This window comes from Zeus faber (assembly GCF_960531495.2).
Source record: "Zeus faber genome assembly, chromosome: 9".
NCBI classification, from domain to species: Eukaryota; Metazoa; Chordata; class Actinopteri; order Zeiformes; family Zeidae; genus Zeus; species Zeus faber.
The window spans coordinates 20,898,791-21,023,790 of NC_137197.1; the positions used below are offsets into that span (position 1 = coordinate 20,898,791).

Consider the following 125,000-nt stretch of genomic DNA (forward strand, 5'->3'; position numbering starts at 1 on the left):
GTATATATATATATATATATATATATATATATATATATATATATATATATATATATATAAACTATTCAAATTGATCATATAAATAATTAAGGGAAATTATACGATTGCATTTTCTGGGTTTCCCGTTCTACCCTGCACTAGTGATGCTGGGGAAAGGAACTGGAGAATATGTTCAGTCAAACCACATTTCTATGGGGAACAGTTTAAAAAACCTCATGTAATTATCTATGCAGCATTCCCTGTATCTCATCACTCTTCAGAGTCTCCAGAGAGCTTCACTGTATATAAATAATAAATGGATAATAGCTATAAAAACGCAGCCTTGTTCCACGTCTGGTTCTCGGCGCTTCCTCGCCGGTCGAACAGAGCAGCCCGTGCGCGGCCCGCAGCATCAATCCAGACACTGAAGAGGTCCGACCTTCCTCTCAGAGCATGCCGGGGCCAAAACTGCATCCCGCACAAAGAGGAAAAAGATAGGAGGACGGGAGGATAGCGAGAGGGGAGGCACGGGGGAAGGAACGTTGCCGACGTTTTTAGCCGACCCTCCTTGGCTCGGCTCGGCACCTCCATATATCTCGTGAGTGAGTGGTGACATTTATGGCAGGAAGGAGACCTTCCAAGGGTTTGAGGGCATGGCGCGAGGACAGCGCTGGAGACAGCGAGCGGGGCCAGGACAGGACCGGAGCGGAGCGGGTTTTGGGGACCTCTGGGAATCGGTCAGATCCCACGGAGCCGGCGGCGGGCTGAGGTTTTACTGCCCCCAGAAACCGATACACAAACACACCGACGCGCAAACACACAAACAACACCGGGAGCATCCGTACGGCCGGAGCGTTCACCGCGCAGGTGATGCGAGAAACTGAGCCGCCCGTGCTGCGTCAAACACCCTTCGATGCACAGGAACCCATGCATGGTGACAACCGTGACGACCCGATAACTAACTAATATATATATAGATTCACCCTCCTACACACACACACACACGCACACACACACACACACAATCAATTCAACATATCCAACCTTGAATATGCATGGGTACGTCCAAATTTAGCTTCTTCGTTTCATAGAAAATGGGACGTGTCAGGGGTGAGTTACACTCGCGGTGCAGTGTTCCACGGGCTGTAATGATGCGCAGAACATCCAACGACCGCTGAATTACGAGGGCTTTTAATTACCGCTTGGCCCTGCGCGGCGCGTCGGCGTGCACGTGCGCGCTGCCCCCCCCACCCCGCACCCCCCACCGTGAGAGAACCAGATAGAGATCCTCAGAGAGTGCACCGACAGGGCAAAGGTTCCTACTCCCCAGTCAGAGCGAGACCACCGCGGCACCGCAGAGCAGACACTTCTGCTACCTCGTCTGGAACCGGCGCTCTCGCTCACAAAGGCCAAACCCCCCCCCCCCCCCCCTGTTTCCCCTTCTGCACGTTTCTGCAGAGAATTTCGCAAGATATGGTCCTGTAACAACCACAATTATATACATATATACTCTCACAGATGTGCGCACCAGCACTAATACACACATGCCCACATGGAATGGTCACAAAAACGGACTTTAACTTTGAAGTCACTAAACCACATCGCAAATCACGAATAGCGTCGGCGATGCCAGCGTGCGTCAGCTGTAAAAGGGGTCGGACGATTAACACTCTGATATGTGAATTTTCACATTTGCCCAACCGCATGTGCATCGGTCACCTTGGAGGGCGGAGCGGGAGCATCCTCGGGAAAAAAAATGAGCGAAGAGCGAAATCAGCATCTCTCTGAACGAAAAGCGACACGACGTGAGCTTCGGCAAGCGAGGGGCCGTCCTCGGGGAACCGCTCGTATCTCCGGGCCAACGCGCAAAGACACATGGCTGGGTTTAAAACAGCGGCAAGCCTGGTCCCCCGACGGTGGAAGAAGTACACGGTCGGGTGAGACACCTTTGCCCCTATTCCCTACATCTGGAATAGGCCAAACAACCAACAGTGCTGGGTGGAGGACCTTTAATGTCGTAGGCAGTCATGGTGTGGGGGGCGTCGGGTCCATCGGTTGCTCTGCCGTGGTCCTGAAACGTCTTAGGACCTTGTCGTCATTTTACAAGCCCCGGTGGTGTGAGCAGTGTCCTCATCATGATGTCCCCACAACCCAGCGCAGCGATGCTCCCATACACGCTGAGCTAATGCAAGAGGAGTGTAGTGGAGAAAATGGAGGCAGGATGCCCCCCCCTGGCCAATCCCCAAGCACCTGACCATATGAACACTGACACCCTTGCAGGGACACGCACACACAGAATCATACATTTGAAATAACACACACACACACTTGCGTGGACACGCACGACCAGAAACAAACACACACACACACACACACACAGACACACACACACGCACACACACATCCATGAATGCAAAGTAACACACACACTCATATACACACTTCATTGGAATGGGAGCGCGTGACCGCAAACTAACACATACACACGCACACAAACACACACACACACACACACACACACACACACAAACACACAAACACACAATCATAAATACAAACATAAATACAAACAAACACAAACATATGCACACTTACATGCACACACACACACACACACACACACACACAGATACCACACACAACCATAATGCTAAATAGCATCCACACATACTACACCACTATACCTCTGAAAAGAACAATACGCTCATTGTGTCATGGCTCATTGTGTTTGTAATCAGAAAGAAAATAATTATTAATAAATATTCATGAGATTATATTATGTACCTCAGAAAACACCTGATCCGAACATCACCCAAACTTCATTTTACTTGACTTAGTCGGACGGCTGGGCGGGTTCTGCTACAGCAACACCTCGTTGCACCTTCACACAGACGCACAACACGCGACACGGACAAAGACAGGGAACCATCCACTGTGACCGGTGTAGGGTCCCTTCATGGGAGGTTTCTGCAGCAGTTAGTGTGAGCTACTTCACCACCTCCGTCATCCCTCAAAGAAAAGGAGGACTCTCCTCTTGAATGGTGGTTCAATATCCCACTCCACAGTGTTCGGTGGATTTCGTCCACCCCCTGGAAAACACACAAATACATGAGCTGTGTGCTGCGTCTTTTCATTTGGTATTTATATATTTTGATCACTTCTGTGTAGATAATCGTACTTTCTGTACTTACTACACATTGTCACTGAGCTGCTGCGATGCCCGGATTTCTGCTCTTGTCTTATTTGAATCTGTGCTCGTGTTCCCTGTGTTTCAGACACAGTGCGCAACTAATTCATCCCTCAAACTTTTCGCTGTCACACATGTCGTTATCCATTGAAGCAGAACATGTTGATAATCCATAATGAACCCCAGCTGGCGGAATGTTCTGACCCAGCCTCCTTTCCCTGTGAACCGACACAAGCGGTCGTTGTCTTTTTGAACCCCGAGTTTCCTCTCGGGGAGGCTGCACCAGGTGAAGTGAAACCGGACCGCAGCGGCCGCCGGCTGAAGGTCATGACCCCCGGGTCAGCTGAGCACTGTTCCCTGAGCGGCAGGGAGAAGCTGAGGCTGTGTGTGTGTGTGTGTGTGTGTGCGTGCGTGTGTGTGTGTGTGTGTGTGTACGGCTTCCCCCTCGGTCGCTGCTTCTCTGTCTGAGGGGAAGAAGGAGGTGCCAGTGTGCAGCACTTTATGGGCTGGCCTCCACTCTGCAAACCACATTCCCACTAACCCGGCGCTGGAGGACGTGACACTGGTCATGCAGAGGCAGCGGCCAGACCGCAGGGCACGCGCATGGTGTATTAACACACATGCATGCACACACACACACACACACACACACACACACCACACACGCACGCACGCACGCCCGCACATGCACAAACGCATTCAAGCATGCACGTACACACACCGCACACAAGCACACACGCACGCACAATCATGAATACAAACTAACAGACACACGTGTGTACACTTACACACTTGCATGGACACCCACTCAGACAAAATCATAAATGCAAACTAACACTAACACACACACACACACACGCAAACACACACACGTGCACACTTACAAACACTTACACTTGCAAAATAACTCCCACACAGACAGTATGAGCACTTATACAATTTAATGGAAACACACATGACCACAAACAATCACACACACACACACACAATCATAAAGACAAACATAAATACAAACTAACCCAAACATATGCACACTAACACTTGCATGCACACACAGCCACACACACACGCACACACATAAACACACACGCATCAAGCACACACGCGCACACACACACACACACACACACACACACACACACACACACACACACACACACACACACACAATCATAAATACAACCTAACAGAAACACATATGCACACTTACACACTTGCATGGACACACGCCAACACAAAATCATGAATGCAAACTAACACACACACACATATGTGCACACTTACACACTCGCATGGACACACACTACCACAAAGAAACACACACACACACACAGACACACAACCATAAATTAAATGCAAAACACCCACACATATGAGCACTTAAAAACTTTCATGGAAACACACATGACCACAAACAATCACACACACACACTCACACACACATAGACAAACATAAATACAAATTAACACAAACATATGCACACTTATACACTTGCATGCACACACACAAACACACACACACACACTCACACACACATAGACAAACATAAATACAAACCAACACAAACATATGCACACTAATACACTTGCATGCACACACACAAACACACACACACACACACACACAGACAAACATAAATACAAATTAACACAAACATATGCACACTCATACGCTTGCATGCACACACACAAACACACACACACACACACACACACACACACACACACACACACACTCACACACACACATAGACAAACATAAATACAAACTAACACAAACATATACACACTAATACACTTGCATGCACACACACAAACAAACACACACACACACACACACACACACACACACACACACACACATGCACAGACACACACAACCATGTGTGACTCATTGTGCTTTCCATCACAAAGAAAATAATTATTAATAAATCTTCATGAGATTATTCACCTCCGAAAATGATGACTCATCAGGTCCTGGAAATGGGTGGGGGATCAAATAAGGAATCTAAATGAAAATACATGCCTCTGTCAAAACAGAATTCCCTTGTTTGAGACAAACTCCTTTCTCTGTTTCCACCACTTCTCCCCTGTCTCCACAACAGATGAGTTGCTGCTGCTGCTGCTGCTGCTGCAAGCCCCCCCCCCCCCCCCCCCCGCAGGCTGGCTTCCTGGGCTGATAAGACGACTTGATATTAGGGAGATGTTGACCCATCCACGTGAAAACCTCTCAACCCTGAGACTCCAAACGACATCCAAATAATGTCCGAGCGCTGGGAGATGTCTGCGGGTGGACGGTGTGCAGCTCTGAGGGTCTGACAAGGACGCACATCATCTGTTACAAGCATCATCTATAGGTTTACCATGGTTTCCGTACTGTATTTGGGACCATAAACTGTATTTATTTTTTGCACCTTTTATTTTGTAGGTCTTTTCTGTTATTTTGAGGGTTTTATTTGTTGTTTATCATTATGTTTAGTTTACATTGTCATATTTTTATTGTGTACAGTGTCTGTCTGTCTGTCTGTCTGTCTGTCTCTCTCTCTCTCTCTCTCTCTCTCTCTGTGTTGCTTTCCAGTGGGGCACTGCAACTTAAGGACATATAAACTGAAAAGAAAATGTTGTTTTTCAAAGAGCGTGGCAACACACATGGCTCGGAAATATCAAAGTTTAGGGGGCGGCATGTGATGGGTCTGAAGTGTGTGTGTTGGCATATCCCGAGTGAGGTTGACCAGAGGCAGATTACACACCCGGAGTTGTGTGGTGAGCGGAGCTGCAGCCAGGCAGCGGTGGTTGGGATCATGACTCTAAATCACTTCGTATCTGTCACATATCTGCTCTTCCCGTGTGCCTCCGGAGCCAAGTCCTAACCGACGCTGTCACTCCAGAAATGTGCCTCCGCCGGTCCCCGTCTTCAACAAGCTGGCAAATCCAAATGATTCACGCTCAGTGGGAGAGCCTTAGCTCTCCTCTGAAACACCAGGAAGGACCACGGCCACGGCAACGTGGTGCCACCTCACCCAAAAGTTTGAAACGGTGACTTGTCGAAATATTATCGCGTGTTGATTCAACTTGTTTCATCGGTGTGCTGTAAACACGGTGAATAGCGATCCTTGGATTTTAAAAACATGATTTGTAATGTGCACAGTATTGACTTATTCGGACAAAATACATCCGATCCGCAAACTCAAATCTTTTAGGAACTGGACGCCTTAAAGGCCTCAGTTCCAACTGGACACATCAGCCGTGATGAGCCTTTTGGGCTGAGGCAACATATTGGCTTTTGTTTTTTTTTTAACAAAAGTGAGAAGACGCGGGCCAACACAACAGCTTTTAGGCTGCGAGGTCCTTGGACATGAGACTGGATGATGTCGGCCAGGAACGGGGCTCACGCACCGACGCCCCGCTTCAGTCCGGAGGCATGAAAGTGAGTTTATAAGTGGAAACAGCAGCGGGCGCAGAGAACTCTCAGTGATGGAATTAAGGGAAATTGCCCTGGAGACAAAACAAAAGAAAAATGTAATATCTGGTCACAACAACGTCATGAATTCCTCGTTGGCCTTTTTGGAGTATTTATGGAGACGAGCTGTTGCAATCAGTGCAATTTCTTAGAACAACACTGACCTCTGTTGGTAAAGAGTAAGAGGGACAAGAACAAAGTACTAAATGTACTAAACCAGTTGTTAGTCCAACCCTTCACTATTCGTCCGGTGCATCACTTGACTACATCCACCACTGCCAACGCAGCTCACCACGAACGCTTTCGGTTTTTTTAAATGAGGCCGCTAAATGGCCATGCCCATGGCCCATCGTCCAAGCCTGTTCTTCTTCTTACATCAGAGATCACAGTTACTGTCTCAGAGAGCATCACAAGCCGGAGTTTGATGTCACCCTATTGCACTAAGCCAGACGGTGGGTTTACACAAAGTATATGCACTGTATATATAACTGCACTCAGGCACTTATGTAAAACATGGAGGTGGCATAAAGCAGATCTCCTGTCTTACAATACCAGCACCTTTATGCTTCTCTGTCAAGGTTAGCCAGGGGAGATAATACACAAGATGTGTGAGCGTGTGGAGGAGGGGGATGGGGGGGTGAGTCATCTGAATGAGTCATGTGCTGCTGTGTGTGTGTGTGTGTGTGTGTGTGTGTGTGTGTGTGTGTGTGTGTGTGTGTGTGTGTGTGTGTGTGTGTGTGTGTGTGTGTGTGTGTGTGTGTGTGTGTGTGTGTGTGTGTGTGTGTGTGTGGACAGGGAGGATGGCAGGCTGAGTGGACTGTCTATGGGGTCATGGAGGTCCATGTGACATAAATTGTGTTATATGATGGAAACACATTATTTACATAAAGTTACTGCCGTGGCACTATTGCGTCAGGATTAATGAGCATACAGGCAGGATAAAGTGTAACTCCACGCTCCAGATGTTCGTTTTCACTGCTGCTCTATAAGTGAGAACGATGGATATGATAAAAAAGAAATGTTCTATAGCTGGCAAGGTAGATTGATAATCAGCAAGTGTCGTCTCACAGGTAGATTCGGTATTTTCTGGGAGAAAAGTCCAGGAAATGACGCCAGAGTCTGGTGATGCGGAGCGGCTGTGACAAAATTACAAACAGTTTGTTAAAAAAAGAATAAAAATACGACAACCCAAAAAACATATTTATTGAATGGACACACAGACAGAGCGGCGGTCAGATTTGGACATGTGTGGAAACCATAAAAGAAACATTTCATTCTGACCTGTCACAATGGTGGATTTATATTCAAGCATCTCTCAATCTCTCTCCCTCTTTGTCCCCCACCCTCCCTTCTCCCTCTCTCCCCTCACTCCCCCGGGGAATGGGCCGACATGAAAGGATGACGTATTTCTCTGATGCTACAGTTTTCTCTTTATCTCGCAGCCTGTTGCCATCTGCGAATACACACGGAGGGAAAATCAGAAAAGTAAAAAGGGGGCGAGAGCCGCCTCCCCCCTCCACTTACCTGGGCCACCTGACCATTTTCAGTCCATGTTTGAGTACCGGGTACTGAGGCTCTGGGGGGAAAAGGGCAGTCTCACCTCTTTTGATGAGCCCCAATTATTTCCAGACGAGCTGCGACGGAGTTCCGACTAAGTCCAAATGTTTATGATTTATCGCCAGTGAGTCAGTTGGAAGAAGTATTTCTGCCTGAAAAGTAGCAGTGACGAAGGATCCTACGCAGTTCAGTGCAGACAGGCTTGAGTGCATAAACAACATAACTTTAGATATACTGTGTGTGTGTGTATGTGTGCAGCACAGGACCACAGCACCACACCACCACCACACCCAGGACCCCGGACCCCGGACCCAGGACCCAGGACCCAGGACCCGTGCCTGTGGAGGAACGGTCACGTCTGGAGGAGTCAGGCAGCCCCGGGTGATCCTGTTAATAATAATTCATTCTAACCCCCTTATCACTGGAGACGGGTGGCAGAGCCCAGGGGGGTGGGGGTGTGCGTGGGGGTGGGGCGACTCTGCCGTGATGAAAGATGGATGAGCCGCGTCGGTGATGCTCACAGTGAAGTTGTGAAGGCTCCACTGTACGGCGGAGACTGACCTCACCCGCCGAGGTGGTGAGGGTTCTGATGGATTGTGTTATTGTGTAAATCAATGAAAACATTAGAAAGGGGCAGTTGGGGTGGAGGGGGTGGAGGGGGTGTTGGTCATTGGTATTTATTAACATCCCACCGTCTCTTCCACCCAAGCAGAGAAAACCAGGATCGATCTTCTGCGTCAGCGCACGTAAGACCACCACGTGGCCGCGGTGCGTGCGATAGAGGGGGATGAAAAATAAATGAAGACCGGGGGGGACACAAGGGGGATGGATTGAGAGAGAGAGAGGGAGGGAAGGCGGGGGGGGGGGGGGGGGGGGGGGGGGGGGGGGGGGTGGAGAGAGGCATGGGAGTGAGAGAAGGAGAAGAGATGGAGGGAGAGGGGGCCGGGAAGAGCTAGAGGAGGAAAGCAGAATACTGATCAGCGCTTCGTGAGGTGGGGGAGAGGAGGAGCGCCGGGGTGGGGCGCCGGCAGTGTTTTGCAGGTGAATGCTAAGCTCGTTGGAATCCCTCTCTCTCTCTCTCTCTCTTCATCCATCCCCCTCTCTCTTTCGATTCCTCTCTCTCTCTTCATCCCCCTCTCTATCTCTCCCTCTCTTCATCCCCCTCTCTCTTTCCATTCCTCTCTCTCTCTCTCCATCAATCCACCCCCCTCTCTCTCCATTCCTCTTGCTCTCTCTTCATCCCTCCCTCTCTCTCTCCACCCCCCTCTCTCTCCATCTCTCTCTCTCTCTCTCCCTCCATCCATCCCCCTCTCTCTCCATCCCTCTCACTCTCTCTCCATCCCTCCTTCTCTCTCTCCACCCCCCCCCCCCTCTCTCTCTGGACAGATACAGATGGGAAGGGATGAAGAGTGGGATAGCAACAGAGCGAGGATGGGTGGGGGCGGGTGGTGGGTGGAGGAGGTGTATGTGTGCGTGGGTGTGTGTGTGTGTGTGTGTGGGAGGAGGAGGAGGAGGAGGAGGAGGAGGGAGGAGGGGGGGAGGGTGGAGGAGGTGTGTGTGTGTGTGTGTGTGGGTGTAGGAGGGTGATCACTTGTACCGCAGAATCAAAACGACACCGGAGACGAGCCGGTGCGTGCAGAGATTTCCCCTCCCTCCCCAACTTCAGAGAGGCTTCCCCCGATCCCTGTCCCCCCCCTGTCTGCCTCTCCCTCCCTCCCTCCCTCCCTCCCTCTCTACAGTATCTATGTGATGTTTTCTCAGTGGCGGATGAAGCTGCTGCTGCACTGGAGAACACCATGTTTTATGCAGGAGGCTGAGGCGCGGCGGGGAGGGTGGAGGGTGCGAGGACGCGAGGGTGGGGTAAGGGGGCTGATCACCTCCGAAGCAGGGAGTGTGAACTGGACGAAGCTGCCGCAAGTCCCGCGGGCGATACTTAATTCATGAAGCGCCCCCCCCCCCCGACCCCACCCGGCGTGGAGGCGCTGGCCGCCGCCCTCATCCCCGTGCGTGGCTCGTTAACGCGCCGGCTCGTTAGTTCCCGCGAGGCCGCGCATCCCTAACGCGTGTCGTGCGCGGACGACGTTCCCCGGCCCCGGGAGACGCAGCGCACGGAGGAACGGATATCAAATCGCGTCGAGCTGCGGTTTGACGCCGAACACCGGGGATTCAAAAAATAATGATAATAAAATGTGCGTGGATGTGCGTCCTCAGCGCGCGTGATCGAGCCCCCTTTTTCTTTTTTTTTTTTTATATCCCGCGCACAGGTGTGGCCGTGTGACGGGTGGGCTCACGGGAAAGTGGCTGACCCGACCGGGAAGGGCCGGGCCCCGCCGCCACGCGCCGTTCCGCAGCCTCGCTCCGCCGCCGCCGCCGCCGCCGCCGCTCGAAGGACCGACTCCTCCGTCCCCTTTGACGTTCAACCTACGCCTCTGGTCGCCGCAAGTGAATCATCGGTCTCTCTCCCTCCCACTTCCGCTGCTGCGCCTTCTCCAAAACATGAACACACGGGCAATCAAAGAAATTCACCTATGAGGACAAAATAAGCGCGCGTGTGCGTGTGTGTGTGTGTGTGTGTGTGTGTGTGTGTGTGTGTGTGTGTGTGTTAGAGAGAGAGAGAGAGAGAGAGAGAGAGAGAGAGAGGGAGAGAAAAGGCTGGGAGTGGAAGAGAGAACAAAAAACTATTACATCCCCTTAGAAATAAGAAATAATAACAAAATAATAACAATCTCAGAAATCTAGATGTATTGCTTCATCTTTCCGATACTGTTTATTTATCACATTAGTCCGATCCAGTTCACCTGGAGATCAGAGGTTTCCGCAATCAAAACTGGACAAAAAGTCATCATTGTGGAAGGTGACGTATGCCTAGGTCTGATAAACACACACACACACTTCCATTTACACGCACACGCACGCACGAACGCACACCACACACACACACACACACACACACACACACACACACACACACACACACACACACACACACACACACACACACACACACACACACACACACACACACACACACACACACACACACACACTCATTCTGTGTTAATCAGAAAATGTTCCCTTTCCAGGGGATAGAAAGATAATGTTGAGTCAAGTCAAAGGACAGGGAACGTTTGAGGAGGCGACAGTGACTTAGTGCGAGGAAGAGGTGGAGATGACACAGTGTGTTGAGCTTGGAAGAAGGAAAGAGAGAAGGGCGGTGGAGCAAGGAGGCAGAACTGTATTTGTTTGTGAATCCTCCACCGGCTCAATTGTTGCTCATCCCCATCTGCTTCTGGCTATGACAAAATAAAGTGAATAAAAAAAACTACCAACTCCACTGAGACTCACGGGTTTTGCTCTTAAATATTAACTTTCAGGTTTTGCTCTTAAATATTAACTTTCAGTCTTTCGTTTTATTTACAACTCTGACTCAACAACTTACAAGACTAAGCCTGATGAATAGCCAACCACAAATGTCCACATTAGTTTCCAGTCTCATAAAAAAGTACTAAAATATATTCAAAGAATCGTGTTGATCAGCCGCCGTTAATTCCAACGAGCTGGTTTATCCCTGAAAATGCTCTTTGCCGATGGTTTAAAGAGTAAATCTTTTATGAAATCAACAAAAGGCCTGCTTCTCACTCCTTACTCATTACCCACTCGGACTGCATTAACAAGAGAATGAAATTCAGGGGATTTGATTACTGTTTGTCGAGGAAAGACTTTTATCTTGAGTGTAGAAATAAGAAAAACCCATTTTCCCATCAGGCCACAGATCCCGATTTGATGAGGATTTTGACTCTGGGACCCCAATCCCAGAGGATTATTGTTTTATATGTTTTAATTCAAACTTCCATGTCTACTCTATAGTGAGGGAGATAACAGTGGATCCGGGATCAAACCAGTCATTGTTGTACATTCTCTGGAATAATGTTGACGTTCAGCTACGGGTCGTTTTTGCTGGGGACCCAGTGGAACCTCTTGAGGGACTCCGCTCGGGGTCCCCGGACCGCACGTTGAGCACTACTCGAGTAGAACACAATGCTTGAGTGTAGTATTTTCACACTTGCTGCCCACCTCAGAGGCACGGCAACAAAACATACGGGCCAACAATATGGAAAGCCATTTGGGACAAAGCCATCTGGGAAAGTAGAGAATATGGAGCTGGTGTCACATCGCTGGAGCAGGCCGCCATGTTTGGGGGATCACTCGGATCGACTGTGAATGTCGGTCGGCATTTCTGAGTTAAAAGATGCTTGGAGGTCTTTTTAGGCGAAAAAACGCCACCCAAAATCTTGCAACCATCCTCTGTGAAACCCTCCACCCTTCTTTTCCTCCCTTCCTTTCTCCAATTTTGTACATTTCGTACTTTTTCGCTAATTCTCCATGCAATTGAATGGACGCTATCGTCCAAAAATGGCGACCGGAGTCCATAGCAACCCATAGCAGCCCATAGCAATCGTCAAACGTCACATTCCCTATACGCCTTAACAAGGAAAAATGGACCAGGTGGAAAAATAAACGCGTTCAAAACACTTGCGTGACACGGAACAAATGGCCACATTAAGACGGTCAAAATGAACACCTAATTACACAGCCAATAATACTGCAGCGGTTTGGCATATATTTGGATATATTTGCATGTTAATAAAACAATTACTTCTGTAATTACATACATCTACGTATGTTTCAGAGTGTGAATATGTCGGGTTGTAATCATGACCATGTGGTACCAGGTGACGCAGAGATACAGGCAGAAGTCACTTCGGTCCGTGGCGCCGGGCGTCATTACACCTCGATGGGACGGGAGGCACCAATATAACACCGCTTCAGCTCGCACAGGTTAAAATACACATTCCACTTTGACACAATTACCGACAACACATATGAGACATAAACATGAATGCACAAGATAGACCTTTGAAAAGCCAAAACGTGTAAATACGCCGTCGGATTTGACTCCACCGCGGTCGGTGAATGAACAGACAACGTTAATGTGATTTCGTATCGGAGAAATAATTGTTTCGCGGCCCCGGCCACTACCCGCCCAATCGAACGAGAAGAAATAGCCCCAACATTGCTTTACAATAATAGCTTACAAACTTTGGGATTCACTTGATATTCTGAAACACTAGGCTACAGCAGTAGGCTCACCTGGAATTCATTGGCACGACATCAACCAAAATTGGCGAGCCGGCTTCACAGAACACAACAGGTCGACCTTTACCACTGAAATACAAAGAACTATTCGGTGGTAGGCTTCGGTAGCTCCGGTGTTATGGCGAGAACGCGGCTGCACCCGAAGGAATAGACCATAAAAGCTATGCCCTGTCAACACGCTCAATTCTGACACGTGCACTTTGGTATAAACGTCTCCTCGGGCCCGGTACCAACGTTTCCTCCGGGTTAACGAAGCGGGGGGGGGGGGGGGTGGGTGGCGGGGGTGGCGGTGTTTTTCGAAGGCGTTCGTGTCCGTGCCTTTTTGCCTCGTTAAGGCATAGTTTTCCCGGGAGGGTTTTGTCCTCAACGGCTTCCCGTAACACTAGCCACTGGAATCTGTGTGAAGATATTTCATAGAGAGCGGTTAAACCCGCTGGCCCTGAGCGTGTGACGGGTGCCGGGTGTGTGTTCTGAATACAAAGTGCAGGGGGGGGGGGGGGGGGGGGGGGGCAGAAAGCATTGCCTCATGCAAAAGCCAAAGAAGGTCTCCATCCGCCCTCCCTCCCTCCCTCCCTCCCTCCCCCGCCTCCGAACAGGAACCCTGGCGTCCTCCTGTTGACTGAATCTCCTCAGTGACGTAGGAGCGCGCGTAATGCGTGCACCGAGGTGATGCTTCTGAATGAATGAGTGTCCCCTCCCTCCCGGTGCTAGTACTACGGCGCGTCTATAAGAGCGCGCCGGGCTGCCGGGCGCAGGGAGAGCGCGGGACGGGGCGAGGGTGCGGATAAAAAGCCCGAGCCCCGGTCTCCGCGACGCAATTGTGATACTCCGCCGGAGGACGACGAGTCGAGGGGGGGGGGGGGGGGGGGGTGGTGACCGGGAGGGTGGTGACCGGATCCCCTGCGCGGTCAAGACGCGCCTCGGTGGTACGAACGGTAAAAACAAAAAAAAAAAAAAAAAGAGAGGAGAGAGAAAGAGAGAAAAATGAAATTAAGAAAAGGAAAGAAAGAAAGAGAGAGAAGTGTTTTGATTTATATTCAAATGCCAAATCTAAAACTGAAACGGCTGTATTCCAGGTGACTTGTCGACTTTAAGGTAAGTTGATATCCCCCCCCCCCCTCCGATATTTTTTATTTATTTATTGATCATGTACATGTTGGTCTTTTAAGAACGCGTCTCCACCGGGATGGCGCCCACGTGTGACAGACATAATGGTGGGCTGCTCGGTTGCCAGTCTTCCCCGTGATGGGCTTTTCTCTTGCGCGCCTCTCCGTGCATTTACGGCGGGATACAGACGCTCCAAGTTGCTGCAGTGTGAGTCACTTTGGCGCACATGGGCAGTGACAACCGTGCGAGGTGGAGGCTGTGTCTGTCTGGGAGGGTGGAGGCTGCGTGTTAACCAGGCTCGGAGTGGATCACGACGTCCAACTTCGTAGATTGAGGAACGTTACCCACTGCGAGATCCGGCTCCTACTTTAATTTGTCTTATTGTTTGTTGTTTTTTGAATCGAGCACAGTATGGTCTGATTAAATAAAACACTGCCTTTGGTGGGCATGCGGAGTACACACTGTTTTGTCCCACACATGAACCGGGGGGTACTATTGGCAGATGTTATATCGTTTAATGTTACATTATTATTATTATTATGTGTTAAAGTACTGTCATGTATTTGTCATGTATTATTTTTACTGTGATGTATTACTAGATCATCATTATTAGATATTGTTACTCTAAGGTATTATTATATATCATATTATTAGATAGTTACTTAAAGGTATATATCATATTATTAGATGTTGCTACTGTAAGGTTGTTATTATTAGATATCCTATTATCAGATATTGTTACTGTAAGGTGGTACTGTTATTTAGTATCATATTATTAGATATTTTCATTGTAATTATTGATATTTATTATATTACTGCAAATCCGAGATTACTGTAAGGCATTCTTATATATTATTATTATTATTATTATCATCATATGGGATTACATATTGTATTATTAGATATTACTGTACCGGGTTAGAGCCTCACTGCACTCACCTATTATCATTCCTGGCGTTGTTCTGTCAGAGACTCTCCCCACACTTTTATTTTTCCCTTTTTTTTGGGAGGGAGGTGGGGGGGGTGGGGGTGTGTGTGTGTGTGTGTGTGGGGGGGGGGGGGGGGGGGTCCATGGTGAAATGACATCGTGACGCGTCGCGGGGCTGAAGTCAGGTCTGCGTCACTCCTGCGCACATGCACGCGGCGTCCAATCAGCGGCGCGTCGGAGCGATCTGACACGCGTCCATAACGTGCGTGCGCGGGTGCGCATGTGGATGTGGATGAGTAGGAATGAGGGGGGTGGGGGGGGGGGGGGGGGGGTGTTGGTGCGGTGGGACCGCCTGGGGTCTAAAAAAAAAACCCACCCAAAAAACAACAAAAACAACAAAAAAAAAAACCAAAAACCCTCCCAGAGGAAACTCCCCCGGCGTGGGCCACTTCAGGGCCGCGTGGATCCCGAGCGCGAACGCGGTTCCGACGGCGCGACGCGTCGCTGTCCGCGGTGCTGGAAGTAGAAACCTCCACCCTCCGCTGACTGGACGCGGGATCGCCGCAGCCTGGTGGGGTTAGGGTGGAAGCGGGGTTCTCTGGCCCCTTCACACGAGCCCCACGACAAACGAAAGCAACGGCGGCATTAAAACACATTAAAGCGGCGACATATTCACCGGCGGAATTTGCCAGCCGGCATATGTGCGGTGGCGTTTGAGATGGATGCGCGGCGAAGGACAAACAAACAAACAAACAAACAAACAAACAAACAAACAAAAACAACAACAACGCCCGATCAGTGAAATAGGCGCACGGCAATGTTTGACCTCTGCCCACGTGTCCCCCCCCCCCCCCCTCTAAAAATAGGAAGGAGCCGTTACGAGGATATTTACGGCTTTTGGGAAGCGGAGCCTCCGTCGGCCACTGGCTGCTTTGCAGGACCAAGGACAGCGGGGAGAGATCCCTCCGTTCTGTTGCGAGGGGGAAGCATTTTCCCGCAATGCACATTTTGCCCATTATAGTTGCCCTTTCTACCGGATTCGCCTGCATCAATGGGTTCCAAAATGAATGTCGCCGACTTGAAAATCCGATACACACGGGCTGTACACACGCTGCCTGGCCCGGCATTACGCGCAAAACGTACTGACACCGCGCAAGGAAGGCGAACAGTCAATCACGGCGGTGATATCTGCGCTTATTGCCCCGCGCCTTTGACACCTCCCTCCATACGTCTGGAGGTTCTAAAAAAATAAAAATAAAATAAACCGACACCAAAGATAACCGTCACTGATAACCATTAACACATGAGAGACGCACATATAACATTACATTACATATAAGAAAGCTTTATAAAAAAAAAAAACAACAAACCAAAAAAAAAACAACAACCCTAGGTCTACCCTAAATATCCTGACTGCTGACGTCAGTCACACGGTTGCTCAATCGAGCTTGCGTAAGCCACCGAATCCCCCCCCCCCCCCCCCTCTTCTGTTCTCGCGTCCCACCGGTCGCATGACGATCCAGCGGCTGACTCACAGCATCCTCTGCGTGGAAATCAATACTACGAACGCAACAGGTGGGGCCCGCCCCCCCCCCCCCCCAAAAAAATGAAATAAATAAATAAATAATTAAGAATAAAAACAAAAAAAAATAAACCCCGCTCGCTGTGATCCCGACCCGTTTCGGGCTGTGAGCCTGCGGCGCGGCACCACCGACGGCCCTTCCCCGGTCCCCCGCTTCGCCGGGCTTTTCATTTTGTCCGGTTCTTTTTGTTTGTTTTTTCTTTGTTTTGTTTTTTTTTTAAGAAGGGATGTTTTTTGGTTGTTGTTGATTTATTCGTTTTTTGTTGTTGTTTTGCTCCCGCTGTCAGTGCATCATTACCTTGGCTCTAGACTGCTTACTGCTAAGCCTCCTCTCCAGTACAGTAACAGTCTACAGTCATGGCTACTGACGTCTGGCAAACCTCTCCCCGCAACGCCCGCGTTCTCACGCCCGGGCCTCGGACGAGCGGAAGAGACGTCGCGTTGAAGTTTTTGCTTTTTTTTTTTTTTTTGTGGTTTTTGGGAAGAAGAAAAAAAAACCCAACTAAAAAAAACAAAAAAAAGAAATAAATAAACAGAGAGGAGCCAGCAACTCCGAAGGGGCCGCGTCCCGTCCCTGACGTCATCGAAGCGGCGGGGACGTCAGCCAACGGGGCTCCGCGGCCAATCGTGTTCGCCGTGCTGTCTCCATGGTGACCGTGGCATTAGATTGTTACTGTAGCAACAGCACCACCGGTAACAGTCTACAGCCATGGTCGCTAGGGGGCAAAGACTCCTCGGAAACGCATTCGAACGCTCGGACGGAGGAGAAGCGAGGTTGTTTCACGGGAATTCTTCGTTTTTGTTTTGTTTTTTTCCCCCCTTTTCTTTTTTTTTAATGGAGACTCCATAATGTAAATAGTTAATCAAAATTAATCAAATTTTCCTTATTTATGATGTTATTATAACCGTTTTCTGATACTTCTCTTCCACGTTATAAGAAGGGGAAATCGCCGAAGTAAAAACAAACAAATTGAGAAAATGTTTCATACCAGCCCGTCTGTAAAACTGTTTTTTCTTTTCTTTCACCAAAATTAATCTTTATTTGTTTGTTATGGGGTGTGTTGTTGTTTTTTTGGTGTGTGTGCTGTTTATGACACTTCTTTTCCATATAAACATTATAAGAAGGGGACGTTCTAGCGGTATATATATATATAAAAAAAAAAAAAGAAACTGAGAAAATGTGACGTAGAGCGTAAATCCGCCTGTAAAGCCGTTTGCTTCTTTTTCACGTCATATTCTTTCCAAAAGTGTTGAGTGAGTGTTAAATCTAGACAGTGACGCATACCCTATGACAGTGGTTCTCAAAACATGGGGTCCCCAGGGGTCCTTCAAGATGTTCCCGGGGGGTCCCCCGGCGAAATGATTAATGGTTGAAAACTTCACCATGAGAGGATGAACATGACTGACTGGTTTGATCATAACTTCGCTTTTTAGCTCCCAAACTACAATACAGACCCTCAATCACATAACAGTGCAATTCTTCTCAGATCGGAGTCCCAGAAGCAAAATCTTAAGGGTTGGGAGTTAGGGTTCCTTTTTTTTTGGGGGGGGGGGTGGGTTGGTAATCCCTGTCCTGGGGAGCACGGGACGGGTCCCACGCGTCGAGGTGGGAGCCCACCCTGGGAGTCCGATCCTAAATCCTAAATCTAGTCCCCCCGATGGTGCCAGCAGGGCCCAGCAGGACCTCCCGCTCCAACGCATCAGAATGGCTGTTTAACTTCCATTCAAAGCCGGCGCTGGACGAGGCCCTGGTGGTGAAGCCCCCGCAGGAAACTTGCACCTACCCGGACGTTTTTTTGGGGGCGAGGAAGCCGGTGATGACGCGCGGTGCTGCTGCGCGTCATTCTGCTTTATCTAATAAGATTCTATATGTGACAAATAATCTCTTGAACTTGAATTTGAAGATTGTTTCTCTTTAAATATGACATAAGACTAATACTGTATGTACTTTGCTTTCAATAAACCTGGTGATCAACAGCTTATGTTCAAGTCGTTGCCTGTTTTTGTGTTTTTGGAGAAATACAATACGAGGAATAAATAATAATAATAATATGATGCTTTCGTCTTTTCTGTGGGAAGTCCCTTTTTTGTGCGTGTTTGCTCCACTCAGAGAGATAGGACAGACACGTGTGGTTGAGACAGGTCTGCTAAGGAGCCTTGGATCAAACCCTCCGTTTAAATATTTTAATCACATTTTTTGGTGTAAGTTGACATCAACGTCTCTGACAAATGCTAAACTGCAACTCGTTTAGGTTTGTTTTTTTGGGGGATCCCAGCAACCCAGAAGTCAAGTTCTGTCCAGTGCTTAACAGGGGGACGAAAAACCCGACGAGAATATGAGGAAACGGAGGGAAATGCGTACAAATAAACGAGATATTTAAACCCCCGCGGCGGCGCTGACCGTCGGGGCGGCGGAGAGACGGGGAGGACGGACGGACGGACGCACGTCTGCGCTCCCGCCCCCTTCCTCCGGAGCCCGGATTTTTTTTTTTTTTATCCCAAGCTGCCCCCCACTTCTTCCCCGGTTCGAGTTCGCAGCGGGGCGGCGCAGGGCGCGATCAGGCGGCGAGGAAACAAAAAGGACAACACGGAGGCTGGAGGCGCCGCGGCCCTCGGAACCCGCTCCGCGTAACGAGCGTGACTCAGAAAAGGAGGAAAAGAAATAAAGAGATAGAACGCGCCCCTGTCACGTTGCACTGCGCCGCCCCGCAAAACTCCGCGTTGTACGTCTTATTTTGTGTGTCCGTGCGTCTGAGGTTGAACTCTTTAAATAAAAAAAAAAAAGAAGAAGTGATTCAGCTTTCTTTCCCACCCAGTGGAGTGGGTTAGTGGCCGCAGGTTGGGGGACCCAAATCAATAAGAAAAGCAGATTTTGAAACAAGAAAGAGCTCGGAGCCCGGTGGACAGGCTGACCTCCCACACACAATTAGTCATTTCTTTACACCACTTCTTTTTTTTTTTTTTTTAATTATTATTATTATTATTTTATTTTTTTGAAATGCAACCTTCCCCCACACCGACCGTGGTTTCGTCTCTCCCACGTGCGGCCGACGCGGACGTTTATTGTCCATATTTCAACTGGGACCCGAAGTAAATACGACTATTATGAAGCTACACGTGGCGCTGGTCGTTTCGGCTCCACTGACACCTCGTCCGCCGAGGATGCTGAGGTTTTCACCGGGAGCGACAAAGGGTGGACAGGGGTTAAGAATGAGGACATCAGAGGGGTCAGCTCGGGTGGGAGAGTTTGGTGGAAAAGCGAGAGAGGCCAGATTGAGGTGGTTTGGACACGTGTGCAGGACAGATGAGAGTCACGTCGGGAGCAGGATGCCGAGGATGCAGCTGCCAGGCAGGGGGCAAGAGGAAAAGAGGGAGGCCAAAGAGGAGGTTTATGGACGCGGCGAGGGAGGACATGCAGGCGGCTGGTGTCAGGGAGGAAGACGCGCAGAACGGAAGGTATTGGAGGCAGGTGATCGGCTGTGGCGACCCCTCACGGGAGCAGCCCAAAGGGAAAGAAGAACATCTCGTCCGCATTCATCCGGAATGACAGCCTCTCTCTCTCTCCGGCTCTTTTTTCAAGGGCTGATTCCTGATCTTCTGGCTTGGCTTCTAGCTTCTAGCTTCTAGGTGTCGTAACGGCGGCCACTCCCTCATGAGCAGGGGGGCCTTCCACGTGAGAATCCCAAAATACCAACACTTGTTTGCCACATGGGGTCCATGACGATTAGGAGGAGAACGTCATGGCAGCGGCAGAGTTGCTCCGGACCGGTGGTTCCCAACCTGGGGTGCCAGACCCCTGAAGGAGGTCGGTCGCCAACGCAAGGGGGGGAGGGTCGGTGAGGCATTGGACGACATGCGTTTCCCAATTTTTAAATATTGGTTCAAATATAAACTGTAGCAAAATCCATCACTACATGTCATAATATATATTATACCCTAAAACCTCTCTCCCACAAAAGTAGAACCAATTAAGTCAAAAAACGACCGCCGACCTCTCATAAATAAATGCATGAGAAAAAAAACATGTATTGCACCCACACAGATTATAAACTTTTCTGATTCTATGGTCCATGGCAAATAGTCCCCGAGCTGCCATTACGCTCTGGAAGATGGCGTTTCATCTGCAGTGAAAGGAGAGAAACGCAACGTTCCCTGCTCGCAGGAGTCACCGGGAGCACTGCGTCGCACGGACGAACACCTGCGCTCTCCTTTTAAAATGCTACAGTAAATAAACGCTTATCGACAGTATTTAAAGTGATATGTGATCGTTTCTGAAGTGATGATTTGATTCTTTTAATTGCCACCGCTGCTGGTTAAAGAAAGGCTGAACCTCCTCAAATACACAACAGTGCACGATGTTATGCATAGTAATAAAGCTAAATTCCAACAATATTCATCCTTTTACCCATTCCCCTCTATATTAGAAACAAAGCACCACCAGCGGCTTGTTTTTTCCGGTCCCTATATTTTGCAACAACAAGCTTGACCCTGGCCTGTACAGTCGGCGCTGCTATTTGCCCCATTACGTGGCTTACTGCTGGGAACTTGATGTTATCTGAGCAATTATCCTGCGTTGTGCACGACATAAAGCATGACTCACCGACTGCATCGAGGACTTATGTTGAAAACACTTCACTTCACTAAATTCAGGAGCGTCTGTCCTCAAATTACACACAAAACCACAACTTCGATGGAGGCGGTTGAGGGAGAAGTGGTTGATGTGTTGTCGTACTTTTGCACAGGGTCCGGGGTGCGCATGTACGACCCTAAAACGCCCCTAAATCAAAGGGCTTCAAACGGCCTGCTCTAGCACCACCTGGTGGTCAGGTGGGAGAATGCGCGCTGCGAGCAGGCCAGGCTGCTTTATGACTCACAGAGCTGCTTGTGTTTGTTTGTGTCTGCTGCTGGCAGAGCTCGAACACGTTTTTGAGTTCTCCTCTCAAATCACCCCAATGTGCACTGAAATAAATTGATGGGTCAAAAGCAGGAATACAATTGGACAAAATACAAAACAGCGGTAGGGGGACATTCAAATTGTGGGCAACAAACAGCGGGAGCTGAGGACGCCTGGTGCAACTCAAAACATGTTTTCTGCAAGTGCATAACTATGGGAATAAATTTCGAGTGTAAAGACAGTTCGCAGTTATTACTGCATTTTCATAACTCAGTTCATAAGATGTTTTGAATTTATGCAGAAACAGCTCATCTATTATAAAGTCTTGATGAGATTCTCCGGGGTACCCAAACATTTGATCATTAGACTTCATGTGATCTCGTACAATTTTAGGAGAAAGAAGGAAACCTTCCAAGAAGACTTGCGATGCCTTTGTGTAAGTCCAACAGTACAGAGTAGTTAAAGAAATGACGACCGGCAAATAAAAGTTAATCCTGTTCAAAGAGAAGTGCGTTAAAACTAATAATCTGCTTTTTGTGCTTGTGATCTTCTTAGCGATGTGATTGTGCAGATCATGACATTACGCATATACAAAGACTGTCATGCCCACGGATGCTGTTATTAAAAATGAATGCTTTACGTTCTTCAAGGTTAAAACTGAATCCCACTTGTTTACTCCAGTGTTTATGCGTTCTTTCTTTGGTCGGGAAAACGGTTTATTATTTAGGGGGGGGGGGCCCTGTTTACTTCAACTGCAGCAGGCCGCTCGCCCTCATCTGGTGAGATATGCAGATAAATCAAACATCAGCTGTGAAAGCTGTTTACCAATAATTTATTCTGCACCAGCCTGGATTCACACACTCTGTAGCGAGCAGCAAACTGTTCTGCAAACAACCAGTGGGTCACGGCAAACACATCACGAGAACACCAGACATCTGGCGGGACAGGACGCATCACACCGACCGCTGTTGCCTAGGAGATACGGTGGAGAGGAGAGGGGAGGGGGGAGATGGGAGGAGTGGAGATGAGTAGGGAGGAGGGGAGGAAAAGGGAAGATGAGAGGGGAGCGGGGAAGAGAAGGGGGGGGGGAGAGCGCAGAGAGGAGGAGAGAGGAGAGGGGGAGGGAGGAGGGGAGGGGAGGAAGAGGAGAGGCTGAGAGGAGAGGAGAGGGGAGGGTGAGAAGATGAAAGGAAAACGAATGAAAATGGAGGGGAAGAGAAGGGAGGAGGAGAAGAGGGGGGCAGATGATTAGGGAGGAGAGGAGAGGGGGAGTGAGGAAGAGGAGAGGGGAGAAAATGTGAGGAGGAGGTGAGGGGAGGAGAGTAAAAGAAGGAGAAAGGTGGATGGGAGGAGAGGTGAAGATGACAGGAAAGAGGAGGAGAGGGAGAGAAGAGGGAGGAGAGGGAGAGAGAGGAGAGGGGGTGAGAAGAGATGGGAGGAGAGGGGAGATGAGAGGGTAGGAGAGGAGAGGAGAGGAGAAGATGATAGGAAAGGGGAGGAGAGGAGGGAAGAGAGTCAGGGCGACGAGAGCGGGGAGAGGAGAGGGGGAGAGAAGAGATGGACATCTCCTCTGTCCATCTCTTCTCTTCCACAAGAGGGGATTGGAAGACAGAAGTGGAGAGGAGGGGAAGAAGAGAGGAGGGGAGAGAAGGGGTGAGAAGAGATGGGAGGAGAGGAGAGAAGATGAGAGGGGAGGGGAAGAGAGGAGGGGAGAGGAGAGGAATAAGAGAGGAGTCAACGCAGGCATGGAGGCCTACGAGGTAAATCAGCCCCAGCGTGATGGGAGGCCAGAGCCGTCGGCGGCGCAGCCCTGCAGGGGACGCCCCCTACGCCCCCCTAACGCCCACCTCACAGGCGCGGCCAGCGGCGACACCGAGCAGTGGGCACAGTCACCGACAAATTCGAAGACCTTTTCAAGCGCCGTTTTAACCCACTCCTCCCTCGAGTACGGCGGGACTTTGAGAGACGGCCGTCACTCCCTTCGTGTCTTCCGCTGGATCGAGTCATTTCGGTCAAAATGAATATTCTGCCCAAAGTTTTCTTCCAACATCAATGCATTCCTATCTTAAATCTCAAAAGGTTTTTTTTTTCGAAAACTTAATGCGATTACCTCAGGGTTCATTTGGGATTGAAAATAATCAAAGCATCCGTAAGGTGTACCTGCGGGGACCGAAGGGATCGGGGGACACGGCCCAGTCGAATTTTAACTTCTATCATGGGGCGGCCAACCTCCGCATACTTCAGTATTGGTGGCGTGCAGATATGTCCCATAATGTCCCAGCTCGGTTGAGGTGAGAAGCATCTTCCTGTCCGCCGCCTTCACTGGCTGCTTTGATTCACACCCCGAGTGCTACAGCCTGAGAGTACTGCAAAAACATCTCGGTCAAGACGGCTCTCGAAATCTGGAAGCAATTTAGACGCCATTTTAGATTGCAAACCTTTTCACTACAGGCTCCTGCAGTTAAAAGAAAAAGCAAATCACTTTTTCTAATATTGACATAAATACATAGAATGATTTTAGTTTTGAGGGCATCTTTGCATCCTTCCAACAGATTTCAGTTATATTTAATATCCAAAAAAAGTCATTTGTCAGTTAATATATCTACAGGTTGATAGCTTTGTCCGGGACACAAGCTCCCAAATTCCCTCGCCGCCCGTAAGCTCCTCCATCGAGGCTTTTTTATTCCCCCGACGTCAAAAGGTAACGCCTCACGCCGATGAGAGTATTTTCTGCCTCCACAGTTGACTGTTATCCGTCAGGCATCGTGGGATGAGTATTTAACCTGGGTACACTCTACCTCCTCTATGTGCCAAACATGGTCTAATGCAACGTACAACCGCACAGCGCACTCACCAGACAAAACTCAAAAGACTCCGATTTATCCTGATACTTACCCTGTCTGTGACACCGATTCAGATGTTTTGGTCCTGCCCATCTCTCCATAAGTGTTGGTGGAACGTCTTTGAAACGCCAGCAGGGGAACCCCAGGTGCCAGTTGCATTGACGCTCTTTGGGGTAACGCCGGACACAGCGGCCCTGCACAAAATGAAAGCACGCCTTCGGGCCTTCCTGAACCTATTGGCCAGATGACTGTCTTTACTTGGTTGGAAGTCAGTCAATCAGAGATGTTTCTTCACTTGAGTAAATCAGAGAAGTTTAAATATACACCGCGCAGATCTATGGCTACATTTTTCAAAATCTGGCAGCTCCCCCCTGACCATTTAGAGAGATTGCAGTTCCGGAGTGCACCTCAGTGAAGCTGGCTGTTGGCTGTTTCTAATTATTTTTCCTTTTAATCTTGCTCCTTTGATACTTGATAAACACTTTTTTCATAGGCGTTTATAATAACTGTTTTTGCCATATAGATAATGTTTATATGCCATTATTCTTTTCTTGAAACAATTTGTGAAACTACTGATGGCAACGTGGCAAAACACCAACAAAAAGAGCGACATCGGGCAGAAGCGCTTCGCCCGCCACTGCGCCAAAGTGCGGAGCCGGCGAGCGAGCGAGCGAACAGGGAGAGGCAGAACGGGCGGAGAACGGTGCTTCCTCCGGCGGCAGAGAGTGTAGGACAGGTGGAAAACGACCGCGCTGATCTAATAACATTGGGTTCCGGTTATTGTGTCCGAGCCAGGAAAGAAATCTTTTAGCCGGTTATGTTATGGATTCCGTGTGGGAAAGTGGCTTATGTAACGTACAGCGCAGCCTTGAGACACTCTCTCTCCCTCCATTGTGTCTCTGCCGAGCGGCTGCTGTATTACCAAGTAGGGTGAATGAAAAAGTCTTTATCACCTCGTCGTACTTCGGAGACTTTTCAAATTCAAATGAAGCAGTCGGAAAAAAACACTCTCCGCCTATAGGGTGGATGCACAGATTGCTGCCAGTGCAGATATGAAAAGCACAAACATTCCTGTGCGTGAAAAAATAATTTAATAGTGCTTAAGCCCAGGTACATTTGCACACTAAACTCTCTCTCTCCTTCTTAATCTGTCTCCTATCCTTCTGTTTCAGGTGAAATATCCAGGTTATAAAAACAGATCAGACACACACATTCCATTTTCCTTGCCGTGCTCAGTGATAAGCAATACATCAAGTATTAAATAACGGTGGGGGGAGTAATCCATCCTGGGAGCTGAGAGGCTTTTCGGCGTCTTCAGCTTTGCTGAGTGGACAGCGTGGAGCGGCAGCTGCCCGGAGCCAAAGCCAGTTCCAGGCACCGGGCGCGGCGGCGGCGTTTCATTCTCCCTGGCAGCTGCAGGGGGCGCACTCCTTCTCAACACACTGCCTGGGCTTGGGCTCCGGGCCCGGTTTCTGCAAGGAGGCGGAGGGACATTGTTAAGACTCCTGGAACGGTGAAGGGGGAACCTGCCTCGTTCAAGTTTAACATTTGTGGTCAGATTTTGCAGTACTTCATTTCAATAACTGAGACTGAAACAAATCATTAAAATGCAAAAAATACTAGTCATACCTATGTTACAGAGGAAGGACAATATATAATGAAAAGTCGTTGAAACGATAATATTCAAATAATTATTATTACTATAATTATCATAACAAACAGCATGATAGTGCTCTTATAGTGCGAGAGTTGGGATAATAATATAAATAATGACAATAATAATAACAAAATACAATTATTATTATGTGTAATTAATATCAATAAAAGCAATAATAATAAAAATAATAACAATAATAATTATTACTATATAAAAGAAAAAACAGACAAATAAACAAAATTAAATACTTTATGTCAAAGTCAAGGTCACACTAAGAAATGCACAGATCTCCGTTATGGTTCTGCTCTTCCACTGGGTGTCAGTGTGGTGACACTTTCTCCACCGTTACTTTGTCTGCCCTTATTGATCCCGTCTTTTATCCTCGGCCACGGTCACCTGGGCTTGTTTGCGGACGGGCCGTGGCGGTTGGTTGTCGGGGTGATTGGGCGCCCACGGGCCCAGGCTCTGATTGGAGTAGAAGTCCATGGGGTAAACCTCCTGCCAGCCCACCTGCTGCAGAGCCACGGCCGCCTGGCACACACGCAGATAACAGCGAGACAGAGAGAGAGAGGGGGGGGGGGAGAGAGAGAGAGAGAGAGAGAGAGAGAGAGAGAGAGAGAGAGAGAGAGAGAGAGAGAGAGAGAGAGAGAGAGAGTGAGAGGAGAGAGAGAGAGAGAGAGAGAGAGCGAGAGAGACAGACAGACGGGGGTCGGTTGCTGTTAGTGCGGCTCCTGGGCCGTCCGGCATCAGAACACTTCAAGATGATGAGGAAACCACGCGGGCGTCAGCTCCATCCGCAAGACATGCGTCACAATATTAAGCCGAGATAATAGGAGGAGCTGTCATGTTATCTCCGTGCAGCTGCACTGCGCGGCACAACAGCTGTTGGAGGGGAGAAACAAAAAAAAACAAAAAAAAACAACAGCATGATAACGCTATGACATAAGAGTTGGGAAGACTCCATATGGAACCAAACCGCCTGTGAATACTGATAGCGGATGATTGAATAAATGGATGTAGGAATCGAACAGACAAATAAAAGAAACTATTGAATGACGTGATTACGCGGGGGGAAATTATTGAATTCATCCGGAATGAATGAATGAATAAATGAATGAATGAATGAATAAATGAACAAAGCCTGTTATATATTCCCGGGGCTTTTTGGAAGTATCGAAGGTTCTCACGCATGGATCCTGACTCATTTTGGATCTCTCCACCCACCCTGCCCCCCCGCCCCGTGAGCCTTCAGCGTGCAGCCAAAAACACGACGATCTCCCCGTGCGAGGGATGTCAATTCAACCCAGGCGCACAACGCCCCGTGCGCAGCTCTCTTTGTTTTGCCGAGGAACAATCAGTGAGTTTCCGCTCTCGGCTTGGACAACGCGGCCGGGGCCGGTGCTCACCCCAAAAAGTTACGCAACAAATCTTTGAACAAAGTGCCAAAACAAGTGGAAATACCACCCTGGCTGGACCTGTTTGTCATTGTATTTTGAAAATAAACACAGATGGGGAGAGGTAAAAACAATACAGATAGCTTTGCATATAATTAAATATGGATTTTCTTGCGTCATGCCGCTATTGGCAATTAAACTACTGAGCCTGTTTATTTGTTGTTAGATCATAATCAATACAAAATAACATTAGTAAAGTGGTTTTTTTTTGGGGGGGGTCGCTCTGAAATGAAAGAAAATTATGAAGTATGGAATATTTCTTTGCATATTATTATGGCCGCCTGCTGAATTTCTGAGGATTGGATGTTGCCTAGATGTCTACGAGAGATATGCAAAAGTCCAATTTGGATGATGAATTGCTGAGTTTTCTGTGCATAATAATATTAAAGCCGTGCAAAATCTGCTCGTGTTTTTCATGTATTGTTTTTATAAAATTGTAATAAAAATCCGTAAATCGATGATTACATCGACATGCTACGACGCTACGAAGATGAAAAAACGTGGTAATGAAAATGCAAAACCCTTATTTTACTTTTATTATTCTCAAATTGAGAAAAAAGAAAAAAAAAAAAAAAGAAAAAAGGTATTTTTCATTTCTACAACGAAAAACAACAAGAATTGGAATTCCAAACACCCCTTTTATTTCCTGTCCTTGAGGTCGTCTCTCCCTCCCTCTCTCCCTCTGGGCGCCTCTCCTCTCGCCTCCACTCCCTGCTCTCCTTTTCTCCTACACCCTCTCAATCCTACTCCCTCGTTCTCCGTGGAAGCTAGCTCCTCTTGCTAATCCCCACTCTGACAGGAGAGCCAAGTGTGTCTTATTGACTATAAATATAACATGAGACTCACTGAAAATAACCACCCACCCCACCCCACCCCCACTCTCCACTCCCCACCCTTATCCTCCTTCTCAACCCCCCCCCACACACACACACATTCCCATCGTTCTCATGAATGCCAGAGGGAAGACATCGTGCACTCGGAGAGCCAGTATTAGTATGGACAACGCAGGGTTAATTAGGAAACCGCAAAAGTAGACATTTAATCAAACACACACACACACACACACACACACACACACACACACACACACACACACACACACACACACACACACACACACACACACACACACACACACACACACACACACACACACACACACACACACACAAATAATTAATATGCAATGTTACTATAGCCAAATAGCTGCCAGAGAGCAGGTAAGACAATTTCACCACAGAAATTCAGAAATAAAAAATATTTCTTTTGTGTTTTCATTACAGCAGGGGAATTTGCTTTTGCAATGCTATCAATTGTCTTTATTATCTACTGAATGAATGATCATTCATACGCAAGTTTCATTTAGTCAGAAGATAACAAAACACGGGCTTAGAGGACAACAATCGCTCACTGTGTCATTGCTCAAATGCTGCATCCTATTATCATCATATTATCCTAACAGCTTCCTGACGCAATATAAGTTCATTATATTTGTACTACCAGCTGTGCAGAACAGGCAAATTTGTTGTCAGAGAAAAGAAAAGCATCAACCATCTTTGATAGGATCATAATATTAAACAACGTTATTCCAAGCACTGGCACATCTTTATCGTTAAAAAAAACAAAACAAAAAAAACAAACCCCTTGCTTCAGTGCACAGATGACATCAAGCACAAGCCTGGAATATCAAACGATACCCAAAAGGTCAATACTATGAAGTATCAATACTGAGGGTCGATAGCATCCCGAGACCCTCCCAGTACACAGCCATTAGGAGCTCTGCTGTGCCACCCGATCAAGCTCCGCATTACAACAACAAAAAAACAAGACCTTTCGGATGAGAGCTTTTCAACCCGCTGCCAGCAGGGGGCGCTGTATCCATGTGCTGCTCGGCGATCCCTGCCGCTCGGCATAACGAAAGGAGGAAAGAAAGAAAAAAATGGATGAGAGAGGCGACAGAACGGATGGAGTGAGAAGTGAGAGGCAGAGGAGAGGAGGATGGAGGGAGAAAGAAAGAGGAGTGCGCTCCCTCCCCTGCAGCAAACGAGGGCGATCAAAACACATCCGCCATTTCAACCCGAGACGCTACTTTCTCCCGCTTATTTCTGTGGTGGAGCCCATGCGCCTGTGCTGCCTGCTCCGTCTTCCCCGCACGGAGAAGAGGCCTCTTTCCCCCCCTGCGAGGCCGGTTCGCAGCACACGGCAACAAGCGGGCGGAGGACACACGTTTACCTCGTACGGAGACAGCAGGGGTTTGGAGAAGGCCGAGCCCCAATCGATGGAGAGACGTGGACAAGCGATCTGGACCCACCTGCAGGGGAAGGGGGAGAAGAGGAGAGCCATGTTTGCACAAATCTTTACTTACCTGTGTATATCTATGTATGTACTGTATGTATGTATACACACAGACACACACACACACACTTACTATTTTTTCCTACTCACATTTTTCAATTCCTTACCACATTTTTAAGTGCCCTGTTCACACATTTCAGTTTGTATTTTAGTCGATATATCTACATATTGTTCAATTGCATAAACCTCAACATTTTTTTCTGCGGATTTTACATTATCTTTACTAATCCGGATATCCAATCTTTAAACAGCAATGTTCACATTTTTACATTTTTATTCAAGATTTTTAACGGAAGAGTATGACTGATTTTAGGTTGCATTCTTCACTTTTTGCTTTCCGTTTGCTTTGGCAATGTAAGCGTATGTTTACGTCCCATGATAATAGAGCACTTTGAAAACAAACATCCTCTGCTAAGTGCTTGAGCCAAGGTATCAAAATTCAAGGATAAAGGGTGATAACTTATACAGTAAGGGGTGTGGCAGTGCACGACTATGTATATTCATGAGAGAGTGTGGCGTGCAAGGAAAAAAACAAAAAACAAAACACAAATAACAGACAGAAGGAGCCATCTGCTGCCGCAGGCTGCATGTGGGTGCATGGCGCAGTGGCTTGTGCTGGGAGTCTCCCTCCACCTGATCTCCAGCATCTGCCGGAGAAAGCGCCTTGATTTTAACGACAACTCAAAAAAAAAAAGAAAAGAAATAATAATAATAATAATAATAAATAAAACAACCAGCTGCACTAGAGTCTAAAAGCATCGGCAGCCTGAGGAGGGAGGATGCTAAAACAAAACCAGCGTGCGTGTGTGTGTGTGTGGGGGGGGGTCAAGATACAGGGCACGCATAGTGGTGGTCGTGGTGTGTAGCACAGGCAAAATAACAGGGAACCAAAAAAAAAAAAACAACAAAAAAAACCAAAAAAACCCCACAATAAAACAGATGAGGGAGAAGCTGGAAGAGGAGGAAGGGAGAGGTTAGGTGAGTGCGAATGAGAAAGCTGCACCAGCCCGGTCTCCACGGAGCTAGCCTATATAGCTGGCAGACAGAGACGGGGGCTATGTGCGTGTACGTGCACATGTGTGAGGAAAAACAGAGAGAGAGCGAGAGAGAGCGAGAGAGAGAGGGGGGACGCAACAGAAGAGATGAAGAGACAGAGATACAGATATATATGCATTGGAAACGGTGAGGAGATGAAATGGAGAGCAGGCCAAGAGCGCAGAGAACATAAGGAGCGCAGGAGAAGACGGAGGGAGAAGTGTTTATCTTGGCGCTCCACGTTGAGAGAGGAGCGAGGAGGATGTAAACAGCTGGAGGGAGGAGCGAACAATGGAAGGGGTGGCGCGGCGCAGGCTAGCAGGGGTGTGGGCTTTCGCAGATCAATGCTAACCACAGCTCCATCTCCCCTGGTTAAGCGCTCCCTCCATCCTTTCCCTGACCCCGATGACGGCGCTCCGGCAAAAATATTGACATCTGCCAATTGAGCCAAATCCGTGAAACAAGGTCCAGGATGTGATGACGGCAAGGATGTGACAGCGCATTGAGATCCAAAGGCAAATGAATAAAAACAGCGTTTTGAGTGTAGGTGGGGTAGATATGCGGAAAAGTACAAGGGGGGAGGGTGTAAAAAACATACAAATAAAGGACAGGCAGGTAGATAGATGGATAGATAGATCGATGAAACAATGAACCTAAAAAATAAACAAAACAAACACAAAAATAAACGATGCAAGTAACATTTAATGCAAATTTTTAATGCTCAAATTTTGTACTGGGGGGCGCAGCGCCGATCAGAGTGATCATTTCATCCAAACAAAGCAAATAAAAACTGTAGATGTAATTCATTTACTACGTTTCCTGCTGCTGCTCCGCTGCGGAGCAGATCGCTCCTGAAGAGTTGGCGGTGGTTGGTAACCTCTGCACTAGAGGACAGTCTGTCGGCGATTGTCGGGTTAATTTCCCAGTTTCATCACCACATCAGCGGAATAACTGGACATTCTGGTCAAAGGTGCACTCCACCTTGTACACACAGTGAAATGCCGCCGGAGAGCGAAACGCACCGCTGCACTCGTGTGTCTCTGCTGACGTGGACTTGGCACCGTTGGGAATATTTCTCTCTAATGTGCGTTCACTGTGCAACAAACTGGACGAGCGTACATCGAACCTTTATTGCTCATCACATGTGAATTGATTCGCTAATGTTCGCCAAAATATTTATCATAAATTATTTATAAAAAAATATATAATTTCACCATGGAAAGGAAATGTCATTATCCAAATTGTGTAATAATTTTTTAAAATTCAAATTCTATTCCAATTTCGTTCTTGCAGATCTAGTGCGGGGTGGGCGGGTACAGTGCGCGTTGAGGGGTGAGGCGCAGCGGACCCCTCCGCAGCTCGCCCAGCTCCGAACCAAATGGCGACCATGTCGGACAATACTACCCACAAAAATACGGGGAGAATCACGAACCTGCGTGACACCCCTAACGTAGTGTATTGCTAAAGATTTTTTGAGGCAGACAGACAGACACAGAGAGAGAGATACAGTGGATAGAGTCAAATCCCCCGCCTGTCTGCTCCTCATTTCCCAAACTTCCCGGCACTTTCTTTGTCAGAAATGCAGAATTGACTGAACCGCGAGCTCTCGTGTCACTGCAATGCTCTGCCACAGAAACACTCTGTCCCTTCAGGGTAAACGCATGACATTTTCTAATTTTCAAATATCAGTCGTTTTTTAATAAATCCCCCCACTGCAAGAAAAAAAAAAAAAAAAAAAAAAAGAAAAGGTTCATTCTGCCTGAATAAGAGGAACTTCTGTCGCGCTGGGTCTCCTCAGACCAAAGTTTGGATGCCGAAGCAGGGTGGTAGTTTGGAAATGACCTTTAAGGCACTTAAGCCGCTATTCACACCGGAGGACTTCAGCGCAGCACACACAAAATAAAAATGCACCTGCAACAAACGGCCTCAGCCTATGCACACAGGCAGGGAACCGTAATTAGAGAGTGGCATTTGCAGTTCTGGCTTTGCGGGCAAAGCGATTCTATGCATTTTATCATTTTTGATTTCTTTGCATGCATATGGGTCTGCGGATACCCTGGGGTGCGTGTCTGTATGTGGTTGCCATTAAATGGAGTCACAACAGTGGAAGAGCAATGCCTGATCATCAAGCCAAAGCTCAACTCGCATACAGTCCTTGAGGGTCCAGTAGGATGGGGTTTAGGAGGACAGACAGCGAGGAAGGATGGAGAGAGAGAGAGAGAGAGCGAGAGCGAGAGGTTTCCTCATACAGCACATGCGGCTGATTGGCACATGGCGCCAGAAGGAACGTGGCTAATATTAGCACAGACGCTGAACGCTGCAGCTCACTTAAGTTGAGCAGTTCCACGCCAGGTAGGGTCCTGGAGCCAGCCGCTCAAATTCAATTTCCAGCCAAAGTGTGGCTTTTAAGTTGTCAGACGCATTGGAGATCTCACATATCGTGGGGGTAAGGGTGGGGGTAGAAGAGACAAAGCGGGAGAGAGAGAGAGGGAGAAGGAGATAAGTGGTACTTTACCCTTCACTGCAGCTTCTCATGTCAACAACTACTCATTTTCCTCGATAGTCGATGGCGGTGATCAGCTTTTATCTAGCTGCTCAATTAATGCATGGAGACAGGTTCTCTGTCAATGGCAATGTTTACATGCAAGGAGAGAAGTAAAGGCTTCGTGACGTCTATTCATTTAGAAATGACAGCAGAAAGAATCAAATGAGACCCGATTTGGATCTTCGCTCCACAACCCCCCTTCCCCGAAAAACAGGAAGCAAGTCAGACAGCAGAACCCCGCTGCCGGCTGCAGGCTGCATGTGGATGCATAGTGCAGGGGCTTGTGCTGGACATGTGACGTCACTGAGCAAAGTCAGCTCCGGTCCCCCGGACTTCACTCCATTACCCTTCGTGGCCCATTACGCCCCGACACTGTTAGCAGGACCTCTACCTGCTTGGCCACCTTTCAATTAAACCCGCAGTCACAACCTACCAAAGGCAAAAACAATTAACCTTTCCACTCTGCTGGAAAAATAGGAAACAATCACCTTTGACAGACAACTTAATTGAATGAGAGAAAATAAATAAAAATAAAAAACTGATTTAATTGGAATTGTGTTAAAAGACAGTAAAAGAAAACCAAAGTAAAATAAAAGCCTGTAACATATTGGCAGGGTATTTGGGGTCTGGCTGAGATAAGTGTGTGTGGCAAGCAGATAGCTGTACGCTTTAAAACCAGCCCAGGGACAAGAGAAATTACACACTTATGAGCGTCTGCTAAGGGTTTCTCTCCCGCTCCTGTTCATTTATTTGTATATGTGCGTCCTATGCGTTTGCGCGCACGCGTATCCGTGTTTAATGACATAAAATGGCAGGGTGGCTAACGACAGGGTGCCATGTGGAGCTGCTACTAGCAGCAGACTGTCTCCCCCGGTGTTATCCAACTCCCCTTGATTTTGCTCTCAATCTCTCCTTCAAAACAGCTGAATTAGACACAGCTTGAAAAGCTGGCCTTTTGAGGTGACCTTTTGTAAGGTCTATCTTCATCTCCTGTGGGGCGCTGATGTCCTTTCACACTAAACAGATAAGTGCCAATGGTTAAAAAAAAAAAAAAAGAAAAAAAAGAACACATAAGAAAAAAAAAATATGGGAATAAATCGACAACTGAGAAACAACAGATAAATGTGGGAAACATCAAGGCTGCACCGTGTCATGTTTTGGCGAACAGATTCTTTGTGATATAAACAATATATCATAACATAATAACAACAATAAACAAACATCACGGTGCCTGGGCGGGAGCACAAAACAGAAGAGAAGAGAATGTGTTGCAATAAAAAAATAAATAAAAATCCTTTAATAAAACCCAATGTGTTTTGGTTGTAAGAGCCCTCATCAGGGTCACGGAAAAATGCAAATGAAATGAAAAACTGAAAGGACATTTACATAGATATTTAATGTCAACTGGCCCTGAATAGACCCCCGATCCGAGGTGTCGTTCGGTTTTGAAGGAAAGGGGCTCGGACGAAAGGGTTGAGGGGTTAAACCTCGACACTTGGCCGAAACGTACGCAGTTCAGATTGTTCTCTGACCGGCCGGACTCCGCGAGAGAGCGGCCGGGCTCGCCATCTTGCCCCAGGGAACCGCCGCCGCCGCCGCCGAATGATCCCGGGCTTCTGCTATGGCGAAGGAAAGTTGTTTATCCGTGCGGGGCAGATACGCCGCAGTGGCACTACTGATAGAAAGAGCTGTGAGTGTGAGCTTTATCAGGGTTGAATCGTGGCTGACATTTATAAATTAAGGAAAAGCCCAAATAATAGGGGGGTGGGGGGGAGGGCTAAAAAAAATAAAATAAAAAAATACAACTTTACCTTGAGCGCTCTCAATTCACCACCAACACTCAACTACCTCTGTATCTCTCTCTCCCTCTCCATCTCTCTTCACCCACTCCTCCCTCACACATCACCCCATTCATTACTCCAAGAGCGAGAGTCCAATCTGCAGGAGTGTGAGAAATGTGTGCATGTTCACGTGCATTTTGGTGTACGCCTGTGTGTGTGTGTGTGTGAGTGTGTGTGTGTGTGTGTGTGTGTGTACATGTGTCTCACTGCACCCCCCCCCCCCTTTCTTTATTGTGGCTGACAGTCAGATAAATCAGAGCGAGTGCGCCTGGAAGCCCAAGCAGCTGACATTTCACTTTGGCAAGTTTGGAGGTTTGCATTTGAAGACATTAATGGCAGTGCCCAGCTGGGAAGGGGAGGTGGGGCTGAGGAGTTTATTTCAGCTGCCCCTGCTGGGGCTCCAGAGAGAATAAATCAAATAGAAGATCCCTGTGACTTTGCGAGATCTTGCGACACGGTATAAAAGGATCAGTTTGCTATTTTTCAACCAATGCCTAATTAAAGTGTAGGTTCCCATAATTTGTGACGGTTCACAGCAAACCAGGGAGTTTGTATTTTTTTTATATATATATATTTTTAACATGTTTAAAGTAACAGTAATATCACATTTTATTGTACTTATACTACTACTTTTGATAAAAGCTGCAGTACAAAAACATAACCGCGGCTACAGCAGGCTGTCAGTACGAAGCGGCGCAACTTCCTGTTTCTAGTCTCCCTGTTTCGGGAAACGCATGAAGCGCGGATGTAGCCAAAACAGCTATCAGGAGCGCAAAAGAGCCAACACATTTGTAACAAATAAATAAATCAATAAATCTTAAGATGCACAGTTTCGTTACACATAAAAACCGTGTGACAATATTGTGAGCTCTTGTTTTGGAAAGGGAGAATCAAAATTCAAACACTTGCCCCATTGGACAGCGTTAAAGCACTGTGAGAAGCTGCAGCAGAGAATCTCCACAGCGGTGTTGAGCGAGGTACGGCCATAAACAGTTAAGACATTATGGGAAAAGCAACATTTTAAAGAGGGGCGGGGCTGGAAAACGAACGAACCCACGTTTTAATGAGCGCGTGCGTGATTGCAGGGGCTAACGCCGACACACACCTCGTGTTTACCAGGAATGAAAGCAAGATGTCTTTGGCATTGAGATTGGCAGAGAGTCAAGAAGAACAGAACAGAAGGCCCAAAACAAAACAATAAAACAAGCCGCCTATCCATCATCAAGCGCGGTACGCATCATCATTCTGAGACGGTATGGCAGGGGTTGAGCAGTTAGCGGTAAACACTTGGATAGATTACTCGTGTCGTGTTTATTTCTCCGATGCCCCCCTCAGTCAAAGTCACGGAAATTGTCTGCAGCGTCTGAGTTCATTTGGCTGGACTATTTGTTTCTGCTGCTCGGGGAAAAACCGTGGAAATCTAAGCGAGACATGAATGTCAATTTTGTTTATGAACCTATTTGGACATTTGTTCGTCAGCTCCTTGTCTTGGTGGGGGGGGTGCGCTCGTGCATACTGCTGATGCTCCAATTATGTGTACAACAATGCTGTCGGAATACACTGCGAATGATCCCGATTGCAGCTTTTAGGTCATTACCCGTTTATCGAGCGTAACAGATTGACACGGGTCTGTGGAGTGAAATCCATCCCAGGATATGAGATGAAATCTCATATTGAGATTAAAAAACAAAAAAAAAAACCCAAAAAACAAAAAGGCTACAGAGGTGAAATAAAATTTGTGTAGGTTTAACAACAACAGAAAGGATGTAAGCGTTGCTATTTGTGAGGTACGCCTGGCAGCCTGCCAGCACTACAACCTCCACTTGTTCTACCCAGGTGCTCGGCAACAGGCCCTCGAAAAAAGAACACTTTCTACCTTCTCATTGCTTTGGCGTCGGTACAGAGTTTGATTTGTACATTACTCAGCCGCAGAACAGAAATTGTTAATGAAAATCAAATATATTAACGATATAAAAAAAAAAAAACATTAACAAAATTTAGTTCGTTTTAGTTTGTGTATGTATGTGTATGCGTGTGTGTGTGTGTGTGTGTGTGTGTGTGTGTGTGCGAGAGTTGTTTTCACTCACGCATCCACATCTGGCATTAGATCCAGCTTGCCGGGAAAGATTTCAGACAGCAGCACTCGAGTGAAGGACTTCCCCAGAGACTCGAGCTTGACCTCCAGGTTCTAGGAGAAAATAAATAAATAAATAATAATCCATATATTATTCAATGTAAACATGTGCCTGGGCCACTGTGGGGTTTGAAACCTATAGTTCACAGAATCAACTGATGATGGAAATAGGATGGGAGCTCATGACCAGAACACAGGCACACACACACACACACACACACACACACACACACACACACACACACACACACACACACACACACACACACACACACACACACACACACACACACACACACACACACACACACACACACACACACACTTAAGCATTCGGCAGGAGCCCCGTCAGGACTCTCTGCTCCATCACGGCCAAGCTCGCACCCTCACTGCATATCTAATTCCTCCTGCTTCCAGTGACTACGGCCGCGTACAAAAGAGCGTTGAACATAAACAGCGCATCGACAGAGCCCACTCGGATCGACACATCCAACTCTTGGGCTACTCCCAGCCCCCTCTGCTTCCTCCCATCATCTTCCTTTGATCTGGGCGGCCCATCGAACCGCTTAGGAGGTGTCGCGGGAGGCGGGAGGCAGCCCGGGAGGGTGCCAAGGGGAGGGTGGAGGGGGGTGGGACGTGATCACACATGTTGACCTCTGGACTTGAACTTCAAATACCCTCCCGGCTACAGTCCAGGGACTCCTTAACGGATTTTGGTGAGATAACAGACAAGCGTTCCTTGTATCCGCTTTTGCTCGGGAGCATCGGGAGCCGTTTCTCCGGCTGCCCCCCTCTATCTGCGGACGCTCTGTCCCCCCCGCGACTTGAGAGGTTATCTAACGCTCCACTTCCTTAATCGGGAAACACCGCCGTGGGAGAGCTACTGGTGGGCTGGTGGGACTCTTGAATCACAGCTTTCTCCCTTTCCACAACTGCTAATGTTAAAGTTAAACTGTTATTATCGCCCTCTTTCACTGTTCGGTTGACATTCAAGATTAAAAGGCCCGCTCGCTGACGTGTGTATGTTTACTGGAAAAACGACCATCGCTACAAGCCCCGACTCCAGACACGGGTTCTGACAAGTGAAGACCCAGACGCGTCTGTCTCTCAAAAAGGCTCTTATTCAAGATGGCGAGCCGGGGTGCCACAGTGATCTCGGGTCTCTCGCCCCGTCCCTCCACGCATACCAATCAAAGAAAGGATGAGGCCCGGAAACAAAGCAAAGCACAACGCACGAGAGGAAAATAAAGAATCTGGGCAGATCAAACGGAAGAGAAAGAACAAAGGGAAGGGGTGCGAAGCGGGAGAGGTGGACGGGGCGAGGGGGTTACTGAGTAGAGAGACATTTGTAGGTGATTGATTGAGACCTCCAGGCAGGACCACGCATGCAAAAATCATACTTCCCTGTATCTAATGTGGGCATGCTGTCCAATGTGAGCGTGAGCGCAAGCGCGCGCGCAGCGCGCACGCACGCACGCACGCACACACACACACACACACACACACACACACACACACACACACACACACACACACACACACACACACACACACACACACACACACACACACACACACACACACACACACACACACACACACACACACACACACCTAACCTTAAGGCAGACAGCTGGAGAAGGGCTGGAACTTTTGACAGGTTGTAAAGCTGAAACATTCGACTTGTGAAATAACAAGCTCTCAGTGTGGAGGCTTGCCTGTCCTATTTGTGCACCGTGTCACTACGCTTTAACGTTTGTTGGAGAAACTCACACTGGGAGACAACAATCTCAACAAAAAAAAAGAAAAGAAAAAAGTATAAGGTTGGATAAGCCTTGTTTTGGAGTGGATCCTTACCTCCAGTACTTTGGGGCTGCCCTGCCGGCCTAACGTTCCCAAGATCAGTCCCCACCTCTGCGCTGAGCTAGCCTTGTTGATGCACTGTAGTCGGAAGGCCCTCATGGCCTCATGGTCGTAGTATTCCCTGGAAAACACCTTAGTGTAGGGGTCGTATCTTCACACACACACACACACACACACACACACACACACACACACACACACACACACACACACACACACACACACACACACACACACACACACACACACACACACACACACACACACACACACACACACACACACACACACGAGGGGAAGTGTGTGCATAAAGGAAAACAAACCATATTATGCAGATTAACCTGCATTGTTAATAACAGGTATCTACCTTGAGGACTGACACTCAAGAAAAAGATGAGAAAATCCAATCATGTGAAGCTATCAAGTATGACGGCAGTTACTGTATCTCAGAGAAAATGGAAGTATTTCTCGGCATCTAATCTATCTCCGCGACAACGTGCTCCCTTCAGATTAGAATCTTGTTTATGAGAGGGACCTGTGATCTGGGCGGCGGTGTGTGAGACTATAACAACACAGCTTTGCTTTGCATACAAACAAGACCTTATCACAACACTACTTGATCCCTGCTATCATGGCAGACACGGCTTTCACTCTTGCTGGCATTAGCAGCCTGGATGGGCTTTTTTTTTTTTTTTACCCCCCCAAACAGCACTGAAATATTTCAACCTTCCCAAAGCTGTAGCTGTGCTTTTAACTTTATATATGACAATAAAAAAACAGCCCATATCAGCCCTTATAAAAGGGCTGTGAGGTTTTCAGTTTTAACAGCTACTGAATAAAACAGGATCGATTTTGAAAGACATTATTACTATATCGTGAAAAGAGATCATTCTTAAGAGAACGCATCATTTTTTTTTTTTTTTACCTGTAGGCAGGTATATCTGGGTTGGCGATCATGATGGACTCCAAGTGAAATCTCCCATCCCCCAGGTATCTATAGTCAAACAGAGACGAAAACAAAGGGGGGGGTTTAAGAAATGAGGCACAAGTCAAATTCCTCGAGGGGATAACTTACCTTGCCTATATCCTCATTATGGATCCTCCCTCCCTGCCTTCCTCTCACTCACATCTATCTCCCCCTGCAGGCCTTCACCAGAAAAACCAGAGGGGCCGCAAAGCAGAGGGTCCCCAGGCCGAGGGTGGGGTCCGGCTTTCCCTACAGTTTTGGGGCACGACCCCGACGATTGGAGCACGTTGTTTACATTGAACCGAAGCCCTTCCAATTAACCCGGGGCCCGGCGATTCCCCGCAGCTCAAGAAGGGGCCGGAGTTCAGAGGACCCCCGGTGTAGGGGTGCAAGTGCGTGACCACACACACATAAGAGATGCAGACCCAGCTATCTGCACCCCTGGGGGATCCATCAGCTCTGCAAGGAGCCAAGATCTACACCGCTTCTCATTAGTTTACAGTCTTAGGAGGCCTTTGGAGAAAGGACAATTAAAACCCAGTAATTGCTCTGTTCAGGGCAGCAAACTGAGCAGGCCGTGGGTGGGCGTCCTGGGGGACAAAGATATCCCCCCCCCCCCCCCCCCTTTTTTTTTTTGGTGAGAGCATAGTGTGTGTATGCATGCTCAGACATGCTGCATCACGTTGTGTGTGTGTGTGTGGGTGTGCGTGGGTGTGCGTGGGTGTGCGTGTGTGTGCGCGCGCGCACGCGTGTTCATCACAAGGTAATAACATTAAACGGCCATGCAAATTAAAGTAGAGTGAAGCGTCTATTGTGCTGTCCAAATTTGCTTTGCGGTGTCCCTCATATAATCATGTTCAGCGGCACAAGCCTGCTGATCCTCACTCTCATCTCTCCCCAGTGATCTCCAGCTTTAAAGCTCTCCTCTTCTCTCCAATTCCACCAATTTTACATAGTTCCATGAATTCCACAAAACATGTTAATACAGCCCCCCCCCCCCCCCCAAAGGGAAAATATCATTATCGTTCATTTTTTCATTGATATGCAGACGCCCCCATCCCCCTCCACACACACACACACACGCTCTAGCTCGATTAGTAATCTGACTGATAGTGGCAAGAAGCCCCCACCCATCCCCACCTGTTTCTCACTCAGCAAGGTGCTACTCAAGCCAGTTGCTGATGGAGTCTAGAAGCAGGTTTCAAAAATGATTGGCCGCTATTTAAAGAACCGTCCTCACGGTTGAGATATTTGCTTGCCTTGTAAGATGATTTATGTTTCTTAACTAAATAACTTTGCGTCACAGCATTTCTTCGACCATTAACGTGAAATTAAATCGTCCTTTGGAAATATTGTGCAGCGCTCTCCGGCTGTGATGAAAAATTCCACGCTGCTCTGTGTCATGCACCACCTCTTTACATCTTTCTGTGGAGAGAAAAGGTACTCTAAACGCACTTCGTTGCTCATGAGTATTTATTTTGGATACAGACCCGATAACCCCTTTCACAATAACACTGAAAGTGGCTCAAGGTCTGAAATCATGTTCAACATAGTTAAAGAAACATTTAAAGAAAACAAAACAAAAAAACAAAACAAAAACATCTTTGCCCAACAACTGTATTATATACTGTATAATATACAATATACTGTTATCTTTACTATATATGTAACTGTATAATATACAGTTGTTTGGGCAAAGATGTTTTTTTTTTTGTCTAAATATTTAAAGCAGCGTAAGATAGCCTATTGTTAAATGTGAATGTTCTGTGATATTAAGAGCCAGAACACATTACAGAGAGAAAAATAAAAATGTTGCTTCCGAAACATTATTTTTCCCATGTATAATATCCACCTTGGATGTTTCACACGGATAGAGGAGAACCTATCTTTTCAAAGCACTTGATGGCTCGAATGTATATTTTGTTCGAGGGATGATGGTTGACGCAGCAAAATTGTTAAGGTAACACACACTTGTGCTGTTTTCAATCTGCCACTGTCTTTTGTACTTCAAAGTCAATAAGGAGAAGCCAAAAGGTGGATGAAAAAGCAGATGCCTGAGAAAAAAGGGCCGCACTTAGCTTTTTTTTTTTTTTCCCCTTAGTTTTTTTTTTTTTAGGGGGGGGGGATATAGGAGCTTCGTTGAATACTGAAAGGTTTAACTTTTCAGCATGGATAGCACTTTTTGTGAGCTGACCAATCCCGGTGGGAGGTGTGATGATGTACGTAGGCAGCGGACTGTGTGACTGGATTCTAATTCCACTGTCAAAACTAGCAGCATCACTATATTTCTAACAGAAAACAAGTGCATGCATGTATCTCTTGGTTGGAAGCCTGCATTTTATTTCAACATAAACAAAACTCTAGGTCTTGGGTTCAGTCTAATGGAGATGCCTTTTGTATTTATATGTGTTTAATTGGAATGTCTACATTTTTATTTTATTTCAGGTTATTTATACTTATGTTTAAAAAATTGTTTTTGTTTCTTTACTTTATTTTCAATTTGTTAGATAATGCATGTTTCCCATGACCATAAATCCCCTCGAATTAAATAGATTTTTAGGTGAAATGGTGCCATTGTGAAAATTTCTTTTTAGCATTATTGGCACAGGCTGAGATAATTATTTTATAGAGTGTACATTTAAAAAGGAGGGAAAGGTTATTAGGACTCTGAAAAAAATATATATAGTGTGACACAATAATCTCTCCATAACATAATAAACAACTTCATCCTTGAAGTTGTTTATTCCTGCAAAAACCCAAGCAATAGGCAGGGAGAGTCTCTCAGAGCTAAGTCGTACAATTGTCCATGAGAGGAAAAAGTACCGTATTTTCGCGACTATAAGGCGCATATAAACGTCTATTTTTTTCCTCAAAATGTGCGGCGCGCCCTATAGTGCGGTGCGCCCTATGTGTGTTCCGCGGACATAAGGCGAGGTGGCCCGAGTTGGAGGAAAGACTCGAGCGGTGGATCATCGAGCAAAGAACGAGTGGGGCGAGCGTTTCGACGGTCACTGTTCGACTAAAAGCAGTAACGCTAGCGGAAGAAATTAAAATTGAACATTTTCAAGGAGGTCCGTCGTGGTGCTTTCGTTTTATGAAACGGTGCCATTTTTCCATCCGGACCAGGACTACAGTAGCGCAGCAACGTCCGGCGGATTATAATGAAAAGCTGGCGAGCTTCCACTCCTACTGTAGCAAACACATCGCCGACAAACGCATCCAGCCAAGCCACATCACCAACATGGACGAGGTGCCGCTCACTTTCGACATCCCGGTGAATCACACGGTGGAGAAGAAGGGGACCAGCACGGTAGCGATACGCACAACGGGGTATGAAAAGGCGTCGTTTACTGTTATGCTTGGCTGCCACGCAAATGGACAGAAACTGCCGCCTATGGTGATTTTTAAGAGAAAGACTTTGCCTAAAGAGACTTTTCCAGCTGGAGTCGTTATTAAGGCAAATGAAAAGGGCTGGATGGATGAGGAGATGATGAAAGAGTGGCTGAGGGAGGTGTATGTAAGGAGACCAGGTGGTTTTTTCCACGCATCACCATCGCTGTTAATCTGTGACTCCATGCGTGCCCATCTCACAGCCGATGTGAAAAACAAGGTGAAACAAATGAACGGTGTGCTTGCTGTTATTCCGGGAGGTCTGACAAAGGAACTACAACCGCTCGACATCGGTGTGAACCGGCCGTTCAAAGTAAGGCTGCGAGCGGCGTGGGAGCGATGGATGACCGACGGAGACCACAGTTTCACGAAAAGTGGAAGGCAGCGCCGGGCAAGTTACGCCACAGTTTGCGGATGGATTGTAGATGCTTGGGCTAACGTGTCTGCTGGCACTGTTGTTCGAGCTTTCGCAAAAGCCGGCATCATTTCCGAGGAGCCGCACGGCACGGAAAGTGACTCTGACAGCGAAGAAGGGGAAACTGGCATGTCTGATTTAGCGCAGCTGTTTAATTCAGAAACAGAGGATGATGACTTCGATGGGTTTGATTAATACTTTGTAATAAATACATGAATAAAGCACAAACATACTCAGTTTTGCTCCCGCTCTATTTTTAAATACGCAGTAGAGGTATTTAAACGTAGTAGAGGATATGTACCGGTATATAAAACCCGCGCCCTATAATCCGGTGCGCCTTATGTGTGTGTTAAATACAGTAATGGCACACATAACTGAGACTGCGCCTTTTAGTACGGTGCGCCTTATGGTCGTGAAAATACGGTAGTTGTGCATGCTTTATCAATAGTAGTAACACACACTTTGTCAAGAAGAAAAGAAGAGAGAAAGGGAAGAGAGGACAAGAGAACGTGCTTTAAGCAGAGAGAGAGAGAGAGAGAGCGAGCGAGAGAGAGGGAGCATTCATTCTCAGGCAGAGTAATCAATTCTCCCTCACATCTCACCCCAAACCAACTTAGACATCAAAGACAATCCACGTTGGATTAGTAGGTAGAAAACACACCCCAATCCTTCCATTTCTACAGACTCACTAAGATTTAACACACATCATAACACATCAGACAAAACACACACACACACACACACTCCCACACACAGGTTGTCTTTCCCACAGGGCATGGCTTATGCATATACTGGAGCTTGTCCTTATATAGCCATTTTAATCTCATGCACTTGGAGGAGCGTGCTAGGATCAGACAGACACGGTGATGCACAGCAGCATAATTAAAGCTGTAGAGTCAGTCTCACTTCACTATGCACTGAAATGCATTGGAGTCGTATCACACGCCGGTGTACCGGGGAGGAGGCTGCACCCCGAGCAGTAAATAATGTTTACACACTTTTACATTTCAACTGTTTTTTTTTTTTTTTTTAAGTTTGTGACTTGCCAATGTGCATTCAATTTCCCCGAGTCGCTTGAATCTATGTGGATGTCAATGTTATGAGCGCCTGTTTTCGACTTTTGACAATGGATGGTCTGGAAATGAAATGTCCGCCACAAAGGAGCCTATTACAAAAGCTGAAAAGAGCACACAAGCTGCGACAGGACACGCAGGTCACCAGCCGCAGCCACAAAAGCACCCACTGTGGCCTTCTTTATTGGATGGTTTCATGCTGTGCCCACGCATTCCTGCACGACAAGTAGAATTGGTGAGCATACAGATGTGTTGCTTATGGATTTATGGGAGGAAATCGTGTCAGGCATAAATGGGAAAAGGGGAATAAACACTACAATCCACAAACCTGTGTTGAGAAAAAAAAAAAAAAGATTCTGGATTTGCATTGTGCGAGGTGCTTGGGGTGGTATCTGCGCTGGGTTGACACAATCTGACACAACACCCAGCTTCCCCCTTGATATTTTATCTCTTTTGCCCATTTTGTAAATAAACACATTCTGTTCTCATCTAACCCGGTGCCGTGTCCCTCCTTGATTTGCCGCAACTCGGGTGCCAACATGGCACTGGTCCCTATACCATAGAACAGACTCTCAACGCAGTATTTTGTGCCACTTAAATACTTGAGCTGTTGATTTAAATATTTGCCCTCTGGAGCACCAGAAATTTTAGTGCATAATTCAGCCTATTCTCTTTTATGGTGTAGCCATATCCACATATCCATTTTAATAAAATAGATTGTTAAAAAAATATATTACAATTACATAGGGGAAGGTTGCCGGTTCGATTCCTGACTCCTCCCGGTAGCATGCGGAAGTGTCCTTGACACTTACCCCTGTCACTGCTCCAGATGAGCCCTGCATGGCTGCCTCCATCGGTGTATGAATAAGTGGTCAGTCGCTTTGGATAAAAGCATCTGCTAAATGTCCTAATGTAACGAATTTTCTTTTTATTGAGATCCTCTCCCGTTTTCCAGTTTTCCTCTGAGGCAGTCCGTGCGTAGCAGGCTGTGTTGCGTGTGTAGAGTGAGCCCAAGTAGATGATTGGGCACTGATCAAGGCCCAAGACCGCCACACGCTGCGTGCTGTTCTAAGAGAGCCTAACAATTCAACACAACAACAGAATTTATTTGTGGCTGGAGAGACGTTTGTGTTTTTTTTCCACATTTCAAAATATGAATCCTGATTGGTGGATGGTGGCATTTCCATTTTTATATTATGTATATATTTGTAAATTGTACCACAGAATCACTCCTACACGGTTTTAGGCTGTTCAGCCGCGAGTGCCTGGTTGCATACATTTCGACGGACTGAACAGCGGAACTATATTTCAGCTTTTCCCGTCGGAACAGACGAGCACACGGCTGTTACTGGCGTGATATCATAGATGGCCGATCAGAGGCTGTGAGACAAATCGTTGCGTCTGATGTCGCATCGTTAGGCTTCACGCTGCATATTGTCTACGTCCTACCGGCACCCATGGGGGTGGCAAGGTAGCCGTGTAATTACTGGGCTTATTTCGGGTGGTGTTTGATAAATGTGTGTTTTGTAACCAGGCAGACGGTAGTCACGGTCAAGGAGCCTATCTTAAAATAAAAATAAAAAAGCCTGCACTCATTTAAACTAACGTCTCCACCTTACGTGCCTTCCGCCTAAACGGCGTGATATAGCCTCAATTCAAGTCATCACAAAGAACGTGTTCACTTTTGTTCCAATTTTTCGTTTTCATTTTTGTTCCCATTTTTGTTATAGTAGCCTTAACTCCTCCAAAAACGCATGATTGAGTACTTGATGAAAAAAAATGTGCAAATCAAAGTGAGGGATGGTCTACAGAGAAGAATTCCGCAAGGTTTTCTCTCTTCCTTTGCCGTCACCACCGCCCTAGAAGGGGAGGGAGACACCAGAGTGACGGCGGTCAAGAGGTTCTATAAGTGGCGGGCGTGGCACGGGCTCTCTTACATGATGGCGTTGACGTCGCCGTCCAGGTGAGGGGAGGTGCAGCCCAGGACTTCTCCGGGTGACAGGGGTCGACACTGGGGCACCAGCACGTCGTACTCCGGCCTCAGCGCTGCACTCACAGCCTGCATCGGGGGTGGGGGGGGTGGGGAGTTGGGAGGAGAGGCGAGGGGAAAAAGGTTGAATTGGGACGCAAATCTAGATACCAAAGAATTGGGAATCGCCTCCGTTCCCGCTGGTCAGGCCAGTAACATGTAACACAACGAATGAGAGATGACCATTAAAAGAGAAAGGTTAGCATGAGACAAGAGGTTTATGGAGAAGAAATGACCAGGGGGTGAAACAAATTCCGAAAACATTACCAAAAAAAAACAAAAAAACAAAATAAAAACAACCTCTCGACTTAACCAACTCTACTTTTGATTAAGACTGTGATGTACAGTCGGTTCGACAACTAATTACAAATGTATTCATTGTAAGTCGCCTTGAACGAAAGCGTCGATAACCACTTTTTCATGTCCGATACAGACGCCGCATCCTTGAGCGGCTGCAGATACCCATCAGTTTTTCCCCTCTCTGAAACGACAAAGCTGTTAATAATACATTTGTCTGGATGCACTTTGCTTCACCTAACTATAAACCCCCCCCCCCCCCCACAGAAAAAAACCCCATCACGCTCAAACCATGAAACAGATACTCTCCTCCCCTAAAGGAAGGAACACACAGCCCCACAAAATGACTCACTTATGCAGAGTCGGAGTAGCTATCGTCTCATTCAGCTCCTGCTCTTCTGGGACCTGAGACTCACACGTCTGCGAATGGTAACGCAGGAGAAGTGAGATCTGCCGCTTCCACTGCTCCTCTCAGCACGCAATGCCTCCGCCGGCCACAAACACGTCGGTCTGACGATCATTTACATAAGTTCAATGTAGAATTTACATTGAAATGCTGTATCTTTGTCACAAACGTCAATTATGTTTTAATATTTGGTGTTTATTATCGGCTAAATAATTATTAGAAGCAAATAGTGCAATGTATTATTCTGCAGGCAAACACTCACTTAAAACACTGACTTGATATGTCTCATATTTTTACAATTTATTCATTTTTCTATGCTCTTTCCTTTTTTATCTAGTTTATGTAAGGCACTTTGAATTGCCTCCTGTTCTCTCTCTCTCTCTGAGCGTTCAAATGAATCAAATGAATGAAGAGTTGGAAAATCAAACGACTCTTTTATACTGAGTCACTCGTCAGGAACAGAATCTTAATAAATTAAAAAAAAAAAAAAAAAAAAGAGTTGAATCTTTCGTCCCTAGACTTCACGGTAGAAGTCCACCGGACGCGTTGGCGCAGCGTACGGGCCGGGCGCCGCAAACGCTGCTTCCTACTAAGCGGATGTTAATGCCCGGCTGCCACTACGCGAGGCTTCTTCCATAGAACCACGAGATAAAAATACATAGAAATGTTTTTGTAAAGAGTGCAATCATTTTAATGTGTTTTATATCAGCGTATATTGCACCAGAGACCTAGGGCTGCTGTCAAGTTTGCATATTGATTAAGACCCGTTACAAAGAACAAACATGCTGTGTCTGTTTGTTTGACTGTGTGTTTGTGTATGCGTGCGTGTGAGAGGAGAGAGGGAAGTGAGCAGAGTTCTGGGTGCGAGTCGAAGCGAGAGAAAAGAGCGTATGAAGAGCAGTCCGTAATGAAAAGGGACACCGCCATCCCAGAGGGGTTATTTTTCCGACGTGACCCCTCAACCCCGGGCTGGTTCGTAAGCCCCGCGGCGGGCGATAAAAGCGGCTGTCTGCGTCTCCTGCACCGCCCGTCTGGTCGACCCCGCCGAGCGTCACAGTGTTCTCAAACTGTGTGGTTGGGGAAAAAAAACAAACAAGCATTTTGAGTGGCTGCTGTTTTTAATGTTCCTCCTCTCTCTACGGCTGCATCCAGGCGTCTCGGTCCGCAGCGATGTTGCGATCTCTGCTTCTCGCCCGTGTTCCGCGGAGGAGTGTGCTCGGCCGTGGCGCAGGTTATGACACAAGTCGCGGCATGTTTTGTGAAGCATTTACCTGATCCTTTAGGGTAATGGATTGGATCAGATTATATATTCCCCTCGCCCAATATCCGATCCTGTGATTTCGGCCAGTATCGGACCGATACCGAGTATCGGATCGGCGTATCCCTATTTTTTTTTATTAAACTTTATTGATAATCTCTGGATCTCTGGCACAGGAAAATACAAAAAAAAACTATTTACATTTATAAATACACCAAAACTGTTTTTCATAATCCTGTACCAACTATAAACCCTATTTCTAGGATGTACATCAGCAGCAATAATGATGTATCCTTGAGCAAGACATTTAACCGCCTAACTGCTCCCCATGCGCCTCTACATGGCAGCCCACTGCTCCTAGATACGTCAGATACTAGGATGGGTAAATGCAGAGAAATTGCGAATTTCCCCGTTGTGGGAGTGATAATGGTTTCTAAATAAAAATAAAATAAAATAAAAATAAATAACTATTGTCTGTTTGCTCAGGGCAAGCTGCATTGGAAAGAACTTGACGTTCAGCAGTGGGTTCATTTAGATTTTTCTTTTTTTTGACAGGGGGACAATCTAGTCTAATCTAGTTAATAAACTCGAAAATGCAAACGGCGAAAAAAAAAAGAAAGAAAGAAAAACTATCAAATCAGTCGACTCAAAACCAATTGCCCTGGTTTGACAATCATTTGGGAGGCAAGGTGGGGCTCACAATGTTGGTGATTAAACATCGATCTTTGTGTTTTGTGTGTCAATTTTGACCCTACCGTATTGGAGAATTTGTCAAATTTGGTGACAACGCTGGGGAAAAAAAACCAACAAAAAAAAACCACAGAAATTAGCCGGGAACACTTTGTCACAGAGGAAGCCACTTATTCAATTTATTCCCGACCATACTGATCTTCAGAGAGTTGTTTGGCAGCGAGGCTCTGTGGCGGTGCCTACTCCCTCCCTGATCAGGGAAGAGAGCTGCGTAACCCCCAACGGGTCGCAGAACGGAGCCAAGCAACAACGGTAGTTCAGCGCTATCTTATCGATGATGTAGGAGGAGGCTGAGGCGCAAGTGGAAAGATTCCGGCAACCGTCCAGTGCGGCATCAAGGGTTGCCGGAGCAAGATTTAAATAGTCCTATAGACTGTACGCCTTATTGAGGGGAAGAATTCTGATAGGTGCACGTCATCTGTCAGCCGACTCATATGAGATTCAGCTGTCTGCCAAATAACACTGGCCTAAAGTCACACTATGTCTATAAGCTGCCTCTAGTATTTTGCGTAACTACATCCAGTAGATAACAGTCAATGGAGGCACGTGACCAAACCTCACATAATCTCAGGGAGCAAAATGAGTGGCTGCCAAAGAGAGAGGCCTTTTCACTCACTATCCACGTCATGAGACAGAGCTTGGAAACCACTGCACAGTTCTGCGAGGAAACTTCCATAGAAAAGCAAACGCATTATGACTATAACTTAACGTAAGGTTTGGGCTCTACTTGCCATCGCTCCCGCAGAGGGTGTGAGCGAGCGTTTAAGGTCGTTTTAAAGTATGGCATTAAATACAGCCTACAGCTTCCCTCTATTTGTGGCTTTCATGATTCTATAATGACCTATGCCAAAGCTAACATGAAGGTTAGACGAATATATTCAGCGGATCTGGAGTCAGAGTAGTGGGATGTAGTTGAAACATTCATTCAAATTAGCGGTATTCACGTGACTCATTTTGTGAAAAGGTTACTTAATTATTTTGCTTTATAATGCACGATGCAATAAGGGGAACGACAAGGGGGTTGCCTGAGAAGGACAGAGGTCACAAAACATGAAAATGTGTCCATGAAGAGCAGCGGGAATAGGTTGTGGAGTTCAACTCCCCGTGGGCTGAAATGCACGCACTTACGGAACAGTAAAGTGAGACGGATTAAAACAAACATGTGGCACTCCAAAAAAGGGTTTGATCACAATAACAACATAACAATGTAAACATGTTTTTGTTTTTAAATTCATTCCAGCTTTCGAGAACAGCAGCTGTCCCCCAAAAAAATCAGACACTGAACAAAGTACTGGCAATTACAGGAAGAAGAAGTTGAGTTGAGTGGCTTTGGAGGTGAAAGGTGAGTGTTGAAGTGAAAGAACATATTTGGGTGAGCGGTGTCAATATTAGGCCCAGCCTAAACACGTCAGAACACACGTGCAGTGCATTACAAGGACCCATACTCGCATTTAGGAAATGCACGCCCTCGCTCACTTACACCTTGTTCTCCTACACAAAATGGAGGAGGGTGGTGTAAAAATAACGCTGGGTACATTACTGGGGGTTGGAGTGCGCGCCGGTCCTACACACATGGCGAGGGGGAGGAGAACATTAAGGAACAGGGTGGGCCAAGTAGCGCGTGGCACATGTTCCCTACGGTTCGGGAGCAGCCTCTATACGGCCCTCCTGCTATAAGAAGGCCGACGGGAAGGAGGCGAGGTGAGCACGATTTCAAGCAAGAGAGGTCGCTCAAGTTACGACTCCGCCCCCTTCCAGGTCCAAAATAACTCCAGCTCCGGTCTTCTGAAGCCCACACTCTCCGACTTGACTTGAAGAAGTGTGAGCTCGCCCATGACAGCACATGGACATAAATCCGTATATACTGTTAAGTAAGCACACGCTGCTTTTAAAACAACACAAAACCAAAAACACACATATGTGGGGGTGTGCCTGTGCTGGCCTGCATAGCCACACAAAAAAGCAGAGGAGAGAGACGTCCAGAACCATGGACACACACACACACACACACACACACACACACACACACACACACACACACACACACACACACACACACACACACACACACACACACACACACACACAGAGAGAGAGAGAGAGATCCTTCACCTGCAGTGCGGCCACAAACTGAATAGTGCTGACGAGTGCCAGCAAGTGTCCGGGAGGGAAGTTGAACTTGACCGTGTCCAGGAAGTGCACGTTGTCCATCTGGATGTCCACAAACACGTACAGCATCTTAATACCCGCCGTGGAGTCTATGGGGACTGCAAGGATACAAAGACATGAGAGAGATGGATAAATAATTTACTCCGTTATGTCAGGTAAGCCTGCAGTGCGTGCATGCACTATTCATGCCACTTCTGGCCTTGGAGCCATGTTGGGCGATACAGTTATGTGTGCACCCGGCGTCATACGTGCGCATGTAGGGCACGCGGTAGGCAGGCACATGCACAGGCGACGCCATTCCGTGCAAGTCGACAATCACGTGCGGGAGCCGACGCAAAAATCCTCAATTATTTAGGGAAAGAGAGCGACACATTCTGTTACTATTAATGCCATTAATTTCACAGGCCATTTACCGCGCGCTCGGGCTGAGAATAGTTAGTCTGCGACACCGCGCACAGCTGGAGGCAGAGGAGGGTGGGAGAGAGTCCAAAAAGATAGAGAAAGGGGAGTGGGATGGGGCGGGGGGGGGATGCTATCGCTGGCATTGATTATCATAATTACGGCCGCTCTTATTTTACATTCAATTTGCGGATCATGGGGAGAACGACCAATTACAACGCAAATGTTTTTGAGCGTGTGAAGCCCACTCGATTGCCCGGATGAATGCGCAAGAGATGGAGAGGGAGAAAGATAAGGGAACCAATGTCACAGGGTGAAAGTGTCATGGGCGGCACGCACAAACCGGTGGAAGATTTCCATCTAACGGTAGAATGTTCACCAGGCGCGTTGGCGCGGACGTACGGGCGCGGTGTGCCGTAAACGCGTGCGTCCTATTAAATCCATGTTAATCCTCCGCTGGAGCTACACTGGCCCCGTCGGCTGCGCGGAGCCGCCTGGCGTTTCTCTATTTCTGCGCGAGAAATAGAGAAACGCTTGTTCATCTGCGCGCGGCTACACGGGCCTTTTCCGTAGAAACACAAGATAAAGAGCGCATTCAGTTGAAAAGTGTCAATGTGTTTAAATGAGTCTATATTGCCCTCTGAACTGATGATCCAACTTTTCGTTAAAAGTGTTTCAATCTCTGTTGGCGCCAACAATCCTCCTCCCTCCACGACAACGTACGATGCATTCTGGGACAGTCTGGTGTATTTCGAGCGTAAAACAGACGGCGGAAGATGGAATAGAAATAGGAGAGAGAGAGAGAGAGAAGTGAGAAAAAGGAGTTGACATACATGAATATGCGAAAAGAGATTGGCAATGGGAGAAAGAAATGAGGAAGGGGGTTGGAGCAGGGGATGTGTGTGGGAGAAAAAAGTGGATGTGGGTGGGTGGGCGGGGGTCATTAACGAACACCAGGAGTGATGAACTGGGAACTAAGAAGAGAAAGATGGCCAGGGGCTTTTAAGGGATTGGCTCTTTGCATGTAGATATAACACGGCACTTAAACAAATGGGTGGTGGTGGTGGTGGTGGAGGGGGGTGGGGGGGTGCAGGTCAAGTAAAATATCCAGACCGAGACTTACAGATGTCTGTTGACTGTTTACAGGCTCTGCCGCGACGTAAAGGGCAAAGTAAAGTGGCATCGATCTGCCAGTGATCACATTAGCCAGGCGCTCTGTGAGCACTTCGTCACTGCAATTAGAGACTCAGTCAATGAGTCCGACGGCTCGCATGCAGCAGCGACGCTTTCTGCTTATTACCCTTCCAACGTGTAGGGTCAATCGGCTTGTTTGCTCCGTGGACGCAGAGGGGTTGACCCACAAGCACACAGGAAAGTACCTTGGCGTTTATTTATTCCAAACTGAAATGATGCACTATATAAATAAAATATAAGTAAAACTAATTGCCACCCTAAAGTATTTTTTAATGTGTTTAAATCAAATGATCATTAGCTGTACCCCACAGTGGAAGCAGCTAGAAGTGGAAAGGAGATGCGGGAGAGGTAAATAAAGCACAGTGAAACGAGAGCTGGTCAGAAAGGTCTGTTTGTTATTTACTCTGTAACTTTTATGAATGGTCAGCAGAATGAATGTGTCTTAAATGTTTAAACTGAAATAAAGGCAAATAAACCGATTTGTGATTTTTGTTAAGTCCGGATGAAAGGAACATCTGCTCACGGCTAAAGGGTGGTAGGTCAAAGGTGTTATTTTTATCGTGAGGAAAAAACAAGACAAAAAAGAAACATTCCTGAATTGCATACAGGGCTTGAAATATAATATAAAAAATAGTTTCATTTTGTCAATTAAGCCCAATTTATAAGTTGATGACTCCTTAATTAAAATTCATTTAACAGCACTTTTATCTTAGCTTCAGAGAAATTATTTTTCTTTTGTCACTTAGCCATTTTCATTGTTGAATGAATGTCATTGGCAGCATGACAAATTGAGGGGTGTGAAAGCAAATTGTATTTATGGGTGTTGCAAATCACTAATTATGTGCACAAACTTTCATTAATGACTGATTGGAATTCATTAACCCTCACGATTGATTGCAAAGAAATCTGACTGAATTTTCTGAGCAAACTTTACAATCATGCAAACTGATTGATACATGAGGCACACTGTGAGAAAATGCATTTAATCCCCCACAGGTGTGTGTGTGTGTGTGTGCGTGTGTGTGTGTGTGTGTGTGTGTGTGTGTGTGTGTGTGTGTGTGTGTGTGTGTGTGTGCGCGTGCGTGCGTGTGTGTATGACTCCACAGCAAGCATCACGCAGCTCAACGTCATCAAAAGCAGCAGTATCCAAAGCTTCCATGTCAGTCACTGTCATCCAGTGCTCTAAGTCACCCCGAAAACAGTCAGGATGTCAGGCTGTGTTAGCGATGATATGATCTTTATACCAGTCTTTCGCTGTTTTGTTTAAAAGTAGAGGTCTTTTTATAAGCTGATCAGGTTCCACTGTTGATAGTGGGACAAAATGTTTGGGTTGTGCTACAACCCTGGTTTTCAAAATGAAGATGCCTTACTATGCCTTAAGCTGCCTCCAGACAGCTCCACTGAGTCTCAACTTGGCCTTGACAGGCTGTGATTGGGCCACCCCGGCACCCATCATAAAGCCTGCCCCCCGGTATAAATACTGGGTCACCGCCTGCCATACTTCCTCAGACAGCTCGCTTTTGAGCAAGGTGGACAGTGAGGCCACCGGGGAGAGCCCTTGTTCTTCATTCGTAAAACCAGGTTTGTAGCGCAACCCAAAAGTTTTACTGAATTTTCGAACTCGAGTGAAAAATTTAACTTGAGTTCTTACTATGCCATATTGTATACCCACCACCCTCACTGATCGCGAGGTCAAAACCGATGTGTCCTATGCAAACCCCCAAAGGTAGAGACATAGCACCCAGGGTCCGGGGTAGTCCATTCCAAGGACCAACTGAGAGATGTTACCTCAAACCCCAATTCCAGCGTATAAGAACCCATTTATAGGATGCAGAGGTAAATTATACTACCACCCCGTCAGACCCAATGCTTGTGGGTTGGGATCCCGTACACAGCTGAGCTTGTATGACCTGACCGTAAGCACTCTCAACCACACAGCATCAGTCAGTACACCTGGCCGCTGTCAAAACTGTCTTCGCCAGTGCTGACGTTGTCATGTCTACACTGTGGAATCTAGTGAACTTGTGTGAAGAGGCAGCGGAAGCAGCGCAATGTCTTTTTTTCCCGTGCTTAAACTAGAGGTTGAGCCGACGGTCCAGCAGCACGGATCCCCTCTCCGTAGCAGCTCAGGTCCTCTGCACCTTCCTGCACCTCACCGCTGAAGCCTGCGGCTGCTGGAGACGGCGGGGAAAAGGATTCCTATTCCAGCCCCTCATCTCGTCAGCGGGGGGGAGGCTGGTACGTCTCCTGGGCCCGAGGCAGTCCGCTCTGGGCGCGCGACGATCTTGGAGGCCGCCTGGATACTGACTGCTCCCGCGGTGAGCCGGGGTTAGCGACACAGGGACCGGGTCCTCAATGCCACCGACCGCTGCTGCCTGCTCAAAGTTGTGAGTCATAGAATCCACTGCGGGCCCGAATAATAATAATAACAATAATAATAATAATAATAATAATAATAATAATAATAATAATAATCCTGGAGCCTGACCTTTTCTTTCTCAGAAACCTGAGATAGGTTCAGCCACAGGTTATACCCCATCACACGCCGTGCGTCCTGTGCCGCACCCATGGCCATTGTGAGGCAGAAGTTGGTGGGGGGTTTTGGGGGTGGTCATCCCCTCCAGCTATCGCAGGAGACGTTAAGCAGAGCCGCAGCCTTGTAGGTACTTTACAGCCAGATTTGCCGTCAGCCTATGGTAGCAGAGGCTTTTCCACAGTAAGGGAGGGGCACAGGTGGGCCACTACCGATTCCTTTGGAAGGGGGAATAGCCAGGTATCCCAACTGCAGCTCGGCGTCCAGGGTCGACCAGTGGTTGAACACAGGGATGGGGGAGCACGTCTTCTGAAGGGCACCCTAAGACGACCTCACCTCCCTGGTAAAAATCATCCAGCATCGCAAGGGGACGTGGGTGGGAAGGCCGATCCCCAGCCTCCGTAAAATACGCCCCGGGCAGCATGGAAGGAGCGGCGGGCCTAGGATCTGCCCACGGGATACCCAGCCTCGCCACAGCTCGCCCCAGGAGACGCAGCAGCTCCCGATGAAAAGGCCCCTGGGACAGTTTGTGAGTCACACCTTGTGCCTCCTCACTGGGCTCTTCTCCTTCCCCTCCTCCTCCTCCTCCTCTACCTCGGGAGTCCCACTGGGCTGTGTGGAAGTCCCGCAACCCCTGGTGCGCGGCCAACTCCTTCCGATCCACCTGGCCCGGACGCTGAGGGAGATCGAAGGAGGCGGGGGAGCGTAGCCTCAAAACAAGGGCCAAGGAGGGGAGAGCCAATTCACCTCTTTTGCGGGGCCGGGGGCTGCGCCGGGCCAGGGTTGGGAGGAGGGCGAGTTGGAGTTCAAGTTGGTGTTTGAGGAAGCCCCGCCGTGTCAGCTCCAGGGGACGTCATCCCCACTGCAGGCTGCCCGCCGCACCTGCCTCCGGGATTGGCTATCCGTGTCACATGGCTGTTTCTCTGCTCTGTACGATTGGTTTTTAGGGTCACATGTTTGTTTCTCCGCTGTACGGTTGGCTGTTCCTGTCGTGTCTTTGTAGGTAGAGGAAAACAGACTCTGCATCGAACTGTATTTAGAAAATAAATATCATAAATTTATCATCGTTATCATGGAAGATTTTATCCTGAAAATTATAAAGATTGTTTTATCACCCAGCCCTAAGAGGAAGTATGACAGGCGGTGACTATGTATGCACACACACACACACACACACACACACACACACACACACACACACACACACACACACACACACACACACACACACACACACACACACACACACACACACACACACACACACACACACACACACACACACACACACACACACACACACACGGCGGCAGGCCTTATGATGGGTGCCTGAGTGGCCCAATCACAGCCTGTCAAGGCCAAGTTGAGACTTGGTTTGAAGGGGCTTTCAGCTTTACTGAGTGGAGCTGTCTGGAGACAGCTTAAGGCATAGTAAGAACTCAAGTTCGAAATGAAGTAAAACATAACATCACCCCACACACAACCAGAAAGGCATTATGGGACATTGACCAATGTTATGATCTCTATATAAATGTGCGAACACACAGCTTGAAATGGTAAATAAAAACATTTCTATAATTTTTGCAGTACTGATTGTGGTAAATAATTCATGACTTTATTTTTGGATCCACTTCATTTTGCAATTGATTTAGCACTGCTTGCTGCAAGTAGAAGCACAGCTCACTGCTGCAAGCCAGTATCGTATGGGTCCATTGAGGGATGGCATAAGTCAAAATCCCCTAAGCTCCATTCAGTGTGTCCACACCACCTTTCTCCATATTGCTTTTTATAAAACCGATCACAGAAGAGAGAAAAAGTGGAATAAAGGTCAAGAGGATGGAATAATAATTACCCGTGTCATCTATCGTATGACCACGTGGCGACTTTGCCACTCCCAATTTCTGCATGTTCATGACTTCCTCAAGCAGTTTGCAAATATAAGTTCTCTGATTATTCGGTTGTTGTTAGCTCCATTTGCGACTATGATATAAGTTCAATGCAAGCACTATGCCGCTCAGCCAATTGTTCTTAAGAGTCAGGAGGTGGAGAATCTTGACAAAAACAACAAATCAACTTTAATTGACAAAATAAAATGAGTTCTTCACAAGAAGAACCCATATTGCTTTCATTACTATTAGTCCTGCTTCAATCCCAGATGAACCAGATACTGTTCTAGGCACCCAAAAATTTTACAATTTATATCTTCCCATCTAAATTGTGCACTCTAGGTAATGTTTAATGCATCCACCATGTTGTACAGTATGAAAAAGTTCTACAAACAAACTCAAGTCGAGGAAATAATTAAAACGGACATCGCTCGCTATGCGAACCTCTTCTTTGGCAGTGTTCAGCTGCTTTCATTTCTTGGAATATCTCGCGCTCTTTTAGACTTGAGGGAATAGGCCAATCCTGTTTCCTGAAGTGGAGGAGGGGAATTCAGACACTTTGCCATGAACCAATTTCAGCCAGGTAAATGCTAATCTCAAGACAGGTATCGATCTCTTTGTACAAGCCTTAGCTTTAAGCAAAGTATGTGAACAAATTTCCAGTGTTTGCGAGCTGACAAAAACTCATGCACCACACACGGACATCGCTCCCTCCAATGCACAAATATACAACACAATTAAATAAGCGGTGTCAAGAATCCGAGTCGAAATGGAAAATCGATCGAAATGAGCGATCGACTTCGAACTTCTAAATAACAATCAGGTTTGCGATTCTCTCCGTATTTTTGTGAGTAATGTTGTCCAACATCATCGCCATATTGGTACGGTCAAGATCCGCTGGTAAACAATTGCAGTGTGCGCTGGGGGGTGTCGACAGCGGCTCGCCCTGCCCCGAACCGAATTTCATGAAATTCGGTTCGGAGTTTGAGAGAGCTGCGGTCGGCTCAAGGGCCCTCTGCACCGCATCCCTTTACACAGCCCACCTGGCACGAGGGCTGCAGGAACAAGATTTGAATAGAATTCGAATATTACAAAAAAATAACAATAAAGTTCAATACAAGTTCATCCAGTTTGTTGCACCGTGAACGCAATTGGGGAGAAATATTCCAGGCAACAGTGTGCGAAGTCCACGTCAGCGGAGAGGCACGAGCGCAGTCAGCGCGCCTCCCTCTCCTCCGGCATTTCACTGTGTGTACAAGGGAGTGTGCCTTTGACCAAAACCTCCAGTAATTCCACAGATGTGTAGATGAAAGTGGGAAATAAACCCGACCATCATCGAGGGAATGTGCTCTAGTGCTGAGGTTCCCAACCACCGGCTCGCGCACCGTGCTCCACCATGCTCGCAGATAGCTCCTGCTCCTCAGCAGAGCAGCAGCAGGGAACAGAGTAAATTCAATACATGTAGAGTTTTTATTTGCTTCGTTTGGAGAAAATATCTCTCTGATCGGAGCTGCTGAGGTGCAAGCAGTAATTTGCCTTTTACTACCAGCGCTCCTCTCTGGCAAAAATAGCCGTTATTATGGTTATATCTGATATTCTGTGCTTATTTTGGTGAGCAACTTAAAAGTAGTGTAATAAGTAACTTATTGTTTATTATTCTAATGTCAATTTTTTTTAACGCTCTTAACTGTTTAGGTGTATTGATTAAATATTCTCATATTTGTTATAATTTATAATTTTTAATATTCAAATAAAACTTATTTACAAATCAAGACTCTATATTCTAATAACGGCATAGCGGTCAGTGCTGAAAATAAAAAAATGTTTAAATCGAAAATCTATTAGAATCGTGGATTTGGAGAATGGAGATACCCCTCATTTAAATGCACGGACACTCAAAAGAAACACACAGATGCCCAGTGAGCCTTCCAAGGCATTATTATTCTGTTGGTCATTTCTGGTATTTGGGAGAGCTGGGATTGTTTCGGTTGAGATATATCAGAACTATTGATTTAGCATTTTCTTCCATGTTCAGCACCAGACAGACAGCAGGAGCGAAGGTGAACTGTCCTCAAGAACGACTCACAGGTTTTCAAAGGCCAGCACTAATGCATGTTCCTCATTGATCGGCTGAACAAATGTTCTGCCCTGGCTCCAAAGGTCTGATCAGCCTCCTGTAGTAGAGTGAGGTGCACCCACCACTAACTAGCTCTGTCGATTCCTGTGTTTGGATTCCCGTTCTATGAGGCCCACATTCAGAGGTTTGGTAGTTCTACGAGTTTTGCCTGCATCACATTTTCCCCAAGTAAAACAATTATTATTCAAGAGTGTTTGTGTGGGAGCGCGCAAACGTGTGGGCAAAAAAGAAAGCGAAATAAATTATCCAGCAAAACGGCGAGGGAGAGGGAGGTGTAGGAAGAGAGGGAAACAAAGGAAGACACACATGGACAAGGGGTGTGAGAGAGAGAGAGAGACTCACTGAGACAGCTATGGCCGTAGTGCACCATGAAGTCGGCTCCCAGGGCCCGAGCAGTGAAGTCGTCCACACAGCAGGCACCGTACGTCACGTCCCCCATCACTATGGTGTCTGCTTCTGTGAACCTGGGTGGGCGCAAACGCAGGGACGCTAATGAGTGTACACACACACACACACACACACACACACACACACACACACACACACACACACACACACACACACACACACACACACACACACACACACACACACACCTGACTTTATCATTACCACGATCAATACACGCAGCATCCAGGGTGTGATTATGATAGAGTAGAATACAATCAATGCGCAGCATCTCCCCTCACACTGTACAGTATCTAACGGGTCCGCGGTCAATGGCTGACTTGGAGGGTATCACGATGAGGTGGCGCTGCTCTATTGTTCTTCATGACCGAGGTTTAATATCGATAGGACAAGCTGGCTGGGAGTTTGAGCCCTGCGGAATGAACACAGTCAGCGGGCTCTAGAGTCCATCCGGGAAAGGAGGTACGACAACCATGGGTCCGCAAGTGAAAGAGGAGTGCTGAGAGCTGTAGACATAAGCAGATTAACAAGTAGGGGTCCTGGACAGTCTACCGCGGGCTGGGATTTAAATAACATCTGGCTGGGAAGAGGAGAGACAGCCTTGAACAGTTGAACTGTGTTACGAGCGTTAGAATAAACCATTTCAGCGAGACATTCAATGCCCCAAGTAGGCTGAGAGAGCAAAAGAGACGGTGGGGGACCAATGTTACACTTTGAGATGAGGCTGAGATAAAAAGAGCCAATGACCTCCAGGGGGAAAACAACAAAAAAAAAAAAAAAAAAAAAAAAATGACGCAAGCGTCTGAGATCCCACATCTCTTAACAATGAAATACTGACCCCACTGCAGAAAATAGAGCACTCTCGTCAACTGTTAGGCGGCTAGGCAAATCCTTGAATGTGGAGCAAAGGGAATGAATGCATAGAATAATGGCGAGGGAGAACAAATAAATACAGGGACATTGCTAAGATGGAGGGATGTAGCGACAAGGGGTCAGATAAAAGTGGTGGTTGTTGCCTGGTATTAGTAGTGGCAGTATTCTGACAGATTAAAGGGAACCTATTATGTTCCCTTTTAGAAGAAGATGTTACACAAGTTAACATTGGTCTCTGAGGTCCCCAAAAACACGTTTGACGTTTTTTGCTGAAAATACCACTCATTCTTTTTATGCATTCACTCATCATATTACTTATTCACTAATCATATTATGCACTCTCATGTGCCTCCAAACCCACCCTGTTCCAGGTTGCTCTGAACCAGTGGGCGGAGCCACCCTCCTGAGGCCCCTAGTTCTGTGAGCCAATGGCGTTTGAGCATGGCTTCCAGGTTTCATAACTTTCACTGATTTCACCTCATCAGTCCACCCAAATCTGTTTCGGAACAAATTTGATGCAAGAAATAATCAATCCAAGTTCCTGAATCTTCACTCATAGTAGATCTACAAGGCCTGATTTAAAAGTTTGTTCGACCTTTCATTGCCGTGCTCCAAGTGTGTGGGAGGGACACCGCACTGAGACGCACTGGGACTCTCAGACGCGGGGAATGTTTGGTTTCATGTCAACGTCATAAAATTAAATAAAAATAAATAACTCGACAATAAACAAAAAAACAAAAACTATTTCTTATAGGTTTTGTTTGGAGAAACACTCAGGGGATCGTGCGCTGCAGCCTGCAGTCTTTTTTTTTTTTTTTTTTAAGAAAGAAACACAGCAGAATATATATTTTTTATATTTATATTTCCATCGTCCGTAGTTTCTTCATGGACAGTTGGTATTAATTCCTCCTTCTTTTAACAGATTTGTTTGTCTGCTTACTCAGATGGGGGGCGGTCCTTATTCTACTGAAGCCCAACGTGACGTAGGGGTTGCCTGCAACTCCACGTGGCTTTTTAGCCTTGGTAGCAGAATGGTCTTGCAATGGCGGTCGTTTGGTTAGCTGTCCATGCTTTCCAAACTAAAATAAAACCCGTTCGGGGATATAAGCAGCCTAGTTCATGGGGGGAAACCTCTCCGAAACATCTCCGAAACAGAGTCCAGTGCAGACCGCCTGTTTTGAGAGCTTGACATCTCACAGTAGCAGCCATTGAGGTAAGAGTGGACTGACTGTCATTGATCAACACTTCTGAATCCCCGTCCCTATATCACGAGCAAGTTGTGCATTGTGAATAAAACATTACTTATCGTATCTGTTCACCAAGGAGGTGTTCAGATGCAGTTTGCATCCAAACTTCACTCCCCTCTGCTTCTACACATCATCCAACCTCTCATTTGCTGTCCCTCCAGGCAGGGACGTTTTGGTCCGTCTCTCGTGCTCTCCCCCTCCCTCCCTCCCCCCTTACCTCCCACCTCTTAAATCTCCCTGTTCATTCTCTTCAAATGGTTGCTCTCATGTGAAGGACGGCCCAGGCAACCTGAGCCCGGTAAAACAAAGCAGACAGACAGAGCAAATCATCTGATGAATAAATATTTTCCGTAGAAGATTTGATTTGTTAATCCGTTACCTCGGCAAGTTCTTGGTGCGTGTGGCCGCGCACGTGTCTGGACACACGTACCCCTGCGTGCGTGCGGGGCACGCACAAAAGCGCTTGCCACGGGAGGGGGAGCGCAATAATAAGTAACTCATAAACATGTTATCCCTCGGATTGTTTGTGATCGGCAGACTTGGGAACCAACTCACGATTGCGTTTCAATTGTTGTCTCGTGGCAGAATATTGACATTGTAACTGCAACGGTGTGAAGTGCATAGCAAAATGTTGAGTTATTCTTTTAAATCAACCATAGACAACAAAGTCTATCAGGCAAAGTGAGACACTGTTGAATGTGATTGTATCTAATCAACCATCTATCTGCAAAGAATGTCATTATTGCTCTGTCTGTTTGTCAGCGCGCGCTATTTTCCACTGGGTATCTTTACTGAAATAGCACAATAACAAACGCTAGGAATCAGATTAGGAGGCTCGTATGAGACACGTGATGCTACTCAGGAGTAAGGCAGAGTGATTACCGGGGAGAGAGGTATCCCGTATCCGGCAAGGAAAGAGGGGGAGGGAATCGGAAGGAGGGGGAGGAGAGAAGAGAAGAAGGGAGGAGAGCTCAAGGGAGAAAGACAATACGCATCTCAGGCCATCGTCGTCAAAAAAAGCCTGACTCCTCCTGACAGGGTCCAGAGCGCGTTTCACTGGAGGGACGAGCTGTAAACACCTCCGGAGCAACCTCCCGTCCCTTCACTCCTCTTTCTTTCTGATCCTTGGCTGTTCTTTCTTTCTCTCCTCTCAGTGTGAGCTGTGGTACGTCCCGGGCTTTTTGGCTCAACCCTTCCGACTGAAATGTCATTAAGATGTAATTAAGATGCCAGGGAAGCTCCAGAGCTCCGTAACAGCCCTTGTTCATTCGACCTTTAGCATGTAGCTTGATATGTGTGATACACGGCTTACTGATTTTACTATTTGTCATAATAACCTCTGTACTGATATGTAAACACAGCTACACAGGGATGCAGAACACATGCAATCATGTGCAGATGCACAGAAACAAATACACACACACACACACACACACACACACACGCACGCACGCACGCACGCACGCACGCACGCACGCACGCACGCACGCACTGCTTACTAACGGATTAACAGCCAGCGATTGTATCGTCTTTTATCAGCGAGTAGGTTATTGATGTCAAGCAGTTAGGCCCTTTCCGTTATTGTCCCAGCGTGGCATGTTGAGCAGGGAAGTAAATTTCTCCCGTTGTCCTCCGGAGATGAAGCCCCTGTCTGACTTTGACAGGAATTTCATCAGACTGCAGAAAGGGAAGGGGCCCTGTTGGCGTTCTGGCGAGGGATCAACGCAGCCGCCACGTAGGATGAGAAACTTCTCAGCCGTCTTCGAATCAGTACATCAGCAGAAACACACAGAGCCGTTCTGTTACCGACGCCGCCTCCGTGTTGATGAAAATTAATAGACTGCTCTTTGACTAAGGGCCTGCTTTCATTTGTTCAATTAGCCAATGACGGGTGGATTGTCTCAGTACTCACAGAGGCTCTCACATGAATCCTGTTCCGTTTCACACACGGCGGATTGATGGATTTATGCTGCAAAGTACTTGCTGAGCAAAGTAATTTCACTTTTAAGTTGAATTCCTCTGCTTCCCATAATGATGTTATACTTAATCACCATCCAAAGGGAAATTCCATTTTAGCTGGCTGCCCAACAGGGAGGTCAGAGCATTTGGCTACAGTTGAGCACCCATGGACAAACTCTTGGATTAAGTGTCTTATTAAAAACACTTCATTTGAGGCCCAACAGTTGCCAAAACCAGCCTTGAGTCCAAAGCTGGTTTAGCCCTCACCCCGGATACAACTTGTAGAAATACCACACCAGCATCAACTTGTAAAATACCTAGAAAGAAAAAGCTAAAAGGAAAAGCCAAAGGAGGGAGTCATCATGGAACAGCACTCACAATTTGTGCAATGACCTTCTTTAGCCAAGTGCCTACAAAAGCTTCACGCTATTGTTGAAAGCTCATGGGGTAACAGATTTTCTGGCTCTTTGACATTCTGCTGGCATTTCCCCTTGAAAACTTCAGGGGTAGACGAAGGAGTTTAAACCACTCTGAGCCAGCATTTTAGCAAACTTCTGCACAAACAACCGACCACAGGCAGACAGATAATTTTACTAGGCCATCACATGGGTCCTGTGCTTTTATCATGATCAATGTGCATATATGTTATATTTTAGTCGGGAGGTAAAAACTACCTCACTAATTACCTGGGGAAAGAAAGGGTAGAATTAGGGAAACCGTTGTGTTTGATGGCCACTGTGACTGTGGCCACTAATGTAAATACTGTAATTAGGGAGGGAAAATGGAAGCAACGCCAAGGCAGGCGAGGACTCACAAGTACTCCTAAGCTGCATTAATTTGATATGAATGTTTTAATTTTCTACGTATTCAATTAATTAAACATTAACTGTCAAATGGAAAAACAGTGTTTCCCCTATATGCACAATGCTGAGCTGCCACTGTGGATTTTTTTTTTTGAGAGAGAGAGGGAGAGGCGAGGAGAGGAGAGAAGAGAAACATGATTATGCGCAGGATGTTTGGATCGGGTACTGAAACCCGCTACCACTAGGGCACCGGTTCCTACACGATCGGTATCTGCTGGACCGAATCACAACGCAGATTTTGCTGACTCATCTCGGTGCCATGGCCGAGCTGCCGAATGAAATATCCGCCCTCGGCCGCTGCAAAAGAGTTACGGCTTGCAGCGCGCCGCATGAAACGCTCTTTCCGAGGCACCAGCGCTTATCTCTCCCGCGCGGCTCGATCAGACGGCAGCGGCACTCGTCGACATCACATCATGGTCGCTTAGCAAATCAGACAAAGGAGGAGGGTCGTAAAGGTTTTCACTGCCCGTGACGTCTGGTTGGTGCAAACTCTCAGTTAGTTGTTCACATGTAACATGTGACATTTCTGGGGGAAACCCTGCTAATGATGACAGCGCAAAGCCGGCCATAATGTTTTGCCACTGAGCGCAATTTGCCCTTGTTTTGCGTCTGATCACAATTATCCGTGTGACAAAATAAATAATCCGTGCATCAGCGCGACCTTCAGCGACAGTAATAATAATTAAAACATAGCACCACCGCACTGAAACACTATTTGCGGCAGCGTAGTTTGTGGTGCATTTCACCCCTTCTGGGTCGGGCATTCCAGTTACCCCGTCTATATGTCTCCTCGGCGACCTCTCCTCAGTTGACAAGAAAATAATATTACTCAGTTGGAAAAACAGATAATCTCACCACATCCTAATGGTTACATTTATATATAGAATACATCTCAATGGAAAAACTATTGGCAATATCCAAAAAACAATGTTGATCCATTTAATGAAATAAGGGCTACTTTTATCACTGACATAACGCCATCCATTAATACTTGAGTCTTCCTAAGTCGGGGCAATGTCGTTGTGTTTTGGGGCATGTGGGGGTTCCCCTGGTCTCACCAGTGTGTTGGGGTGCGGGAGGTGGGCAGGTGCCCCGGGTGGTGGAGGGCCCACATATCTGGCTGTTTGCGGGTGTCGACAGGCGCTGACACCCGCCCTAAGCGCATTCGGCAACGTGGACGGTCGCTCGGGGCTTGCTGCTGGATGGTGCCTCTGTCCTATTGCGGTGGAACGGGCCCCGCCCCTGTGGGCGTGGGGGCCCCACCTGCGAGGTGGGCGGCTCGGACAGGGTGTCGGTCTGTCGGCGCGGGACCAGGCTCGCGCCTGCGGCTGCGTCTTATTCCTGCACATGGGGTAGGTTGTATGTGTGCTCCTCAGGGCTGCAGGGTCTCCTCGTGCTCTCTGGGACTGGTTTATGCTCCTCTAGGCCAGGCGCGGGCGTTGCTCCGAGGGCTTCTGGCTTTCTTTGGGGAGTCTGGGGGGGGGGTCTTCTGTGGCTGCAGGGCAAGGTGCTCGGGGCTTTCCTGCCGTCATGGAGTGTCTATAGGGCTACGGGACTCAGGGATGGCTTCGGGGCCTTTTAAGCCTCTTGGAGTCGCAACAATATAATACCGACCTAATACACCAGAACCAATTCGGACAAGTCCCGTACACTTACTGGTGGACACATCACACGCACACACACATCACATGCGCACACACACACAGCTGTGCTCTTGTCATCCTACAGGTCGTCCACAGGGCAGGGTTGTTGCAGCGGTTGAGGAGTAGAGTGGCATTGCAGGTTGAGAAGTTGAACTCCGCTTGCAGACTAACTGTGTCCTAGATGCAATGGCATACAAATACTCTGTGTTGTATGCCCAGCATGCTGACAGCACAGGTTATAAAAAAAAAAAGAAAAAAAAAAAAAAGAAAAGACAACAAGATGTCTGAAATGTCCCGGTTCCAACAAAGCCTCAAGCTTTCAGATACTTTCAGCCCGAAAAATGCTTAGAAGATGAATAATAAGAAAAATCTGAGCAATAGCAATAGGCTTGGATTAAAAAGTGAGAGAGCGAGCCACTGCGCATAGTTTGCACACACATGAAAAAATTTCACTTCACCTCCGCTGCTACAGCTGTAATCACTGAAAAGTTCATGTTTAATGACAGATATATCCTGGCTTCGCCTATGGAATGCATTAACAGGTAGTAAGGGAGTTACAGAGCCATTACAGGGACTAGAGCTACAATATTGCTGTCTCTCCAAAAGAAAAGCTATGTGATTTGATCAAATGCGTTTCCCGGCTGTCTAACAGGAGTTCTGTACAATAGGTTTAGCCATAATGCTTTAGCCATCACCAGTCAGACCCTCCTGTCTGAGGTCTTAATATAGCAGAGACTGCAGAGTGGCCCTGTGAGAGGGAGGGCTGACAAACCGGCCAGCCAGGAGCCTGCAAACTGTGGACAGGCAAACTAACTGTTCATATGTGATACGCTTACATCCAAAAACTATGACAACTACACCGCGTTCCAAATTATTATGCAAATTGGATTTAGGTGTCATAAACATTACATTTTTTGTTTTCCAATTAAACTCATGGATGGTATTGTGTCTCAGGTCTCTTTGGATCACTGAAATCAATCTCAGACACCTGTGATAATTTGTTTGCCAGGTGAGCCCAATTAAAGGTAAACTAATAAGAAGGACGTTCCACATTATTAAGCAGGCCACAGGTTTCAAGCAATATGGGAAAGAAAAAGGATCTCTCTGCTGCAGAAAAGTTTGTGGCTGATTCAGAGCACAGACGAAAGGTGCAGATAAAGGCATAATGAGGAAGGTTTCTGCCAGACAAATTCATGGGATTAAGAGAGCAGCTGCTAAAATGCCGTTACAAAGCAGCAAACAGGTATTTGAAGCTGCTGGTGCCATTGGAGTCCCGCCAACCTCAAGGTGTAGGATCCTCCAGAGGCTTGCAGTTGTGCATAAACCTACTATTTGGCCACCCCTAACCAATGCTCACAAGCAGAAACGGCTGCAGTGGGCCCAGAAATACATGAAGACTCATTTTCAAACAGTCTTTTTTTACTGGTGAGTGCGGTGCAACCCTGGATGGTCCAGATGGAAGGAGTAGTGGATGGTTGGTGGATGGCCACCATGTCCCAACAAGGCTGAGACGTCAGCAAGGAGCTGGTGGAGTCATGTGTTGGGCCGGAATCATGGGGAGAGAGCTGGTACGCCCCTTTAGGGTCGTTGAAGGTGCGAAAATAACCTCAGCAAAGTATATAGAGTTTCTGACTGAGCACTTTCTTCCATGGTACAAAAAGAAGAACCGTGTCTTCCGTAGCAAAACCATCTTCATGCATGACAATGCACTGTGTCATTGGGTGCTATGGGCATAAAAAGGAGAGAAACTCATGGTGTGGCCCCCACCCTCCCCTGACCTCAACCCTATTGAGAACCTTTGGAGCATCCTCAAGCAAAAGATCTATGAGGGTGGGAGGCAGTTTGCATCAAAACATCAGCTCTGGGAGGCTATTCTGACATCCAAAGAGATTCAAGCAGAAACTCTTCAAAAACTCACAAGTTCAATGGCTGCCATAATTGGGAAGGTGATATCAAAGAAGGCTCCAATGTTAACATGTAACTTGGCCTGTTAAGATGTTTTTGATTGAAATAGCTTTTGATTTCAGTAAATATGACCTCCTAAAGCTGCACATTCAACAAATGACCAATTTCAGTTCTTTACAACCTATAAAATGCTTTGAAACTCTGTTGTGCATAATAATTTGGAACAGTGCATTTTGAGTTTTTTATTTTTGAAATAAATACTGTTATCATTGGGAGGTTTGTTCAATAACAATCAAATTATACCCTAACGGTTGATAACTTGAAAATTATACTGACTGTCATTTGCGTCGACTATTAAGGAAAATCAGAGAAAAATATTTGCATAATAATTTGGAACGCTGTGTAGTAGCAACCAACTATCCTGAAATTATCATATTAAAAATAATAATAAAACACGAACAACACAACTACTATTAATAATAATAGACTGTTTAAATCAGCACTTTTGCTTAAATATTATTGAGGAAAAATAGACAGAAACGGTGTCCAAGGCAACATGTAGTGTAACTAAAACTAAACTGAAGATACATTAACATGTTTGAATCTAAACCTTATTGGAGCAGATCGTTTCCTATATCAGTCATTTGAGGACAGAATGCCCACTACCTGCAAATATCCACACAATAATCCCCCTGTTAACAGTGTAATGTAAAAAAAAAAAACAACTCAAAAATATATTTTGAAGGTGGATGGCTCAAAGACTTCATCCCAGATGGCATCAGTAGACTGTTTGGAGAACTTTTGGAGAAAATAAATGGGTTTGATCGAATCCGTGGATCGAATCCTTAGAGCCTGTGATCATTTTTAGAAATAGAACTAGACCTAACGGAATGAATTTGAATGTGGTCATATGATTGCCACAATTTTCATTATTTGCAAGCAGGGGCATTTAGATGTTATACCATTTTGTTATAATACTATTATGCAAGATCATAATTGACCCACCTTTATCAACTGGTATTATGATTTCCTTGGTGACGACGTGGCTGCCATATTAGGGTCACCAGTAAACAAATGCGGTGTGCGCTGCGGGGTGCGGGGTCCTCCGTGGAGTCGCCCGGTTCCAAACTGACTTTAATGATAATTTGGTTCGGAGCAGCGGTCAGCTTCGTGGAGGGTCCCCATCCTTCAACGCACGCTGCACTCTGCCACCAATGGATCTCAGAGGGGTGGGGGGAAATGTTCCCAGAAAAAAAATAATTAGGATGTCACAACTATATGTGAAAGGGGTGTAAATATGGCATAGCCGTCAGTGCTGAAACAATACACATGTTTAAATCGAAAATCCAAACGAATCTTCATATTAAAAATGAAAGTGAAATTGAATAGTGGATTTGGAGAATCGTGACATCCCTTGTAATTTTTCTTTATATTTACGGAAAGGGCGGGCATCATTACATGGAATATTAGTTTGTCGTAATTAAATTCCAAAAATTGGCAGTTTGTATATTAATTGTTAAATGTATCATAAACTGATTGTCTCATGAATTGAATACCTACTGTATGTAAGTTTGAACACATTCAATTTCTTTGGCATGCCACAAGCCTTTCTGACATATACATTTGAGAAAAACATATTCAAGAGAAACCTAAGCTTCTTTCATACATGCACTCCGGACATTGTCCGGAGTTGCCCTTTCATACATGAAGCAAAAAAAACGCAGATTGTCTTTGTCAGACATGTTTACACTTCCTGGAAATAATGCATTTGATTTTGACGAGGGGCAAAGCCTGGGTAGAGCAAGCAGGAGGTAGGATGTGACGCAATGGCGCTGCAAAGTTTTACAGCACACCCAAGAGAGCGAACAAGGCTACAGACTTATCAGTAGTTGGCCTTTTTTTTTGCGTTGATACTCCATGTCCAAAGATCCACACAAAGGTAAATAACTGGCGCATGATAGAGACGTCAGCAAAGAATGATCTGGACAATTACCTGCTCTGTTCACAAATACCACTCTGATGAGTCAGACATTTCAAACATACAGCTCATCAGGGTTATGTCCGGATGGTTTCAGGGTCGCAGTGCATGTGTGAAAGCGGCTCTAGATTCAGGACTGGGGTCTGGTTAATATGGCAGATTTCCAGGCCCCCTTTCAGCATAAAGTAGGTAATGCAGGGTTTTCTTCCTCTTTGTTTGACTCTAAGAGGGGGAATAGTAAGATTAAATTATTTTGATTAAAAAAAAAAAATAAAAGAAAATAAAAGAAGATTCACTGTGATCGGCTGTCAAATTACTCAATCTACTTGACTGCTTGCTCATAGAAAATGACACAGCAATTCTCAAGGTATTTTTTATACCTTGAGAATTGCTGACAGGTTGAGAAGCAATTGGTCATATTTCTTTTCCCATCAATCTTTTTTTCCAATAATGACTAACTATGTCCAATTGTTTATGATTTGCTCCCATTTTTCATAAAGACAGGTAATCTAAGTAATCTAATCTTAACCAGAAACAGAAAAACTCTCAAACCTATCCTGGGTAACATGGTACTCTCTGCTCGTTTGAGGTCTCCTAAAAAGAATAAAACGGCCTTCATTTTACACATCCCATAAAGCTTAAAATACTTTTTAACTTCCTGTGAATAGAGTTCCTTGGAGACTCCTCCTTATGTTTAGTGTGTGATCTCACAAGTCAAGTTTCAATAAACATGTGTCCTTGCTGTAGTGAAACCAAGGCAGATTTCATCCTATGGGTTTATTTGAAAGGTTAAAAGTGTGTGTGATAAAATACCTTCCTGACAAAAAAAAAAAAAAAAAAAAAAAGAACAAGAGAGAGAAACACCTGAATAAGAGTTGTGACAGACCAGAATAGCATGATGACTGAGAGGGCCACTGTCACCTTAACAATAGCTTGTTTGTGTATCGTGACATTGATTGTGAGGTTCTGTAACTGACGAATCAATCTAAAGCTGCTTTCACAACGGGACTGCAACCCTGAAACTATCTGGACATTACCAGGAGGAGCTGTATGTGTGAATGCAAATGTCTGAATCATTTGGACCGGACATTAACCTAACTTTATCCAGCCAGCCCCCTAGTACAAAGTCCACATAATGTCTGATCGAGCGGTATGTTTTAACAGAGCAGGTAATTGTCCGGAGCATTCACAGTGAGCGCGTGGGCATTTCAGGTGTTGATGACTTCTCTATCATGCGCCAGTTATTTACCTCGGTGCAGCTCTTCGCGCACGGAGCACAGCGGCCTCATTCTCCTTTCCTTTATATTCCTTTACACTCTCGTTTATATTGTGGGTACGTCCAAATACATGGAGTATCAATGCAAAAAAGGTTACAATTACTGATAGGTCTGTAGCTTCGTCCGCTATCTTGGGCGTGCTGTAAACTCTGCAGTGTCATGCATCGTTGTGTCATGTGCTGCCCTGGATTATCCGGACATTGTCTGGAGTTTATGTGTGAAAGCAACATAATTCTGTGACTACTGAATCTTTGTTGTAATGCAGTTCTGTTCTGATTTAAGTAAAGCGAGAAGCTACTCCAGACACGCACTTAGAGTACGCTTAATCATGATTTTTGTGTATAATATTGTTTATCGCTAATTTTTTACATGTCATAACATAAAGAAATTGCCAGGACCATTTGTGTTGATGGGTCTCCTACAGAGCAGCACATGGGTGTTGTGGAAAAGAGATAATATTCGGGTAGCAAAGGAGCGCTCCCTAGGTAGCCGGTCAGCTCAGCTCAGATAAACCCTCATTATCCTGTCTTTAAAAGATTGCATAAATGAAACTGAGAAAAAATACAATGTATAGAGAGAGGAAAAAAGTCAGGCAAAATAAAGACAATGTCTGTCAGGCAGAACAGGGTCACAAAAGATTATTGGGAGTAGTCTGTTGAAAGAAAGGCAAAAAACAACAAGAAACAGGGATAAAGGGGGAGCTAAAGAGAGCAAGAGAGAGAATGAGGCTGAACACGTAAGACAGATGAGCCATCGCTGTTGGGCTTGTAATATTAACAAATCTGATATCTATAATCAGCTTTATGCACATGCAACACAGAAAATACCCTGACAAAATGGTCCCACCCAAAAAGGAATTTGGCAAAACTGTGATTGCAACAGACAGGAGGATTACATGTTCACCACTTCTTCTCTCCCCTCTTTTATTTCTATCAATCTATAAGTTAAATACTCTATATTTCACATTATTGTTGTATTGATTCAAGGAAAGGGTAATCATATCTCCTGCAAATTAATTGGGAGAAATAAATACAACCGTTAGAAGCAAATGACAACCACTGCACTGTATTGACTGAATAGTGCTGCAGTGAGCAGCACAAACAGACAGACATGAGGCTGTGAGGGAGGGATGATGTTTAGACAGATGTTTTCAGTATTACCATTAGATAATCCTTTAACTCCCTGAAAAACAAGATCATTACAGCTATTTCTGTGAATGTATCTCATCTATTTGTCCTGGCATGAAATCAAAAAGCCTTAACTTGGAATGGGCCAGGATGGAAAAGCCAACAGCTTTGTCAAGATACCGCTTTGAGCAGCACAGCATAATACTCCTTAAAGAGCTACAATCCAATTTACTAAACAAAACAAAAAAGGTGATATGGCAAAAGTTATTATGCGGTTCTAATATTACTTGGATATTGCTCTGGGAGGTGAAAACTTAAGCTAAGCCTCAAGCCAGGAATCTAATCTCTTTCGATCACCCCAAATTATACAGAAAATCAAAATATAGTATGACACTGCAGTTATCAGATCTGAAAGGGCATGAAATGAGAAATGAGTCTGAGGGTCCGATAAAGACAGCTAATGGGGGTATTAGATGCGATTGATCAGGGACAAGAGCTTCTAAAACAATGAACACTGATAAGCTATGACACAGAAATTAGCCAAAAAGGAAAACAACCACAAACAACAAAGCCAAGCTCATTTGGACACAATCTTGTGTACACTTCACCCTGTATTCAGATTAAGACTAGACTCATTTTAAATAAGCACGCTACGATAGTTGCCTTTCGAGACGAAACTTGTCACGACAGATCGCAGCCATGTGGTACACAAACCCGAGACAAAATTATTGCAAAGGGCTTTCGCTGCAGAGATTGATGAGGTTACATACATCTCTTCTCTCCACTCTCTCCTCCTATGCCCTGTTCAGATCTCACGATATTTTCCCAGATCTGGCTGTCCCAGACACATTTCTCAGACCGGGGACAAAATGCTCCACATCGGCACCTCACGCAGCGCGCTCCCATCAGCGCTGCTCGTTAAGTTTGAGGGTTTTGTGGGTATACAGACTTCGGAGAACTACGCTGTGAGCTGTGCCAGACGGCTTGTTGAGCCGTCGCCGACCTCCTGATGTTTCCAAGCATGCTTGAAACTCCGGGAGGTCGGCGAAAAGCTTGAAGCCTCGGGGATGAACGCAGCAACGACCGAGCCAATGAGAACACGAGAGGAAACCCGGGGGAGGAGTAATGTAGAAGCATATATGGAATGAATGCAATGTATATTAAAATAAAGGAATATTAGGTATTTTGTTGCACTTCACTATTTAGGGCCTCATTTACATTAATTATAATAAATATAGCTGCCGGCAGCAATGCACGGAAAGTTCCATTTAGTCGTGTTTGGTACGTATTACAGTTTCACAAAATGCTGGTTACAAAGACTTCATTTAGTAAATCAATAAAGAATCCTCTTCTTCGTTAAGGAGCGAGATAAGAAAAGGACAAATGTTTAACCAATATTTATTCAATAATAAATAATTAATGTACTTACAAAACAGAAAATGAGGTTTCAACATCAGTTCATCAGTGGTGGGTGCAGAGTCAGCGACGGACTGGGACAAAAAAAATGGACTGGATTTTTTTGTCCAAACCAGCCCACCACAACCAGCCCACGTATCCACCAGCCCCATCGTCGCACATACAAAACACACCAGCCCGTGATATCACGCCTCATTAGCATAATGGATGGATACTGGGCTACCGTAACACTAAAACAGAGATATTTTAAGAGTAAAGTTTTGTTGCCGGCAGGCCACCACTGTGAGGATACCATGATAGTTTCAGGCAGTCACTGTTTCATGAATGTCCATATTTGCTGTATAATCTATTTCAACACAGGAAACAAGCCAGATAATACCATTGCCAATTTGATCACTTTGACCTTGAAACTTGAATGACTTACTCTTCAGGGCAGGTCTAAAAGTACAAATGTCTACAGTCAGTAGCTGATGTTTGTGATTATTTATAAAGTGCAGTTAAACAATAAATATTTAAATTTCAAACAAACTAAAGAATATCTAAAATATAACAAAAGTTAAGTACTGTACATTTTTTGGCCTGCTGCTACAATACTGACCATGACTTCTAGCCTGGGTATTGTTGGCCTATAAACAATAAAATAATATTGAAATAAAAAAAACACCAGCTTGTATATATTTGTACTGTGCTCGGGTATTGCCGGTCCATAACTTGTAAATAATATCTAAATTTGATATTTCCGACGCTTGAAGGCAGCACCGTAGCATCTCCGACAGGCCTTGAGTGCCAACTTTGAAAGAAATCCCTTGGAGAAACAAATGCTGTTGCTCTGACAATGCCTTACAGTGTTAAATGTGCTCTTACGAACCAAAAATGTTGGCGCATGTTTCCGGGATAAGGAGGAGGAACTGTGCAATTTCATTTCATGAATGGATAGTTACTTGGCTGGAATATTTGGAAAAGAGAATTAGAAAATAAATTTAATAATGATGCTATTTAGTGGCTGGTTCTCCGTTTTTTTTGTTTAACCACCATTTACACTTAATCGTATAAGACCTAAGTCATCTATTAAGTATATTCAGGTGCCCAAATCTAAGAATTTGCTGCTTTTCTGTTTATATATTTGGGGGTTGCTGTCAGTCAGACTACACAAGCAGGTTGTAAAAGTCACCTTGGAGAGTTCTCTGACATTTTACAGGACAAAAGATCACTTACTGCTGACATTGGCGTATGAGTGAGGGGAATCGAACCTGGGTCTACTGTGTAGGAGAGCAAAACCTTACTCGCTACACATACCTATAATTACACTCTGTAGTCGTGAGTTGTTTTATTTTTTGTCATTTCCGACAGTGTGTTGGGTAAACTGTAATGCTTCCTAAAGCTTCATTTTTCCATCCCTACTTTACAGCTCCCGTTATATAACAAGTGTGCCGCCGCAACTACAAACACTGGCCCGGCTGCTTCTAATTTCAGTGACTGACTGCGGGCCACAACCTGCACATTACTACCCAATTGGATGATGATGTCACAAAATGTCTTACGCCACAAACTCATCTTGCTCCACCAACCGAGTGCCGTTTTCAAATGTTGACGTATCGGTGACATTCAAAAATTCACCAACGTTTGGCTACTTTGGGTCAAATGTCACTGGTTTTTCGCTAATTCCGCCTCCAATATAGATGAAACTTGAAAGACGAGTTGTTTGCGATGTCCAGGTTCTAACGAGACCTTAACCGTGTCCGTGGGTGACGCAGTTCTTCCAGATACTTTTAGCAGGAAAAGTGCAGAGGAAAATTATATAATAAAAAAAATAACAATATTAGGGATGGTGATGATTTATCTCCAATTCCAACGGAACTCGGTCGTTAAGTGAGGAGTACCTGCGCGCGCGCGCGCGCGCACACACACACACACACACACACACACACACACACACACACACACACACACACACACACACACACACACACACACACACACACACACACACACACACACACACACACACACACACACACACACACACACACACACACTATTCTTCTAGTATCTGGAAAATCTCACTGGACTCCAAGGGAGCTCAAAGGACTACGTCAATATCCTGCGTCAATTTGAGTTGGAATCCATTTACAAGTGAGCACACAAGACCATTTTCCTGATAGCTCACATTTTTAGATTTCTTTCATGTGTGCCGAAATAGTTTTTTTTAATCAAATAATAGTAAAATAAGTGACAAATGTTAATACAGACAATATTAAAATCCTAAAAATGTGAGCTATCCTTGGGAAATGGTTCTGGCCAATGTAAATATGTGTGCTGCCTAGTGAAGGACAAAGCTCGACTTGGCCCTGACAAGGTCCTTTATGAAAGTACGCAAATTTCTTAAAGTTGTAGACTGCTCCAAGTTTATGAGTTGCTCTTCATTCACAAGAAGGTTGCCTTCAAATGTGTTTTTTTTACTGTGCCTCACTGTTCAGAGGAATGTGTGAGATAAGCTCATCTTTTCCACAGACAAGTAATACTGTGTATTGCAGGGTTAAGGCACGGCGTTTTCTTCGTCTCTGGCCACTGCGCCATTTTCTGTGTTTAGAGAAAAAGGGAATGCAAAACAGTCCAGTATTTACCCACAACAGAATTTACAGTAGCCAGTGTTCCAGTAAAAAAAATATAATTATAATGAGAATTTTCATATTTTCCCCTTCCTATTATTCACAATTTGCTCAGTCCCGTTTTGTTTACTTTTGGAACCATATCGATGTCAGTGCAATTACTACGAAAATATATTTTTAAAAGCCCAGAGCTCATTTCTATGTATATGAGCATATGTTCATATTTTCCCCTTACATTCTTTTCAGGCTGCGCATAAATATTATGCTTCTCACAGTCAATGCAATTATGTGCCCATGCGGATGGGAATGCACAATCCAAAATTAGAGTAATTATGCCCGTCTTGAGTGGTGGCGGGAGAAGTGAGAAAGGAGGGCATGGACAGGGGCTGTAACCTTGAGCACTGAACAGTGTTTATCTCTGGCACAGACGACCGAGGGGAAGAAAAATATGTTTATGTCGTTTCTTCAGAAATGAACTGTGTGGCGCGAGACAACTCATGGTCCATCTCACTCTTCGACACCGCAAATTATGGAATTTTCTATCGGTCTCCTCTCCTCAGCTTTTCTGTAACCTTCTTGTCATGATAACATTTATGAGAGCAAGGACAGACCCAAGACACAATGAACCTCCAACTGGCCTGTCCTCGTCTTGTCTGATGTACAAAGACTTGAAAAAACATTTTCCGTCTGTCTTTGAAGAGCATTAATTGCAACAGCTCAGGCCATTTTCAAAGCGGAATCTGGAAAGACATCATGTATCACACTATCATAACCTATCAGTATTCCCAGTCTGCCTGGATGGAGAAATAGAATCAAGATTGACAGGACGGAGTCATCTTGGCAGCTCCCTGGGGTCTTGTCTGAGAGATCTAACAGCCCATGTACCGCTGACATGTATTCCTGATTCAGTTTACACTGTCCAACGGCACTACCTGTGACTAAGTGACAAGTGACTAAGTTACCCCAAAAATACACCAATGACATTACACCCTTCGGGGAAAGATCAGTCGCTCCTCCAGCCCATCTGTATTGGGTGGTTAACAATATATCATAGTCTATCCATTATAACCATACGTCTTCTCATGAATCAACGTCATTCGACAGGAGAGAGGATCGAGGAAAAAACAAAACTTCAGCACTCTTTATGACTTACAGAATAATAATAATGACGATAATATAGATTTGATTTCGATTGTTAATCTGCGGGACAGGTCACACACATTCGTTTTTCTGCACGGTCCACATTTGTTTCTTAGCTTACAAATCTTGCAGAATTTAATAATGTACTTTGTTCATAAGTTGAGAGAAAAGTTAAAGCCGTTTTTCCATCCGTTTCAGTTCTCGTAAAAAAAAAAAAAAAAAAAAAGGCAATATAATACCAGGCGAGTCGCTGTCAGACGTTGTTATTCAGGGATACAAATTAAATTCATGCAAGCATACGATGGCTACTGATTAAATACACATACATGCATTAATGAATACACAAACATGATTGGTACCTCCCACTATAGTTTTCTTATGATGAATTCACTAAAATAGACCAGTCAACCAATCTCTGTGTGCAAGTGTGTGTTTCTGAAAGACAATGTTGTCCATGGCAACAAGGTTGCGCAACTATAGTGCTGTAGGTTAGCTCTAGTTACAGCTTTAACCTATCTACTCAAACGTTCACAGGAATACATATGAAGCATGTGGCTGGGTAGTAAGGAGGTGTGAAGTGATGGTAGATTGGGATGGTGACTATACAGTAGCTACATTTGAAAGAACAGGACCGTCGGGGAGAAGTCAATATGGTGCTACGAGATCACTGGCTGGAAAGTAGCGCTTTTTTGGAAGGGATACAGGTGGTCTTGGATGATGAGAGGCTGTTGGAGTCCACCGTAGGCATTGAGTGGGCAGTGAGGGTGTGCCTGGTAGGACAGCTCATTAGTCAGTGCACCGCTCTGTCAGCGGAACTAGACAGATACATACGAGCAGGCTGACAAAAAAAAAAAAAAAAAAAAAAGGAAAAACACATGCGCAAATTAGTATTCACAATCACTCACTCACTCACACCCAAAGCTGCTACCTACGGCTCAGCTGTGCTGTGGGTGTGGCGAGGAGAGTGACGAGGGGAGGGAAAGGAGGAGCTCCAGGGTCCTGCCAAGATCCTTCCTCATGGTAGAGTTGACATTTACCCAAGGAAGCCGTGGGCTGCAGCTACTGTTGCTGCCACAGAAATGATTCAACCTGCCGCCTGGAATAAGAGTGTGCTCTATTCAGGCGGATAAAGCAGACCATGGTGACAAGAACCTAGAAATCTGAGAGTTGTCTTTGTTCAAGCCAAGTCGAGTGCATCCATTCCCACTAAACGAGAGGCTTAGAGGTAATTGTTTGACTCCCAACTATTACACTTGGTTTATATCTTGTCCTCTTTGTATACACACTTGTTTTTATATATTGTTATTGATACACACTATCTTTTGTTCTATGCTTCAGCAACTTAATCTCCCCCCAGGGAATAATAAAGTGCTATCTTATCTTATTTTAATGTTCCCCTTCGGTAGCTGAGCGCCTACACGATCACATCGGGAAGATGCTTGGTTAGTAGCAATATAAGTGCACGGTTTTATTGCATAGTGCTTGAGAGTCTCATCAACAGTGCATTCAAAAAGTAATGAAACCCGTATACTTTTTCCACATTTTGTTTCATTACAGCGTTACTCTACGACAGTGTTTCCCAAAATGTGGGCCGCAGCCCCCTAGTGGGTTGTGAAGGTACTGTAGGTGGGCTGCAAGAGGTCATTTACAATAAATAAATAAAAACGTTTTTAATTTAATTTTGTAATAAAATTGATCATAAATCATCAATAAATCATTTCAGATTAAATATTTACATTAAATAAAATAATAAGAGCTAATAAAAGAAAACCATGGAATTTCAATTATTTGTTATTCTTAATTTATCTGACCAATTTTTGATCCGGATCGTATCTTATATCTCGTCATTGGTGGAGAATCGCAACAGACGCAATACCTCATCATTGGCGGGGAAAGAGTTAAAATGGAGCGGTGGCTTTCAGGTGGCAAAAGGAAAGCTGAGTGAGTGAGTGATTTGTTTTGTGCCGTTAAACGTCTCAAATATTACAGCGCAATGAGCCCAGCTGTGATGGATTTTAATAACTGCATCAGAATGCATGTGTTGAAAGATATGCAAGTGTTGGCCTGATTCAATGTTCAAATTATATTTGTCCGTTTTTTCTTCATGTAGATATTGGGTTGATAGTGTGAATATATATATATACACATACATACATACATACATACATAATACACACATACATACACACACAGTATACTGTATATATTATCCAGTGCCAAACAGCCCGGATACAGGCTTAACAATTCCCGATTTGCCCTTAATTTCTTACATTTGTTGCTTTACAAATTGTTATGTGTATGTGGATGTATGTGGATAGAAATGTTCTGTTCATGAAATAAAAATATATAGGGAAATACTTTATCTTAGTCTCATGTGTTGATCGGAGTTGTGGTTTGGGTGGGAGATTAAAAAATTTCAAATTGGGCCGTGGCATTCTTAAGCTCGGGAACGGCTGCTCTCCGGTATATCAGATTGAACTAATTTTGTCTTTCTTTCACATAAGTATTCAGGACCAATTAGAAGTTGAGTGCAAATGTGTCCTGCTTCTATCCATCATCCATGATGTGCATGTCGGCACAAAAACCAGGCCACGATGTTGAAGGCCAAGATAACATAGGAGTGGCTTCGGGGACAAGTGCGTGAATGTCCTTGAGTGGCCCAGCCGAAGCTAGACTTGGACCCGATCTAACATCTCGGGAGAGACCTAAAAATAGCTGAGCAGCGACACTCCCTATCCAATCTGACAGAGCTGGAAAGGATCTGCAGAGAAGAATGGGAGAAGTTCCCCAAATACAGCCGTCCCACATTGTCATCCTGGGTATATTGAAGAGCACAATATTAATTAACACATTTTGAATGTGACAACACATCTTCTTGGCAAGAACTGAAGAAAGGTATATCCACTCTCAAATAAATATATTGATTGATTAATTGTGCTTTATACACTGATCAGCCAAACCATAAAAATCACTGACAGTTGAAATGAATAACATTGATCCGCTCAATACAATGGCACAATGATCAACAACGGTCAAGGGGTGATATATATTAGGCAGCACGTGAACAGTCGGTTATTGAAGATTATGTTTTGGAAGCAGGAAAAATGGGCAAGCGTAAGGATCTGAGCGACTCTGACAAGGGCCAAATTGCGATGGCTAGACGACTGGGTCAGAGCACCTCCAAACGGCAGGTCTTGTGGGGTGTTCGGCATTCAGTTACAGTGGTTAGTACCTACCAAAAGTGGTCCAAGAACAACCGGTAAATCAGCAACAGGGTCATGGGCGCCGATGAGCTCATTGATGTGTGTGAGGTGCGAAGGCTAGCACGTCTGGTCCGATCCCAGGGAAAACAGCTCGCAGTCACAGACTGGTCACAGTGCCCATGCTGAGCCCAGTCCACCGCTGAAAACACCGACAATAGGCACCTGAGGGTCAGAACTGGACCATGGAGCGATGGAAGAATGTGGCCTGGTCTGATGAATCACGTTTTCTTCGACATCATGTGGATGGCCGGGGTTAGGGTCCAATCCGATAGAAAATCTGTGGGATGTGCTGGAACAACGAGCCCGATCCACGGGGGCCACACCTCACAACTTCCAGTACTTGAAGGATCTGCTGCTAACGTCTTGGTGCCAGATACCACAGGACACCTTCAGAGGTCTTGTGGAGTCCATGCCTCCACCGGTCACAGCTGTTTTGGTGGAACGAGGGGGAGCTACACAATATGAGTAGTTATTAGTGGTGGTTTTAATGTTGTGGCGGATCGATGTAGAGTACATGGAATATATTGCCGAGTAATGCTCTGGAGAACACACATGAGGTCCCAACAGGCTCAACAACCATTGAGGTGATAACACATAAGTTCATGTGTGGTCTACACCTGACCGGGGGTTGTATTTGGAACACTCCATACACTCTCAGCTAACATTGGTGTTTGTTTCATACAGGTTATGTTAAGACCAAAGCCTTGACTACAAAATGTTTCCAGCAGAACTACTTTTGCATTTACAATCTTTACTTTGTGATTCTACTAGGATGGATGAATAGAGAACGGTTCATAATGCTTCTTTGCAAGAAGAAAAAAAAAGTGTAATTTGTCATTGTCTTCAATGATCAATGAGTGTAGTCCTTTGGCCTTATGAGCAACATAACTATGTAGTTGAAACCACGGATACAAGGACCCCAATTAGGCTACAGGCCAAGTGCTGCATGTGGATACCTGGGGATTTTGTGGCAACAACATATCCAGGGACTACATTAAATACTAGCGCGGTACCTCTAGGATTAAGTTCTGGCTGAGTAGGGTGGCCGACCCACACATCCAATTCTAAGCTACCCTCTATGTCTCGCTCGACCATGTCAAATAGTCGGCAAAAACAGTAAATGTTCAAGGAAGTTCATGAAAGTATCAGTCAAAGCTGATTGAGACAGCTGGCACTCTATCAAAGGCAAGAAAAAAAAAGGATGGCAGGATGACAATGCATTTACTTGCGCATACAGGTAAACAAGTCCGACGGTGGCTTTCTAAAAATATCCATCTCAATAGTTGTGAAACCAGGGATAATGTTTCTTTGAATGTGTCTGCCACTGTCAGGATTGGGCAGGTGGAGAAGAAATGGTGAGGAGAGAATCAACCAGAGGTAGGTCCAGCGCGGATGGGGCTCTGCTTGCTCGTATGCCTGTTAGGTTTGAGCCTTGCAGGCATGACACAGCAACTTTGGAGAAAAAAGTCAGATCCCTCATCAAAGTGCTAAATTTTCAACATACGCCTCTGTTTATTGGCTGATGTGTATGCGTGCGTGCGTGCGTGCGTGCGTGCGTGCGTGCGTTTAGGACTATGTGTATTAACGGCACGACAGCCATAATTCAGAGCCGCTTGCCCTAATTAGAATTTAGCTGTCCATCTCGCACAATCTCCTTACTCTGTACACGGCTTAGCTCTTATCCGCATTTTGATATGGACCTCAGCCCCGTTTGGAGTGGTCGGGGTATGGTGGTGGTAGTGATTGCAGAGCCTCTGCACTCCTGGTATGAATGGATAACCTGGACATCATAATAAAGGGTGACACAAGGTCAGCTGCAGGCTGCCCTGAGACCAAGAGGTCATTGTCACAATCCTCTCAAACAAATCCAATTTGAAATTTGGTTTATAAAAGCTAAATGCCCATTTACCAGATTTGCACTCACGCAACAATTGGCTAGCTTATTTTCCCAATAAACAGCTTTAAACTATAATTTGTGACGCATTAAAGAGGGTATGTTCTCCAACTGATTTTATTTTGTGTCAAAAGGTGTCATGAAAGGTGACATTCTTAGGAGGGTTATTCTTGAATCTAGTAAAAAAATAATAATAATATATAAGTATAAAATATGTTCTTAATATATAGTAAGTAAATGTAGTAAAATATGTCAAAAAAAAAAAAAAAAAAAAAAAAAAAAAAATATATATATATATATATATATATATATATATATATATATATATATATATATATATATATATATATATATATATATATATATATATATATATAGCCATAAAATATATACATTTGAATTAGAAACATGAATTTTGTCTGCAAAACATCTACATCATGTATATCAAACTTTCACCATTGTCAAAATATATTATGTATGGAGGTGACACACAATGTCATAGGTACTGTGGCTTCCAAACATGGGATTGGAGGAACTTCTTGCCAATTGAGACACACAAGAGCAAAACTGTCAGAATTTGAACGGGCTAAAAGTAGATCTTGCATTTTTGGTGACGTTAGTGGCCGCTTTGGACAAAAGTGGTAGAATTTCCAGCTCCATTACGCCTCCCCACAAGGATAGAACTTGACTCCCCATGGTGTCAGGATTGATATTGAAGAGGAAAAACTGGAACAGCTTTTTGCATGATATATAGTAATGAAGTGATAACATTTACAATGTGTAATTTAATATGCCATGTTAGATTACACATAGTAAATGTTATCACTACTGAACTGATGACAATGTATATTTGTAATCACTGTATAGAAATTGTCAATCTTATCGCCAATAGTTTCATTTTGATATGGCAGCAATATAGCTGCAATCATAAAAACTAGGATACTGACGGGAAATTTTTTGAAAACACCTTCTCGTGCCTCTAGGTTGTTTAGCAGGAGCAAATAAAGGAAAACAGTGGGAACCATCTTTCTGCTGGATCCAACAGCGATGTAGTATTGATTGGTATAAAAGGGTGGAAAAAAAAAGACAAGAATAGCAGCGAAAGAAGTGAGAAGACAAGTCAGAAAAGCAATTAGCAGTCAGTAATTGCTCTCATTAGAGGAGATTTAGCGGATTCCTGGATGGATAGTATAAACTGTACTGTATAATGTGGTGTGTTGGGTTTGTGTGATAAAAACCAAGCTAGCAAAGAGCGGAAGCTTTGAGTCCGATAGCAGTGTTGCTGATAAGAGTCGGCCTATCATCGAGCCTGTGCCTTACTCCCTCGAACCCCTCGCTGTGATGAAAAAAAAAGGAGAGCGAGTCAAAGAAATGACTGCAAAAATAGTGATGAAGAGATAAAGGAATGGAATGAATTGGTGGAGCTAAGTGATAATACGAACGGAACAAAAGAAGGAATGTTGAATACAAGACTGGAGATCATAAAATAGCCCGAGAGAGATAGAACACTTTCTAGCACATACCAATCACTTCTTGTTTAGCTTCTTGTACTTGTCAGTAAGTTATCAAGTATTTTATTTCTTAAAAAAATAAAATAAAAAAATAAATCTAGCATCAGAAAAAATGATGGGAAGGCCAAAATTACATGATCTATGTTTTCTGTTTGAAACCAGATAGCCAGTGTGCCTGAAATCCTTCAGACCGCTTCCTCTCTTGCCTATCCGTCATGCTGTCCATCCGGTAAACAGGTTAGTATTGGCCAGACACCTATGAAAGGAATGCGCTCTGGATGGTGAATGATGTGGTCATTTTCTTTGCGGAAACACTTAGTAGGCACTGTTCCCACAAGAGGACAGTGCAAACTGAAGGTAAAATAAGACCACAGCCAAAACAAGGAAGAAAAATGAAAACAGAGCACTGTTGTTCTTTTTCTTGTTCTTGATGTAGTGGACATATTTTCCCTGGCACAGTACAGGACAACGCATTGGCCATACAAGACAAACGATCAGGCCGGAGCACATTAATGCTCAATGCAGAAAAAAAATAAAACACACATTTGGTTGTCTTTGTGACAAAGTATTTGTGTATAACAGGGCTGGGTATTGCTTAAAAAATGACGACACCAGTAGCAATACCAGTGATACTGATAGCAATACAGTACTTCATTCCATAGATTTTTTTCTGCTGTACCCATAATATGAATGGAAGCATTCAGCTGCCTAAAATGCCACCACTCCTCTTCATCCAAATTATTTTTTCACAAATACATTTTGAAAAGTGTTCAAATTATTGAAAATATTTATTAAATAACTGTGCAAAACTGTACAATGAAGAATTTGGGCAGTGTAATTTTAAACCAATAGCCAGTACAGGAGGAATGAGTACAGGGAGGAAAACCTCTTCCACTGTTCATGACGACACCTGACTGTTGAAAAACTGTGAACCCGTCCTTTAACAGACTGTTGTAGCTGCTGCTGCGGTAGTGGGCCGATCGCACGTCGCATTAAAGCGACGCATGCGGCGATGACCAGTGGGGCCAGTGTGAGCAAAACCACACAAATGGTCTTTTTTTTCCTAGATCTGGGTACAAAAAGGATCGAACGTAGGTATCGTTTGTCCGGAGAAGTTTCGACGCCATTCGGTATGGGGTTATTTCGGCTGAGTTTAAAAGGTAGAGTACAAATAGCCACCTCTAGTGTATAATAAAGCCTAGGCAGTGGGAAATAAGTTATAATTAACAAGACTAATGTCTGTGCCCACCTCTAACTGTGACCGAGTGAAGCAGTAATATCTGGCTCAACCTCGCGGAGCCCAATCTCATCTCATTTCCTGCTGAATCCCTGATAGGGGCTAAAGCAGGGAATTATGATAACGTCCTGGCTCACTTAATGAGTAGCAAGTGGCCCTGACCGCTGTACGTTCACACGCCACCTATTTAAACTAGCGGGGACAAGTCTTGCAATTCACTTGAGACGCCCGCAAATATAATTCACCCATAGCTGCGGCAGCAATACACAGCGCCTGCAAAACAGACGGCGCAGCTCAAAGGTCTCGCCTTCACTCTAAAGGTGATTTGGCTTCTGGCTTTTAATTGTGTGACTTTCTTTCCTTTGATGTCCGGCATTGTTTATACTTTGTACGCCGTATGGTACACTCATTATATTTGGCTTTGAAAACAAAGCCTGGGCTTACCTCTCGATGATGTCGGCGATGACGCAGGCAAACATCTGCAGACCCTCTGGAAGCTGCAGAGCCACTGGACGGCGGAGAGCAGCAGAGAGAGACACAGCAAGAGCAAAAAGAGACGAAAAATGAGTGACCATGTGGCACACACACTAATACACCCGAGACTGCAATCCCCCCCCCCCCTTTTACCACAGCTACAGTCACTAGATGATGGGCTGTGAGAAGTATAACCTCAGCTCAGTCTTCAAACTTCTAGTTCTCTGTCGCTATCTCACTTCCAACACCACACGTCTCTTTTCTCCTCGTCCGCCAGTGGTTTCACGCGCCAGGCTCTCGTTCTGCTACACGCGTTCACACAAAACGCCCCGGTGCATTGCACAACTTTAAACCCCACTCGCCCCGGCGTGACAAGGGTGCGATGAATCCAATTTCTTCAAAGCTGAAATCAGCCAACTGCATTTCGGTCGCACCGGTCCTCCTAATTCGGTGTTGTGGTTAGGGCGGGCGCTGCTTTCAGTTGAAACCTATTAAACTGTGTCCCCAACAAAAGAAGAGCCATTGATACACCCTCAAGAATAGATGGCCTTCTTCCCAGGTTGGAGAAAATTGGTTTCGCATCCCCCACACACGCTTGATAGAACTGGTCAGGACAGGTAAAAGTGTTTTTGAATCCCAAAGAACCACCACCTTCAGGAAAAACACATTGCATTCTCGGGAATGTAAACTGGATCCGCGTTTTACATTATGGACGGTGTAATTTGTAAAGTGAAATAATGCATGGTTTAAAATACATGAATCCACCATCTAAACATCAAATAAACATGATAACCACTAAGCATCAGAGATATGCTAAGAAATTGATGACATCAAGCTCAACCACATAAAGAAAGTCAGGCCATGATGCATATGGTTGCTGAACAGGAGAAGAAATAGATGTCCTGTGATTACGTTGGTCAAACAAGGAACAGAGGCAAATGGAATATGCAATCAATTAGAGAGATGCCAGGAGACAAATGAAAGAGAGGGAAAGCCAAAAAAAATCGAATTGAATGTTAGCCAAATTGTTCAAGACGTGCATGCCCAGTTTAATGAGTAAGCCCATTGCCAAATAACATTAGAGCTGCAAAACAAATGATAAAAAAATGCACTATATACGACTCTCCAAACGTGTGGTCTCGTGAGTTGTTGAAAATGGATGAGGCATCTGGATTCCACTTGATATTGATTGAAAATATGGTCAGAGATCGCATCTTGAAAAATACTAACAGCGTCCGTCCGTCCCCCCCACATCAAACCATAGGCTGATCACGACTAAATTGAGTATCCTAAGCTGTTGTCTTGGAAACAAGCAGATGTTCTTATGTTCCAAATATTCCTATTGAGTGAAAAGTGCTCAACTTGAACGAAAGCTGACAGTTAAGTTGTCTCCAAGATTCAAGAGGTTTATTCGTCACATACATTCATACATATATGCAGTGAAATGTAATGCAACGCACCCGGTGATTACACACAATATGTCAGAGGAAAATTTCTTTCTACTAGACCACTAGATTCCGAAAACGTAATACAGTAAGTCGAATACTTATAGAATAAAATAAAAATATAGAATAAAATAAAATGGAATAGGTAAAGGGCATAGACTTACATATATGGGATAGACTTATGCATATGAGATAGGCAATTATGTATATACAGATATGTGCATTAAAGTGGCATGTGAATAAAGTGAGGTAGTGTTTGTGGGATAATACAGCACAGTATACAACAGTACGGTGCAGCACTACGGTAACACCGAACAACCCAGAACAGTGACACAGTATGCGGTACAGTATGCTACATAATAGTACATCAAGGTAGAGGAGCCTATGTGTGTGGCTCAGTGAGGACCGCTGGTGAGGTCAGCATTGACAGTTCTTATGGCTTGCGGGAAAAAACTCAGTCTCCGTCTCTCTGTTCTCGCTGTGAGTGCGGAGGCGCTTGCCTGACCGCAGCAGCTGTAACAGTCGGTTGTTGGGGTGGTGAGGATCCTTCATGACCCTGCGGGCTCTGCTAATGCTACTACAAGAACGGGATTATACTCTATAAAGTTAATCGGTAGCAATACCAGTCAAATTCTTGTTACCCAACTTGATACACCTGTAATGAACATTACAAAGATCTTGAACAGTTAAAAAATATTATGTAATTATTGTTATTATTATTATTAATATCATTTTTATTCTCCTTGGCACTTTAAGGTCTGGAATAGAACAACCACGGACATGGTTGAGGTGTCGTTAGAACCAGGACGTCGCAGACATGTCGTGATTCAAGTTTCATCTTAATAGATCTCCATACGGAGCATGAATTATTGAAACAAACGACAACATTTAACCAGCAGTAGCCGAACTTTCGCAAATGTGTGCGTTTCTGTGTACCACCTTACATGGTTGAAGTCGGCGGGGCTGTTTGATGATGATATTTTATTTGATGATATTCTATCTGTTTGGTCTTTTCGTAAACAAAGACATTCTGTTCAGATCCAACCCTGTGTTAGATGCAGCGTGGCGTTCCTCCTTACTTTGCAGGATTTGCGGAAGTCGTAAGATACAAAATATGTGACCCACCGCAGCAAAACCCGCATTGTCGCGCATTTCTAAAATCCTCAAAACAAGCCGCCAAATAAGTTGAAAAATCCTTTCTAGAAAGAAAATTTGATTTTTCCAGATTTGTGTGCCTTTGTGTTTTTTTTTTTATTTTTTATCTCTCCACGTTTTTTTCAAAACCGAGTTGGATTTATAAATAGTAGATAAATGTTAAACCATTGAGTTAAATCTCCGTTTCCCGCTGAACAACGCCGATCGGTGGTTTCCATTAAAGCGACCGTCCAGATGAAGATCATTCCTCCATATTCCATGTGATGTGAAGTCACAACATTAAACCCTTTTGATAGAGTTCAACCTTTAAATCTTACACGTTTTATCGACACCTGGACTCATTGTTGTGAAGGCGGCGTAACATGCAAAGAAGGAAAGCTGACGTCACTTCCGTGAACAAGACGCGGAGCCTTCGGAAAAAACTTGATCATTAACAAGCCATAACTTTTAAAATATTTGCTTGATTCGCACAAGTGACACCTTGTTTTGAAGCTCCGATTCTCCACTTTCAAATGACGTGAACGACAAAAATGAAACGGCACCAAAAGTACCTAAAATCTGCGGTGGGTCACATATGCCAAGTCCATGATGAGTTTCATATTCTCGGAATGAATCAGAAAAATAGTATCCTGAAAATTTTAAATAGTCAAGGGAATGACATCAACCGTTTTTCAGTTTCATGGAATCGTAACCCATCGGAAAACATTAGTCCACATAGAGTTGTCACCACCTCGACTGTGTGAATGAATGAGGAGTTTTATGAACTAGGAAACTGTATTTAATCACAGAAAGACGACAAGGCTTCTCGGATTTCATGGAACCGTAACCCATCGGTTAATGTAATCCACGGAAAGACGTGACCACTAAAATTACGTTATGGGGTCATTGTTGCCCCATATGGCACCAAACGTCAACTTTCCGTCACTGTGGCTGCAGCTCTATTTGCACAGACAACACAGTGATCTATAACAAACATGGATGGTTGTTTTAAAGAAACTTAATGTACATGCAGCTTCCTACAGCTGAACATAGCGGGCTTAAAATAAAAAGGAAGAAGGCGTTTAATAGTGAAGAGTCCTTCCATAATAAGTCAAATTCCAAATTAATGTTAATGTCCAATAAATATTGTCTGTATTACATTCCAGGCAATTCATTTTCGAGTTCGTCAGTTGTAGATTGTTTGCACAAGAAGTGCAATAAAATACTAATTGAGGTAACATTTATTTATTATGTTTGTGAAATAACATGTATTTATTGTGTTTGTTAAATAAAATAATTTCAAAGTTTATGTTATTAAAAATAATTAAGAAATAAGGACAAAATCGGGCTGAATTATTGTAGTTTGATGCCGGATTACGGAAAATCTGTAAATAATAATATTTTGACAATATTACTGTAATGGCATCCCAAGGCAATGATGCCTCCAACGGGTAGCAGTCCATGGGGGTTTTTAAAATGCACTACAAAAGCAACTTGTTGAAACTTTGAATCACTTATTGTACATAATTCCTATAATAGAATATAATGTATATAGTATAGAACATATTATACAGTATAACTCAAAAGATATTAAAAAAACAACTAAAAGATAAAGGGAAAAAGTGGTCAAAATTGGCATTGAATCACAGATGGCATCGAACCTCATACTGTAGCACCACGGACAGCTTCACAGGCCGTGGCATTTCAGGTGCAGCGGCCTAGAACTTTGTAGAGCAAAATATATGAAAACAGTAATAATTTCTACATTGTAATATTAACATTCAGTGAGAACTAGAATTTCTTCAGTAAAAATTATAATATACACATTTTAGTCGAATGATAAATGAACTGTATGGGAGAGTTTTATTATAGATGTACTATAGATGTATATTATTTAAATGTTATATAGTCACTGCACATAAACCTAAAAATACTAAGTAAAACCCAGGGTCCCCCAACCGATAATTGCAATCAAACGCCAAACAAGGGCAAATTGCACTCAGCAGCAAAACTTTATGGGCGTGTTTGCCCTGCTATATCATTAGTGCAATATTCGTTTGGGTAATTCAGACGCTGAGATGTTGCAGATAGCGTGCGCAACTGATGCGCAATTCATGGTGCTATTAGCGTCCGCAATCCATTGTTTTCCTTGAGTGTATATTTCCCATGGAATCTCGTCTCTTGCGGAATATGTCATGCCACAAAATATGTAAGAAATGTATGGGATACACCACAGTGAAGGCTTGGCGGCACAACACGGAGCGGCGGCGGGCTTGGTTTCAATAAACCATCAACAGTCTTTTCATTGTCAATCCCTGTCACACCCTACATCAATAAATCAATCAACACTTTAGCAGACACCAACAAAGCAGGGACAAACTCGGCACAAAAACAATCCCTCTTCATGGCGAGGCTTGAAACAACTTCTGCGTTTGACAGCTTCAAACAATAAAAGCCTGGGAAAACAAAAAGGCCAAGATTGGCAAGTGGGGACGGTCCTGAGATGGAGCGATGGATGGGAGTAGGAGGAGAGAAATGAGGGCACATTGTACTGATAAAAGGTTACGGGATCACCAACGTACCCATCTAGACGGATAGAGATAGGTCATTACCTGAGAAAGGGCGAGTTTATTAACAGAGAAGCACACAAACTGCCATGGCTGACAGAAGCAGTGAGCAGTTTCCATTCCACTCACCTCGGCTTAAAGGTGAGCGTAGTGCTGGGTTGTGGTGTGTGCTTGTGTGTCTAAATTTGTCAGAGATCAATTGACTCAATAGCCAAACATTTGATAATGTGGTTCTAACAATATCCCTTTGCGAGACCGCCTTAAGACAACAGGTATCGTACATTTACACTGGTGAATTTACTGGCAAGAAAAGCTTTTCATCTACTGAAATGCTGTCTTGCATCACTGGTGAGCCGCTAACCCCAAGATATTCCAACAATGGCTGAAACACCATTGGGGCCCCGGCTAATGATTTAGCAAGCTCAAGTCAGCAAATTAGCATACTGGTTTCATGACGATTTGGCTAAAGATAATGTGAATGCAGAACTATGGGGTTACGTTCACGACTTTTGGAAAAATAGCAAATTAAAGGTCAGACAGGAAGTGAAAATGAGAGCAATGGCCTACTTTCAGTTGAAATGGTTTACAATTAAGCTCTCATCAGGGTTCAACAGGGTTGACCTCAATAAATGTAAATTAGTTGTAATCCGTGCGCATGCAGATGCCTGCATCTGTCTTTGCATACAGAATTGTAAAGTCCACCCCCACTCCCCGTCCGTCTGTCCGTCAGTCCACAGGACCAAGTCTTATGGGATCATATGTTTAGTAACTATCAGGAAAGAAAATCCTTTTCACAATTTATATGAAACACATGTGCACTGCGCACCTGGAAAATGTAGTGATATGAATCATCAAAGCACATAAACATTGAACCACTCATTGTATTGATGTGGTTCGAGACTGACATTTCCTCCTTGCATGCAGAACATAAATGAGCATGTTGTACAGACACAGTAGAAAAAGGCAGTGCTCGGCAGTTTGCTAGAAATGCCATTTTCATTTGTGGATTGGTAAAGAAAAGTTACGTTGCCTGTAAAATGCGAACAGAGACCGCGATGGAAAAACAGCCGATCAGTCGGTACATTTTGAGAAATAGAAACTAAGTGCCGTAACATACCTTAGATTCTTAGAAACTAACTATTAACTCACAGCAAAAACAGAGCTGGTGTGATCAGGCTGTATTTATGTGGTGAGCCGCACCATTTATTGGGCGGCAGGACAACTTCAGATATTTGTAGTTTTTAAGATCAACTTTGTTAATAATTCCAACAACTAAATGAATCAAAGCTGAATGAACTAAAACAACGTAAAAAAAAAACATGCTGTGATGTACAAAGGAACTGTGAGATGCTGTCTCTCCAAAATTGTCCAACACTACAATATCAACAATCCGCACAAAGGCTGCAGTGGCGGAGGAAGTATGTTCAGTTTATTTGAACTATGTGGTGCTGTATCACTCCTGTACGGTCTGTAATGTATCGACCAAATACTCGTTCACTTAAAAATCCAGTTAAAATTTACCAATTCAGCTTTTGGGGAGGGAATTCAACATTTTGGAAAATAAATGTGCACTGGGGATAACTGATAGAAGCTATCAGCAAAAATATTAAATGCTCCACATGTTTCTGGTTGTGGTACGGGTCATGGACATTGTGACTACTCTAACATATAATCGTATTGATAACAGTTGGGGAAAGACCTTGGAAAACCACAGGAAAAAAAAAACTCCCATTTCACTGTTCCTCTGGGGAACCGCTTTCATAGATTCAAGGATTCTGCAAACACTTGTGGCTGTCCGGCCTTTTGTTTCCGCTGCTGCACATTTTTCGTCGTGTGTTTTTTTTTGCAAATGCAATGCAGTTATTCAGTATGCGAGGGTGAAAGATGAAAGAAAAAATTCTGTGGATAGCGAAATTAAAGTTAACAAGGTTGGATGTTTACCTAATTTGCATTGAAAGCCACAACAACAGCGAGGTGATGTCTTCATTTTTTGGATTGCCACAATAAAGGCAACATTTTTTTTTAATATTCGTCCTTTTATAATATTATTATAATTTATATAATTGTTAGCGATCAGTTAATATATGTATGTGTGATGTAATTCACTTCCACAATTTTGGTGGTATCACAAATGAGTGGCCTGTGTTTTAGTGTTTTAATTAAAAACAACACAACAAACTGTTCTGCGACTAAACCTTCCTTGTCATTTTAGAATATTTTGCTTCCATAGTGACCCCTAGTACAACCGATACCAGTTACCCATGCACCAATATCATATCATATGCAATAAAAGCCAACCGGTGAGAGACAAAGGCAGGATGAACGCCGCACCCTGCATCAATCAGCCCACTATTCAAAACAACCGGTGATATTTAGACACAGTTTAGAGGCGAAGGAGCAGATGGACCCAGAGGGAAATATCGAAGGTGATTCAGGTGACGTTTGCTCTGAGGCCAGAGAGAGAGGATATGAAGTGACAAAAACATGACAAATCAAAGGCAAAGCTAGGCAGGCTGGGGTGCATCATGCGCTACCCAAATATTGTATTATCCGGCCTTGCCACATGCAAACCCAGTAGGGAAAAGAGGCAAGGGGAAAATAAAGGAAAAGGGAAGGAAGGCAAAAGGGATTATGACTGACTGTTATTTGTAAATATATATTATTTTACTGAAAACTATTGCAATTGTACCATTACATACATTTACTGTAAGCGTAGCACGTTGGTCCCTTCACCACACTAAAAAGTACTGTAGTGTACTAGTAAAGTACTGGACTGTGTCATGCGTGAACAATTGTGATACATCATTACATATCTTAACTCATGATGGGATTGGAGCTAGAATTGCTCATGGTATACCATATACTGCCATGTAATTAAATTACTAAATATATGATTCTGAATAAGCAAATATTAAGATAAAGCTGATATTGTGATTTATTACCTACAATTTCCTATAATTATCATGATAAATTATTTTGTGGCAGCCAGCCTTAAAATTAATGAATAGTTCTTAATCTTGTCAGTCCACACATGGACAGCGACTGTAACTTCTTGCAGATACTAGATGTTCTTTTGAGCGAGTCCATCTTGCAAGCGAACACCACAGACAAGAACTGTGCACACCACAAATGTTTGGAAGAAGTACACAGATACTAGCAAAAGGTTTGCCCTCACACATTCCAACTACGTTCGGTTTTAATCAGCTTCCCTGCAGTCGTCTTCATGAGCTTCTCATTTGCAGAATCAGGTTGGACTTTTTTTTATCTTGTTATAGTCAAACTATACATCTTTTCAGCCATATATGAAGCAATGAGGTCTTTATGCTCTTAACGTTACATTACATTAAGTCATTTAGCAGACGCTTTTATCCAAAGCGACTTACAATTGTTCAAACACCGACGGACGCAGCCATCAGGAGCAATTAGGGGTTAAGTGTCTTGCTCAAGGACACTACAGCATGCTAGCAGGAGGAGCCTGGGATCGAACCAGCAACCTTTAGATCACTAGACCACCAGCTCTACCGCCTGAGCTACCATCCCCACGTTGGTAATGATACGCAAAAATAAGTTCTGTCCTGGCTTAAACGTATCTTTTTTTTTTCTTTCTATAATTAATTTGCACTGAAACCCAAATGTTCATTTTTTGGTTGTCATGAGTTTAACCACAACATAATATTTCGACTGTATAAAGCAAGATGATTAGGTTTCACTTCATAAATATAGTGTACAAATTACTATATAAACTTTTACCTTGAATATATGCGCTGGCCTCAGTGCAAAACAACTCAACAGATTAGATGTCTGACCCTATTGCGAAGGTGAAAGTGAAGTTAATTCTAATTACCTTTACAATCATCTGAAATAAATGTGTAATGTGGAGTGTCCTCACCTCTCTTAGCATGTGCTTGTCTCACCCGCCACACGGTCTTGTGGATTTCAAAGTTGTAATTTGCAGGTAAGGCACGGATTGCATTCTGTAATTCTTGGTCCTGCAGGATTTCATCAGGAATTTGATTGGCCACCCGCCGTGGTCCTCGTGCTGAAGTGAGAGTTGAACAATTTGCCTGTTAGCAATGCAATCGTTTTTATAAGCAGGTGGGAAACTCAAGACATTTATTAAAAATAAATATCGAATCTAACTAAAAAAGGCAGGAAACTATGTCTAAATGCATGGCCTTCCATTTTCCAGACAACCATTCATCCAATGTACTTCACACCTGGCGGGTGTGTTGTTGGGGACCCAAGGACGTGCAGTGTCTAATATGGTGCAATGTAGACACGCGACATGTGCAATATTAATAGATTTTATTATTAATAATAATAATAATAATAATAATAATAATAAACAGTAAATAGCGTTCCAGCCGGGGGCGTGGCTTCAGGGCTCTGCAACGGAGTCACAAAGAGTGGCTTGAGCGGCTAGGGACAGAATCATTGACTTTTTGTTAAACTTGTGTCATTCAAATGTCTGAGAAAGTCTTACATTTTGACCAGGCATACACTAGTATACTAAATTTCCGTTTTGGGTCATCAGTTAAGACTATGTTTAGACATATAGTATACACCGATCAGCCACAACATTAAAACCACTGACAGGTGAAGTGAATAACATTGATTATCTTGCTCCACTGGCACTTGTCAAGGGGTGGGATATATGAGGCAGCAAGTGAACAGCCAGTTGTTTAAGTTGATGTGTTGGAGGCTGGAAAAATGGGCAAGCGACCAATTTCTGACCAGATCTGGCAAGGAAACAAGGTCAGAATATTACATAAACTTCTCTGTTGAAGACAAACTATGTTCAATAAAAAAATAAAAGGTTATTTCTTATGGAACTAGCCTCTCCTCACTCCAGTCAATTTGAGATATGGCCAAAACTTAGATAGCAAGTTATGAATTTCTCTATCTGATATTATATATAACATACATTCCTGTAAATTATAATATATATTGTGTACATGTATCTGATAACCAAATGAATACAAAAATTAAAATCTCAAGTGTGCTAGTAACTTCATGTGCATGCTTTCCATCAGTACATGATATATAGTCATGTGTAAAACATACTTTAGCAGGATTTGTACAGTGATTTTGCATTATGTTATGCAGTGCTGCACAAGACTGAAATGTACAAGACCTGGGTCATCAACAAGGCACTTATATTAACAGTGAACTGTACATGGATGGCTGGGCAAGTAGAAGAATGAATTGTCATCATATTCTTCATTATTTTTTCTCTTTTTGTTATTTTCTTCTGTTTTGTTCTTCATTTGTCTTTTTTTCCTCCGTAGCACCCTGAGAGTGGTCCCAATAAAAGGTGCATTATAAATTAATGAAGTTTCCGATTTACACTCCTCACATTTTGACCGCGAACAATGCAACAGGACATCCCCTTCCGTGTTTTATCTTACTTTACAGAGGGTAGAACAATCTATTTATATTGTTAGTGTTTACGCTGGCTGTGAAGGCATTATGTTGAAAGCATCCTGGCTAATTGAAAAAAGGTCCAAGAAACTCTATTAACCAGGATTCTTTGAATGTAACTGTTGTCATTTGTTCTCATGATTCAAATTAGAGTCTCCTTGCTTAAACGACCAGAACTGTAACAAAATCTAAGGGGTTTTCTTTTTGCTTTGGTCTTTACCACGCCAAACATAACTCAACTTACTTCTCCATAGCTTTACCTGGAAACAATTAACATATAACGCTAACATCTAGGCCGTAGAACTCTTTTCGCAGCAGAGATTTTGGCCAAGGAAGGCAAAACACTGGGAATGCCACGGAAGGCAAAACACAGCTGAAACCAGGGACATGAATTGTGCTTTCTATGTGCCAGCATGAAGTTCACCTGTTCAGGAGCTACCCATGCTGCTACACAGCAACACCCCAATGCACCAGAGCGACAATCAATGTTATTAGCAACTAAACATGTGTTGAACTATCAATACACGTCAAAATACATGTCGTAAAAGGGGCTAGGATTACAATTAAAAAGGGATTGGCGATGCTGTCAAATAGTTCTAATGGACTCGAAAGTAAAATTGAATTCCAACGTCGAAGTTTCCAAAAAAAAAAAAAAAAAAAAAACCCCTCTCCGAAATTGAACGGGGGAGGCGGTGTTCTTTGAATAATGTGTTTATTTAGAATAACAGTCGTTACTGTTGGCTTATTTGGAGTAATACGCCAGATGTGATAACGTCAATAATCTGACGGCAACAACAGTGAGACCCTATCCATCAAATAAAGCGCTCCCATACCGACTCAGCAAGTCAAAACACGCTGGCAATAACACGCCAGACGCCTTACAAAAATAATTCTTAAGAGCGCGCTGCTGTCGCTAGAATTACAAGAAAGTAAACGGCGTTGCGTCATCAACAAACCTGTCGGCATCTTGACAAATGATCTCTTAAGTTCGCCATGTTTTACGCACGCAACGGTGAAATCCCATCAAACCGACGTGTCCACCTTCCAACAGACGACGTTGTGTTTTGCCGATATGTTTTGCTGTGTTATACTTATTGTTTACCTGTGTTCCTCTTCGCGGGAACGACCTGCACGTCGCTCGCAGGGGCCGCCATGTTTTACCCCCCCCCCCTTTCCAAAACACGTGAGAACTGGAAAGACCGAGCCAATCGAGAAGGAGCGCAGTGCAGAGAGTCGAGCACCGATGCACGGAGATCTGTTGTTGTTCGTTTGGAGCCGGACGGACAGTAACGTCCCAACAATAACAACCACGTCGATAATAATAATAATAATAATAATAATATTAAAAATATTCTTATTAATAATACGAAAGCGCATTTTGTTGAAAATATCAGAATCACAATCGAATAAAATCAGAGTTGTGTTCGTCAGGTACATTTCCATATACAAGGAATGTTTTCTGGACAGGTTTGGTGCGTTTCTCCAGGACGATATACTCCAATATAAACTGTATGAGATTCCGTAAACGTTCGTGTCTTGTTAACTCGTGATCGATAGATATTATGTAGAGTCTCAAACGGAAGACTTTGTAAAAGGTTATATAAATAAACGGAGAGTAAAAAAAACAAAAACAAAAAAAAAATAACACCTGCAAAACCTGGACCCTGGTTCATAACTAAATATGACTAAAGGTTCGCCAATAAAAAGCGGCAGTTTTCCCCATTTTCCCCACCCACTGCCGTCGCAACCAATCACAATCTGCCCGCTCAATTTCTGTTGAATTGTTGTACATTTAGAAGTAGCAAAATGGCATATCCCGCGTCTGTTATTTGAGTCGTAAACGCAGGAAAAATTGGAAAAACACATTGATAAATTGGCAAAGTCACAAAATGTATATCGTCCTAAGTTAGATAAATGTGAGAAATGGCTACTGATGCCTGAAAATAATACACAAAAAAAACATAAGCAGTTTGCAGAAGCAGTATAAATCAATGAGACAAATATAATAAAATACAGTTCTTACATATATATATCATTTTTTTCATTGTTTTGTGTTTGTACATTTTATTTTGCATTGTATCACAAATAGTCATAACGTAATAATAATGATTTGTGGTAGCCCCAAAACGGGTAACAAGTTTAAATTCTGCAGCCTTGTCCTGCTGTCAGGTGCTGACCACAGCAGAGAAGAGGAAGGGAGCAGCCGGTGAAGAGGCGATCATCAGATCCCAGATACTTTCTCTGTTCTGGGGGCGCGCACACACACACACACACACACACACGCACACGCACACACACACACAGCATCTACCCGGCTGTGCGTGGAGAACCGAAAGCTCTTTAGACAAGATCAATAGACACGTAACAATTACACGCGGAGGGGAAACTGCTGGAAAAGGGGGATTGCGAGGAGAGGAGCGCATCAAAGTCCGCGTTATTAGGGAGGATTGGAGGAACTCTGCGTTCGTAATCCCACATCAGAGGCGGACCGTGGATCCAAATAATAACTTATGGTAATTAGAGATTTTAACGAATATGATGCGATTTGAAGACGCCGACCTATCGAGGTTCGTCACGCGGGGATACATTTAGATTGGACAACGGAAATTAGCCCCCCTCCCTCAAAAAAAACCCCAGAATAAATGTGTATTTGGGAGACTGCTCTGACTACCAGGTGCCACCGTGGTCCGCACACAGAGGAGTTGTTGCGGCGGGATCGTCAATCTCCGTGCACATTTTTAGAAATCCGTACTGACTATAGTTTCCAGACACCGTCGGCAGACTTTGCGGAGGAAAACAAACAAACAACAACAAGAAAAAAGGAGACAGGCTTGTTGTGGTGATCTCCATCTAATCTGCGGTTTTTTTTTTCCTGCAGCACAGTTTAATATTCCGGAGAGAGGACCGTAAGAAAAAAGCCGGAGGAGCGACAACTGACATTCTCCAGAGATAATAACCCCCGACAGCCTCTAATGCAATTAAAACTTCCCAAATGAAGTTTAAGTCTGGAATATATCCGTAGATGATTTTCACTGGACCGAAGACAAAATACACCTAGTTCTACAAAATGTTCAGAAGGGGTGAGTACCAACAACTTTTACATACGGAATCATTCCCCGCGTAACCGCATTTGGCAGCAATGTCCGCTCGCTAAACATGAATTTAATGTCGCATAGAGAGTCTTCATTAAAGAACAAATCCGCGTTTCTCTTTTTTTTTTTTTTTTTATATGAAATTGAACGCGCCGCGCTGCCCCGCGGGCGCTGCGTGCGACGCGCCATTTAAGCGCGTCTTCACTCAATGCGCAATGTCGCTGCCAATGAAATATTCATCTGTTTAATGAAAGAGCGGCGATGGATAATAGCCACTAATGTCGCACTGCAGTTAATGAATTGTGCCCGGGCGTCTGAAAAAAAACATGATCTCTGTGCTCTTAAGTCGAACGGGAAACGAAGCCTTCTCCTCCAGTGCAACATACAGTATACAGTGCATAACACGATACAGTACTCCGCTTTTGTTTTTCTTCAGTTTCTCAAAGACTTTTATTTTTATGACAAGCGTTCAAACCTTGGTGAAGATAGTCTGAGGTTCATGACGATTGGTCCCACTAATTCATTTTACAGTATGTTGAAAATCTCAGGATATGATCAGCTATGAAACAACAATTGCATTCATATCCATTGCGCGCGCGCACACACACACACACACACACACACACACACACACACACACACACACACACACACACACACACACACACACACACACACACACACACACACACACACACACACACACACACACACACACACTTTAATACAGGGTGCCCCTGTTGTCTGCCTGCTGGTCAGAGAAAAAAAACCAAAACATGTTTTCTAGCAGCCATCACATCCATCAGTGTTCTTCAATTTCAAGTGATGAAGCCAACATTGTCGAGGGCAGCAGTGAAGCATTGTGTAACCCTGTGTCTTGGACCATTACTCCAGTTTCTATAAATGTTCCATGAGGAAGATAGAATGAGTCACTAATGTGTATGCTATACCAGCAGATCCTATTGGCAAGTCTGTGGTGTTTGAAGATAATGGTTATGCAGGTAGATGCTATTGTTGTTGATAATGCTAATATTGTCGATAATATCTCATGAAATTCCAAACTTGTTCTAGCCAATGTTTTTGGATTGTGAACCAGCTGTGTCGCACATCACATCTTGGGGTGGGGGGACAGAAAAATCACATAATTCAGAATTCAGTACAAATGACTTCAAAAGCAGGGATTTCACTTGTCCGCCAAAATTGCAATTACACCAGTTTGTCTGACTTCTGAATAGCCAGGCAGAAATGTGTCAGAGGCTCTTTGAATGACCGGATGTTTTTCCACTTAAAATAACATTGAGGGCTGGTGTGATGCACTAGACCAGGCATTTGATTTGGCACATCCACCAACACATACAGTATAAGACTTTAGCTGACACAATGACAGCATCAAGCAGGCCGACTTCACAAAGTGGCAAATTTGCTTAATTATAACAGATTATTGGGCTTGAGGAGTGGGTTTCAAGGCAATTTCACTGTACTTATCTGACAGCCAGGAGATGATTGGTGCAGCAGCAGTTTGATGACAGATCGGCAGACCACAATGGGCAATTAAAAGACAATCAGACATTTAATTGTTCAATAAAAATAATCAATTTGTTTGAAGGGAAAAAAATTAAAGTTGTTGGACCGAGATAGTGAAATTCTCAAGGTTTTATGTGTCCGAGGAGGAGGAGGAAGAGAGAGAGAGAGAGAGAGAGAGAGAGAGAGAGAGAGAGAGAGAGAGAGAGAGAGAGAGAGAGAGAGAGAGAGAGAGAGAGAGAGAGAGAGAGAGAGAGAGAGAGAGAGAGAGAGAGAGAGAGAGAGAGAGAGAGAGAGAGAGAGAGAGAGAGAGAGAGAGAGAGAGAGAGAGAGAGAGAGAGAGAGAGAACAATAGTATCACACAGCTCTTACTTGTCTTGGTTAGCCCAGGTGTCCTCCGTTCCATCTCTCACTCGGCTGAGGTGTATTGTTCCCTTCTAACCAGGGCATGCCCCTGATGGGAAATTGGCACCAGCTGGTTACCTCCAAGGTTCCACCATCTCCTTGTGCGGATAGGTTGCCTGGATAATGAATCCCAGCTGGAGACGATAATGGACAGGCCCCTAACTTGTTCTCGGGCACCATCCCTTGGAGTCATGTGTGCGTTGCTTAGTGGGACTGCCACACACCCACCTCCCTCCCCCCCAGCTCCTGGGCCGGTCATGTGCGTTGCCATGTAGCTTCCCAGCTGGGTGTGACCCCCGGAAGGTACACTGGTTCTGTGAGATATTATGGAACGGGGTGGCCATGGCTGCATAGTTGGGTTTGAAATATTTGCAATACCCCATCAAGCCATATTGTGGAAGGTCTTGGGTAGCAGGCTATTCTCTCCAGCTTCTTCTTCTGGGGTCTCACGATGACACTTCCAAGGTATTCTTCATCTTAAAATCTTATTTGGGTTTGCAACCAGGCCGACTTTCCTCAATGCAGTAAGTATGGCCCATTGGACCGGTCCCGGATGACGATGTTTTCCAGGTAGGTGTCGGCTTAAACCCAGCGTGGTCTGAGGATGTGGGCTATCGCGACTCTGAAGGGGCCATGAATACCACACGGATAGACCTAGAACTGGTAGAGCCTGTTCAGTGTAAAAAATGTTGTCTTCTCCTTGGTCCATTCAGCCAGGGGCGACATGTCCCTTCGTCAGGAGTGTGCATGGTGTAGGCATCAAAATGGTAGAGTTAGTTGAATTTCCAGAAGTCATTGCCCAACATTGGAATCACATCAGGCTAAGGCACCATCGTTATGGGTTTTGACCAAGAATTTAGGGACCCCTCAATGACTCATAGGTTTTCTGGACTTCCTCGCGAACCACCACCCGATGTGCTTTGGATATGCAGTAGTGCCGTTGGTGTCTTATCATTTCCTCCACCCGTTTCTTTGGTATGTTTTATGTATTTTACTTGTTTGCCTTCACACTGGCCAGGCTGTCTCACCAGATGGTTGACAGGCCCAGGCTTCTCCACCACAGTGTATGGACTCTGCCAGCATGCCAAGAACTTGCACTCACTTTTTGGGACCGGAACCACCACCTTCTTCCCTGGCTAGAGCTCACACTCACATACGAGAAATGTATTGCTTCATCCCATCCATACATTTGATTACTGGAGATTGCCTGTCTTCCCAGGCTTCTGTGGCGAGGTTGAGAATTCTCCTGAGGTGCCTGCTATAAAAGCTTGAATGGCGAAGGAAAAACCCTATGGAGCAAACAGTACTTATGGCAACATCCGGTCCCAATTGTTTCTTGTTAAACCATTTGACCAAGCCATTGGTCTGAAGGTGATGATTGAATGTCAGGAGTCATTGTACCCATAGCCTTTTAGACATATCCTGGGTCCCCTGGTCAATCAAAGTGTTTTTGTCAATGGCCATCCTGGAAAATAGGGTGACTTCCAGGACCGCAACCACTTTCTTGGTTGTGCACTCGAAAAATAAATTGGCATGATCTAATATAACCAGGACGTATGGATGTCCTTGGCCAGTCTTGGTAAGGGGTCCAACAATGTCCGTAGTGAAATGTTGGAACAGCGTCTTGATTATTGACAGTTGACAGTGCTCAGCCGACTGCAGTAATTGGGCTTGGGGGAGGTGAGCTGGCATTCTGTGTTTTGACAGCAATAGTTCGGATGGCTGTTCTCACACCAGGTCAGTAGAATCTCGCCAGCCACCAGTGAGCTGTCGACCACGGGGGAGGGATGGTAACTGTGGCTTTTGGGCACAATTTTGAATCGTTCATGCACACAGCACACCTGGCCTGTCACCTGAGCTCTCCGGCAAAATCTAGGCACACTTGGAACAGGGCTTCCAGTTCTGTATCTGTGTCTGTATCTGTGTCTGTATCTGGTCTCTGTTGCATGACCACCCGCAATGTGTGTGTTTCTATACACATGTACGTTATGCATTTGCACAGTACAGTATACACAGGCATCTATGTTTTTTTGTCTCTCTCTCTCTCTCTGTCTGTCTCTGTGCTTATCTCTCTCTATACAGTATATTATTCTCTCTCTGAAACCCAATCAGCTGATACAAAACGGGGGGAGGGGCAGAGCAGCTCTAAGATAGAGTGATGAAACCCCCATTGAATTTTTGTTGATGTACTTTAATTCTCAATGCACGTCACACAGTTGTATAGGGGGTTTACTTTGGTATTTTTTATTTTTTTTCCCAGGCGCGGCAAGATGTTTTTATTATTTGTTTGTACGCAACCAACAATCAAACACGCACGCATCTCACATTTGCTATAAGCGGCGTATATGAGCGTCCTAACACATACAGTACACACACGCAAGCACACGCTAGCACGCATTGTTTCCTTTTCACAACAGTTCTTTGGAAATTAGCTTCAGCCTCATTAAAATAAGTGAACATTTTCATGTTTGATTTTGGCTTTGAGAGAACAAAAGGGTATCAGAATGGCATCGCCCATTTTGCAGATAATTTCATCTTCATAACAATAACCTTTATTCATAGAGCACCCTTCATACGCAACATGGAGCTCAAAGTGCTTTACGCTATCACAAGATGATGGAGTGACAAAACTAAATTGAAATACTAATTGATTCTCCTTATCCCTTTTTAATTTAAATGTGAGCCTCAAATGTGTAAATATATATTTTATGCTATTATAAAAAACGTTCATTAATCATGTCATGTAAATCTTTGCTTTTTGCATGTGAGTGCTTTCCTATATTAACAGACAGGCTGGGGTTTAAGGCCAGAGCACAGAAAGGGCTTACCAATAATAAGCTGTGGAAGTAGTGGAATACAATTAATGCAGCGCAGGGATAAGACCTGTGGCCTCTGCTCCCAGGCTTGCCAGCCCTGTAGATCTGTCCCGGCCATCTCTCTGGGGTCTGCGTTCATTGCCCGAGGAACCTGCACGACTGACACTCTACTCTGCACAATTCAAGGAAGGATCACTGGATGTAGGCCAATGTATTTCCCAGGCATCAAGAAGCTCCTCACCAGTCATGGAGATGTGTTGAGACATGATGTGGTTCTCAGGCATCAAGTGCTGTGTTGATAAGTAAAACAGAGGTGAAGTCGAAGGAAATTTGCATATGTCATAGCAGTCTGGCCTGAGCGGGCATTTCCAGCAGCACCCTTGTACTGTTTATTACACCAAAAATGTGTGGGCTTTTCTTTTAAACTTGATTAATCCTGCTAAAAATAGGCGGTTGACGAGTATGCCTTCCTTTTTTTTCTGGTGTGTCACGTACACGCCAGAAAAGGGGCGTGTTATGGTCCCAGTGTGATTGGGGAAAAAGACAGTAGAAGCAGCATGGAGTATCCATGCCCACACCTGTGCACTGGCAGCGCCTGATGCCAGTCCTACAGCGGCAGGAAGCAACCGGTGTAGTGGGAAAAAACGCATCTAACAATTAAACTGAAGAAGAGAAGTTCGAGAGAGTCGAGGTCTGAAGATATAAGACTTTATCACTCACAAGAAGTGACAACAGAATCTGAGTTGGTTTGGCAAAGAACTGCCGAGCCGCTCACGGACTCCTTCTTTTAACCTTTCTGTTGGTCGAGAATGTACATCTGTTTCCTCAATTAGGATCCCTTCCTTCCTCCTATACGGTCAATAGTGCAAAGAAGCCATTTGTCTGCATTCTTCGACGTCAGTTACAATAACAAACCTCCCGACACTAGTCCAGGCAACATTTTATGAGGGGATGGTTGCATTCACACACCTTCCCATGTCATATGGCCCACAGTCAACAAAGCACTTATTCATGTCTTTGCTGACCCTTGTTTCACACACACTTACTTCATTCATATAGCATATGGGCAAGATAACGAATTTTCTTCCTTATTTAATGGTAGAATATAATGAACATATTTATTTTAAATGTACTAGTAAATTCCTCCCATACCGGCTTGAGGCGTTGCCGCAGTGGCTCGGAGCCTAGCGGGGAGCGTAGGGGTTCTCTCGGTCCCCGCTGAGCCGTCCCCACATTCAAAACATTTCATGGTCTCGCATGCGGGAAAAAAAGTCAATAACTTCGGATTTTTTATTTTTGATTCGGATATGAAATGATTGAATGTTACACAGATAACATGCGTCGCATCACTCCTGTAAAGGGGCGGAAATTAGCGTGTCCACCTGTGTGTCACGTTTCTATCACTGCTGATTGGGGCCGGAGCCGATTACTACCCTTGGCCATTGCAGAGTAATTTGTCCTGGGAATGAAACCCGGGTGTAACCTTTGCCCCTAATAACAAATGCCAGATGTCCGCATGTGTTACCGGGTTTTTAGTGCAGTGGAAAAAGGGCATTAGGCAAGCTGTGATGCAACTGAGGTGATATCCCTGCATGAATTTGAACAGTAACTGTGATCGTTTACAACAAAATGTCCTAAACTGTCAACGGCCACCCAGGCCGAGTAAATACTCAGTGGGGGTTTCTTTAAATAGGTCCTCTTCTAATACTCTCACATGTAGTGCCCCAGCCATCAGTATCATTGTTACTGTCATTAGTATTGGTGCAGCAACTGATTTGACTTGCATTTCCACGGAGATGGAACACGGTGTGGGCTGATAATGGAGGTGCTTGTAGAGAGAATGGGGAAAGAGAAGGGAGGGGGGTGGGGGTAACATTGTGTGGAGTGAAAGGAAGAAAAAAACTTTTAAGCGATACAGCTAAGGCCGTGGGCACACGACACGAGTTTCGAAAGTCGTCAGATCGCTGTGCCATTCACACTACACAACTTTCTGCCTTGTGATCATCAGTACATGGCTGACCGGGGGACAGCGGGTCACGCATTACAAGGTGTTTCACCAGGAGGAATGATATTACTGCTACTTTAAAAGGTAGCATCAGGCTCACATACATTTGCATTAACCTTTGACGTAAATGGAAAGACGACCTCAAATCTTTAAACGTGCAGATTGCCCTGTTTGTAGTCGACAGATGGATCCAATAACACACGTCATTGAAGGTAATTGAGAGAACATGATCACTTATTGAATTGCTGGTTCAAATTTATACCACTACCATGGATGTATTACTCGAGCTCTAGCGGTGTATGCCAAACAGCTGTTATAGCCAAAAGAGGTTGTTAAAATCTAGAAGCCATTTATTTAGTGAGCATATCTGACGTTACCATGGAAGCCTTTGGCAGTTTTTGCAATACGACACATGACACACCAGTAAAGTAATTAACCACAGAGTGTATGTACAGTAAATGACTCCGACTGGTGTGCATGTCACTTTTTTGGAAACTGTTGTTTCTCTGGGAGCCATTTTCACACTTCCAAGTCAACCATTTCACACTGAATTAGGGCACGGGGACTCTGGTTTCACAAGTGGATGTCGTCATACTGCTGAGGACTCTCTTATTAATGCAGTCTGAAGAGGCGTCACGATGATTCAGTCCACGGAATATTGTGGCGGGGAAAGAGAAGTCAGAGACGGAAATCGGAGAACGTTTTCTCCATCGGTTTGCCCTTTTAAAAAAAAGTCACGTGGCTCTCCTGCAATCGCCATCTCCTCCCCTTTGTTGTGGAAATAAGATGCAAGGGTGGTCATTAAGAGATAATAATGAGGTGAAAGAGACTAACAGCCTAAGCCCTGTTGGTTTTTCTAATATTAATAATGAATTTCTGATTAAGTGGCTAATTAGAGTTTAAAGGTCAATGTCAACGAAAATGCCATTGATCATAGAGGACAAGGTGAGGGGGGGGCAGTCCAGAAGACAGTAATCCCAGGTGCTCTCCTGTTACTCTGACAGCCCCCCCCCCCCCCCCTTCCTCCCCCAACACCACCACCATTCCCTTCCTGATCCATCCTCCCTAGGCGACATTGCCTTTGTGTGCTGAAGACAGCAATTCAGCCACGCCAGCACCTGGGTATGTGCCCTTTTGGCATTGAGAACGAACAATTCCTCAAGATAGAATGGCACATTGTGGCAAGAAAGAGCAAAGGTTGAGGAATCGCAAACGGGGAAATTGGACGGGAAGAGGCGAGGGGGTGTCACTTTGAAATCTTTGTCGGTTTGATGCGTCTCCCGCGAAGACACGGTGGCAGACATGCATGCATTGGCGAAGATGAATATGCACGAGCGTACACACGCACGCTCACTAACAAATGCAGGGGGAAGCAGTCTCCTGTGCGACATTAAGCCTGAAGTGATTGTGACTCTGAGCATCGATTCATCTTGTTTATTATGCCTGAGATTAATCTCACGCTCCATCCGCATCAAGTTCAGAACTCATTTACTCCAGGATATTTGACGGAAAACGACGGCTAATTTTGTCTCGGGTGTATCTGCCTGTACTGCAGGTTTCAAGACGCCTCCTCAACGTGAGTCTCTTCTCTAGCTGCAAGGTCAGCGGGGAATATGAGAGGGGCAAAAGAGCAATAATCATCATCCCAATTATGAGGGTTTTGTCTATCTATATCTCCACGCCCACCCCAGAAACGCGCACACACACACACACACACACACAGACACACATACACACACGCACACACTCATGCATTGTACAGTATGCTTCATGCACAGCTACTCAAGAGTGGTCCTCGTCCTCCCTGACCTTAATGAGACAGGCCGCTGTGACAGTAGCATCTGCACTGAGTGGTTGTATTATCCGCCATGTCCGTGTTCGGGGGAAATGTTTCCGTTGCACCTACCTCTGTGACGGCCCGGACAGTGGCTGGGAGGGAAGACGTGGGGGTCCAGAATAAATGTTGGACTGCCACTGGTGATTAATGTCGCTCTGAAATGTTATGCTCTACGTGGGGTATGGTATCACAGCTGCAGTACCACTCAAGCCTCGCCGCCACTTTGACCCCCGACTGGGAGGACTGGCTCCAAAAACGACAAATAATGATTAATCGTGGGGAGATTCTGTCATCCTTTTGGGGTTGGAGCCTCCAGGCATCTGGCAAGGAGATACAAGTGAAGAATAATGATATTCTTCGCGTCAAGTCTTCTTTGAAAGCAACTGTGTCGGTGTGTCCACAACACCATGTTAAACAAACATGGCAGATCTATTATTTATTTTTAGGTGTACGTGTGGACGGCATGTGTTCTTGTGCTATGGGCTGAGGCAGACGAGAGGATCCTAAAGATTTGGTGTAGACAGCAAGTGATAAGTGTTATCTTTAAAAGACAGAGTAATCACATATTTTGGAGTAATAACAAAATATGGACCAAAGGCACGTACGAATAAAATCGTCTTGCATTTAAATCCCCAACAGTTGTCTTATAGCGGTTTTATATTGTGTCATCCACACATATAAGCAGTTTGCTAGTAAAATGAATAGTCATTAAATGCGTGTGTTGACCTTATAAAAGCTTATGAAGTTTGGAATTAACCGTTAATTTGCTTTCTTGTTTCCCACACAGCTGCCTGAATTTCAGTCAAAAACTGCCTGCTGTGCTCGCAGCCCACCTCCATACAATTGAAATCTATTCCTGGTGCAGAAAAAAACGCCGCCCTCCACCCTCAGTCTTTGTATCGTGAATGAGAGGGAGGTCCTTGACATTTAACTTTGTTGTTCCCTCATTTTACAACCACTGCTCTTCAGCGCTGGGCCTCACAAATATTGGGCATTTAAGGCTTCTGTTTGAGAGCGGGTGATTAAGACCTTGGCATCATAAAGAAATGGGCTTCAAAACCACAAAACAAGTGCCAGGTGGTGTTTTGTTTGCTCGAGATAAGGGTGTTAATTATTCTAGTATGTGTTAAAAGAGTACAAGGCCCCGCGCCGGACTGTGTGGTGGAGTCCAGAGCGGTGGTGACAGACGGTGCATGCAGCATGACTGCGTGTGGCGTGTTGGTTTGATGTTCCCCGCTGAGCTCCCCCGGACCCCGAGACCGGTGCGGCCGCATCTCGACAGTCTTCCGGGGGGTGAGCGAGGTGGGGTTGGGGAGACCCTGCTTTAGGATGCATGAGGTTACAGGGAGGGATGAGGAGCAGTGAGAGCGGTAGCTGCATATTTTACATTCCAATCACCTTAGACGCAAGGCTCTGGTCGTGCATTTTAATTAAGTGCTTTCCATTGCTCCTTCGCTCCGATGGAGAGCAAGGTGTATGAGATGAAAACCGCTCGACAAAGATGAGACATTGCCGAGTTGTTTTAGTTTTCCGTTGTTGCCTTTTTCCCATTCGTTTTGGATCAGTTTAAGTCTTCATTATGCATATGCAACCAATCGACGACTAACACACTGTGTTCTAAAAGCTGGGTATAGCGAATATAGAAATGGAATCACCCTTTGGATGTGTTCTTTTTTTCTTCCTCTTCGGGCGGCGCAACGGTGGATTGTGGTTTGAGTTTTAATGGGTTGGAAGCCACAGAGGCTTCCTAAGAGAGGCTTGCACCGAGGAAGGGACCTTGAAGTGAAGGCCACACCCCGCCTCGCCTCCAATCAGGAAAAAACTGGAGGAGAAGCAGGGAAAACAAACAGCAAAAAAAAATACCCGTAGGCCTAATATATAGTCGCCGGCACGTGCGCTGCGTCTCATCGCCGCTGCTCCAGGAAAATGGACTCAATCACACAGCGCTCAACCCTCGAGGGAGATGTCGGCAACAGAGACGCCACGGCCGGGGAGCCCACGCCGCCGCGGCACGGCCCCAACACCCTCGATATGAGATCACTTTCCGAAGCCGCGGCGGCTCCGGCTCTCGCTAAATCCGCGGCAAAGTCTCGTCCTCCTCAAATGGCCGAAACAGCCCGGTGTTTGCCCGGAACAATCAGGCTCAGCGCGCCTCTGGCCTCGATGCAGTCGCCCGTCTGACACTAAAGTGTCGTCCGTAAATGGAACCTAATCTAGAGGGTAAATACAGCAGATGTCATCCTCTGCCATCTTGACACAGGAACAATAAACAGGACACGGCGGCGAGATGTAGTAGTTGTATCGCCGAGGTAGGGTTACTCCAGATTTATGAAGTGCTATAATGCCATGCAGGGGGATTGATCGTGTTTGCCTCTTTAACTCCTCTGGCTGGGATATTAACTTGGCAGATTTGTCCCTGTCTCACGAGCGGCACCCTTGTCAATTATTAAAAGGAGCAAAAACAACAGGCCCCGGCGAAGAAAAAGAAAAACCACTTTGGGGTGCACAGCTCATTTGCACATCTCCATTTCCAGATGTGTACTCATGCGTTGAGGCCATAATAAGAGCTGGTCTTTCATCCCTGTACGCCTGCGTGCTAATTCACTCTCTCTCCACGCCCTGTGTCTCAAAAGAGAGGGACACCGAGGGAAGAAGAATTGAGGCAGAGGAGGAGGAGGTGATGAAAAGAAAAACACACACCGCCTTTTGTTGTTAGGTGCTGTCTTCATGCAGACGGAGGGACAAGCCCTTATCATATTGTTCGAGAGGGCGAGACAGAGGGGGAGGCAGGAGGAAGAGGGGGAGGCGAGAAGGGGAGGTGGGGCTCTGTCAGAGCCCTAATGGAAGAAGCAGGTTTTTTGTGTCACGCCGTCGCCCGCCCTCACCGCTGACGGATGGGGAGCCGAGCAGTCGCCGCGAGTTAGCTGCGGCCCCGGCGCGGGACACCTCGCGGAGCCCCCCGGGCCGGGGATCAGTCAATCGACGGATCGCGGGGACCGCAGAGTCTCCCCGTCACCACGGCAACACGTTCTCACAGAGTAGTCGATGCGTTTTTTTGTTCAACACCTTGTCATGGTCGCAGGAGAGCGAGATGTTTTTTAGCCTAGTGTGTTAGTGACAGGGATGCACCGACAACGCCAATTTGGTGATATTATTTGACACCGACGGAACTATTTGCGGCCTTCTTTCTCTATGAGTTATTTATGAGGAACACCGCAGTGGAGGTGCATGCTACTGCCCCGGAGTATTAAAGCTGTAATCAGAGCAAACGGGTGTCACCGGAACATGGTAATACAGGTTGAAATCGATCCAAAGTCGCCCCGACCCCCACGCCCCGTCATCCCTGCTGCTTTACCTCCGTCACCCGGGAAAAAACTGTGGTTCCAATAAACCGGAGGGAACGCGGGGCGTCTGATACTCTCAAAGCAATCAGGGAAGGGTCCCCGGCCTCCAGAGGAACCAGGCGACGGGTTAGTCTTTTTGTCAATATTGTTTAGACCGAGGGTAATATCGACAAACCGGCTGACTGTAGACGGTGGGAGAAAGTTGCAAAGACAGTCGATCCCAGCCCCTTCCCAGAGCTCGATATCTTTTCACACACGACACCTTTAAGGGAAACTCAAGTCACTGTCGGTGGCACCGGCACGCTGGCACCGGCACGCTGGCCAATCGTGCGTGATGCGGGGAGGGCACGAGGCTGAGGCTGAAAAGACCGCTCACGGGGGAAAGCAGATCAAATCCAACTAATTGGGGGAAGAAATAAATCCATTTTTCAGAAATGTTATCTTAACGAAGTTGGGGAGGAAGGGTGTGACGGCGTCATCTCCTCCCACACCGTCTCAAGTTGAACCCGCATTACATTTTCTATGTTTAACGCAATTCCTTACCCTTGGGGTGACAGACAGAGAGAGAGAGAGAGAGAGAGAAAATGAGTACCAGCAGGCAGTGATGATGGAGGGATGGGGGTGGGGGAAAAGAGGGTTGCAGGTTGGACAGGTAATTAGTAGAGGTGCGCCCGAGGTGTTGACATTGAAACAAGATACCAGATGCTGACTGAGCTCTGAGATTAGCGCCCGTTTCCATAGAACAACCCGAATGAAAGAGTTCCCCCTCATTCCATACACGCGCACACAGACGCGTACACACACACACACACACACGCACTCACCCTGCCTGTCACCCGTGGCTGTCTACTGGAGATACTAACCTTATCTGATACCACATGACGGAATGGGACAGAGATTAATTCTCCGTTTTAGGGAAAAAAAGAACATCTGAATGGGGATCAGTACATAAATGACACGCAGAAGGGACATGTTTTACAGCGTTTGCGTTCTAGGCTGAAGTGTTCCCTCATCAGACTTAATTGTGTCAGTGGTATAATTATGGACACAAATCCTTTATCATTTATCTTCTATTTAGGTTACAGTCGGCCTCAGCACAGTAGATTTAAACTTTTTTTTTTTTTTTTTTTTTTTTCACAGCAAGTTTGCTGGGAAGTTGGATTAAAAACCTGCATTCAAATGTGTAGATCTCTCTTTGTCTTTGTCTTCTTTGGATCGATTGATGTGTTTTTTCTTGGTTGAGGCTGTTGGGATCTGTTTTCATCCTGAGGGTCTCTCTCCGTTATTATGGATGTTCACCCATATTTACCCATATTTACAGTTTACCGACCACAATGAGCCACGCTGCTTTATCAAATTCCCCGCGGCTGGCTTTCACTTCTTGGCCGATCACCACATTCTTGCCGGGAAGAGCGGACCCGGCCACCAACAATGGACACAGCATATAGGGTTTTAAACACAATGAAAATACATTGAATGGCTGTTTCTTATTAGGGTGCCAGCTAAATGAATATGGGATAAATGTCAAATATCAGATTCAAAAGTAATATAATCTTATGGATTGCCACTTTTAAATAATACATTAGAGCAAGAATTCACACCCAGAGCCAACGCTGTCAGGGGCGTCTTTTGTTTGTGACTGTGGAGCACCACGCAGGAACAACACTGTCATCCCACTGATGGTAATAGCTCTTTGGTGGTATCTGGGAGCAGTTTGGGCAATTCCGGCTGCAGGTGCACTCCGTCCTCCCTCACACACACACACACGCCCTCTTCTAAATCTAACTATACTGTATGTCTTCCCCTATGCCGGGGCTTCTGACTGATGTTGTTGTGGCCCCTCTATATGGATGACACCTCTCCAGCGCAACCACCTCCCACCTATACTGTAGCAGGTGCAGCCACTTCTGCAGATCCGGAGCCTAGGACGCTCTCCTTCCCCCTCTCATCCCTCTCCACTTCATCCCCACTCACCTTTTGTTGTTCGGCTCCGCAGAGTATTGCCCGTAATCCTCAAATGGACAAATGGCTCAGACGAAAGAGTGCGATTGGAAATACTGTTGATGGTAATTGTTGATCAGGAATCGATAAACAAAAAATAACCGAAACTGTGGTGTTCCTGATGAAGGATTCATTCAAAATCAACAATAATAATATTATTTGGTTTGTTGAATCTTGATCAACAAGAATCATAAACGATATTACCGATCATGTATAATAATTTGTTTTTAACCTGTGATGACGAATTCTATAATATTAGTCATGATGATGAGTGAAAATGATAATAATGATAATTATAGATGATAATGATAAACTAACTACAGATAACGGTTGTTTGTTTTGTGCTGATAATTCTTTGTACTGTACAGTACGTCTTATGGAGCTCCTACACTGCCCTTGAAACAAAGCCCCCTCCCACCCGCCTTTGAAATAACAGGCACTGGAGGAGCTCTCACTCTAAGGGAGCATCCTTCCTGCTTAGCACCGTGGCTGCTCTTCCATGGCTTCTCTCTATGTAACTGTAGACCCCACCGCCCAGCTTAATACGCTGAAAATATTATAAAATACTCAACTCAGCCAGAGCGCAAGGCTCCATGAAGTGATGTGTTCTTTGAAGAGGTTCCTGGAAGCACGCTCTCCGAAAACCTTTGTCATCACGGACACCTTGTGATGGATGTGATCCGGCCGTGAAGGTGTAGTTAGTTAGGTGCGGTGCAGTTAGGTGCCGAGCTGGACGAGCACGTCCGCGGACAATGGAAATGAGCAAAACCTCGGACGCGAGGAGTCGGCAAGGTATGGACGCACAGTGCAGTATACTGTATACGGTATTCCCCGCTCATCACCTGAAACCAGTTGAAGTCACGGAGAGATGGAACGGAGCATTTTCAATGATTTCAATGACTGATGAAGTGAACAATTAACTCCTACAATGAATGATTTGCGTGGTTTGTGATTATTTTACGGGAGAATGATATTGTTTTTTTTGTGTACCCGTTTTGATAACCAGGAAACACAAACCGGTCGCCTCCCAGAGATTTAAACCACGCGTTAGGCAAAAACAGGATAAATATGAAATCACATTGATTACATTTTGTGCATTTATCCCTTTGTCTCGACGAAAAATTATGCTTGTTTTTCTCTGAGTTGTTTTGGATAAACCCAGATGAGTCAAAAAAAAATTGCTAGTTTTTCTTTGGAAATTATAGAAGTGTTTCCGAGACAAAAACAATTTTCTGCAAACTTGCAAAAAAAAAAAAAAAAAAAGGATGCAGCCGTTCGTCTCAAGAGGAGGAAATAAAAGCCGGTGTATTTAATCGCAGAAAGGGGGGGGCAGGAAATTGCTGCGGTGCCAGGCCAAAGGTTTTGAGGGAAGGATTTTCAACTACAAAAACAAAAACAACAACAACAACAGCAGCAAGCGCTCGCAATGAGGAAAACAAGCGATGGAGAGACTGTAGATAACGTTTTACCGGAAATGCCGACGATGCCGATCTGAAATCACGGCCACGGGCGGAGCAGGCATCCTGGGCCTATGGTGTGTATCGCCTCAGAGGCAGGAAACACCAGAGTATTCACAGACTCACCGGCACATCCGTCGGCCGATACATTTCCGACAGCGGTGGTAGAAGTACTCAGAGCTCAGAGCTCAGAACACCCCGACAGGCTGACGGACGGCACACTTTGTCTCGCGAAAGTCAAAGCGACACATTGGCATTTCCACTGAAGTAAAAAGTATTCCAGTGTTGCCCTTGGATGTACTCAAAGTATTAAAAGTACTTGTCATGTCGAGTGTCCTGATGTAACAGGGCCGGTAACAGGGCCGGCAACGCGGCACAAAGCGCTGTTCACCTTTTTTTCTGCAGAGGGGAGTTTGTGCAGATGCTGATTACAATTGACAAAAAATACACTATCGGTGGTTTCGTAGTAAGCTACAAGGATACGGAGCTAATGAATCATTGATGAGGATTCCTAAAATAAAGGTTTAATAGAGCTAGTCCCGGATTGCAAATTAAAAAAAAAACAGAAAGTGACATCGACCGTGTATTGGAACACAATACACTTATGGGCAGGTGGTTGAAAAATGCCCTTTAGTGCGGTGCTTGCTCTTCAATGTTTTCCAGTAATGATTGTCAAGCGCGTCATTGTCACCGGGCGCAATTCTGAGATATCTCAATAATATTTCGACGTCCCATCGACCGGCGACCACAGGAGAGGGTGGTTGGGGGGGGGTGCTTGTCGGCGTGCCGCGTGCTCAGACTCGGTCTGGCCGGATTTGGAGAGTCCGATTCCCCCCGGGAGTGTGTCTGAACACAAAGGCTGTGACCTCGGAGCACCGGTTCTCCAACGTGCCTGCTCAGCACGCCGCAGCCTCCCCCCGCCGCGCCGCAAACAGTCGCCGGCTCATCACCAGTCACGACAACAAACAAGCCGTACTTGAAAGGAGATGGGAGAATAAACAATGGGATGATGTGTGTTCCCTCCGCCGCCTCGCGGCCGCTGCGCCATGAGGTGGGCGCCGCTTCTTGCAAATGGCGTTTCACGAAGGGACGACTTGGCCTCCAAAAAAAACCAAAACAGCTCTGTCACCATGACAGAGCCACACTGGTACGGACACGGCGCGGCCTCTCACGGAGCGAGCGGAAGGACACGCAGCGAAAGTACGAAAGGGAGCAAAACAAAACGCTGCTCCCGGGCGGTGAGGTCTCAGGACCCGTGAGCCCCCCCCGCTTTGTGGCGCCTAACGAGGGATCCGCCGCGCGTTGGCGGCGAGGACGGTCGGCGAGGACGGTCGTGTCAACGGGCTCCTCGCGTTCAAGGCGGCACAATGCCACCAAGCCGCGCCGGAGATTCTTACGCAAGGCCATCGGGAGTTTTTTTTTTATTTTGCAAAGAAATAGCAAAAAACAGGCAGGAAGACAAAGAGTAGATGTCGAAAGAAAAGCCAGTTTTTCAATCGCTGTGGAGGAATGCATGTCATGGTAACGGCTTCCTCCCTTCCAAGGCCTTCTGTGTGTGTGTGTGTGTGTGTGTGTGTGTGTGTGTGTGTGTGCGTGCGCGTGTGCATGTGCGTGCAAGCGCCTCACAATGAATAATTGATGTAAATTGGAATTGTTAGCAGGAGTGGCAAATAAAACAGAGGCTGAGACTAATTAACAGGGTTTTTTTTTGTCCCCCCCCACCCCCCCCACTCGCTACCTTGCCAGTGGTTGGAAAACACAGAGCGGCAGAGCATAAGGAGATGCGGTTTGAGCCGAGGCCAGGCGAAGTGGGACGACGCTCGATAAATTGATTCATCAGAAACAAAATTCAATTAGAATTTACAACTCCTCACCAAAAAATATGAAAACTGTCGTCGGGGAGACGAACAGCTGCCTTGACAAATTGGAAAAAATCGAATCCAAGGTAATTGCGCAAATTCTCATCTGCTTCCGCTCTCTCCCGCGTTCCGCCCACGGGCCACCTCACTGTACCATAAAATAGCCGGCGACAATTTTTCAATGTCGGCCAACCGATGACACCCCCCCCCCTCCATCCTTGAGAGAAGCTGAATGTAAATAAACAGCGAGAGCCATAACCAAGCCAACGGCAGATTTTATTCAGTGTTGTTGGATTCCTCCTCCCTCCTCTCGGTCACTTCCTCTGCTTCCTTGCTTGCTGCAGACGCTTTTTCTTCCCCTCCTTCCCTCCTCTATTCACCCTGAATTATTAAAAGGTGTTGTGATTCCCAGTATGATTCAGAATTTTTGGGGCTGCAGCTCTCCCCGCCGTAGTCGCATTTGCTTGCCATCCCCCCCCCCGGTGTCCCCCCCCCCCCCCATTTCGTCCAGGACGAGCGAGCCGTCGGGGAAAAAAAAAGGGGGGGGATCCGCGGGCGGCTCGTGCCTCGAAACCTCACCTTGAAACGGCGAACCAGCGATTTTAGATAATAAATACGGTAGTCAAAAAGTAGTCGTCTGCCTGGCGCCGTGGAGAAGAGCATTATACCCCCTGAATCTGTATTCAGGTCAGGACGCTTCTCGTAGCAGGCGGGGGGAAAGGGAAAAAAAAAAAAAAAAGGGAGGGAGGGAGGGCGGGCGGGATCTTTTTCTTTCCCATCATGCACCAGCAGTAGGACCAGAATTGGCACGCGGGGATGGGCCGCTCCCCCGGGATAAAGATCTTGTCTGCTGATGGACTCTCTCAGAGGGAAACCTGCCAGGGACCGCCTTTCTTCACGACCCCCCCCCCCCTCCCCCCACCCGTTGTATTCTCAAGCATAACCAAAAGGAGTCCGAGCCCCAGAAAGCCCCGGCCACGCGGGGCTCGGGCGACCAGCGGCGGCCGCCCCCGGAGGAAAGGTTGCGAAAACAGCTGCTCGACGACGGAAAAATGATGCAGCGTTTCCACATTTTTGAGTAGCCTCTCCCTCCCTCCCTCCCTCCCTCCCTCTCTCTCTCACTGTCCTTATCCCTCTCTCTATCTGGCTGATGCGTGGATGACACGCCAGTCAGTGCAGCCGAAAAGGGTTCAGGGGCTCCTTTTTGTCTCTGATCCGCCAGATAATATTGATGCAGCGCGCTCTATCTATCTATCTCTATCTATGATCAAACTGCTGAGGAGAAGGGGAAAAAAAAAGACAAACAATAATAATAAAAAAAAAGGGGGATCATTATCCCTCCACGAGCGTTGTTTTGTTTTCATACGTGGCACCGGGTCTGGTTGCGTTCTGTACGTGCACGAAACATGAGGGGTAACCAAAGGTGGGAGAAAGACAGAGCGAGAGAGAAACAAAAAAAAACCTGGTGTTCTGAGTGAGAGCGCGAGGAAACGCAGAAGGCTGAGGACGCTCCCGTTGTGGTCGAGGGGGGTTGAACGTCTGTTTGCGCGTGGGCTCTTGTTTTTGCGTTTGTTTTCCTTGCTGGCTCCTTGAGAACCCCCTCACAATCGCTGCGCCACAATGGTGTCATATCGATGGGTTTTCTTAATCGATTACCCCAGTAGGGGGGGCCACGGCGGAATGAAAGGAATCAATTCAAAATGCAGATCAGCACGCACATGAATAGGGAATCGGCCGTTCATTGTTCTGCTCAAATCGCATCCGTGACGTTCTACCTCTGAGCTGTCGCCATTTTATTTAGAAAATCCTAATTCAAGCCTTTTCAAACTCTACAGGATAACACGCTGTGCACTCCAGTTGCTGAATTACAGGCTCAGTGGGAACAAATGCAATATGATATTCATAAGTATGTTTTAATCAGTGTACAATCCCATGAAAATAAGGATCCTTGTGTTGGTGCTACCTCGTTTTTATCCACATAGAGGGCGGGTACGCTTCACGGTGGCCGCCATGTTGCACCGCCATGTTTCTTCTACAGTAGCCCAGAATGGACAAACCAAACGCTGGCTCCGGAGAGGGCCGCGAATTTCGCGCCGCCATGTTGCACTGCCACGGGGACGGGTTTTCAGTTGGTTGCGATCTACAACCTCACCGCTAGATGCCACTAAACTCTACACCCCTGCACCTTTAACGTTTAATTCGAGCAAAGGTTGTCAATATAATACAGTGAATAATACGCCAAGGACATAAAAACACCAAGGTTGGGTTGTGGTAGTACAACAACTGCAATAATAATAATAATAATAATAATAATAATAATAATAATAATAATAATCATCATCATCATCATACTCATCATCATCAATGTAATCATCATTATCATTTTCATCACCATCATCATCATCATCATCATCATCATCATCAATATAATAATAATCATCATCATCATCTTCATAACGAGTTTTATTGAAATGAGCAAAAGTTTTCCACACTCATTCCACACTTTCACAGTCTCTTTGGCACAAACATTTTGGCTGTGTGCTAATTGAAAACAACAAAACTATTTCAAAGCCACGCCAAACCAAAAGACAAAACGAGTCCTGTACATCATTGATTATAAAACCATCTTAATATATTCATAGTCTTTTTAAATGTTGCTCTTTGTCTACAGTGAGCGGTGTTGTGCAAACGATGTCTACCAACAGTAGAGGAGGAGTGCTACAATAACAGATAAGAGGTTTGAAATAACCATCCGCAGGCCTCGAGGAGAGCGGGACCGAGGTGTTTCAAAAACATCCAAGGAGGGTGCTTGAGGAGAGGGAGATCTCGGGGCGAGGGCCACGGCCACTGTTTGCAAAACATAAATACAACATTTCAAATCCGAATTCACTGCTTACTTTTAATCAAGCTCTTACACGCCCTTTAGATAGTGGCGGGATTCCTTCAACAGCCATTTAATGTTAAGCACTGTGTGGAGGGGAAAAAAAAAACAACAACAAAAAAAAAACAACAAGATTATAGACCGACATTTAGCAGTTAAAGGCCACAGGGATTATGAAGAGCAGTTTAATGAGGCGGCAGGAGAGGATGCCGTGGGACTGCGCCGCCTGGAGCAACACAAAGTTAAGTCCCTCACTGCGATCGATGTATGGAAATGAGCGAGCGACAGAGGTCGCCCTCCAGGAGGAGGGATCAGAGCAGACGAGTGCAGGGGCTGCAGGTTGTCCCAAGGAGCAACAGCGAGGAACTGGCAGCGTAACGACGGGGCTCAGGAATAAAGCGCCGAGCGGCATCCGATGTGCCACCTGTGCAATTACTTGTGGTAAGTGGCGGGGGCTTTGCGACAGGACGCTGATAAAGGACGGCGTTTTCCGGGGCAGTTAAATCGCATCGCGGAGCGCCCTTGTGTAGGAGCGCCCCACGTGAACCGTCCGCTTCTTCATCCGAGAGGGACATTCGCGGTGGGATCCGTCCGTTCCGACCGGCCGCGCCGTAATCTGAACAGGGAAGCGTCCGCCGCAAGTGCCGGCGACGATCGGCGGCGAGGAGCAGATGATGCTGAGCGGGATCATCAGAGTCCCACACAGATCAGATCAGTGTACAGTGACATACAGCGAGCTGCGGAGGCCTGAGCCGCCCAGGGCGACACTACAGGGCGGGGTGTTCCCGCCCTGAGGCCTGGAACTAGGGCCCGCTTCGGACGAGGCAAAGGAAATGTGTATAAGTTTGTTATCAGTATTCGGGAGTTCACTTCCGTCCGGCTAAAGCCGGCTGTGCGCCATAGGCGAATGTTGTCAAGAAACTTTTAAATGAGCCGTTATAGATGAGAAATGGATCGATTTTCGGCCTCTGCACGGCATATTTATTTCTATTATGTTGGATTTTCTGAGGTGAAATAAGAGATTGTATATTCCTCCAATCCGGTCCAAAGAGAAACTGCCCAATCGGGGTTGATATGCGAATCATAATATCCACATGACGAATGATTATTTCTGAAATATGTATGTATGAAACCACCAATAGTCATGTTCAAAGTACAGTCAAAACGATCAATATTGAGGTATTCATCTGGAAACATCATGATGATCTTGTCAACATCGTGCAGTCCTGTTGGGAAACTGTTCGAGATGAATGTGATGTTGTTCTGTTTTGCAATGCCAAGGATGAACTAGGCTTCCGGCACTTTCACATACGCCGTGTTTAGTCCGTTTGAAATCGAGCCCTGATGCTCTCACCCCCTTAGTGTGGTTCCTTTGGGCGGGTGTGAACGCAGTGAAGACCAAAACAACCGGTCCGAGGCCGCGTGCGTCTCGGACGCTTCCAAGCAATCGCCAGTGTGGTTTGCCTGCGGTGAGAACACAATCCCACCCTGATTCGACCTAATTGCAGGAAGTGAAGCAAACAGGCTATGTATTATGGGTTATGGGTGGGCATTTGTTTACATTTCCAGCCCTGCTCCGCCCCACACGGCGGCGCTGGCTCACAGTGGGAACTTCCAGCAGGTCGTGTTTTCCTCCCACAGGGACAGCATGAGAACATGCAGTTCTCTTTCGACTTGTATTTATTTGAGGACAGGCAGTAGACCAACGGGGCTCCTACATTACCCACAATGCAATCTAATGTAGGCATGGCTTGGGCCATATCCAAAATTTTATATCGCGACACAGTGCCGCCCAAATACCGCGATTCATGATATTATCACCTTTGTTGACGAGGGGGGTAAGAGGGTGACAGAGAAGTGTTCCCTGTGACGCACGGCCCTGTTTTTGGTGTCATTCAATTGCAGCAAATACAACTACAATGAAAACACTCTGTATGTGCCTGGGATGTGAATGGGCGTTCACGTAACGTGCGTGTGGAAAAGATCTCCTGTTCACCGCGGCAACAGTGACAGGCCAACAAGCGAGTGAGGAGAATTTATTTGTAGAATAAAAAATGAAGATAAAAAAACAAAACAATTTGACTTATTTTGGGATTCTCAGCGTGAGAAATACGAGGTGTGGGCATGTGAGTCTCACGGTCAAAGCGTGACACTTGGCAGATCGGTATAACAATTATTAAAAACATTTTTTTTGTTGTAATATTATTCGAGCGATGCAAGTCATAACCTGGAGCCGCAACTTGACCACCGGACCATCGACGCCATGCGGGCCACCACCTCCAACTCCTCCATCTGCTTCCTCGCTGTTGCACATGCGTCCACGTACGTGTATGTGTCCGTGCCCTCTGCTGCTCCGTCCGTTGCTTCCCGTGGTCCCGCAGACGGACGGACGGACGGGCGGGCGGGTGGACGGGGGGGGCGGTGTTTCGATACTGTCAAAAATATCGTGTATGGTGGCAAATATTGCATAGTTAGCCCAATCTCCACACACCCTGTTGATGCGGCATTTTCGATACTGCTGTTTGCATCCGGGAAGGTAATTTAAATGACGGTTTAATAGAGCGTGGGGCTTGTTTACAGTCTTCCGTGTGAACGGAAAACAAACGCAGTGGGTGACTGAGACTTTGCATGGGTTCAGCCCCTGATTTGGAACAAAACAAACGAACCGCAGGTATGAGGAGCGCCCTCAGCTACTCAGCCGAGAGAACCATTTCGGGTCGTGTTTGATTTCATTTTGACTTTCCGCTTTATCTGCCCCCTCTCCCAATCCGTTGCCCCCCCCCTCTGGTGTCGTGTCCTCCTTCCTTCTTTCTTTCTTCCTTCCTCCTTGCATGGTCCTCACCTCCAAGGCCGGGCTGAGGACCATGTGTTTTGACAGCCCTGATGACGGACTAAATGTCACAAGTCTCAGAGAAAAGGATCTGCCGTGCGCCGTTGGCATCCACGGCCGTGTGCGCGTGCCTGTCGGGGCGTGTTTGTTGGTGTTTGGATACCGGAGCCGATGTTTGCACGTGTGTGTGTGTGTGTGTGTGTGTGTGTGTGTGTCTACATGTTTGCGTCTGTTCTCTGAACCCGAACTACAAATTGTATATTGTTAATGAGAACAGACGATGCCCGTGAGCTCTGACTGCGGCCCCGCACGGCCTTATTCCTCTGAACCCGGCGGTGTTTACCTCAGCGCAAATGCAAACGATATAATAAAACACTCTATTGTGAGTGATATAAACCCCGGCTTAATACAAGGATAATAGCTGTTTAAAATTCACACCCTTTGATATCCCCTGAGAGACAGCTTTAATAGCAAAGACCGTCTGTAGAATATATTATTTCACTCACGTAGAATTAGTGGCACATAAACTTGTGTCATGTGCGTTAATAAAGCCACCGCCAGATCTGACCAGGAAAGACCCTCGACAGGGAACGCGACACGCGCCGCTGATGGGAAAGAGGAGTATTCCGTGGGCTGGAAATGGCTGTCGTCATTCCAAACGAATGAAGGCAGTCCAATTTGAGCATGCATGCGCTGGAATGGGCGACGGCTTGTAGTGCTCCTTAGAAAGGTGGGTGGGCAGCCTGCTTTGTTTTGTTTTCATTTTTTTCAGTTTTTGTGACCTCCACACTACCAGTGGTCCGATGATTAGAGCCCCACCGATATAGCAGCCGTTATTTGACTTTTTTGACCGCGTCGGGATCGGAGGTTATGCAGCCGATGTGTCCCGATTTTAAGTATAATAAACAACAAAACAACGATTATTAAAGTAGTATATAAAAGTAGTATATAAAAGTAGTGCAAAACGTCTGTTTTGCACTACTTTTAATTTACTCACCAAAATAAGCGCAGCAGTCGGACTAGGCATCATATAAATCCATCCAAGTTTGTTTACACTCACGTTCAGATAGCACAGGGCTC

The 125,000-nt window shown here is 45.4% G+C and overlaps 1 protein-coding gene across 3 annotated transcripts; it reads right to left on the reverse strand.

Annotated features, from left to right (window-relative positions):
- Positions 1–25,776: 25,776 nt before the first annotated feature.
- On the reverse strand, positions 25,777–101,453 carry dph1 (diphthamide biosynthesis 1). 3 transcript variants are annotated; one of them, XM_080006476.1, is made up of 12 exons: positions 101,440–101,453; positions 96,341–96,490; positions 87,276–87,339; positions 60,824–60,945; positions 52,276–52,430; positions 47,361–47,482; positions 40,504–40,572; positions 39,573–39,729; positions 37,669–37,769; positions 30,038–30,116; positions 26,748–26,882; positions 25,777–26,166 (listed from the first exon to the last, which is right to left on the reverse strand). In XM_080006476.1, exons 3-12 carry the CDS (start codon positions 87,308–87,310, stop codon positions 26,092–26,094), a joined length of 1,050 nt encoding a protein of 349 aa, XP_079862602.1. In that variant the 5' UTR covers positions 87,311–87,339; positions 96,341–96,490; positions 101,440–101,453; the 3' UTR covers positions 25,777–26,091. The 3 variants fall into 3 exon arrangements, with proteins under 3 accessions (XP_079862602.1, XP_079862600.1, XP_079862601.1); XM_080006474.1 differs by lacking the exon at positions 101,440–101,453 and adding an exon at positions 98,975–99,046; XM_080006475.1 differs by lacking the exon at positions 101,440–101,453 and adding an exon at positions 98,829–98,906.
- Positions 101,454–125,000: the final 23,547 nt, after the last annotated feature.

What these genes read in the sequence shown, in the direction of transcription:
- dph1 (XM_080006474.1), bottom strand. Translation starts at nt 99,026, where the DNA reads ATGGCGGCCCCTGCGAGCGACGTGCAGGTCGTTCCCGCGAAGAGGAAC. An exon ending in GCAGCCCCAAAGTACTGGAG is followed by an intron (nt 37,770 to 39,572) that starts GTAAGGATCCAC and finishes ATTTTCTCCTAG; the next exon opens with AACCTGGAGGTCAAGCTCGA. An exon ending in CCGTCCGCAAACAAGCCCAG is followed by an intron (nt 26,167 to 26,747) that starts GTGACCGTGGCC and finishes GCCTCCTTGCAG; the next exon opens with AAACCGGGCCCGGAGCCCAA.